Source organism: Saimiri boliviensis, chromosome 13 (genome assembly GCF_048565385.1).
Source record: "Saimiri boliviensis isolate mSaiBol1 chromosome 13, mSaiBol1.pri, whole genome shotgun sequence".
NCBI lineage: Eukaryota > Metazoa > Chordata > Mammalia > Primates > Cebidae > Saimiri > Saimiri boliviensis.
The window spans coordinates 106,476,898-106,618,678 of record NC_133461.1 but is presented as its reverse complement, the minus strand read 5'-3'; the positions used below and the strand labels follow the sequence as shown (position 1 = coordinate 106,618,678).

General features: G+C 48.7%; 3 protein-coding genes, 1 long non-coding RNA gene and 1 other non-coding gene across 9 annotated transcripts; 1 reads left to right on the top strand and 4 right to left on the bottom strand.

Annotated features, from left to right (window-relative positions):
• Positions 1–14,708: 14,708 nt before the first annotated feature.
• Positions 14,709–17,249, bottom strand: LOC141580960 (uncharacterized). Of its 2 annotated transcripts, none has more exons than XR_012513387.1 (3): positions 16,404–17,249; positions 15,892–16,270; positions 14,709–15,176 (listed from the first exon to the last, which is right to left on the bottom strand). It is a non-coding gene; the product is annotated as an uncharacterized LOC141580960 (long non-coding RNA). The 2 variants fall into 2 exon arrangements; XR_012513388.1 differs by having other exon boundaries at positions 14,709–16,270; positions 16,404–16,577; positions 16,945–17,249.
• Positions 17,250–38,002: 20,753 nt separating this feature from the next.
• CTSB (cathepsin B) lies at positions 38,003–62,146 on the top strand. 2 transcript variants are annotated; one of them, XM_010332073.3, is made up of 10 exons: positions 38,003–38,089; positions 51,820–51,970; positions 52,546–52,631; positions 54,481–54,595; positions 56,181–56,299; positions 57,124–57,209; positions 57,462–57,605; positions 58,034–58,150; positions 59,707–59,835; positions 60,152–62,146. In XM_010332073.3, exons 2-10 carry the CDS (start codon positions 51,845–51,847, stop codon positions 60,247–60,249), a joined length of 1,020 nt encoding a protein of 339 aa, XP_010330375.1. In that variant the 5' UTR covers positions 38,003–38,089; positions 51,820–51,844; the 3' UTR covers positions 60,250–62,146. The 2 variants fall into 2 exon arrangements, with proteins under 2 accessions (XP_010330375.1, XP_010330376.1); XM_010332074.3 differs by lacking the exon at positions 38,003–38,089 and adding an exon at positions 38,588–38,606.
• A 4,022-nt stretch (positions 62,147–66,168) lies between these two features.
• Positions 66,169–109,371, bottom strand: FDFT1 (farnesyl-diphosphate farnesyltransferase 1). 2 transcript variants are annotated; one of them, XM_003944183.4, is made up of 8 exons: positions 109,157–109,371; positions 101,834–101,931; positions 100,509–100,692; positions 94,275–94,403; positions 89,623–89,814; positions 79,285–79,461; positions 78,074–78,226; positions 66,169–67,078 (listed from the first exon to the last, which is right to left on the bottom strand). In XM_003944183.4, the coding sequence occupies exons 1-8, from the start codon at positions 109,253–109,255 to the stop codon at positions 66,857–66,859; spliced, it is 1,254 nt and encodes a 417-aa protein (XP_003944232.1). In that variant the 5' UTR covers positions 109,256–109,371; the 3' UTR covers positions 66,169–66,856. The 2 variants fall into 2 exon arrangements, with proteins under 2 accessions (XP_003944232.1, XP_010330373.1); XM_010332071.3 differs by lacking the exon at positions 109,157–109,371 and having other exon boundaries at positions 101,834–102,287.
• Positions 72,074–72,180, bottom strand: LOC120360641 (U6 spliceosomal RNA). The gene has a single exon (XR_005577092.1). It is a non-coding gene; the product is annotated as a U6 spliceosomal RNA (small nuclear RNA).
• A 6,398-nt stretch (positions 109,372–115,769) lies between the features above and the next one.
• Positions 115,770–132,532, bottom strand: NEIL2 (nei like DNA glycosylase 2). Of its 2 annotated transcripts, XM_074384172.1 has the most exons (6): positions 132,449–132,532; positions 130,392–130,531; positions 124,576–124,928; positions 120,570–120,766; positions 117,109–117,336; positions 115,770–115,988 (listed from the first exon to the last, which is right to left on the bottom strand). In XM_074384172.1, the coding sequence occupies exons 2-6, from the start codon at positions 130,527–130,529 to the stop codon at positions 115,921–115,923; spliced, it is 984 nt and encodes a 327-aa protein (XP_074240273.1). In that variant the 5' UTR covers positions 130,530–130,531; positions 132,449–132,532; the 3' UTR covers positions 115,770–115,920. The 2 variants fall into 2 exon arrangements, with proteins under 2 accessions (XP_074240273.1, XP_039317059.1); XM_039461125.2 differs by lacking the exon at positions 115,770–115,988 and having other exon boundaries at positions 116,011–117,336.
• Between the last annotated feature and the right edge of the window lie 9,249 nt (positions 132,533–141,781).

Sequence of the window (141,781 nt, the reverse complement as noted above, 5' to 3'; positions counted from 1 at the left end):
GGGAACGTTCGAATATTACTTTCTGGGGCCGTGAGGGGGCGCCACCAGCGGGAGGCCAACGCGGAGCTCCACACGGCCAGCCGCGCTCTGAAAGATTGACAGGCCGTCCGCCAACTGCCTTTGCTCTAGAGACCCGCGCCGTCTCGCGAGATGTGGGTTCGCGCGGGCCTAACGGTCCTTGGAGCCGGAAGCTCCCGCCCAGCGGTCCGGCGGCGACAGCAGCGGCGGCGGCGGTCTCTTCCCGAACGTCAGCCCGACAGGTGCCCGAAAGCCGGCACGGGCGTTCAGCGAACATGGCAGACGACGTCCATATTGCAGCAATGCTTGAGGCTCCTTACAAGAAGGTGAGGAAAAAAGGCATGCCGGTGTCTGTATTTCTTAATGGAGCGTTACGAAACTGCTGCCGAAATGTAAACGGAGCTTCGCGGAGCCCTCCGGGTGTATCTTATGGGAGATGCGTTACGTGAAACTTACAACAGTAAATATACGCTATCGAGGAAAAAAGGCCGGGCGCCGTGGCTCACACCTCCCATCCCCGCACTGCGGGAGGCCGAGGCGGGCCGCTCACCTGAGGTCGCGAGTTCGAGACTGGCCTGACCAACATGGGGAAAGCGCGTCTCTACTAAAACACAAAAACTGAGCTGGGTATGGTGGTGGGCGCTTGTAATCACAGCTACTCGGGAGGCTGAGGCGGGCGATTCGCTTGATCCCGGGAGGCAGAGGTTGCGGTCAGCCGAGACCACGCCATTGCACTCCAGCCTCCAACCTGGTCAACAACTCCATCTCAAAGGAAAAAATATATATGTAATAAATATACATAATAAAAATATATAAATATATATATTTATAAAAAATATAAAGTATATATGCATATATATATTATAGATGACTTTCTGGCCACAAGCGGGAAAAATACTGTCTAATGGGGAGATCACGGTGTCCCCCTCGAATCCAGGAGTTACTGTAAACACCACTAATGGAAGGACAGCCAGATTCTCTGTGTCTCTTGATTCGTGGGAACATGAAGAACATCTGTGATTAATTCCACCTAATGAGTTACTTTGAATCTACCCTTCCAATATAGGAAACTTAGGTGTGGAGGAACAGACTAAGCTTCACAACAGGAAGCAACCAGACAAGCCCACAAAGTGGGGCATGCTGCACAACTCTCGGTGCCGGGATCGGTGACGATGAAAGGGTCTACTTTTGAGTCAAAGAAACTTAAGAGACCTAACAACCAGGTGCAATGCTTGGTTCTATGTAAACTAACTGAAAAGGACAGTAGGGATCTACCTGGATTGAGTGTTAGGTGATGTCAAAGAATGGTTACTTTTTTTTTTTCTTTAGACCGAGTTTCGCTCTTACTACCCAGGCTGGAGTGCAATGGTGCGATCTCGGCTCACCGCAACCTCCGCCTCCTGGGTTCAGGCAATTCTCCTGCCTCAGCCTCCTGAATAGCTGGGATGACCGGCATGCACCACCACGCCCAGCTAAATTTTTGTATTTTTAGTAGAGATGGGGTTTCACCATGTTGACCAGGATGGCCTCAGTCTCTTAACCCCGTGATCCACCTGCCTCCGCCTCCCAAAGTGCTGGGATTACAGGTGTGAGCCACCGCGCCCTGCCCAGAATTGTTACTTTTTAAGTGTGATAATCTTAGTTTAAGCTATGTTGGGAATTTTCTTTCTTTTTTTTTTTTTTTTTTTTTTTTTTTGAGAAGAAGTCTCAGTCTGTCACCCAGGCTGCAGTGCAGAGGTGCGATCTCAGCTCACTGCAACCTCTGCCTTGCGGATTCAAGCCAGTTCTCCTGCCTTAGCCTCCCGAGTAGCTGCAATTACAGGCGCATGCCACCACACCCGGCTGATTTGTGTATTTTCCGTAGAGGCTGGGTTTCACCATGTTCCCCAAGCTAGTCTCAAACTCCTGACCTCAGCTAATCCACCCACCTCAGCCTCCTAAAGTGCTGGGATTACAGGCGTGAACCACCACGCCTAGCTTTTTTTTTGAGACACTGTCTTACTCTGTCACCCAAGGTACAGTGCACCAGCACCATCATAGCTCACTGCAGTCTTGACCTCCTCAGCTCGAGCAATCCTCCCACTTCACCCTCCCGAGTAACTGGGACTACAGGCACACACCACCACACCCAACTAATTTTATTTTTATTTTTTATAGAGATAGGTTCTTGCTGTGGTGCCCAGGTTGCTCTCAAACTCCTGGACTCAAAGGGGGAAATTTTTTTTTTTAAACATATTCAGAACGCTTAAAATTTCTAATTCATGAAATACTCCAAAATCCAAATCCTATCTCTTTATGTTAATCCTTTCCAATGTTCACATTATTGGTGGGAAGAAACCCCTGAGTCCAATTTTGATTATAAAATTAGGAACACCTAAAAAGCGTCACACTGTCGGATCCTGGAACCCAGTTAACACTATGAAAGTGCTGTTCCCGTAAGGAGTGTTCTTCAGCGGCCAGTGCTGACATATATTTTCGTTGGCTGGATGAGCAGTGTTGTATTTCAGTGTTATACTTAGCACTCAAGACAGCTCCAGCAATCCCTGCTCCTGGTGCTCAGACACCTGAGCTTCCTCTCTCAACCTTTTCCTGCACAGCGACCTCAGCGTCTGCTGACCCTCCTGTACGGCACAGGGCTGACCCGTGTAACCACTGGGAGGGATATTGCAGAAGTGACTGTGTGGTGTCCAAGGCAAGGTCCTAAAAGGCATTGCAGCTTTTGCCTGGCTCTCTTTTGTGTCACTCACTCTGGGAGAAGCCAGCACCGTGTGGAGAGGGTGCTCAAGCAGGTCAGATGAAGGGAAACTGAGGCCTCCTGCCAAGAGGCGGCGCCAGTTTTCTGGCCATGCAAGGGAGCCACCTCAAAAGCAGATACACCAGCCTGTCGAGCCTTCAGGTGACCGCGCCCCCTAGTGGACACCTCACACCGATTCCATCAAGAGACCATAGGTCAGAACAGCCCAGCTTCACTGCTCCCAGATCCCTGATTCACGGAAACCGTGAGATCACACATGACTGTTGTAGTTTTAAACCGCTAAGTTTGGGGGTAAACTGCTGCTTAGAAAAAGATAACTGATTAAGTAGTGATGGGCATAAGCACAAACCATGAGATAGCAGAGCAGTGTTTTAGTTCTGCTCGTCCACTTACTGCCGTGCCTGTTTGAGCCTCAGTGATCTCACCTAAAAAAGAAAATAGCATGAAAATGCTGCTAGCTTCAGAAGTGTGTTAAAGGATTAAACATATATAAAGCACCCAGCACAGTGTTAGCCCCAGAAAGATACTTCATAAATGCTGGTTCTCTTCCTTAACCACACTTCCCACCCCACCATTCTCCCACTCAGCGGCAGATCTTCTCATCTGTAAAATGGACTTGAAACACCTACCCCCAACATTGCTGGGCAGGTGAAATGAAAGACTGTGTTTGGAGAGGCTTTGTAAATGCTAAAAGTACTCAACAAAGGCTCTTCCTAGCATATAAGGGCCTGTCTCAGGAGAATCTGCCTAGCATGGCTTCTTCTGTTGGAGGTTACCATCAAGGGCTCCCCAAAAAATCTATTTTAGATTGGAATCACGTGGACATGACTGGAAAGTCTCAGGAAGACTGTTCCCCACTGCTGACACCAGGCCACAAACCAGCCATTGCGAAAGAGAACGGGTTTCGAAAAGCTCAAACTTCAGAGTAGATACTGGCATGTGATTCCATGGTCAGGGGACATTGAGGTCACTGTACAGGCCAAGAATAGAGGAAGCAAAACTACGAAAATGAAAGCTCCTTTTAAAGACTTCTGAAGAAACTAGTGGAGTTTCGCTGTGTTGTGAAGTTTGTGCCCTCTCCTGGCTTGCGTGTGGACTGGTCTGATGTCCGCGGTTCAGCAGCTCCCCTTGACCCGCCCCCCTCTCCACGCTGCCCTCAAGTCCCCCTGGGGTGGGAACCGGCCTGTGGTGGTCCCCACTCATGCTAAGCAAACAACCCTCTTAAATCATGCTCTGACAGCAGGCCAGGAACCACGCAGACTGGAAGGCAGAGAAAAAAAACAACCATGACCTGGTCAGATTATGCCAGAAAGTTGCCGTGAAAGTTTTGCTCTGAAATTTTGCTTCAAAATCTAGATTTCTTGAAAGATGGCTGCACCCAGGCCAGCTGAGTAGAGGTTGCAGTGAACCCTGGTGTGGCTGAGGAAGACTGGGAGGCCCTGGCTGCTGGGACAAGCGGGGTATAATGCTGAGATGCAAAATCATCAAGCAGATGATTTACTATCAAGGAAAATGTAACAATGTTCATATCACAACCAGAAAAATTAACCAACTTCCACAAGCAGAAAGGAATCTGCGTGAACATGGATTGACACATATTGGACCTAACGCTACCCTTCATGGCTTCATAGCCTAGTAGACAGTTTTTTTGACACATCTTGAATGTGACAATGTCATACAGGCTTATAGAGCTGCTGTCTCACCAACAGCAGTGATTACCCCCTCCCTTTTTTTTGAGACGAAGTTTCACTCTCTCCTTCAGGCTGGAATGCAGTGGCACAGTCTCAGCTCACTGCAATCTCTGCCTCCCATGTTCAAGCATACTCCTGCCTCAGCCTCGTGAGTAGCTGGGATTACAGGTGTGTGCCACCATGCCCGGCTAATTTTTGTATTATTAGTAGAGATAGGGTTTCACCATATTGGCCAGGCTGGTTTTGAACTCATAACCTCAGGTAATCTACCTACCTTGGTCTCCCAAAATGCTGGGATTACATGTGTGCACCCCAATACCCAGCTAATTTTTGTATTATTAGTAGAGATGGGGTTTCCCCATATTGGCTAGGGTGGTCTTAAACTCCTAACCTCAGATGATCCACCTGCCACGGCCTCCCAAAGTGCTGGGATTACAGGCGTGAGCCACTGTGCCTGGCTAATTTTTGTATTATCAGTCAAGACAGGGTTTCACTGTATTAGCCAGGCTGGTCTTGAACTCCTGACCTCAGGTGATCCACCCACCTTGGCCTCCCAAAGTACTGGAATTACAGGCATGAGCCACCTCGCCCATTCAGTGAACCCTTTTCTTTTTTTTGGAGACAGAGTTTCAATCTTGTTGTCCAAGCTGGAGTGCAATGGCGCAGTCTCGGCTCACTGCAACCTCCACCTCCTGGGTTTAAGCAATTCTCCTTCCTCAGCTTCTGAGGAGCTGGGATTACAGGCATGCACCACCATGCCTGGCTAATTTTTTGTATTTTTAGTAGAGACAGAGTTTCACCATGTTGGTCGGGCTAGTCTCAAACCCTTGACCTTGTGATCTGCCCACCTCGGCCTCCCTAAGTGCTGAGATTACAGGTGTGAGCCCCCGTGCCTGGCCCAGTGATCCCCTTTTGATAGCATGCGTCTCACAAGGGGTTTGTGAGTTTATCTTTGCAGAGAGGTGATTTGAATTTTGAAGCCTGACCATCACATGGCATGGATTGGCTGGCCTTGTTTTGGGTGGTCTGTACCCTGTTTTATAGGCTATGCCAATTAATTGTGGCCTAGCAGCCCTGCTACCTGGGAAAGAAACAATTTACTGGATTAGAATTTCTGTGCCCATCTCCAGAAATATGTTATTTCCCATTTTGCTCCAGACTGTGTTTGCAGTAAACATTATGTATAGAAAATATAAACCACTTTTGAAGGCCCTTCAGTTACCTGAACCTGGCCTAGACATTCACTGATTTTAAGCAAATATGTGCACAAAAATGAAATAGTCCCCCAAAAAAGTTCATCTAAATTTCTTTTATTCAATTTTCCTATCATATTTTTCCACAGAAGTGAAATAATAAGCACATTAAAAATTTGTGTGTGCTCCTGAGAGCAGAGCTTTACAATTTTTTAAATTTAAATTTTAAAATATTTTTCTTGAAAAATTCTTGTCCAAAGTTGATAAAAAATTTTTTTTAAAATAGAGGTGGAGGCTGGGCATGGTGGCTCATGTCTGTAATCCCAGCACTCTGGGAAGCCAAAGCAGGTAATGGCTTGAGCCCAAGAATTCAAGACCAGCCTGGGCAATATGGTAAGACACTGTCTCTACAACAACAACAAAAAAAAATAGAAGTGGAGCAAGATGGCCGGGCGTGGTGGCTCACTCCTGTAATCCAAGCACTTTGTAGGCCAAGGCGGGTGGATCACCTGAAGTCAGGAGTTCAAGAGCAGCCTGACCAACACGGTGAAACCCCATCTTTAAAAGAAATAAATAAAAGAAGTGGAGTAAGATGGCCAAATAGAAGCCTCCACTGATCATTCTCCATGCAGGAACACCCAATCTAACTACTATCCTTACACAAAAATACCTTAATAAGAACCAGAAATCAGGAGAGGAATCACAGTACTTGATTTTAAGCATCATATTCCTGAAAGAGTCACTGAAGAAGTTGGGAAAGGCAGTCTTAAATTGCTGATCACCCCCTCTTCCCATCCCCTGGCAGTGGCTGGCTATGTGGCATGAAGAGAGAATCTGTGTGCTTGGGAGAAGGAGGGCACAGCAATAGCGGGACCTTGAATTGGCACACAGAGCTACTGACATGGGGAAGAACTCAGTCGATGTGCCAGGAGGGAGCATTTAGAACAGTCCTAGGCAAAAGGCTAGATTCCAACCCATCCCGGAGGTTGGACCTTGAGTTTTGGCAAGCCTCACCACCACTGGGTGGGGCGGTGGGGCTCTAAATATGCCTGAAGATGTTTAGGCCACAAGGACGGCCATTCCTAGGCAAGTCCTGGTGCTGTGGTGGGCTCAGAGCCGGTGGATGTTGCGGGGACATGACCTAGAAACACACCACCCAGGGTGGCTCAGGGAGTCCTTGCAGCACCCCTGCCGCAGTCCCAGGAAGCTCACGGCTCCAGAAGTGTCCCCTGCCTGATGCATAGGAGAAGAGAAGGAAAAGTCAAGAGGGCTTTGTCTTGCAACTTGGATACCAGCTCAGCCACAGCAGGATAGGACACTAGTCACAGTCATGAGGCCTCTGTTCCAGGCCCTATTTCCTGGGTGACATTTCTAGACACACCCTGGGCCAGAAGGGAACCCACTGACCGGAAGGGAAGAACTCAGTCCTGGAAGAATGAATCACCTGCTGACTAAAGAGCCCTTGGGCCCGGAGTAATCAGCAGCAGTACCCAAGTAGTGCAGATAGTGGGCCTTGAGTGGGACTGAGACGTGCCGGCTTCAGGTGTGACTTGAAGCGCATTCACAGTTCTGGTGGCTATGAGGAGAGACTGCTGCTTGAGGAAGGGAGAAGGGAGAGGAAAGGGCGCTTTGCCATGAGCTTAGGTACCAGCTCGGCCACAGTGAGGAAGGGCACCAAGAGAGCCCTTCAGGTGCTTGATTCCAGGCTTGATGGGCAGAATGAGTGAGCTTGAAGACAGGCTGTTTGAAAATACACGATCAGAAAAGACAAAAAAGAAATTAAAAAACAACAAAGCATGCCTACAGACCTAGAAAAAGGCCTCAAAAGGGCAAATCCAAGAGTTATTGCCCTTAAAGAGAAAGTAGAGATTACAGAAAGTTTCTTCAGTAGAGTAATAACAGAGAACTTCCCAAACCTAGAGAAAGGTATCACTATTAATAACAAGAAGGTTACTGAATACCAATCAGATTTAACCCAAAAAAGACTACCTCAAGGCGTTTAATAATCAAACTCCCAGACGTCAAGCATAAAGAAAAGATCCTAAAAGCAGCGAGAGAAAAGAAACACATGACATGCAGTGGAGCTCCAGTCCATCTGGCAGTACTTTTCAGTGGAAAGGCCGGGAGAGGAAGCATGACATATTTAAAATGCTGAAGAAAAAAAACCTTTTCCTAGGAGTAGCTTATCTAGCAAAAATATCCTTCGAACATCAAGGATAAAAACTTTCCCAGACAAACAAATGCCCAGGGATTTCATCACCTCTAGACCTGACCCCAAGAAATGCTAAAGGGGCCCGGGTCGTGGCTCCTGCCTGTAATTCTAGCACTTTAGGAGGCTGAGGTGAGTATTTCACTTGAGGCCAGGGTTCGAGACCAGCGCAGCCAACGTGGCAAAACCCCATCTCTACTAAAAATACAAAAAGTTAGTCAAGCTTGTTGGCTTATGTGTGTAATCCTGGCTACTTGGGAGGCTGAGACATGAGAATCACTTGAACCCTGGAAATGGAGGTTGCAGTGAGTCAAGATTGTGCCACTGCACTGCAGCCTGGGTGACAGAGTGAAAAAAAAAATCATCTCAGAAAAAAAATTGTTAAAGTTCTTCCATCTGAAAGAAAAGGGCATCAGTGAGCAAAAGGAAATCATATAAAGGTGTAAAACTCACTGGTAAGTACACACAGAAAAATAGAAAATACTGTAACACTGTAATCGTCATGTGTAAACTACTCATATCTTGAGGAAGAAGACTAAAAGATGAACCAATCAAAAATAACCACTACCACGACTTTTCAAGTCATAGACCGTACATAGAAACAATGGGCCAGGCGTGGCAGCTCATTCCTATAATCCCAGCACTTTAGGAGGCGGAGGCAGGCGGATTACCTGAGATCAGGAGTTCGAGACCAGACTCGCCAACATGGTGAAACCCTGTCTCTAATAAAAATACAAAAATTAGCCAGGCGTGGTAATTTAAAAATTAGGGCTCATCTGTAATCACAGCTACTAGAGAGACAGAGGCAGGAGAATTGCTTAAACCTGAGAGGTGGATATTGCAGTGAGCTGAGCTAGCTCCAGTGCACTCCAGCCTAGGTGACAGAGTGAGACTCTGTCTCAGAAAACTAAATAAGTAAGTTAAAATGTGGGGAGATGAAGTTGGAGTGTAGAATTTTTGTTAGTTGGCCAGGTGTGGTGGCTTATGCCTGTAATCTCAGCACTTTGGGAGGTTGAGGCAGGCAGATCATGAGGTCAAGAGTTTGAGACCAGCCTGGCCAAGATGGTGAAACCCCATCTGTACCAAAATTACAAAAATTAGCTGGGCATGGTGGTGTGTGCATGTAATCCCAGCTACTCAGAAGGCTGAGGTGGGAGAATCGTTTGAACCCAGAAGGTGAAGGTTGCAGTGAGCTGAGATCGTGCCACTGCACTCCAGCGTGGGCAACAGAGCATGACCCTGTCTCAAAAAATAGTATATATTAGTTTTCTTTTTGCTTGTTTATTATTTTGTTTTTTTGTTTATGCAATCTGTTGTCATCAGTTTAAAATAATGGTTTATAAGTTATTATTTGCAAGCCTCACAGTAACCTCAAATCTAAAAACATACAACAAATACACAAAAATAAAAATAAAGAAATTGGCTGGGCATGGTGGCTCACGCCTGTAATCCCAGCACTTTGGGAGGCCAAGGTGGGTGGATCACCTGAAGTCAGGAGTTCGAGACCAGCCTGGCTAACATGGCAAAACCCCGTCTCTACTAAAAATACAAAAACTAGCCAGGCACAGTGGTGTGTGGCCTCCTGTAGTCCCAGCTAAGTAGGAGTCTGAGTCAGGAGAATCACCTAAACCGGGGAGGTGGAGGTTGCGGTGAGCCAAGTTCATTCCACTGCACTCCACAGCCTGGGTAGCAGAGTAAGACTCCGTCTATAGAAAAGAAAAGAAGAGAAAAGGGGGGGGAGGGGGAGGGGGAGGGCGATCCAAGCTTCTCATTTCATCAGGAAGGAATCTGAGGGTTTATGAGGGTTTAGCAGCAAGGGGCCTCATCCCAGAAGACTCAGATTTACTGGGCACTGCGCTTGCTTTTCTGTTCAGGGAATCTGCTTCAGGCCAATGCTAATTGGGCTGCAGAGAATCTTTATTCTACATCTCAAAAACCTTGTTTAGGATTATCTTAGCTATTTACAGCTGAGTGACAGATGAGCACAAATTTAGCACCTAAAACAGCACACATGCAGGATGTAGGGCCTCACACCTCTAATCCCAAAACTTTGGTAGGCTGAGGCGTGAGGATCACCCGAGCCCAGCAGTTTGAGACTGGCCTTAGCAACATAGTGAGATACCATCTCTACCAAAAAATAAGTTTTTAAATTATCTGGGCATGGTGGCGTGTACCTGCAGTCATAGCTACTCAGAAGGCTGAGGCAGGAGGATCGCTTGAACCCAGGAGTTCAACAATACAGTGAGCTATGATCATGCCACTGCACTCCAACCTGGGTGACAAAGCAAGATTCTCTCTCTCTCTCTCTCTCTCTCTCTCTCTCTCTCTCACACACACACACACACACACACACACACACACACACACAGAGAGAGAGAGACATTTATTATCTCACGGTTTCTGTGGGTCAGGAATCTGGACACAGCTCAGCTGGCTTCTCCGTTTTACAGTCTCTCACAAGACCATACTCAAGGTGCTAGCCAAGGTTGAGTCTTATTTAAAGGCCCAACTAAGGGAGAATCTGCTTCCAAGCTCACAAGCTTCAACTCATTTTAGGCAGTTGAACCAAGGGCCTTGATTCTTAGTTGTTTTTGCTCAGAAGACGCCCTGTGTTTCTTGCCTTGTGGGCTTCCCCAGCTAGGCAACTTACCTTATGAAAGGTTCAAGTGATTCTCATGCCTCAGCCTCCCAAGTAGCTGGCATTACAGGTGTGTGCCTCCATGCCCAGCTGATGTTTGTATTTTAAGTAGAGACAGGGTTTCACCATGTTGACCAGGCTGGTTTTGAACTCCTGGCCTCAAGTGATCTGCTCACCTCAACCTCCCACCATGCTGGGATTACAGACATGAGCCACTAGGCCTGGCCCGATTTCCTCATTTTCAGTATAATACGGAATTATCTGATTTCTGGATCTTATTTAGTTGTTTATGGAACTGAAACTTCCATTCCTTTTGTGGATTATTTCCGAAAACTGATTTGGACTTTGTTTCCGTTTTCATTTGTTTGTGGATGTCGTTAAAAGCTGTATTTGTTATTCAGGTTAATAATATGTTCTAATTCCCTAGAACTTAGCCATGTCTAACCCTGATATGGACGAGGTTTCAGCACTTTTTATAAGACCTTTATACTAAGTCCTCAATAAATATTTGTTGAGTGAACGAGTAAATGACTGAATGGATGGGCGAATGGATGCTTTCACCGGCCTTGGTTTGGGCTGACAGTAGGAAGTGAGCCACTGTTTCACCAAAAGAATCACACTGGGGAAAATCCCTGAATAGCGTTGAGGTGCGCAATTACAGATCTATTCCCATGAATTCCAATCAGTCCTGTAAACTGCAGAGCAAAAGTGCCAGGCTGTGTTAGGTTGCTCAGGCTTCCGTAACAAGATACCACAGGCTGGGCAATTTAACAATAGGTATTGCTGTTTTCACAGTTACGGAGAAGTCTGAGATCAAGGTGTTGGCCTGGCGGCTTTCTCCTGAGACTGTGCCTTTTCTGTGTCCCCACATTTTTTTTTTATTCTGTGTACATGCACCCCTCATGTCTCTCCCTCTTCCTACAAGGACACCAATCAGATTGGATTAGAGTCCACCCTAACAGCCTCCTTTAACTTCACTACCTCTTTAAAGACCTTGTCTCCAAAGACTGGGTGTGGTGGCTCACAGTGTAATCCCAGCCCTTGGAGAGGCAGGAGGGAGAGTTTGAGACCATTGGGGCAATATAGTGAGACTCTGTCTCTACAGAAAATTTTAAAAAGTTACCTGGGTGTTGTGGCCCGTACCTGTAGTCCCAGCTACTCAGGAGGCTGAGGCAGGAGGATCACTTGAGCCCAGGTAGTAGAAGCTGCAGTGAGCCGTCATTATGCCACTGCACTCCAGCCTGGACAACAGAGCAAGACCCTAAAACAAAACAAAAATCAAGAACTTATCTCCAAATAAACTGTCACATTTGAAGGCAGCTGGGCTTAGGACTTCACCACGTGAGTTTGGGGGAAGTCGCTATTTAGATCATGACACAGCCGAGACGTCATTTGTGCTGGCCTTGCCATCCCTGGCTCTCGCCAGCAGACCTGGTCAGCCCCAAGTCAGTTAGCTGAGGAGACTTCTGTCAGCAGCTCCAGACTGTTCTCATGCGGGTGTAGGGGGACAGTTCAGGTCCCTAGAGAAAATGTGCGTCTTCTTTACTCGGGGGATCAGCCCCAGTGTCTGGGCCCCACAGTGGACCCCTCTGAATAGCTGCTCCCCAACCCACACACTCGCGTTCCCTCCTCTGGGGCACCTCCCTACACGCCTGGCCCTCCTGCACTGCTCCTTAATTCCTACCCCTAATCTTGTGTCCTCACAAAATTCCAGTCCTCAACTGCCTCCCGATGGCCCTCAGATTTAGCAGGGGCTGCGGACAGACGCAGGCGCAAACCCTGATGGTGCGGAGCTCCCAGCGCACCTCTCCCCGAGCCCACAAGCAGAGCGCACCCCCTTGCAGCGGTCCTCCCTCCCTCGCCGGTGCTCCTCATCTTCCCCTTCTTCGCCCCTCCTCGGGTCGCTGACCTTTTAGCCTTCAAGTCTGTGGCTCGCTTCTGGGACTTGTGGAGAGAGTTTTGGTTTGGTTTGGTTTTGGCTGTGCTTGGCACACTGGTTGTTAAAATGTGCACTCTCTGAATGAAGAGAGCCCCCAGCCCCCCAAGCAGGCTTTGTGTGAGCAACATGGCTGTTTGTTCACCCGGGTGTGCGAGGGCTGAGTCCGAAAAGACAGTCAGCGGAGGTCGTGGGATCGGAGTTGGTTGTATAGGTTTGGGGTAGGCAGTGGAAAGTTACAGAAGTTACAGTTTAGGGCAGTCTTTTGCAAGCTGTGAGGGGGGTCAGAGGGTTTGGAGTCAAGAGGTTGACCAAGGTCGATTACAAAGTCCAATTGCCTTATCAATGGAGACAGGAGTAGGGAACAATAGAGAATGTCTCAGAGCTGATTAGGCGCCGCAGGGGTTGAGCATTCTTTCTCCTTTGCTGGTTTTCCAGTGACTTCAGACTTTCCAGTTCCAAGAGGCCATCCAGAGGTGTACCAGCATCACGGGGTTCGCCATGGTGTCCATGGTACCCTCAGCCAGCCTAAAAGTCTTTACTGGTGAATTCTCAGTCCCATGGAGCTGATGCCATCTCTGCACTGATGGATTGCAAATCCATGTCCCCATCTTGGCACTCTGTGAACTTGTCTTGGCTTGAAGGTTTAGTAAGGCATGCCGTTCTTGAAATGCCCAAAACGGAGCCCCTGCTCACCGCCATAAAACTTCCTCCTCTGGGCCGGGCGCGGTGGCTCAAGCCTGTAATCCCAGCACTTTGGGAGGTCGAGGCGGGTGGATCACGAGGGCAAGAGATCGAGACCCTCCCGGTCAACATGGTGAAACCCCGTCTCTACTAAAAATACCAAAAATTAGCTGGGCATGGTAGTGCGTGCCTGTAATCCCAGCTACTCGGGAGGCTGAGGCAGGAGAATTGCCTGAACCCAGGAGGCAGAGGTTGCAGTGAGCCGAGATCACGCCATTACACTCCAGCCTGGGTAACAAGAGCGAAAACTCCGTCTCAAAAAAAAAAATAAAACAAAAACAAAAAAAAACTTCCTCCTCTGAAGTCTTCCCTACCTTCGATTATGACATTCCCATTGTTGCACAACTGTCTCCATTCCATCTCCAGAACCTTCTCATGCCTCAGGTGAAACGCTGCAGCTATTAAACACTAATGGTTCCCAGCTATTAAACACTAATGGTTCCCGTTCCCTAGCCCTTGGCCGCCCCCATTCTCCTCCCTGGGCCTGGGATTTTACTTCGATGGCGTGGGTGCTATTGGTGGGCTTTGAGCAGAGGAGTGTTTGATTTGACGGGTTTTGAAGAAGCCGTCGGGCACAGCGTTTAGACTGGCATGCTGGCAAGAGGGCGGAAGTAGGAGGCGGGGGGTCGTTAGGAGGTGGCTGCAGGAGCCCAGTGGCTCAGCCAGAGACTTGGAATCACCCTCAATTTCTCTTTTTTCTCATACCCATGCCCAACCCATGAGGAAGTCTCTGCCTTCAGAATATTCTCACTTCTCACCACCTCCTTGCAGCCCCCCTGCTCCAAATCACCCTCTTCTCTCGCCCGGACTCCGGTTTTTTCTTCCATTTGAGCCAACATTTTAAAAAGGAGGCTGCATCCAAAAATATGAATTTCTACTTCTAGCAAATAAACCAGAAGCCATGGCAACATTCTACTCTCATCCCCACTCAGCAGGAATCTGCTAGAACTGAGTAGAAGATGCCCTCTTTGTTTAAGGCTTCACGTTCCATTGTTCCTGCTCCTTTTTTTTTTTTTTTTTTTTTTTTATTGCATTTTAGGTTTTGGGGTACATGTGATGAACATGCAAGATTGTTGCATAGGTACACACTTGGCAGTGTGGTTTGCTGCCTTCCGTCCCCTCACCTCTATCTGTCATTTCTCCCCATGCTATCTCTTCCCATCTCCCCACCCCCCACCCCTCCCCCATTTCCCCCCAACGGACCGCAGTGTGTGGTGCTCCCTTCCCTGTGTCCATGTGTTCTCATTGTTCAACACCCACCTATGAGTGAGAATATACGGTGTTTGATTTTCTGCTCTTGTGTCAGTTTGCTGAGAATGATGGTTTCCAGGTTCATCCACGTCCCTACAAAGGACGTGAACTCATCGTTTTTGATGGCTGCGTAATATTCCATGGTGTATATGTACCACATTTTCCCTATCCAGTCTATCATCGTTGGGCATTTGGGTTGGTTCCAGGTCTTTGCTATTGTAAACAGTGCTGCAATGAACATTCGTGTGCACGTGTCCTTGTAGTAGAATGATTTATAATCCTTTGGATATATACCCAGTAATGGGATTGCTGGGTCAAATGGGATTTCTATTTTTAGGTCCTTGAGGAATCGCCACACTGTCTTCCACAATGGTTGAATTAATTTACATTCCCACCAACAGTGTAAAAGTGTTCCTATTTCTCCACATCCTCTCCAGCATCTGTTGTTTCCCGATTTTTTAATGATCGCCATTCTAATTGGTCTGAGATGGTATCTCAATGTGGTTTTGATTTGCATTTCTCTGATGACCAGTGATGATGAGCCCTCTTTTTGTTTCTCCCCAACACTGAGGCCACATACTCATTGCTTGTCTCTGTCGCTGAACTTTTTCTTTTAGAAAAAAGAGAAATAGGGATAGGCATGGTGGGTCGTGTCTGTAATCCCAGCACTTTGAGAGTTCAAGATGGTGGGATCACTTGATGCCAGGAGTTCGAGACCAGCCTGGGCAACATAGGGAGACCCTGTCAATACAAAAAAATGAATAAATAAATAAAAATTAATTAATTTAGCTAGGTGTGGTGACACACGCCTGTGGTCCCAGCTACTTGGGAGGCCACGGCAGGAGGATTGCTTGAGCCCAGGAGTTTGAAGCTGCAGTGAACCATGATTGTGTCACTGCGCTCCAGCCAGGGCAACAGTGAGACCCTGTCTCAAAAATTAAAAAAAAGGCTAGGTGCCACAGCTCACACCTGTAACCTCCGCATTTTTGGGAGGCTGAGGTGGAAGGATCACTTGAGTCTAGGAGTTCCAGACCAGCCTAAGCTACATAGCAAGACCCCATCTCTTAAAAAAATAATAATAATAATTAATTAGCTAGGATCTTCAGTTGTTACATAGATGGAAAAAAAGAAAAAAAAAAAGAAAACAAAAAATCAGCTAGGCATGTTTATGGTTAAAAAAAAAGAAAACAAAAAATCAGCTAGGTGCATGCTTGTGGTTCCAGCTACTCAGGAGGCTGGGGTGGGAGAATCAATTGAGTCCAGGAGATCAAGGCTGCAGGGAACTGTGATTGCACCACTCACTCCAGCCTGGGTGACACAGTCTCAAAACAACAACAGAAAAACCCTGAGTTGCCAATGCAGGGAGCCTCTGATGGACTCCGCCCTGACCAGGACTGTTTATGAACTGTGGAGGGGGTTCACGGGCTATTGTGTTCCACTGTGCAATTCACCTCACCATTTATGTGAGTGGCACCCCTTGAAGTTGTTCCATGGGCAATCGCACAGCCATCCTGGAGATGTAGGAAAGATCAGGTGTGGTCTGGACCCAAGACCAGGACAGTAGGGTGGGCAGGCATGGCCAAGAGAAGGAGCCCTCACGTCTTCACTGGGAAAATGAACAGAAGGGAGGAAGGCGAGAGGCTGGTTACGGGGTTAGACTCTGCTTCCGTGACCCTCAAAGCAGAGAGGGCAAAGCACGCTTCCAGGTCCTCCGAAGGCGTCACCAGTCCTGGCTGCGGAGCCGGGGCTCACAGGAGGCTACAGGCGCAGGAGCACCCAGGACATCCCTGGCCTCTCCGGATCTTGGTGCTTCCATCAGAGTAAAGAGGAAGTTTCTGGACACCAAGAGACAGAGGTTAGGCAACATGACTTTGCAGTCTCCTTGGTCCCTGCCCAAAGCCATGCAGTATGGGAAAAGTTCCCACACTGAATGAGCCTCTTCACTGCCCAGCTGTGCAGGGTCCTTACCACCATTGATGGGTTGCCTGGACCCTGCAGTCATACTCTGGAAGAGCCTCTGCAGAAAGACTTCAAGCTCCTTTTCTTTCTTCCTCTGGTGCAGAGAAGGGGCCCACACAGGCATCCTGGCATGCTTCTCTTGCCTCATTTATAATAATGATGGGCAGGGTTTTTGTTTTTTAACTCAAATCGAAACAGAAAAAAGCAAATATAGTTTGTAGACCCAGGGGACTTTTGCAAGGGCTCTGTGTGGCCTGAAACTTTCTCTTTCTCTGCCTGGCATATTTTCTGGTAAAAGGGAACACAGATCTTAGGGGAGGTATCTCGAAGTAGATAATAGTCATGGTTCCATTCCATCTGCTTCCCAGAGAATTCTGAATTTTTTGTGAGTGCCAAGACCTCCTGAGGCCAGTGGGAGATTGCCGGAGGGGCTCCCGTAACTCGTCCATGGACTCATTTAGCAGGAAGGGGCTAAGGGAGGAACCAGTCCTGAGTGAGGGCAGAGAAGTGCAGGGTGTGACCCAGGGTAGTGGCACTTAGGCCCAAGTACCTGAAGGCCATTGGCAAGGTTATGATGAAGAATGGGCTCCAGCAGGCTTAGGGGAGGCAGAGTTCACTTCCCACCACAGGAATCAATAACGCTGCAGAAAGCAGATACTTTCATTCTTGGCCTGAGCTCCTAGGCGGAAATGGAGAGAGGGTAGGACATTTGAAGTGGGCATTTGAAGTACAGAGAGCAGCAGAAACCGATTTCAAAGGCATGACTATGAAAGGCTACATGGGAAACTTCTTCAGAAGAGCAGCTCAGGGTCGACTGTGGCTGGCATCCCTTCCTGGTGCCTTCCTCCCTCCCTCGGTCCCTCTTTCCGGCCACATCTAGCCCTCTTCCCGGCTAGATTCTACTGTCAGAAGGTTCAAAGACAGAAATCCCACTGTCTTCCAGTCTAACTCCCAAGCCTCTGTGGTAAAGCCTTCCTGAGTCTCAGTCTGAGTTCCAGCCTCTCCTCCCCACCCTCCCTGACACAACAGTTGTGAGTATGTGTGTACTGAAGTGCTAACTCATGCGGATCCCCAACCGGCATTCCAGCTCCTTGAGGGAGCCTCCGGGGCTCACTCCACTTTCTGCTCCAGCCCATGTTCTTCCCACCCTGCTGGCTCAACAAGAGCCCTCGGTCTTTCTCGGTGTCTGTCAGTCTCTCTCCGTCACTGCCCCGGCCGTCTTCGTTGAATGCCAGTCACTGAACTGAGTTCATGTCCTGACTTTACTGCTGACCGATCTGGGATCCTGGACAGGTTACCTCATTCCTTATGCCTCAGTTTCGTCATCTGTTAAAAGGTCTTAAAAGATTGATGTAAGGACTGAATGAAATTGTGCACTGAAAGTACATGTTAACTATTATTACCATTTATATTTACTTTTTTATGTATACAAAACTTTATATTTTAAAATCTGTCTTTGAAAATTCCAGAGTCCTTTTTATCTTGCACCCAGAGATAAAAATTTGCTTCCGTAACTACAAGAAGAGACTGACCTATCCTTGGGCTCTCAGTGACCCGACACTATTCCAGTAAGAAAAAGGAATTCCTGCCATCCCCTTTCAGCTCAAACCACAGAGTAGGCTTTTAGAAATCTGTAAAAGATTTAGGACAGGTTTGCTACATCAGATGTGCCGGAACTGGCCAACATTTTTATGAGTGGATCAATGTAATTATTCGTAACATCAAAGGGCAGGGCTTCATGAGGCTACTTGAACGGAAGGAAGGGGAAAGTGTGGAGATTTAATGGTGAGTCTGAATGTTAGAAATTTGAGGAAAAAGTACTCTTTTTTTTTCTAGTGTTCTTTTCGTATTTTATTTTCTTTTCCTAGTGTGGGAACCACTGTCCCCTGTTTCTTCTCCTCCTCTCACCTGGTTGCAACACATTCCTGTAATTCCAGAAACAGCAAACAATTTCTCAGTACTCTTAGCCCAAGCAAAGTACCAGAGAGAGACCCTGCATCTAGACAGTGCTAAGCAGGCTTTTCATGTTTTTCTCTTCCTGATACTAGCTTTTCCCATAAAACTCTGAAAAACATCGCAAGCCCTCCCTGCAGAATCACCAACTCCCAAACCATGGAAACAGTCCAGAATTGGGAGGAATTGAGAGCTCCTGTAATAAAGAGCAGCTAGATCGAGCGCAGGGCTCACACCTGAAACCCTAGCACTTTGGGAGGCGGAGGTGGGCCGATTACTTGAGCTCAGGAGTTTGAGACCAGCCTGGGCAATGTGGCAAAACCTGATGTCTACAAAATAAATAAATAAATTAATTAAATTAAATTAAATAAACCTCATCTCTACAAAAAATATAAAAATTAGCTGGCTGTGGTGGTATATGCCTTTGGTCCCAGCTACTCGGGGACTGAGGCAAGAGAATTGCTTGAGCCCAGGAGGCTGAGGCTGCAGTGAGCTGTAATTGCACCACTGCACTCCAGCCTAGGTGACAGTAAAACTCTGTCTCAAACAAATATATAGACATAAAATGAGCAGCTATAACGATGAACTGTATCCCCCAATATTTCATGCATTTAAGTCCTAACCCCCAGCCCCTAAGAATGTGGCTATCTGGAGATGGGATCTTTGAGGAGGTAATTTTTTTTTTTCCCCAAGAAATCAGGGCCTGCTAGGCATGGTAGCTCATGCCTGTAATCTCAGCACTTTGGGAGACCAAGGAAAGGCAGATCACTTGAAATCAGGAGTCCAAGACCAGCCTGACTAACGTGGTGAAACCCTGTCTCTACTAAAAATACAAAAATTAGGTGGGCATTGTAGCACACGCCTGTAATTCTAGCCACTAGGGAGGCTGAGGCAGAAGAATTGCTTGAACCCAGGAGGCAGAGGTTCAGTGAGGAGAGATCTCGCCACTGCACTCCAACCTGGTGACGGAGTGAAACTCAATCTCACAAAAAAAAAAAGAAAAGAAAAGAAATAAGGGCTGGGTGCTGTGGCTCACTCGTGTAATTCCAGCACTTTGGGAGGCCGAGGCGGGCAGATCACAAGGTCAGGAGTTCGAGACCAGCCTGGCCAACATGGTGAAACCCTGTCTCTACTAAAAATACAAAAATTAGTGGGGGCCATGGATTACATGCCTGTAATCCCAGCTACTCGGGAGACTGAGACAGGAGAATCTCTTGAACTGGGAGGCAGAGGTTGCAGTGAGCTGAGATCACACCACTGCACTCCAGCCTGGGCCACAGAGCGAGACTCTGTCTCAAAAATTAAAAAAAAAAAGAAAAAAGAAATAAGGTCTTTTTGTAGAGACAAGGCCAATTGCTTGTTGCCTAAGCTGGTCTTGAACTCCTAGTGTCAAGCAGTCCACCCCTCTCAGCCTCCCAAAGTGCTAGGATTACAGGCATGGGCTAATCCCCAGCCGTAAGTCAAAATGAGGCCATACAGGTAGGCTTGAATTCAATGTGACTGATGTCTGGAAAATAAGAGGTTTGGAGACAGAGACACACAGAGGAGAGACCATGTGAGAACACAGTGAGAAGGCACCCATCTGCCAGCCAGAGAGAGGCCTCGGAAGAAATGAAACCTTCTGACACTTTGATTTTGGACTTGCCAGCCTCCAGAACTGTAAGAAAACAAATGCGTAGTTTAAACTGCCCAGTCTGTGATACTCATTATAGTAGCCCAAGCAAAGTAATATACGTGGTATATTTCATTTCACCCTTAAAACGACACCGATTATTTTTTTCTATCCTGCAGAAGAAATCAAGGCTCAGAGAAGTCAGCTAATTTGACTCAGCTCTCACAGTGAGTGCTGGAGCCAGGCTTTGCAATCAGGTTTCTATGGTCACAAAACTCACTTTTTTTTTTTTTTTTTTTTGAGACTGAGTCTCGTTCTGTTGCCCAGACTAGAGTACAGTGGCTCAATCTCAGCTCACTGCAACCTCCACCTCCTGGGTTTAAGTGGTTCTTATGTCTCAGCCTCCCCAGTAGCTGAGATTACAAGTGCCTGCCGCCACACCTGGCTAATTTTTGTATTTTTAGTAGATACAGGGTTTTACCATGTTGGTCAGGCTGGTCTTGAACGCCTCACCTCAGGTGATCTGCCCACCTTGGCCTCCCAGAGTGCTGGGATTATAGATGTGAGTCACTGCACCCAACCAAAATGTGCATTCTTTCTACCGTATCAAGTTGCCTAGTCAAATGAACATTTCACTAAAAATGTTGTAGAACTTAACTAGAAATAGTCATTAACTAGAGCTGTCATTGGAGGACCTTCCAGTAGGAGAGATGTCATGTTAAATCTGCAGGGAGGCTGGACACACCGATTTAATGCCTGGCATGGCTTCAGTCTCAGCCACAGCAAAGTCACATGGGCCTGATGACCACTGTCATGAGGAGAAAACTCTGTCAAATCCTCAATACATTTTTTTAAAAAAAAAAACCAGAATCTCAGTCTGGCCCAGGCTGGACTGCAGTGGCACAATCACAGCTCCCTGTAGCCTCAGTCTCCTGGGCTCAAGTAATCCTCCCACCTCAGCCTCCCCAGGAGCTGGGACCACAGGCAAATGTCACCACCCAGCTAATTTTTTTTTTTTCTTGGAGATGGAGTTTTGTTTTGTCACCCAGGGTGCAGTGCGGTGGCATGATCTTGGCTCACTGCACCCTCTGCCTCCTGTGTTCAAGTGATTCTCCTGCCTCAGCCTCCTGAGTAGCTGGGATTACAGGCACACGCCACCATTGCCCTGCTAAATTTTGTATTTTTAGTAGAGACTTGGTTTCACCTTGTTGACCAGGCTGAATTCTCCAGCCTTAGCCTCCCAAAGTGCTTGGATTACAGATACGAGCCACTGGGCCTAGCCTGTTATGTTTAATCTTTACCTCTGTTTTGTGAAGAATATACTATCCCCTTGCTGCAGAAATAAAACGGCCTGGCTGGGTGCGGTGGCTCATGCCTGTAATCCCAGAACTTTGGGAGGCCAAGGTGGGCAGATCATCTGAGGTCAGGAATTCAAGATCAGCCTGACCAACATGGAGAAACCCCATCTCTACTAAAAATATAAAATTAGCCAGGCATGGTGGCATGCACCTGTAATCCCAGCTGTTTTGGAGGCTGAGAGAATTGCTTGAACCTGAGAGGTGGAGGTTGTGGTAAGCCATGGCATTCTAGCCTGGGCAACAAGAAAAAAACTCTGTATTTAAAAAAAAAAAAAAAAAAAAAAAAGACTGGGCCTGGTAAGAGCTGTGTGACTCACCCAGGTGGGCACCAGTGGGCCAGCAGAGCCTGGCTTCAAGCTCACCTGTGCTGGCCCCAGAGCCTGTTCCCCCTCCTCCACCCCACCCTGCCTCACAGTGAGAGAAACAAAAGGACACTGAGGCATGCCCGTGTAGCTCATTCGGGCTGCCCCTAGAGACCCCAAGACGACCCTCAGAGGTCTCTGAGGCCCCTTCAGAGGGGAAACCACTACAGGAGTCAAGGGGGCTCCAGAGATGTCATCCACCAAATTAAAGCAAGTACCCAGCCAGGAATGGACCAAAGATGGTTCACAGAGAGCACATTCCTCCCCGCCCATCCCAGAGGCTCCTAACACCCTGCTCAGCCCTGCGCCCTTGACTCACCCTCCAACAGGCAGCCAGGGACTGTGGGAGTGAGGCATCAACCCTGTGACCTTGGCATTTGTTATCTCTGGCCCAGGTAACACCAGCATGAGGATGACCCTCATCCTGTGGGTTTCTCTGTCATGTTCTCGAACATCTGGGTGTGTCTCAAGAACAGGCAGTGTGGGGCAGGGGACTGCAGGAGTTCCAGTTTGAATGAGCTTCACGCCCATGTTATCTCTCTGGGCCTAATCCTCCTCAACTCTCCATTAAGGGTGTGCTTGATCCTCTCTGAAGACCCTCAAAGCAAAATGATTTTGCATTCCATTCCCTGTATTTGAGCCCCAGCCAGAGAGTGGCTCTACCATGCTTCCAGATGAGAACCAGAGTCGGACTATCACTCACTCATTTACCCATCCAGCTGATGTCTTCTAAGTGCCGCTGTGCGCATGATGTGGGAACAGCTACAGAAATTCCTTGGAGAAGCAGAAGACAGCACTTGATAACTGGGTTTGTCAGACCGCTGAAGGTCTGCAGCTGGGAGACAAACGCTGCGGCTGGTGGGCTGAGTGACTGACGTCTCTCTTCTCCCACCTAGGTCCCAGTTCTGTTCCAGTTGGGCTCCACATGCAGTTCTCACTGCCTGGAACCGTGTCTGGCACACAGCAGACAAAATAATGCACAAACACTGGGAGCCTAGAGAAGAACATTGTTTTCACATTCATACAGACGTGGCTGTCTCATGGAGGGTAAGAGCAATTTCACATGAATTTTTAAGATGAACCTCAGTGCATATATTTGTAGAAACACTGGGAGAGCTTATGGGACACCAGCACCGGACCAAACCAGTAAAGAAAAAGTGGCTCCACTCCACCCCCGTTATCTCACTGCTGGGCGCCCCTCTGGCCAGCCCATCTGCTTCCTAGGGGGATGCCGGGAACCGTGGAGGCTAGAACCAGATTGGGTGTCCAGGCACACACGACCCCACCAGCAGTCCTGCCCTGACCTCCTCGGTTGAGCTGGGAAAGGTTGGAATTTCCTGAAGAAGGTTTTCTAGAGAAGTGAAATTAAGGAGAGAGAACAGCTGGCCCCAGAACCCTAACCAGTACAGAAACTATCTTTAGCCTGGAGAGACGTGGTTGGGGCAGATGACATCTCATGACACAAAAGTCAGCTCTGAGCTTGCAGAGCATGAGGGACGCTGTTGGGGGGACAGGGAAGAAATGGGCTGTTTTTGCCACTGAAAGGAATGGAGAGGAATCTGGGGATGATGGGGAGAGGGAACCAAAGAGATGGGAAGGTCAGGATGAAATGAAATCTAGCTTGGAAGGGTCACCAAAGAACGTTTCCTGAAAGGTGATGCCTGTGTTCTGGATGCATTTCTGCAAAGATATCCCTCCTCTGTCTCTTGGTCACCCCCTCCTCATCACCTACCCCAAAACCTCCAAAAAAGTCTAAACTCACCATGATTCCAGTGTACATAGAAATCAAGCAAGAGGCTAAGTTTTACAGCTGGATCAAGCCATGCCCAAAGCAGACCAGCAGAAAGAATCTTCAGAGAGAAGACATCAAAGCGTGTCTGAAAGACAACCACAGCCTCCTCCACCAGCACTTCCTTCTTCGCCTGGAGACTTGCAGACATCTTAGGGACAGCTTTAAGCCACCAGGCACTATGAAAACAAAAGGGTTTTGTCCATTTTAACCTAGATCTAAAAGAAGTAGAGGCCACAGATGGAAACCTAAAGCCCAAGCATGAAAAGAAAAAAGGATAAAAGGGATAAACGAATAGAGCACAGTTATTTTTTGTCTTAATTAACTCAGGGCTGTCTTAGACACACAGACCCTGCTTCCTTTCCTGCCCCGGTCTTGAGCTAATGCGCTGATTCATCACAAAGGCTTGGGCAAAGCTCTGTCTCCACCCTTGGCTCCAGGCCTGCATCCGGCCCAGTGCCACAGCCACTCTGATGGCAGGCCCAGTCACGCTCCCACCCTGCCTCCCTATGCCAGCTCCCCTCTTGGCAGCAGTCTCTATTCTCTGACAGGCTCATGCCCCTGCAGCCCTAACCCCAGCTGACCTTCCGGGAAGCTCCAGTTCGAGTTCTTCTTTTTGTTTGAGACAGAGTCTTGCTCTGTCACCAGACTGGAGTGCAGTGGTGCAATCTCAGCTCACTACAATCTCTGTCTCCTGGGTTCAAGCATTTCTCCTGCCTCAGCCTCCCAAGTAGCTGAGAATACAAGCACCTGCCACCATGCCCAGTTAATTTTTTTTCTTGTATGTTCAGTAAAGATGGGGTTTCACCATGGTGGCCAGGCTAGTCTCGAACTCCTGACCTCGGGTGATCTGCCTGCTTCAGCCTCCCATGGAATTCCAAGAGTGAGCCATGGCACTCAGCCTGGTTCCAGTGCTGAAGGATGCTTCTGGTGGAAAGCAGTCAACCTGAGCTCTTGTTAAGTCAGCTCACCTGAGGTTGAAGATGGACTCTGCTCCCATGGAATGTTCAAGCCCTTCCCAGCTCTTGTTGCAATATTTTACCAGCTTCCCACGTGCTCCCTGGTGACTGATTTTGCCACTTAACCTCCAAACACACAAACAAGATGGCTAACGAAAGAAAAATGCCTTCTGTGTCCAGTCACAGACACGTCTGCCAATTAGGTCCCCTTGCCTACACAGAGCCTTAAATAAACTAACAAGGGTCATATGCTCAGGCAGGTAAACATCTGGGAAAACAAATTATTTCATGCCTCATCATGGATTTCTAAACTCCAAAGACATCCTCAAGCCAAAGCAAAATTCACAAATAATAAAAACACTTCTTTAAAGACAAGTACATTTTTGAAAATGATTTCATGGCCATCTACAGCAAGGTTAATGCAATCCACAAAGCACTTAGACCTTCTCTATGGATGATCTCACTGGTATCTAAGCAAGTCAGTAGGTCAGGCATGGTGGCTCACACCTATAATCCCAGCACTTTGGGAGGCTGAGGCAGAAGGATTGCCTGAGCCCAGGAGTTTGAGACCAGCCGGGACAACATGGCAAAACCTCATCTCTACAAAAAGTACAAAAATCAGCCAGGTGGCTGGGCGTGATGGCTCACGCCTATAATCCCAACATTTTGAGAGGCTGAACCTGGTGGACCACATGAGGTCAAGAGTTCAAGACCAGCCTGGGCAACATGGCAAAACCACATCTCTACCAAAAATAAAAATTAGCTGGGTGTGGTGATACGCACCTGTAATCCTAGCTACTGGAAAGGCTGAGCCAGGAGAATGGCTTGAACCCAGGAGGTGGAGGTTGCAGTGAGCCAAGATTGCACCGTTGCACTCCAGTCTGGGCAACGGAGCCAAACTCCATCTCAAAAAAAAAAAAATTAGCTAGTTGTGGTGGCACACACCTGTGGTCCCAGCTATTTGGGAGGCTGAGGTGAGAGGATTGCTTGAACCCAGGTGACTGAGGCTACTGTAAGCCATGATCATACCACTGTACTCCAGCCTGGGTAACCCAGTGAGATCCTGTCTCAAGATAAATACATAGGCAGGATGCTGTGGCTCATGCCTGTAATACCAGCACATTGGAAGGCTGAGGGTGACAGATCACTTGCAGTCAGGAGTTCGAGACTAGCCTGGCCAACATGGTGAATCCCCATCGCTACTAAAAGTACAAAAACTAGCCAGGCGTGGTGGCAGGCACCTGTAGTCCCAGCTACTTGGGAGGCTGAAGCAGAAGAAATGCTTGAACCCAGGAGGCAGCAGTTACAATAAGCCGAGATTGCGCTGCTGCACTCCAGCCTGATGACAGAGTGACACTTGGTCTTGAAAAAATAAATAGAGCAACAGTGATGCACAAAATGGGAGTGGCTTACCATCTACCTTTACTACACCCGTAAAAGGAGTCTCATTCAGAAACCCTGCTAGCCTGTGGTACTGAAATGTCTCTTCCATTTTTTTTTTTTTCTGAGATGGAGTTTTTTGCTTTCTGCTCAGGCTGAAGTGAAGTGGCACGATCTCGGCTCACTGAAACTTCCACCCCCAGGGGCTTATGCGATTCCCCTGCTTCAGCCTCCCAAGTAGCTGGGATTACAGGGGCCTGCCACCATGCCTGGCTAATTTTTTTGTATTCTTAGCAGAGCCGGGATTTCACCATGTTGGCCAGGGTAGTCTCGAACTCCTGACCTCAGGTGATCCACCTGCCTCGTCCTCCCAAAGTGCTGGGATTACAGGCATGAGCCCCGCCCAGCCATTCTCTTCCACTTGGACCATGAACTGGACCAAAAACGATTGAGAAACCCTGACTGGGGTACTGCCCAGTTGTTTTCTCCTCTTCTCCACAGAACCTGACGGATAAGTTTGCCAGGTGGACGTTCAGTGTCCACCATTGACAGCACAGAATCATTTTTTACAGAGTGAAGTCAAATTTACTATGTAGGACCAGAATATTCCTTGAGACGCCACGGTATAGGATCCGAAGTAGATGCCTCAATTTCCTATGACTCAGATCTCTTCGCAGGCTTCCCAGCAGCTTTGGGGTGGGTCCAGGGGACCACCCTGTGCTCCAGGTGGTAACTGTGCTCTCAGCAAAGAGACGGGAAAAGTGCTGGGCAGAGTCAGGAGGCTGAGCTGGGTAAGTACCATGTGACCGTGGCACATCTCCCAGCCTCTCTAGAAGTTTTCTCATCTGTAAAATGCCTACCCCACGGCTTGCTGAGAAGCTAAAAGTGGAAACGGTTACGCGGATGAGAATGCAATGTAAACTGCAGGGAGTGAGGGAGCGCAGGTTTGCGGGGCCGGGTGGTAGCTAATGTTAACTGAGCTTGCGCTCACTGAGTAGCAGTGTACTAACTCCCGCATCTCACAGCAGCCGCGTGAGACCAGCCCGTCATCACAGCCCTTCTGCAGATGAGGAAGGACTCAGGGAGTTCAATGAACCTACCCAAGGAACCAGCAGGGAGGTGGTAGAACCAGGATCATAAACCTGTAGCCCAGAGAAGCTGGAGCACCCCAAAACCTTATTTTTTTTTCCTTGGAATGCAGCTTAACCACATTTCCTAACCCTTGACATTCAGACAGCTGTCATGCAAGGAGCACATATCCTGCTCGCTGGCTAGGGCAGTTTTGAGGACAGGAGGGTTTTGCCCATTCTCTGCCTTCTCTGGAGCAAGCAGGGGCCCTGGGATCCATGTGTGGGAGATGGTGGTACATCACAAAGCAGCCTGAGTCCCTCAGGAACCTCAGAGCAGAGCATCTCCCCCCAACCAACCCTCATGGTCTCCAACTAGAGTCAGAAGTTAACCATTGTTGAGTGGGCCTGTTGGTTATAGCAGCTTGCTTTATCACCCTGAGGAATACATCTCCAGTCACCAGGAGTCCTTGACAGAGACTACTCAACCCTCTTCTGACCACAGGCAGCAAAGACGTACTACCATTCAGGATGGCTTAACAGTGAAGTTAGACATCAAGTATCAGCAAGGCAGCCAGCCTAGAATTGTATGTGAAACCAATGAAGATTCTTTGTTGCAATATAAAAAAAGAATGATTCGTTGCAGTATAAGAAAAGAATGAATTATAATTATAAATTTCTAATTGTAAATCAGGAAACAACATAAAGAGTTTTTTAGTTTGCTTTCTGGAGACAAGGGCTCTTGCCCAGGCTGGAGTGCAGTGGTGTAGTCTCGGCTTACTGCAGCCTCCAGCTCCTGGGTTCAAGCAATCCTCCCTCCCTAGCCTACCAAGTAAGTGGGCCCACAGGCATGCCCCACCATGCCCAACTAATTTTTGTGCTTTTTGTAGAAGACAGGCTTTCACCATGTTGCCCAGACTGGTCTCAAACTCCTGGGCTCAAGTGATCCTCCTGCCTCAGCCTCCCAAAGTGCTGGGATTACAGGCGTGAGCCACCATGCTTGGCCAACACAAAGATGTTTAAATGAATACAGGAAGGATCACTTCCTATTGCACTTATCTTCAAGGAAATTTACTTTGATTACGAACACATATACCACCAAATCTAGAAGGCTTATAGCAAAGTTTCCCTTGAACTTCCAGCTTGCGGTACAGTGCCTGTCACAGGACAGGTTCTCAGCTAGCATTTGTGGAGGAATGACTGGCCTTGCCCCACACCGTTTTGTGCTCACCACCTTGTTGACATAAAAATGTTCTCAAGGTCAGGTGTGGTGGCTCATGCCTGTAATCCAGCACTTGGGGAGACCAGAGACAGGAGGATTGCTTGAGGTTAGGAAGGGAGACATATTTCTGAAAATACTGAAGACCATCACAATCAACTAAGAAATCCAGTTCATTTCAACACCATGAATAACTGGCCACTATGGGGTATTCGAGGATAATTTTTAAAAATTAAAAAGTAGGGGCTGGGCATGGTAGCTCATGCCTGTAATCCCAGCACTTCGGGAGGCCGAGGTGGGCGGATCACGAAGTCAAGAGATTGAGACCATCCTGGCCAACAAGGTGAAACCTGGTCTCTACTAAAAATACAAAAATTACCTGGGTGTGGTGGCAGGCATCTGTAATCCCAGGTACTTGGGAGGCTGAGGCAGGAGAATCGCTTGAACTCAGAAAGTGGAGGTTGCAGTGGATTGAGATCATGCCACTGCACTCCAGGCTGGCGACAGAGCGGGCTGTTTCAGAAAAAAAATTAAAAAGTAAAATCAGGCTGGGTGAGGTGGATCACATCTGTAATCCTAGTACTTTGGGAAGCCAAGACAGCAGGATCATTTGAGCTCAAGAGCTTGAGACCAGCTTGGGCAACATGGCAAAACCCCATCTCTACAAAAAAGACAAAATTTAGCTAGGTGTGGTGGTGTGCCATATACTTATAAGACCAGAACTTTATTCCAATGTGTTATAAATTTTTTTTTTTTTTAATTTTTTTGAGACGGAGTTTCGCTCTTGTTACCCAGGCTGGAGTGCAATGGCATGATCTCGGCTCACCACAGCCTCCGCCTCTTGGGTTCAGGCAATTCTCCTGCCTCAGCCTCCTGAGTAGCTGGGATTACAGGCACGTGCCACCATGCCCAGCTAATGTTTTGTATTTTTAGTAGAGATGGGGTTTCACCATGTTGACCAGGATGGTCTCTATCCCTTGACCTCGTGATCCACCCGCCTCGACCTCCCAAAGTGCTGGGATTACAGGCTTGAGCCACTGCGCCCGGCCTATAAATTCTTTTAAGAGACAACAAAGCTGAAAGAATTTCATGGTGAATATTACAGTGAATACTGGTGTGCCCACTGCCTAGATTCTCCCGTGAACACTCTTTAACTGAAGATCTACATGTCTACCTGCGCCTCCACCCATCTGTCTATCCATCACCTTAACGCATCTCAAGTAAACTGCAGATATCTATAACTACTCTTGCAGCATTCATGCCATGTATCAGGGTGCTGTATTTCCTCTTCCAATATTTGGGGGTTTCTTCTTTTTTTTTTTTTTTTTTTTTTTTTTATAGAGATGGGCTTTCACCATATTGGCCCAGATGGTCTTGATCTCTTGAGTTCATGATCCGCCCACCTTGGCCTCCCAAAGTGCTGGGATTACAGGCGTGAGCCACCACGCCCGACCAGGGGTTTCTTTTTCTTTTTTCGAGATAGGGTTTCGCTGTATCACCCAGGCTGGAGTGCAGTGGCACGACCAGGGCTCACTGCAGCCTCAACCTCCCAGGCTCAGAGGATCCTCCCGCCTCAGCTCCACCCACCACACCACACCCCAGTAGCTGGAGTACAGGTGTGCACCACCACACCCGGCTAACTTTTTTCAAATTTTTTGTAGAGACGGGGGTTTCACCATGGTTGGTCTCAAACTCCTGGGCTCAAGTGACCTGCCTGCCTTGGCTTCCTAAAATTGCTGGGATTCCAGGCATGAGCCGTGCACTTTGGCTTTTTGGTGGTTTCTTTTTATGTAAAATGCATCTACGTTGACAAAATGCATCAAGCTGGAGTCTATTTTTGCTAAGTATTGGTGAATACGCACACCTGTGTAACTCAAACCCCTGTCGGGATATAGAACGTGATCATCACTCCGGAAAGTTATCCCATGCCCTTCCCAGTCAATTCCCACTTTCACCATCCCAGAGGCAACCACTGTGAGGATATTGGTTTGGCTGCAGATGAGCTGTGCCTGTTCTAGAACTTGAAAAGGAATCATATAGTATGTACTTTTCTGTGTGAGGTTTTCTTTCACTCACGTGTTTTTCAGAGTGACCCATGTGATTGCGGGAGCAGTAAGGTCAACCCGTTGTTGGGCTTGGCCGTTCGGTCACACGTAGCACAGCTGTTGTGAGGAAAGCTGCCTTTAAACAGGCTTGTACCAGTCTTTTTGTGGCCACATACTTTCGTTTCTCTTATTTCTGGGTCATAGGGTAATGGTATATTTAGTTTTAAAAAGCCAATATAAACTACACTCACAGTTTATGTTACAAATACCATGCATTGGTTCTGTGCCTATAAAAAAGGAAAGAAAGGGAAAAAAGAAGAAAACTGCTACAGCCAGGCACAAGAGCTCACGCCTGGAATCCCAGCACTTCGGGAGGCTGAGGTGGGTGGATCACTTGAGGCCAGGAGTTCAAGACCAGCCTGGCAAACATGGCAGAATCCCGTCTCTACCAAAAATATATAAATTAGCCAGGTGTGGTGGTGGGTGCCTGTAATCCCATTGACAAGGGAGACTGAGACATGAGAATCTCTTGAACCCAGGAGACAGTGGTCGCAGTGAGCACAGATTGCACCACTGCACTCTAGCCTGGGTGACAGAGAGAGGCTCTGACTCAAAAATTTTACAAATGCCGAAGTGTTTCTTGAAACAAGGTGGCCGTACTCTCATTCTCCCAACATGTGAGAACCCCCACTTCCACTGTACCACGTCCTTGCCAGCCTTCAGTACTGTCAATGCTTTTTGTAGGACGAGAACCTTCAGTGTATCTGGCTGTGGGTATTAGAAAGTGGGAGGGGCTTGGCCACCAGCACACGCTGTATCTGTGAGCCACTGTGGCTGGTGTCTCCTACAGAATCCAATTTAAATGTATTCCTCACAACACGCTGTTCAGACACCAGGAGAGGGAAGTAACTGTGGAACTAGGATCCAAGCCAGGATTTGGGGGCTTTATTTTTTTTCTCACCCTGGCTGTGAGGAGTGAAACGAGAGTTGAGAAAGGAGACCACTGTGCAAGGGAATGTTTCAACTGCTCTAAGTAAAATGTCGATGCCACGAAAGAAAGAGCACTCAAAGATAAATCCTGTCAGCAAGGCAGTTTACTTCTATTGAAGGGTGTGGCTCACGGATGGAGCAGTGGTGGCCGCATGCTTGGACAAGGGGGGAAGGGTTACTTACGCCTACTGCTCTATCGTCCCCCTGTTGGCTAGGGTTGGACTCCACAAGCTAGACTAATCCCGACTGACTATTTTAAAGGGAGGAGGGGTTCAAGCTTGAGTGGCAGGGTGGGTGTTTCGGTGGGAAGGCCCGTTATGGGTGGGTTAGAGCAGGTAGCCAGGGGTGACCTAGGTCAAAGAAGGTGACTGGAGCAGGTGACTGGGATGAGTCAGGATGGAGCCAGGGGAGGGGCGACAGATGTGAACTACTGCTTAGAACTGGTGGAGAAGGTTGTTTACTAGAATTACAAGGAAGTTAAAGTTTAAAATAGAGAATTAAAGAATAAGAGAGGTGAACATACTGATTCTTTGAAGAGAAACGTGGGGTTCACTATAATACAACCTTTTCCCCAAGCTGGACAGGAAGCTCTGGTTCATGGTAAAATCTGGTATTTCTGAACCTCTGGGTTCAGATAAATTAGGGGTAGGGTCAAGGAAGGAGAGAAATGCTCCTCTGAAGACACATTCCTTTCACCTGCAGGAGGTCGCAGGCGATCAATCCTTCCGGCTCACGAAAGGCCTGGAGGAAAAGTGTCTGTTTATGTGCTATTCCCACTTTGTGGTTTTGTTTTTTTTTTTTGAGACAGAGTCTCACCATGTGACCCAGGCTGTAGTGCAGTGGCGCCATCTCAGCTCACTGCAGCCTCTGCCTCCCAGGTTTAAGTGATTCATGTGCATCAGCCTCCTGAGTAGCTGGAACTTGCCCAACCTGTATTTGCATTCTAACAGCAATCTCCTGAGGACAGATAGCTTGGTCAGAAAAAAAACAAAAACAAAAAAAGTCAATCTTAGTTTTCCTAAATTCCTATCACAGACTCTGGCCAACAACATTGAGTTGGGCCACTCCTGTTGCCTGATAAAGCAGGAGAGAGACAGGAACTTCAGCTTCACTGAGTCATGTGTTAAATGCTTGCTGTCATTGATTAACTGTGTTGACCTAGGATTTAATAGAACTTCTCCCGGGTCCCTTTTATTTTTTTAGTCTGTAAAATTATGGCAGTGGAAGATCTTTCTTACTTCACATAGTTGATGAGAATTCTCTTTAACGGTTGTGTTACATAATAGGTGATCAATAATTATTCTTTTTTTTTTAGACAGGGACTCACTCTGTTGCACAGGCTAGAAATCAGTGGCCCTATCACAGCTACGCTGCAGCCCTGAGCTCCTGCGATCAGGCGATCATCTCACCTCAGCCTCCTGAGTAGCTGGGACCACAGGTGCATATGACCATGCCCAGCTTATTTTAAAATCTTTGGTAGAGTATCCCTGTTTTACCCATGTTGGTCTCCAACTGCTGGCCTCAGTGATCTTCCCACCTCAGCCATCCAAAGTGTTAGGATTGGCCGGGCGTGGTTGCTCACAGCTGTAATCCCAGCACTTCTGGAGGCAGAGACAGAGGGATCACGAGGTCAGGAGTTTGAGACCAGCCTGACCAACACGGTGAAACCTCATTTCTACTAAAAATACAAAAATTAGCTGGCCATGATGGCACGCACCTGTAATCCCAGCTATCCAGAAGCTTTAGGCAGGAGAATCGCTTGAACCCGGGAGGCGGAGGTTGCAGTGAGCCAAGATCACACCATTTCACGCCAGCCTGGTTGACAGAGCAAGACTCCGTCTCAAAAAAAAAAAAAAAAAAAACAAGAGGCCGGGCGCGGTGGCTCAAGCCTGTAATCCCAGCACTTTGGGAGGCCGAGGCGGGTGGATCATAAGGTCAAGAGATCGAGACCATCCTGGTCAACATGGTGAAACCCTGTCTCTACTAAAAATACAAAACATCAGCTGGGCATGGTGGTGCGTGCCTGTAATCCCAGCTACTCAGGAGGCTGAGGCAGGAGAATTGCCTGAACCCAGGAGGCGGAGGTTGCGGTGAGCCGAGATCGTGCCATTGCACTCCAGCCTGGGTAACAAGAGCGAAACTCTGTCTCAAAAAAAAAAAAAAAAAAAAAAAAAAAAAATACCAACAAGAAAAAAACAAAGTGTTGGGATTATAGGCGTGAGCCACTGCACCCAAAGAGTAATTATTCTTTCTTATTCTCCTTCCTTCCCATTGTGGCCAAATAGAGTGAGAAAGAAAGATGACTTGTTCTGTTACATTACATAGTGTCATGTTCCTTTTGGTGGTGGTAAAAACATTTCCACTTTGCCTGGGTCCCCTACCTTCTTTTTGTCCTGTTTTTATTTTATTTTATTTTATGTTTCAAAATGGAGTCTCACTGTTGTCCAGGCTGAAGTGCAGTGGCTTGATCTCGGCTCACTGTAACCTCCATTTCCTGGGTTTAAACACTTCTGCCTCAGCCTCCGCAGGAGCTGGGATAACAAGCACACACCAGCTAATTTCTGTGTTTGTAGTAGAGACATGGTTTTACCACGTTGGTCAGGCTGGTCTTGAACTCCTGAGCTCAGGCAATCTGCCTGTCTAGGGCTCTCAAAGTGCTGGGATTATAGGCATGAGCCACCGCACCCAGCCTACTTTACACAGATTTCGGTAGGAAGGTTGGTCTGATCTTACAAGATCTTGAACTCCAGATCTTAGAAGACCTTAACTTCTAAGCAGATTTGAACAAATGGGGTTAAGCACTTACCTGGAGGCACCCCGTGGAGCCCATACCTGAGAGAAAGAACTGGCCAATCCCAAAAACATCAGACTCCCAATTGTCAACGACAGGAGAACCCACTGCATAGCTACAGAGACCATCCATTTAAAACCATTCACCAGGCTGGGCATGGTGGCTCATGCCTGTAATCCCAGCACTTTCGCAGGCTGAGGTGGGCAGATCACAAGGTCAGGAGCTGGAATAAGCCTGGCCAAAATGGTGAAACCCCGTCTCTACTAAAAATATAAAAATTCTTTGGGAGGCCGAGGTGGGTGGATCACGAGGTTAATAGATCGAGACCACTCTGGTCAAAAAGGTAAAACCCCGTCTCTACTAAAAATACAAAAATTAGCTGGGCATGGTGGTGCACACCTGTAGTCCCAGCTACTCGGGAGGCTGAAGCAGGAGAATTGCTTGAACCCAGGAGGCAGAAGTTGCGGTGAGCCGAGATCACGCCGTTGCACTCCAGTCTGGGTAACAACAGCGAAACTCTGTCTCAAAAATAAATAAATCAATCAATAAAAATTAGCTGGGTGTGGTGGCAGGCACCTGTAATCCCAGCTGCTTGGGAGGCCAAGACAGGAGAAATGCTCGAACCCGGGAGGCAGAGGTTGCGGTGAGCCGAGATTGCGCCACTGCCCTCCAGCCTGGGTGACAGAGCAAAATTGTCTCTGAAAAAGAAAAAATATTCATCACAGTCTCTCTTCCTGGGATTCAGGAACTGTTGGAGGTCATAAGCAATCAGATTTACTAGGGTTTGTAAAATAAAGAACAAATGAGGCATTTCTTCAGAAAACAGACCTCTTAAAGGGTCTCATTTAGGGGGTGGGACGGGGTAGTTGTTTCCAGGACTTCCAAAATCAACTCTTTCTGTTTTTTTTTCTTTTTTTTTTTTGTTTTTGTTTTTGTTTTTTTGGTAATAGCTTTACTGAGATATAAGTGACATAGAGTAATATTCACCCCGTAAAGTACAGAGTTCCATCGTTTTAGTATATTCACAGGTTTGTGCAACCATCATCACAAGTCAGTTTGAGAGCATTACAGCTCATGCCTGTAATCCCAGCGATTTGGGACGCAGAGGCAGGCAGATCACGAGGTCAGGAGATGGAGACCAGCCTGGGCAACACAGTGAAACCCCATCTCTACTAAAAATACAAAAATTAAGCAGGTCATGGTGGCTCACACCAGTATTCCCACCACCTGGGGAGGCTGAGGTGGGCAGAGCATCTGAGGTTGGGAGTTGGAAACCAGCCTGACCAACATGGAGAAACCCCTTCTCTACTAAAAATACAGAAAAAAATTAGCTGGGTGTTGTGGCACATGCCTGTATTCCCAGCTACTTGGGAGGCTGAGGCAGGAGAATCGCTTGAACTCAGGAGGTGGAGGTTGTGGTGAGTAAAGATTGTGCCATTGCACTCCAGCCTAGGGGACAAGATCGAAACTTCATCTCAAAAAAAAAATGGCTGGCGCCTGTAATCCCAGCTACTCAGGACTCTGAGGCAGGGAAATTGCTTAAACCTGGGAGATAGAAATTGCAGTGAGCCAAGATCATACCACCACACTCAAGCCTAGTGACACAGCAAGATTCCATCTCAGGAGGGAGGCGGGAAGAGAACATTCTTTTTAACCCCTAAATAAAGCCAACACCCTTTAGCTGTCACCTACCTAAAGCCACTCCCCCAGCCTGAAGGCAATCATGAATCTAGTTGCTATCTGTAGATTTGCCTCTTGTGAGGATTTCATGGAATCATACAATATGAGGTCTTTTGGGCCTGGCTGATTTTACTTAGCAAATGTTTTCAAGGTTTATGTTGTAGCATGTATCACTACCTCATTCCTCTTTATGGTTGAATGATAACCCATTTGGAGGATTTATGACGTTTAGTTGTGCAGTGGTTTTCTTTGTTTTGTTTTGTTTTGTTTTGAGATGGAGTTTCACTCTTGTTGCCCAGGCTGGAGTGCAATGGTGTGATCTCACCTCACTGCAACCTCCGCCTCCCGAGTTCAAGAAATTCTCCTGCCTTGCCTTCCCAGTAGCTGGGACTGCAGGCATGCGCCACCAAGCCCAGCTAATATTTGTATTTTTAGTAGAGACTAGGTTTCACATTTTGGCCAGCCTGCTCTGGAACTCCCAACCTCAGGTGATCCGCCTGCCCCCGCCTCCCCGTGGTGGAATCACAGGCGTGAGCCACCACCCCCAGCCTGTTTTGTTTCAAAAGTGATTTTTAACCTCTCAAAAGTGGATATTTATAATGACACTGACTGAAAATTACATCATTAGCCATAACGCATGTCAAGCACTCTGCTTGGCGTACCTCCTGTCACACTCGAAGGATAAGAAAGGGGAACGATTTATCCTTGTTCTGTCTACGTCCTCTCCATTTTGGCCATCTTAGGAACTCTTCAGAGAGGTCTGAAATGATTCCACACCCAGATGGAAGACCGCGTGTCCCAGCACTGATTTGCAGTCTGGAGTCCACGGCTCTCAGCATATGACTGGGGTGAGCAGGGAATTAGGACCACCTTGACCTCTAGCCGTCTGGTCCTCAGCTCCTGGGGTAGCCCACTCCGTCGGGCGCTTAGTGACCATGTTTGGGCTCCAGAGATTATTTTTTCCTTCCACTCCTATCCTTAGTTTGGTGCTAACCAGGTGGGGGTACAGGTAGCTCTCTGAAAACCCTGGCAGCCTCAACTGACATCAGGCTGCAAAGAGCCAGGTCCCTCGGAGTCCTACTGCTTTCTAATATTCTTTATTTTGGGGGTGGGGGGGTTCACCATATTGGTCAGGCTGGTCTCGAACTTCTGACCTCAGGTGATCTGCCCACCTCAGCCTCCCAAAGTGCTGGGATTATAGGTGTGAGCCACCTCCTACTGCTTTCTTACTGTCGCCACAGCTTGGGTAAAAAATGATTTGGCTGAGCCTCCCTCCCTCTCTCTCTCTTTTTTTTTTTTCTTTTTTTAAATTTGAGATGGAGTTTCGCTCTTGTTGCCCAGGCTGGAGTGCAATGGCACCATCTTGGCTCTCTGCAACCTCCGCCTCCTGGGTTCAAGCGATTCTCCTGCCTCAGCCTCCTGAGTAGCTGGGATTACATCCCAAGTAGCTGGGATTACAGGCATGCGCCACCACGCCCGGCTGATTTTGTATTTTTAGTAGAGACGAGGTTTCTCCACGTTAGTCAGGCTGATCTTGAACTCCCGACCTCAGGTGATCCGCCTTGGCCTCCCAAAGTGCTGGGATTACAGGCATGATCAGGTATCGCCCGGCCCTTCTGAGCCTCTTGAATACAACATGCCTGCCATGCAAGTGTGTCTTAAGGATTTAAGTGGTTTGGGGAGTGTCCGGAGGTGAGTTTCGAGCCGCCCGCAACATCTCCTCTCCAGGCCCTCCCGCTAATAAATCCCAAATAAATGTGCACTTTGCCCGTCCCCTCCTAACTGTTCTCCTGGGACTCGTATCCCTAGCCGATTTCCGCCCCGGAGGTCCTTCTCTGTAGAAATCCTGACTTAGCCCCTAGGCTCCTTAGCGGTGACGGCTGCCTTTTTTGTTTGTAGCTGGAGTGTTTTGTGGGTACCTTCTCAGAACAACAAAGCGGAGCTTTTAAAGTCTTTTCCGTGGGGTCCACAGCCTCGCCACTCCCAGCCCCGGCCGCGGCCTTGGAATGAATGAAGTAAGTGAACCGTTCCCCCCGCCCCAGTCAACCCCGCAGGCAGGGATCTCCGGCCCCGGTTCCGGCGGAGGCAGCACGGTGGGGGAAGCGGGTACTTCTCTAGGCGGGGTGGGGGCCTGGGGGCCACCTACAGGGGCTTTGTCCCCATCCCCTAACCCCAATTCGCAGGGTGTCGCCACGCAAGGCCTGTAGGGCTCCGAGCCCCTCTTCCCCAGCCCGTGCGCTCAGGCCCCCGCCCGCTCCCGACTGTGTCCCCGGGCGGTAGGTGACAGGAAGGGGTGCGAAGCCGGGGAGCGGGGAGCGCGGGCGGTGGGAGGGCGCGGGCGGGGCTGCGCGGCGGTCACGTGGCGCGGGGCCGGGCGGGTACTTAGGGCCGGGGCGGGCCCAGGCTACGGCGGCTGCGGGGCTCCGGCAGCAGGACGGGCTCCGGTTCCGTGGCGCGGAGGCTACAGGCCTAGGCTGTCGGCTGCGCTCGGTGAGTGCGGGCGGCGCGGGGCGCCGGGCCACCGCGGTAGAAGTGACCTTGGCTGGAATGGGGCCACCTGGGCGCTGAAACGCGTCCTTCTGCGCCCGCAGCGGGGTCGGAGCGCAGCCTCGCGGCTTCCCTGGGGGCGGGCGGGGAAGGGGGATTCTCCAGACTGTCCTTTCCTGGCGGGCGGGGGTGGAAGCTGGCGAGCTCCGAAGCGTCGGCGAGAAAAGCGGAAAACAGCCCCGCCGCCCACCCCCTCCCCCGGCTGTGCGCGGGACCCGGCTCTGGAGCGGGGACGCAGCCAGGAGTCCGGAGGGAGGCGCCTGGAAGGAAGAGCTCGGCCCGGCCGGGCGACTGCTGCGTCGATTGCGCTCTCAGCGCCTGGGCCTGGGCGTCCTCCCGACAAACTCCCAAGATAATTACATCTGCCGGCATCTGTGTTCGTTTTTTTCCCTGCTCATTCCAAAGGATTTGCCTGCGCAACTTTGGGATGAGAGAAGATTCCTCGGAGCTCAGAAGACAGGTCCTGTCGAAGAACCAGCATCTGGGACTGGGTGGGCTGGGGAGGAACCCGCACGTAGTTAAATCCATAAACAGGAAGATCAACTAAGCAGGGGCGAGTGGGCGAGTGGATGCTGGGTGGGGAGAAGGTGGGGGCGCTCGCTGCACACGGACTCCAGGAAAGGGAGGCCTGGCAGAGTCCCTGGGGCGCCACCTCTCCCTTGGTTTCTGTCCCTGGAGGCCAGGGGGCGTTGGGCTTTGGGGAGCAGCAGTGGGTGCCTGGGTGTGGGGCGCTGCAGGCAGGCTGGGGTGGGCGACCCAAGTGAAAGTGAACTACACTTAGCTTCTTGATGGGCCTCGCTCACCGCCTTCACCAGGCACTGAGGAAGCCAGCAGGCTGGCGGGGAAAAGGACCCTAGGTAAGGTCCCCTCTCCTCTTGACCGAGGAGAGACCCCCAAACCCACTGGAGAAGGGACGCTGTGGGGTTCAAAGGGAGACCTGGCACCTTTCTACAGCCTGGAAAAACTGATCCCCACTGCCTCCCGCCAGAGGTGAGGGTAGCTGAGATGCACCCCATCTGGCTAATTGTGACATTTTTAGTAGAGATGGGGTTTCACCATGTTGACAAGGCAGGTCTCGAACTCCTCACCTCTGGTGTTCCGCCTGCCTCATCCTCCCAAAGTGCTGGGATTACAGCCATGAGCCACTGCCTCTGGCCAAGAACTGTTTGTTGGCTCTGGTGATGGTGACCTAAAACCTGCAAGCTCCTGGAGAAAGGGTCTGGGCTGCCCACCATGTGTAGCTTTCCCAAAGACAGAGTCGAATGTCTGTTGGAGAACAATGGCATCCCCTCCTTTTTGGTCATTTGTCCCCAAGCTGGGGGTACCCCCTGGTGGAAAGGCACAGGTCCCTTGGCCTGGGTGGCAACGCAGGCCACATAACCCTGGCACAGCTCTCGCTCCAGCAGCTGTCCTGGATGCTGGCTCAGGACAGCCCTGTTTCTAGCTGGGCAGGCCGTGAGGGGTGGTGGCCCTTTGGCTCCAGGTTGAAACTGCCCATGTGAGGCTGATTTAGCAATTTGGTGAGGCTCTTTCTGCAGGCAGGTTCTTTTCCCTCCACAGCTGCTGGAACTAGGAGTTGGAAGAGAAGTTGCACCCATTTTAGGGGTAAAAGATTCTGTTGCTCTTGTTTGGACTGGGAAGTGAAGGGGGGTCATGTTTCAGGAGTGCCTTGAGATGTCTATAGGTGATTTTCGTTTTCTTTTTTTATGACAGAGTCTTGCTCTGTTGCCCAGGATGCAGTGCATTGACATGATCTCTGCTCACTGCGACTTCGACCTCCCAGGTTCAAGCAATTCTCCTGCCTCAGTCTTCCAAGTAGCTGAGATTACAGGCACCTGCCACCACACCTGGCTTTTTTTTTTTTTTTTTTTTAAAGATAGTATTTTTAGCAAAGACAGGATATCACCTTGTTGGCCAGCCTGATTTTTGAACACCTGGCCTCAGGTGGTCCGCCTCGGCCTTCCAAAGTGCTAGGATTGCAGGTGTGAGCCACTGCGCCCAGTGGTGATTTTCCAAATCTGGTAATGAGTTGTGGTTGTGTAGAATAATATCCCTTCCTTTCGACATATGTACTGAATACAGGTATGCTGCCTCTTTTCTTTTTTGAGGCAGAGTCTAACTCTGTCGCTCAGGCTGGAGTAACACAATCTCGAGTCACTGAAACCTCTGCCTCCTGGGTTCAAGCAATTCTCCTGCCTCAGCCTCTGGAATAGCTAAGATTACAGGCATGTGCCCCCACGCCCGCCTAATTTTTGTATTTTTAGTAGAGATGGGGGTTTCACCATGTTTGCCAGGCTGGTATTGAACTCCTGACCTCAGGTGATCCGCTGGCCTCAGCCTCCCAAAGTGCTGGGATTACAGGCATGAGGCACTGTGCCCGGCCTGCTGCTGCTTTTCCGTGGTCTGGCATAATGAAGTTACTGGAAATCTGTGCGGTTGAGTGATATGAGCTGGGCACTTGCACAGCGCTCATGTAAAGGGGAATGGGGGTGACAGGCAGCCGAGTCTGAGGGAGGCGTGTACAGGTGTGCTATGCCTCTGGCAGGTTGGGGTGGCAGGCAGCAGTCTCTGCGCCTGGTCTCGTGTTGCCTGAGAATTGTGTGTGGGAGGCAAACCTTGCGCCCTGGCTTGGCTATTTAGATTTACCCTAGCTCTTGTGGTCTAGGAGGCTGAGGGATCCAATTCCACTCTGTGTTTAGACTTTGAACTAATCTCGTTTTCAGCTTCAGGCCTTATCCTCCCCCTCTATAGACCACTCTTGTGCCTGTTGCCCAGTCTTTACGAGGGCCTTTGTATCCCCTGTCTGTTGCTCCTCTTTCGGATTCTCCTGTACTTTTTTTTTTGTACATTGATTCATTCATTTATTGTTTGGGTGATAGGGTCTTGCCTTGCGTCCCAGACTGGTGTGCAGTGGTGCAACCACGGCTCACCACAGCCTCAGCCTCCCAGAGTAGCAAGTAGCTGGGACCACAGGTGACACCCAGGATTTTTTTTTTTCTTTCTTTCTTTGTTTAGACAGGGTCTCAGGGTCTCACTGTTGCCAGGGCTGCTCTGAAACTCCTGGTTTCAAGGGATCCCCTTGCTCCCCCCACTCAGGCCTCCCAAGCCTTGGAACAAGGCATGAGTCACCTCCAGGCCCTTCTGTACTTTCAAAACGCTGCATCAGTCTGTAAACAATGTTACTAAAGTTTATATGGCTTCAGTTACACGACAGGTAGCCTTTTTCACTCAGGGTTGTGCCATTCATTTCTGTTGATATATCCAGTTCTAGTCCATTTGTCTTAAGTGCCTAGTGTGTTTATCCACTGAGGGACAGTATTACTTCTTCTTCCCTGTTATCCTGTGCTACAGCAAATGTCCTTGTGTCTCCTAGATGCTTAGAAGACTGTCTGCAGGGCGAATGCAGCAGGAGAGCCTATTTCTGGGCCATGCGGTGTGCACAACTTGCGTTTTGCTGGGCACTGGCAGAGGGTTCTCCAGTGTGGCTGCATCGGTGGACACTCTGGCAGTGTGCACAGTTCCATTGCTCATGTTTACCAACATAGATGCTACCAGACTCTGATTTTTGCCCATTTTGATGGAAGTGGTACCCCTGTTTTAATTTGCATGACCAGAAATTCAAATTTAATTCTCTGCCATAGAAAAGCATTAATCTTCTTATGCCTCGTGTTCCATTATTGGAACAATAAGCATGTGGGAGTTATTTACATCCTACTGCTCAGGGTCATCGCTGAGGTCTGATTTTTCACTCATCGAAAAATTTGCGGAATCACAAGTTCCTGCATAAGTGGGTTAATGAATCACATTTTTCCCTGTTTGTATTGTTGGCCAGTGATGGCGTATGTGCGTTTTGTTTGTTTGAGATGGAGTCTCTCTCTGTCGCCAGGCTGGAGTGCAGTGGTGCGATCTCGGCTCACTGCAACCTCTGCCTCCCAGGTTCAAGTGATTCTCCTGCCTCAGTGGGATTACAGGCACGTGCCACCATCCCCAGCTACTTTTTGTAGTTTACTTAGTAGAGACAGGGTGTCACCATGTTGGTCAGCCTGGTCTTGAACACCTGACTTTGTGATCCATCCACTTTGGCCTCCTAAAGTGCTGGGATTACAGGCATGAGCAACTGTACCCAACCCAGTTATTTGTTTATTTAGAGACAGCATCTTGCTCTTGCCCATGCTGGAGTGCAGTGGCATGATCTCGGCTCACGACAATTTCTGCTTCCTGGGTTCAAGCGATTATCCTGTCTCGGCTTCCTGAGTATCTGGGACTACAGGCGTCTGCCACCAAGCCCACCTAAATTTTGTATTTTTAGTAGAGTCAGGGCTTCATTGTGTTGGCCAGGGTGGTCTGGAACTCCTGACCTCATGATATGCCTGTCTGAGCCTCCCAAAGTGCTGAGATTGCAGGCATGAGCCACCGTGCCCAGCCCCTATTTATTTTTATTTTAAATTTTAATTTTCTAAATAGAGATGGGGTTTTGCTTTCTTGCCCAGGCTGGTCTTAATCTCCTGGGTTCAATTGATCTTCCCACCTTGGCCTCCCAAAGTGTCAGAATTACAGATGTGAGCCAGTGTGCCTAGCCCAGAACTGATGTTTTGTAAATGGTGCATTCTGAGAAGGTTGTGTGGATGGCAGTCTTGACCGTGTTATCTGTCTTGACCAGGTCAGTGACTTCTTTGGTCTGGTCATCAGGATAATCTAGCATTACCAGCAAGCATGCATGAGGAGGATGGGAGCAGTACAGAGTCCTGTGGAAGACAAGTAGATAATCGGCCCTCACAGACCTGGAGGGCTGGGCTGTTCGACGGCCCTGTGACTTGCTGACCTGAACTCCGGCCAAATGTGCACACACACAGTCACGCAGCTTCCTGTCTTGCACAAGTCTCGGGAGGGCGGAGCCAGCCACAGGCTTTTCCCATTCAAGGGTTGAAAGCCTGTATCAAACCGTATCAGAGTGCTGGGGGCCACCTGCCACCCCGTCCGAACCCACCTAGCCCTGCTGGTGTTTGGGATGTGCTTTGTTTTGGCAGTCAAGATGGCAGAACAAATCAACAGTTATTGATTGATTGACTGAGTTTCACTCTTGTTGCCCAGGCAGGAGTGCAATGGTGTGGTCTCGGCTCACTGCAACCTCCGCATCTCCGAAGTAGCTGGGATTATGGGCATGTGCCAGCACACCTGGCTAATTTTGTATTTTTAGTAGAGATGGGTTTCGCCATGTTGGCCAGGCTAGTCTCGAATTCTGGACTTCAGGTGATTGCCCGCCTCAGTCTTCCAAAGTTCTGGGATTACAGGCGTGAGCCACTGTGCCAGGCCAACAAATGAGCTTTTAAGTCCTGGTCACTGATAGTACAATCACAAATATTTTTCATCCAAATTGGGATACTTTTGAAAATAGAAATGATTCTGGCACAGCAAGTGTTAGCTGTCCTATGCATAAGATGGCTTTTCACCCTCCCTGTGATGGCGGAAGTTTCTCCCAGGTGGCAGTGCTCTGAGCCTGGTACTGAGGAGGCACTTTGAAAAGGGCGTCTCCTTCCATCTTCCGTCAGCCTTGTGAGATGAGTATCTGTTCGCAGGGCCCCAAGGGAGGCAGACAGGACCTAGCTGGATCCGAGGCCTTTGTTTGGCTCGCCTTCATGTCAGCCAGGCCTCAGCCGCTGTGATGTCATCTTGTCTGTGATTGAATTAGGGAACCGCCGTGTTCTGCAAGCTGGAGACACAGAGCACTGATTTCACTGCAGTCCCGAAAGATCTCTAAAAGCTTTCGTAAAGCAGGCGCGAGGTCCTTTGGTATCAAATGCAGACGTGGCGAATGCATTGGCTCTGTCAGCATCTGAGTAGGTCAGTAACAGAGTTGGGGAGCAAAAGCTTTCAGAACTTTATAGAACATTGACCAACCAAGTTGTCTTGTTTCCATCTGACAAAAAAAATGAGCCACTGAGGGCCGTCGTAGTGCCCGCTGTTTGGCATGTGCGGTTGTCCGAAGGATGTGGGTTACCGTGGCTGACCTTGTGCATTATTTCACTTGTGGGTGTTTTGAAGTCTGTGGAGAGCTGCTTGCGCGGGCGGGCCCTGCAGCACCTGGTTTGCCTGGATGATTGGCACGTGGGCAGCCTGGTTCAGGTGAGGGAGGTGGAGTGGGGTTTCTGTGCTTCTCTTGGTTGCCTGGAAACCTCCGTGGCTGGTGAGTTCCGCTGCTGCCTCTGTCTGCCTGCGTGCTGGGTGTGTTTTCTGGGTCACACAGTCGTTGCTTGGGGGTATGTCTGTAGGGCACCCAGTTCCATGGGACAGATGGGTGGCTGGTGCCTGTTCATCAGGACACTGATGAGAGTGAGGCCTGAGAGCTGTTTGTTTTGTGTTTTTATTTTTAATTCAATCATAAGCCAAGAATCTGCCAAACACGTTTCCATTAGGGGCAAAGACATAACACATCAGATGCTACTGCAAGGCTGTGATTCATACTCAAAGAGGAAAGGTCTCTGGGTCACTCCAGAGCAGATTAAGAGGCCAGCACACGCCCACACGGTGCAGGCTGGCTCCGGCGTTGAGGTACGTCTGGCGTGGCGGATTGAAGTCGGGGAAGATGAAACTCGCCAGAGTCTTGTTTTGTGGGTGCCCTGGAGTGGTCGAAACTTTAGGAGCAACTGCCGTTAATGATCAGTGTGTGCCAAGACTAGTTTTCATAGAAGAGAAAGAAAGTTCTCTGGGAGGGTCTAACTGAGCCTTCACCATCTGCCCACCTTCCCACTGCTCCCTGCTCATAGCTGCCCTGCCGGTCTGTAAGGCACAGTCTTCATTTGTGGCTTCTGGCAAAATGTAGGCACTCAGCTTTCGATTTTGTTTTGTTTTGTTTTGTTTTGAGATGGGAGCTTCGCTTTTGTTGCTCAAGCTGGAGTACCGTGGCACGGTGTCGGCTCATTGCAACTTCTGCCCCCCGGGTTCAAGCGATTGTCCTGCCTCAGCCTCCTGAGTAGCTGGGATTACAGGCATGCACCACCACACCCTGATAATTTTTTGTATTTTTAGTAGAAATGGGGTTTTATCATGTTGGCCAGACTGGTCTAGAACTAACCCTGATCTCAGGTGATCCACTTGCCTCCGCCTCTGAAAGTGCTGGGATTACAGACATGAGCCACCATGCCTGGCCCACTTTCGATTCTTTTTGTTTTTTGTTTTTTTGAGACAGTCTCACTTTGTCACCCAGGCTGGAGTGCAGTGGTGAGATGCTCGCTGCCACCTCTGCCTCCCAGGTTTGAGCAATTCTCCTGCCTCAGCCTCCCTAGTAGCTGGGACTGCAGGCACATGCTACCACACTCTGCTAATTTTTGTATTTTTAGTAGAGATGGGGTTTCACCATGTTAGCCAGGAGGGTCTTGATCTCCTGACCTCGTGATCTGCCTGCCTTGGCCTCCCAGAGTGCTGTGATTAGAGGCGTGAGCCACCGCGCCCGGCCAGCTTTCCATTCTTCAGAGCTGACTATTAGAGGAGCCAGCAGTATATATAATCACAGCAGTGACAGACGTGGAAGAGCAAAATACTGCATAAGATTTGCTAAGAATTCCTTCACTTTTTTTCTTGATCAGCCAGGAGCTAGCAACTGGCTTATTTGGAAATTTTAGGTGTACGTGTTCTGTCTCCTTAAATCCTTTACAGATTTAGCGCCAGTCTACCTCAGGGCTCTGAACGTGTAAGAAAGCTTGCTTGCTTGCTTGCTTGCTTGCTTTTTTTGAGACGGAATCTTGCTCTGTTGCCCAGGCTAGAGTGCAGTGGTGTGATCTCAGCTCACTGCAACCTCTATCTCCCAGATTGAAGCAATTCTTCTGTCTCAGCCTCCAGAGTAGCTGGGACCACAGGCATGTGCAACCATGCCCAGCTAAGTTTTTGTATTTTTAGTAGAGACAGGGTTTTGCCGTGTTCGCCAGGATGGTCTCGATCTCCTGACTTTGTGATCCTCCCCCGTCGGCTTCCCAAAATGCTGGGATTACAGGCATGAGCCACTGTGCCTGGCTAATTTTTGTATTTTTAGTAGAGATAGTTTTCACCATGTTGGCCAGGCTGGTCTTGAACTCCTGACCTCAGGTGATCTACCTACCTCGACCTCCTGAAGTGCTGGGATGACTGCATCAGCCACTGCAGCCCCCCAGAAAACTTGCTTTATGGAGCTTGGTGGCAGCCGAAATTGATTTTTTAAGGATGTCAGGGAATTAACACCTCCTGTGATTGAGCCACTTTCTCTCCTTTGACGTTGGTTCCACCTCTTTCCAGGGTGTCAAGGTCCCTATTTGTCCTGGAAACGCCTTCAAGGTAGTCTGAGGTGCCGTTTGCCGGGAAGGAAGGTGCTCTGGCTGATAGGGTCAGCTGGCCGTGCGCTCTTTTTGGCATGTGACAACATTCCGCAGAGCTGGAGTGGAGCGTGCTTTCACATAGGCACTGCAGCTTTGGAGAGGGAGGATATGAGGAGCATCCTTTTCTTTCTCTTTTTTTTTTTTTTTTTTTTTTTTTTGAGACGGAGTTTCACTCTCCTTACCCAGGCTGGAGTGCAATGGCCCGATCTCGGCTCACCGCAACCTCCGCCTCCTGGGTTCAGGCAGTTCTCCTGCTTCAGCCTCCTGAGTAGCTGGGATTACAGGCACGCACCACCATGCCCAGCTAATTTTTTGTATTTTTAGTAGAGACAGGGTTTCACCATGTTGACCAGGATGGTCTCGATCTCTCGACCTCATGATCCACCCGCCTCGGCCTCCCAAAGTGCTGGGATTACAGGCTTGAGCCACCGCGCCCGGCCTCTTTCTCTTTTTTTTAATGCAAAGATTAGCTTCGAAAGAGAGCAGAGGGGTGCAGTGGAACCCTGTGCCCCAGCTGACCATGGTCTAGAAATGACATCTGCTTGCAGCTGTTCTCCCAGCAGCCCGCGTCCTGGAAAGGGGTCTCGTGGCACACAGGAGTTCACATCCTCCCCTCATGAAATAAGGACTTGGTGTTCATCATCTCCTGTTAGTAAAGCAGCAGCCCAGAAAGCACAGAACTGAGAAATAGAAGTGTGTGCCTGCACAGAGGGAAGTGAAAGCGGGGAGCTGCCTCATGCAGACCCCGGAGCCTGTCAGCAGCCCTGCTGGTCGTGTTCGCCACCTGCCTTTGTCCAGGGTGATGGAGGGGGCGCGTTGTTGTGGAGAGGAGCACCTGTTGGGTGTGGGAGTGAAGCTTACGCTGCTCACAGGACCTCAGTGTGTGTCTTCACGCTTTGTGGATTCTCAGCAGTCTTCGGACCCTCAGAGTAGAAGCCTTTTTGGATGTTAAATGCTGGGCTTAATTGAAGTGAAAAGCTTGTTCTACCTGGCATGGTGGCTCACACCTAAAATCCCAGCACTTTGGGAGGCTGCGGTGGTCTGATCACTTGAGTCCAGGAGTTTGAGACCAGCCGGGGCAACATAGCAAAACCCCATGTCTACGAAAAAATACAAAACTTGGCCGGGCCAGGTGGTGCATGCCTGTAGTCCCAGCTTAGAAGGCTGAAGGGGGCAGATCTGTTGAACCTGGGGTGCAGAGGCTGAAGTGAGCTGTGATCGTGCCACTGCACTCCAGCCTGGGCAACAGGGGCAGATTCTGTCTCAAAAAAAAAAAAAAAAAAAAAGTAAAACCAGTTGAGAGTCATTGGGATATGGGAGCTGCCTATGTTTGCAGCCACTACAGAAACCAAAGAAATCTTGGTTTAAAAAATTCAAGTTGCCATGGAAACACTACTATCTTCAACTTCACTTATTATTTAAAGTAACATCTCTGCAGTGCAAAGACCCCAGGGACACCTGAGGACATTCCTGTCTGCCCATGAGACACACTCACCTCATGGTGTGGAGGCTGTGTGGGTCACCAACAGGCACGACCATGTGACACACTGCCTTCCCACGAGTCACAGGAAAGGAAAAGTCACTGGGGCCAGGTGCAGTGGCTCATGCCTGTAATCCCAGCACTTTGGGAGGCTGAGGCAGTCATATCCCTTGAGGCCAGGAGTTCAAGACCAGCCTCACCAACATAGTGAAGCCCCGACTATACTAAAAAAAAGTAAGAATTATTAGCTGGACGCGGTGGCACAGGCCTGTAATCCCAGCTACTCAGGAGGCTGAGGCACGAGAAGTTGGAAGTTGCAGTGAGCCATGATTGCGCCACTGCATTCCAGCATGGACCGCAGAATGAGACTTCCGTCTCAAGAGAGTGACTAGAGAGGAAGCCTCACTGATGGCAAAGAAGACACTGGAAATGCTCTGAGGAATCATTAGAACAAATGTCCTTTGATCAGTTTGCTGGCTCAGGGTGTTCAGTAACACCACTATTTTTCCTAGGATAAATGAAACTGAAGTAATAGGAACAGAATCTTTTTTTTTTTAAGTAAGGGCACGTTGTGCAGAAAGTCTTCCCGCGGTGGTGACCCACTGCTGTGTGCCTTCCTCGGCATTCGCGTGTTGGGGTAGGCATGTGCCTGCAGGTGTAGGCTGATCAGAGGGTCGGATGCTTCCAGTCCCCAGTCACCCGCAGCTGCTTTTTCCCTCTAAACACTGGGACTTGGGGCATTTTCACTTTGTTAGTACAATAGGATTGACTTCAGCCAGTTGCTTTTTTACTTTATCTTATTTATTTTTATTTTTGAGTTTTGCTCTTGTTGCCCAGGCTGGAGTGCAGTGGTGAGATCTCAGCTCACTGCAACCTCCACCTTCTGGGTTCAAGCAATTCTCCTGCCTCAGCCTCCTGAGTAGCTGGGATTACAGGGGCACATCACCATGCCCAGCTAATTCTTTCTGTGTTTTTAGTAGAGACGGGGTTTCACCATGTTGACCAGGATGGTCTCGATCTCTTGACCTCGTGATCCACCCGCCTCGGCCTCCCAAAGTGCTGGGATTACAGGCTTGAGCCACCATGCCCGGCCGAGCCATTCTTATATCAAGAAATTCAAGCCCAAAGTATGTATCAGTGTTGTTTTGTCAGGTCTTTTTTGTTTTGTTTTGTTTTGTTTTGTTTTCTTGGAGATGGAGTCTTGCTCTGTCACACAGGCTGGAGTGCAGTGGCGTGAACTCAGCTCACTGCAACCTCCGCTTCCCGGGTTCAAGTAGTTCACTTGTCTCAGCCTCCCAAGTAGCTGGGATTATAGGCGCATGCCCAGCTAATTTTTGTAATTTAGTAGAAACAGTTTCACCATGTTGGCCAGGCTGGTCTCCAAAGCCTGGCCTCGTGGTCCACCTGCCTCGGCCTCCCAAAGTGCTGGGATTACAGGCGTGAGCCATGGTGTCCAGCCTCAGTTCTTGTTTGAAAGAGACTTTTTAGTTTAATGCAAGCATTTCCCCTTTAAGGCTGTGTTTTCTGTCAGTTCTAGGCTTTCCTCTGGCATGACTTTTTAAAGAAAAACTTTATTTAAAAAAAACCAACTATTTTTATGGGTCTATTTTGTCCCAGCAGGCCTTAAACTCCTGGCCTCAAGTGAACCACCTGCCTTGGCCTCCCAAAGTACTGGGATTATAGGCGTGAGCGATTGCGCCTGGCCCATTTTTAGAGGGGCATTGATTTTTTTCATAAAGCTTTTATGTTTAGGATCAGTGTTGTATGTGGTGCTTTTTGTGTGTGAGGAGTCCAGTGTGAAGATTCAGCCTTCGGGTGGCCACTTGGACAATCTCTGTCCCTTTTCCTCTCTGGCCTCTCCTAAGGGCGCTGATGGCCCCGTGGAGGACGTGCTGCTGAGTGGTCTGTTGGTTGCTCTGTTGATGGGCATCACCCAGTGTTTTACGATACACTTGCTGCCCCAGAGGGCCGGGCTCCTGTCAGAGACTTTTTCCACTGGCTGCATGCAGTGGCTCACGCTTGTAATCCCAGCACTTTCGGAGGCCGAGGCCAGTGGATCACCTGAGGTCACGAGTTCAAGACCCGCCTGCCTAACACGTACTAAAAATACAAAAATTAGCCAGGCGTGGTGGCACACACCTGTAATCCCAGCCACTCGGGAGACTAAGACAGGAGAATCGTTTGAACCTGGGAGGTCTAGGCTGCAGTGAGCCAAGATTGTGCCACTGTACTGCAGCCTGGGTGACAGAACAAGACCCTGTCTCCCAAAAAAAAGAGCTTTTTTCCAGAGCCACCCTGCTGTCCTCACATATTTATTCTTGTAGATGAACTGTTGCTTAAGCTACAGTGACGTTTGAATTGTTCTTCAGATTGAATCCACTGTGTGCCAGGCAGTTTGTTGAGCAGTCCTGTGACCCTCATGACGACCTGTCACGGTGGAAGGTAGAACACCTCCCCCACCCATGGGAGCCCACCCAGCTCCATGCGCTGCAGCTCTCCCCAGCCCTGGATGCAGGCACCCAGGGGTCTTACATTGCCTCTGTGGAGCTGCTTGCTTAAGAGGGTGACTCAGGCTGGGCGCAGTGGCTCAAGCCTGTAATCCCAGCACTTTGGGAGGCCGAGGCGGGTGGATCATGATCAAGAGATCGAGACCATCCTGGTCAACATGGTGAAACCCCGTCTCTACTAAAAATACAAAAAATTAGCTGGGCATGGTGGCACGTGCCTGTAATCCCAGCTACTCAGGAGGCTGAGGCAGGAGAATTGCCTGAACCCAGGAGGCGGAGGTTGCGGTGAGCCGAGATCGCGCCATTGCACTCCAGCCTGGGTAACGAGAGCGAAACTCCGTCTCAAAAAAAAAAAAGAATACAACCTTTGCTTGGCGTGGTGGCTCACGCCTGTAATCCAAGCACTTTGGAGGCCAAGGCGGGAGGATCACCTGAGGTCGGGAGTTCAAGACCAGCCTGACCAACATGGTGAAACCCTATCTTTAAGAAAATAATGATAATTAAAAAAAAAAGAGGGTGACTCAGAGTTCAAGCCGGAAGGCACTGGCATGTGACTCATGAGCCAGTCCAAGATCAAAGGGCTAAGGCAGGCGTCCCCAAACTGCGGCCCCCTGAGGCCATTTATCCGGCCCCCTGCCACACTTCAGGAAGGGGCACCTCTTTCATTGGTGGTCAGTGAGAGAGGCACAGTATGTGGCGGTCCTCCAACAGTCTGAGGGACAGTGAACTGGCCCCCTGTGTAAAAAGTTTGGGGACACCTGGGCTAAGGTATAAAGGTGAGAGTTTCCCTTCCCAGAAGCTTCCTCAGCTGGAAGCAGAGCCCTTGGCTGACTGGAAAAACCAGAGAGGTCAGGCGGGAGTGGGCGGTGGCCGGCCCAGCCCCGCCTCTCAGCCTCCACCTCCACCAGCCCATGCCAAGCTTGTCTGTCTTGTCTGTCTGTCTCCTGGATTTCTTAGATTTCCCCTATCGCGTGGGTCCTCCACTTAGGACGTAACCACACAGGCAGGCCCTTCACTGTTTCCGGTCTCTCACTTGGGAAGTCTCAGGCTGTTCTACCCACCCACACAAAGGCAGTGTTGAAATAGCAGAGAGGGCCCTGGACCCGTTTAGCCCAGCACAGCCCCAGGGCTTTCTCTCCTGGCTCCGTCCACAGGGCCCCAGGGACCCACACGAGGTCACACGTGCTAGTGCCGGAGTGGGGAGGTGGGGAGCTCTCCGGTACCGCAGCTCCTTCGGGCTCTCCGCCTGGGCCGCTACGGGCATTGCCCGAAATGGTGCCCATGTGTGTGGGCATGACAGCCGCGTAACAGAGGTTTCCTGATGCCCTTTGTTCCTTCCAGGTGGATCCAGGATCCGGCTTCTGACATGTGGCGGCTCTGGGCCTCCTTCTGCTGCCTGCTGGTGCTGGCCGATTCCTGGCGCGGGCCCTCCTTCCATCCCCTGTCGGAGGAGCTGGTCAACTATGTCAACAAACAGAACACCACGTGGCAGGTGGGCTGTGGGGCCGGGTTCTACCAGTGTCCCCTCCGAAGTTGTCCAGGGACGAGGAGTGGGCTCCCGCTGTGGCCACGGAACATTGTGTGCAGGACCGTGGAGGAATGGCCCTGAGCCGAGTCATGGCGGCTGTGGGCCACGCCTGCCTCCTCTGTCCCATACCCTACGTGTGTGCGTGTGTGTGTACGTAGAGGTATGTGGGGGAGCAAGCGAGCTTGGGAAGTGTTCAAAACCAGCTAGCCCTGGGACGCCCATCGTGGCAGAGTGGCAGTTCATCGGTCCTGCCCCTGATTCCCTTTGTATCTGCCCAGCCCCGACACTGGGACTGAGAAGCAAGAATGAGGAGCGAGCGTGATGAGGGCTGGAGGGGGTTTCTGATTGTCAGCAAATGGTAGCAGCTCAGGGGAGGCACCTACTCTGCCCATGTGTCACTCTGGGCTGTTCCCTTCTGCCCCCTAGCCCGCATACCCTCAAGGTGGGTAGGGCCCCTGGCTTGGGCCTGGGGTAGGCGCAGTGTGCCCATCTACCCCCATCCCAGGAAATCCCTCAGTCGGTGGGTGACTCTCTTCCAGGCCGGGCACAACTTCTACAACGTGGACCTGAGCTACTTGAAGAGGCTGTGTGGTACCTTCCTGGGTGGGCCCAAGCCACCACAGAGGTGAGTGCCCGCTCCTCTGCACCATTGTAATGGGAGTGGCGGGCGCTGGTTTGGGGCAGTGGGAGAGTGCAGGCCTCCCTGGCATCTGTGGGGCTCATGCCACCCAGAGCTGCCAATGCTGCTTGAGGTACAGCACCTGTCTCTTCATTATTGTATTATTTACTTTCTCTTTTTATTTTTTCCATCTCAAGTTATTAGGAGAGAAGATTCTGTGGTTTCTTTTGTTCTTGAGAGAGTCTTGCTCTGTCCCCCTGGCTGGAGTGCACTGGCCACATCTCAGCTCGCTGCAGCCTCTGCCTCCTGGGTTCAAGCAGTTCTCATTTCTCAGCCTCGAAAGTAGCTGGGGCCACAGGTGTGCAACACCATGCCCGGCTAATATTTGTACTTTTAGTAGAGACGGGATTTTGCCATATTGACCAGGCTGGTCTTGAACTCCTGGCCTCAATAAGTGATCTGCTCCCCTCAGCCTCCCAAAGTGCTGGAATCACAGGCGTGAGCTACTGCCCCAGCCTCCTGTGCTTCTCCACGGGGTCTCAGCCCCACGTGTGACAGACTAGGGCTGGCTCTCCACTCTCTGGGCAGACTCAATCTTCAGTAATTTAAGGAAAATCTAAGAAAAGCCAGGTGAGGCCAGGTGTGGTGACTCACGCCTGTAATCCCAGCAGTTTGAGAGGCCAAGGTCGGTGGAGCACCCGAGGTCAGGAGTTTAAAGATCAGTCTGGCCAACATGGCAAAACCCCGTCTCTACTAAAAATACAAAAATTTGCTGACCATGGTGGCGGGTAGCCTGTAAATCCCAGCTACTCGGGAGGCTGAGGCAGGAGAATCACAAGAACCCTGGAGACAGGTTGGAGTGAGCCAGGATCGTGCCGTTTTCCTCGTGAGGATGTGGGGTGCTGCCACCTACACAGTGGGGATGATATGAAAAGTGATGACAGGGTCCTGGGCAGATGTTGAGGGAGGGGATTGGGCAAGAAACGCTATCTGGACCCTTTTAATGAGTGGATAAACTCATTTAAAAAATCCATAGGCGGGTGTGGTGGCTCACACCTGTAATCACAGCACTTTGGGAGGCCAAGATGGGCAGATCACAAGATCAGGAGATCATCCTGGCCGATATGGTGAAACTAAAAATAGGAAACGTTAGATAAGTATGGTGGTGTGCACCTGTAATTCCAGCTCCTCGGGAGGCTGAGGCAGGAGAATTGCTTGAAAACCTGGGAGGCAGAGATTGCAATGAGCTGAGACTGTACCACTGTATTCCAGCCTGGCAACAGAGCGAGACCCCGTCTCAAAAAAAAAAAAAAAAAAAAAAAAAATCTATTACGTAAGGCTAGAAAGCAGCATACAAAATTGCAAGTCAGGCCAAGCACAGTGGCTCATGCCTGTAATCTCCAGCACTTTGGAAGGCCAAGAAGGGCAGGTCATTTGAGGTCAGGAGTTTGAGACCAGCCTGGCCAATACGGTGAAACCCTGCCTCTGCTACAGCTACAGAAAGTAGCCGGGCATGGTGGTGCGTGCCTGTAATCCCAGCTACTCAGGAGGCTGTGGTACGAGACTTGCTTGAACTCAGGAGGCGGAGGTTGCAATGAGCAGAGATCGCGCCATTGCACTCCAGCCTGGACGACAGAGTGAAACTGTCCCCAAAACAATCAATCTCAAGTTGCATTGAACGACAGACTTTCCTCGTTTTATGAAATCCCCAGGGCCACCGCCTGCAGCTTTCTCTGCATGTCTGGTGTTCACTTCCTTTCTAGGGGATTGCTCTTAAACCACCCAGTGGCCTTTACAGGGATTGGGGAGGCAGTTGTCAGATGAGAGCTTGTAATGAAGGCCTTCCTTTATCCAGAGTTAAGTTTGCCGAGGACCTGAATCTGCCTGAGAGCTTCGATGCGCGGGAACAGTGGCCACAGTGTCCCACCATCAAGGAGATCAGAGACCAGGGCTCCTGCGGCTCCTGCTGGGTAAGCTTCTGCCAGCCGGGGAGGGCTGGAGAGGGAGCAACACTGGGGAGGCATGGGGGTTCAGGGTGGGGCCCACTCTGACAAGGCAAGTTACAGAAACTTCCCGAGTCCGTTTCCATCAGTGTAAAAATCACCATTCCTCTGCACGTGAATTCTGGCAAGGGTCAGGTGGAGCCTCCTGCAGGTTGCTAGTCCCCGTGTGCGGAAGCAGCTCCCTTCCCTGACACCTGCCCCATCTGCACATACCAGGTGCCCTCGCTGCTACTCTGCTTGCTTCCAGAAAGTGTCCCATCAGTGGCAGTGAGCTCTAAATTTTGTCTTTTAATTGTGGTAAAATACATGTAAGAGGAAATGTAATAATCTTAGCAATTTTTTTTTTTTTTTTTTTTGAGGCGATAGAGTCTTGCTCTGTCACCCAGGCCAGAGTGCAGTGGCAGGATCTCGGCTCACTGTAACCTCTGCCTCCTGAATTCAACTGATTCTCCTGCCTCAGCCTCCCCAGTAGCTAACACTACAGCCATGTACCACCACACCCAGCTAATTTTTGTAGTTTTGGTAGAGACGGGGTTTTGCCATGTTAGACAGGCTGGTCTCAAACTCCTGACGTCAGGTACTCTGCGCTTCTCGGCCTCCCAAAATGTTGGGATAACAAGTGTGAGCCACTGTGCCTGGCATCTGTTTTCAAGTGTACAGTTTTGTGGCATTAAGGACATTCACAGCGTTGGTTAGCCATGACCACCATCTGTCCCCAGAACTCTTTCCCAGCTTGCAAGATGGAAACTCTGTCCCTATTAACACTCATCCCCCTGGCCCTGGTGACCCCTACTCTACTTTCTATGACTTTGATTCCTAGGGACCTCACACAAGTGGATCACACAGCATTTTCTGGGTGAGCTGTGTTTTTTGTTGAGAAATACCACCAGGCACAGTGGCTCACGCCTGTAATCCCAGCACTTTGGGAGGCTGAGGAGGGGCGGATCACCTGAGGTTAGTAGTTTGAGACCAGCCTGGCCAACATGGTGAAACCCAGATCTCTATGAAAAATAGAAAAATTAGCTGGTCGTAGTGGCAGGTGCCTATAATCCCAGCAACTGCAGAGGCCAGAGGCAGGAGAATAGCCTGAACCCAGGAGACACATGTTGCAGGTGAGTAGAGATCATGCCACCGCCCTCCAACCTGGGTAACCAGTGAAACTCCATCTCAGAAAACAAAAACACACACACACAAACTAAGACTACGCGTTTTACGAATTTCAGAAATGAACCAAGTTCCCAGGCGGAGGCTCACATTGGTGGTGCTCTTATAAAAGCTGAGTTGGCCTGGCACAGTGGCTCATCATGCCTCTAATCCCAGCACTGTGGGAGGCTGAGGTGGGCGAATCACTTGAGCCCAGGAGTTCAAGAGCAGTTTGGCCAATGTAACAAGACCTCACTTCTACCAAAAAAAAAAAAAAAAAACTGAGTTTGAGCTCCAGGAGCCTCCCCTGTGTCAAGGTCAGCTGCCCAGAAGGTCCGAGGTGCCCGTGGGCCTTGGAGGGGGCCCGGCCTGGACATGGCGGCCTCACCGGGTGGGGCTTGTCTTCCAGGCCTTTGGGGCAGTGGAAGCCATCTCCGACCGCATCTGCATCCACACCAACGCACACGTCAGCGTGGAGGTGTCGGCCGAGGACCTGCTCACCTGCTGCGGGAGCATGTGTGGGGACGGGTGAGTCGGCTGCACTTCCAGAGCGGGTTTAGTGCTGAGGCCTGGGGCGTCTGCCTTCCCAGGGGATGGTGACTTTTTGCCTGGGACTCCTGCGAGTCAGAAGTGTTTTGGGGAGACTCTGGGAGCCTGGCAGGGGCTGGGCCTGGCTGCTGCTTACTGGGCGGTCCCTGAGCCAAGGCTGGCCTGCAGAGCTGTCTGAGGGATGACATCCTGGCAAAACAGACGGTCTCAGAAAATGTGGTGACACTTCTGACCACTGGCCTGGTTTGTGTCATGCTCGGTCCTTCTTCCTGCCTAGGGAAACGTGGGGCATTTCCTATGTGGAATTAGGAGGATGGCGCCTCGGGTGCTGGCACCGAGCTTTCTGCCTGCTGCCCGGCTGTGGTTCTGCAGTAGTGGTGTTCGCCCACAGCTGCAGATCAGAAATGTCTGAAGGCTTCAAAAAACGTGCCTGGGCCTCTGCCCAGCCCAGTGAATTGAGAGTCATGGGCAGCAGTGGGTTTCTGTGAGAGCCTCAGGGAAGCTTAGTGTTTGCGGAGTTGAGAATCGCTGCATGCCCCGGAAGGGCACCTGGAGCCGGGTCTGATGTGACACGAGAGCCCGTGTCTTCCCCAGGACTGTCATGGGCAGTGGTGGGATTGTGGTGATTCCCTGCAAGCCTTGTGTATCTAGTGAGGGTCCCCTGGAGGATTTGGGGTCCGGGAAGGCTGCTGCACTGCTGGCTGGAGGTGGGGGCGGGTGCAGGAGTGACCGTGGGCACGGGGTTTCTACGTCGTGTTCCAGCTCTTGCTTCTCACAGAGCTTTCATGAGAGGCTCTTTTCAGCTGTAATGGTGGCTATCCTGCTGAAGCTTGGAACTTCTGGACCAGAAAAGGCCTGGTTTCTGGTGGCCTCTATGACTCCCACGTAGGTGAGTGTGTGCCCTCGGCCCCTTTCTGGCCAGCTGGATTGTTCACGCAGTGAATCATTGTAGCTTTATTTGCTTTCGTAAAGTGGATGTTGAGACAGGGCCGGGTGAAAGGTGCACGCAGGCCTCTGTGGCAAGATGTGCCTGGTGTCTGTGCTGCAGGCAGCTGGCTGGCCTTGGCCCAGGGCTGCGTGGCCCATTGGGGCTTCGTGATGGGGGCTGTTGGCTGACTCTGCTTTCTCTGGGTCCCCTTAGGGTGCAGACCCTACTCCATCCCTCCTTGTGAGCACCACGTCAATGGCTCCCGGCCCCCGTGCACAGGGGAGGGCGACACCCCCAAGTGTAGCAAGAGCTGCGAGCCTGGCTACACCCCGACCTACAAGCAGGACAAGCACTACGGTAAGGGGCGGGCACAGCAGCATGGCATGGAAGCTGCTGCAGGACAGAGGGCAGGGCCCAAGAGCCCCAGGATGGCCTGGGGAGGGAGGGAGCAGCACACTCTCCACCTTCTGCCTGGTCCGCTGTGACCTCAGCCTCAGCCCTCCCCACCTGGAAGGGACCAAAGCTGTCATTTGTCCTGGAGTGATGGGTACCTTGCCCTCTTCTGGGGTCTCGTGCTCCCTGCTCCCTTCTCTCCCTCCCGAGCTTCCAGCCTTAGCCCCTTCCTACCTTCCTCTGGGGAGCCTGCATTGAGCCCCCTGGCTGGGCAGGTCCCTTTGATGCACAGTCTTCCCCTGGAGGCCCCCAGAAATCAGTGAGTGGCTGACTGGCGCAGCAGGAGGCACTGTAACCGCCCTCTCCAACCCCTGGCTCTGTCCGTTGTCCAGGATACAATTCCTACAGCGTCTCCAACAGCGAGCGCGACATCATGGCCGAGATCTACAAAAACGGCCCTGTGGAGGGAGCCTTCTCTGTGTATTCGGACTTCCTGCTGTACAAGTCAGGTGCGTGCCGATACCTGACTGCAGCGGGGGGTGGGGATCAGGGGAGGTGGGTGCAGGTAGGCCAGTAGGACTGGATTGGTGCGGGCTGGGGAGAGGGCAGTGTGGGGCCTCTGGCCTGGGCTCACTCCTTACAATTGCCTCTGTTTACCTTCCGGGCCACTTGCCTTTCATCTGTGACATGCACAGAGAAATCCAGAGGCGTCTCGGCTAGTTCTTTCCCATCCATCCCTTAGAAGCCAGCTCACATGTCTTCTCTGTGGAGGCGTCCCCTTGCTGGTGGCTGGCCACACCTGCCCTTGCCGGCATGGCAGTCCATTCTTTCCCAGCATGTTCTCCTTCTAGCGGCAGGGCTTCCTTCTCTGCTCTGGGTGACACATTTTATTCATCTCCATCTTTGCAAAGGTGTAGATCGTGTCTCACCCTAGTGCATAAACACCCAGGGAGGACCTTGCGCTGGGCAGGGCCATAGGGACTCCAACCAAGGAATGTGGACAGTGTCCACCCCCAGGTACTATCTTAGGAATCTCTCGTTCCAGTAGGCCAGGCATGATGGCTCATGCCTGTAATCCCAAGACTTTGGGAAGCTGAGATGGGTGGATCATGAGGTCCTGAGATCAAGAGCATCCTGGCCAACATGGTGAAATCCCATCTCAACTAAAATACAAAAAATGAGCTAGGCGTGGTGGTGTGCACCTGTAGTCCCAGCTAGTCACTACTCAGGAGGCTGAGGCTGGGGAATCGCTTGAACCCAGGATGGAGGTCACAGTGAGCCGAGATCAGGCTGCACCCCAGCCTCAGCAACAGAGCAAGACTCCGTCTCAAAAAAACAAAATCTCTTGCTGCAGAAGTAGTCTTTTCTGAGTCTCATTAATATTTTGCTAGATTGGAAACTCCAAAGCTCTCAGCTCTTAAAAAACAGGATTTGACAAAGGAAAATGATTCTGGCAAGAAAAAAATGACTGTAAAGATGGTGGTTCTTAGCACAGTCCTTGCCCATATTGTTAAAAAATGTATTTCTACCTTGACAGTGATGTTCCCGCTAGGGGAGAGCCTCGTTGGGCAGCACTGAGCACCTTAGCAGGCATCTTTCCCGTCACCTAACATTGGCTGCCACCCACCCTCCCTTCTCTCCTCCGTCACCTCTCCAGGGTGTACCCAGAACAGCTATTTTAAAACTTGTTACCCAGGCTGGGGTGCAGTGGCATGATCTCAGCTCATTACAACCTCTGCCTCAGTCTCTTGAGTAGGTGGGACTACAGGTGTGCACCACCACGCCGGGCTAATTTTTGTATTTTTAGTAGAGACAGCGTTTCAACATGTTGGTCAGGCTGGTCTAGAACTCCTGCTGTCGCGATCCACCCACCTCAGCATCCCAAAGTGCTGGGATTACAGGCGTGACCCTCTGCACCTGGCCTTTAAAACTCTTTAACCCACGTAACCCTTTTGACAAGCCCTTACTTTCTCCTGCCCGGAGGATAGCCAGCTCAGTGTGAGGGGTGCTGTGGGGCAAGGGGCGGTGGCCAGGTGTCACTTCTGACCGGGTCTTCCCACCTCAGGAGTATACCAGCATGTCACCGGCGAGATGATGGGTGGCCACGCCATCCGCATCCTGGGCTGGGGCGTGGAGAACGGCACGCCCTACTGGCTGGTTGGCAATTCCTGGAACACTGACTGGGGTGATAACGGTGAGTGGTGGGGAACCGGGAGCCACACACAGGCGCCATCTTGGCTTTCTCTGTTCTACCTGCTGCACAGCCTCAAACTGTGGACCTACGGCCAGGCTGTGAGCTCCTGGTAAATGCTAGCGGCCAGGATGGGAAGGGTGATGGGCAGGGAGGTGTGCCCCACAGCTGCCTCCGGAAGCTTCACATAAGGGCTGCGCTACTGTGCAAACAGCAGGAGCTGTTGGGGATTAGGGACTTACTCCCAGATTTTTTAGGGATGAGTCTGAATATACTGACCCTTGTCACATTTTAAAAGCACCTCACTTGTTATCCCCAGGATTCTTTAAAATCCTCAGAGGACAGGATCACTGTGGAATCGAATCAGAAGTGGTGGCTGGAATTCCACGCACCGATCAGTACTGGGGAACGATCTAATCTGCTGTGGTCCTGTCCTGGGGGAGTTTTCCCTGCACACAGTCAGGGATGGGGGCAGACATGTCTCTTAATCTTTGAGTCCCTGTAAGATACAGGGCCTGAAGGACTGGACTGTGCAAACCTCTTACCAACCATCAGAGCTGTCTTCCAGGGAAACTCATCCACGTCCCAGCTACTTCCGAGCCTGTTCAGTGGACTGATGGCTGCAGTGTATACAGGCCACCTGCTGCCAGCTCCTTTCCCCATGACTCGTGCTGTAGGGAGTGCCTGCTGCTCCATATCTGATCCATCCATCTCTGGGAGCGAGAGAGGCAGGCCTAGGAATGGAAAGCAGAGTTCCTAGCAGGATTCAGGTTTCCCCATTAGCAGTTCCTCCAAGCAAGTAGCTTTCTACATTTGCTACAAGATCAGAGGACAGATGGTATTGGGAGCCCTTTGGAGAACGCCACATTCTCCTAGGGCCCCTGCCTCTGTCGGGCTTTGCAGCGTCAGAAACACTGATCTTGTCCTCAGCATGATTCTCTTTTAGTAGAAGTTCTATTTTTTGTGCACTCTGCTAATCACGTGGATGAAGGAGTTGAACAGTCGGGAGACCTGTGCTAGTTTACAGGTTGCCTCCTCATGGCATGGCTCAAAACGAAACCTGGTGGCTGTGACTTGTTTCCGACCCTGATCTCTTACTACCACCATCAAACTAGTGTAGTAGAAAGCAGCTTCTACTCTTTTTCAAAAATTTCTGCTTCACCCTATCAAGTTAAGGAATGCCTGTGCCAATAAAAGGTTTGTCCTTCAACTCCAAATCGGCTCTGATGGAATCTCAGAGGTCATTGGTCACTGCCTGTACACTTGTAGCTGCTATCCTCAGCCCTGCAGACAGTCACGCCCTCAGGACTCTTGGGACCTCATCTTAACTTCCTGCTGCCCTGCCATGTTTTCCACCACAGCATCCCCACATCTGTCTCTGTAACTCCTTGATGAGCTTGCCCTTGCTTAAGAACTAACGAGAGAGGTGTGCTTTTTTTTTTTTTTTTTTTTTGAGACAGAATCTCACTTTGTCATCGAGGCTGGAGTGCGGTGGTGCTATTTCAGCTCACTGCAGCCTGCACCTCCTACGTTCTAGCTCTTATCCTGCTTCAGCCTCCCGAGTAGCTGGGATTACAAGCACCCACCACCATGCCGAGCTACTTTTTATATTTTTAAGTATATACAAGGTTTGACCATGTTGGCCAGGCCAGTTTCAAACTCCTGACCTCAAGCTGGTCCACCCACCTCGGCTTCCCAAAGTGCTGGGATTACAGGGTGAACCACTCTGCCTGGCCTCTATTTTTTATTAGCCACAAATCCAGCAGTGACCTGAGAATTCTCATGAAACAGGCCTGGTATCTTGGTGATCTCGCATAACCAAGATGCCATCCCATGGAGGGCCACATCCCCTCGGATGCCCTCCAGTTTTCATATGGGCTAGAGTCAGCCTGTACACAGTATTTTGAATCTGTATGCTACTGGTTTGCATTGCTGCTCTGCATAGGCCTGGTTTCGAATCGTGTTACACGAGTTCTTGCAAGAGTAGAGGAGTCTAGAAGAACCAGCAGTCATTCTACTGTCCTGTCAAGATACACCTGAGTATTACCCTTCCCAACTGAGGCTGGGTGGGGCTAGCTCTCTCCAAAGCACTGAAGTTTGGCTTCTGATGTGACTCAGAAGTTAGGAATCAGAAGCTACATCAAATAAGCTCTGAAACTCTGAGAAACACTGCAGGAAACGGTTGCGATGCCCATCATGGCACTTGAGAGATGCTTAACAAGGGTTACCAAAGCCACAGACGCATAACCACTTACTCTTCCAGTTTCACCTAGAGTATATTCATAACCTCAATAAAGTTCTACCTGCTCCCAAACTGGGTTGAATCATTCCACTCACACTGTCTCTCTCACCTCCATCGAATACGCACCTGCGACTCCATCCCTGCCTCGAAGCAGGGAAGGCACAGAATGAACTGTGGGGCATCTCAACATCAGCGTAGGGCTATCAGAAAAACCTGCCTTGCACTGGGACAGAGCTCAGTGCTTCAGTACACCTCGGATTACCCCAGTGACATGACAGGTGGAAGTGACAATGCCTTTTCAGTCTTTACCCAGAGAAGGACTTTGACACACTCCAGAATGGAAATTGAAGTATAGATAGGCAATCCCAAGTCCCACTCTGTCACCCAGGCTAGAGTGCAGTGGCACAGTTTTGGCTCACTGCAACCTCCACCTCCCGAGTTCAAGGGATCCTACTGCATAGCTGGGATTACAGGCACCTGCCACCATACCTGGCTAAATTTTGTATTTTCAGTAGAGATGGGGTATTGCCATGTTGGCCAGGCTGGTCTTGAATTCCTGACTTCAAGTGATCCACATACCTCACAAAGTGCTAGGATTGTAAGTGTGAGCCACTGCACCTGGCCACTACTCTTTGAGGAAAACAGTAATTTGCCCCTCTTCAACGTGCCTGAGAGAGCCATACTTAAGTGGTCCACGGAGCAGGAACATGGCTATCAAGTGAGAGCCTATTAGAAACGGTGAGCGTGGGCCAGGAGTGGTGGCTCGTGCCTGTATATAATCCTAGCACTCTGGGAGGCAGACGCAGGTGGATCACCTGAGGTCAGAAGTTGGAGACCAGCCTGGCCAACATGGTGAAACCCCAGCTTTACTAAACATAGGAAAAAAAAGTAGCTGGGCATGGTGGTCCGTGCGCCTAATCCCAGCTACTTGGTAGGCTGAGGAAGCAGAATCACTTGAACCTGGGAGGTGGAGGCTGCAGTGAGCTAAGTTCATGCAGCTGCACTCCAGCCTGCATGATGGGAGTGAGACTCAATCTCAAAACAAAAAAATGTTGAGTATGAGAACGGCAGACCTCTGAACCAGCATTTGCATCTCCCAAGACCCCAGGTGATTCCTAAGTACATTCGAGCTCAGAACCCCTTTCTGACTGCTCCCTGATTAGGAGGCTGTCAGAGATTTTAGGAATCCAAGCTCTGACTCCCCCCGCCAGACCTACTCTGTCCAAGTCTGGTCCCAGCCATCAGGCAATTCTGATACAAAACCTGAGAACCACAGCCTTAGAACTACTTCTGAACTGCTGATAGCAACCAAGAATGCTTGTTACATGCCTGACTCGCCCTCTTCCTCCTATACATGCCCTTCAGCCGCTGGGAAACGGCTCATAGGTGGAAGAGAGGTGCGTCCTCGTACTTACCCACCAGGATCCAGGAGCTCCCATATGCAGACGTCAAGCTCATACTCCCAACCGATGTAATTGTTTATGATCCTAGATTCACGAGTCAGAGGCTTCTCGAAATATTCCACCATTAGGGAGGATCCAAACAGACTGTGTGCCAGATGTCCTGTAAAATGACACTAGAAGTGGGAGTAGAGGGTAGGGTTGCTAGATTTAGCAAACAAATACAAGATGCCCAATTACTTTTGAATTTTCAGATATGCAAGGTTTTGTTTTTTTTTTTTTTTTTTTTTGAGACAGAGTCATTCTGTCACCTAACCTGGAGTGCAGTGGCGTGATCTTGGCTCACTGCAACCTCTACCCTCAAGGGTTCAAGCAATTCTCATTTCTTAGCCTCTCAAGTAGCTGGGGCTACAGACACGTGCCAAGCCCAGCTAGTTTCTATATTTTTCATAAAGATAGGATTTCACCATGTTGATCAGGGTGTCTTGAACTCTTGACTTAAGGCGATCCATCCACCCTGCTCGGCATCATAAAGGGCTGGGATTATAGGCATGAGTCACAGTGCCCAGCCATGCAAGCAATTTTTAAAAATATGTCCCATGCAATATTTGGAGTATAATTCTACAAAATAAGATTTTTCTGGGTGCAGTGGCTCCCACCTGTAATCCCAGCGCTTTGGGAGGCCAAGGTGGGCAGATCATCTGAGGTCAGGTGTTTGAGACCAGCCTGACCAACATGGCAAAACTGCATCTCTACTACAAATAGAAAAATTAGCTGGGCATGGCAGCATTTGCCTGTAATCCCAGCTACTGTGGAGGCTGAGGCAGGAGAATCACTTGAACCTGGGAGGCAGAGGTTGCAGGGTGCTGAGATTGCGCCACTGCACAATAGCCTGGCTAACAGAGTGAGACTCCGTCTTGGAAATGTTTATCTGAAATTCAAGTTTAACTGAGCATCCTATGTTTTTTTTTCTTTTTTTTCCTATATAATGATAGTTGATATTTTTATACTGAGACAGGGTCTGTTGTCCAGGCTGGAGTGCAGTGGCACAAACAGCTCACTGCAGCCTCAACCTCCTGGGCTCAAGTGATCCTCCTGCCTCAGCCCCCACACCCTCCAAGGAGCTGGGACCACAGGTGTAAGGCAACATGCCCAGCATCCCATATTTTATCTGGAAAGCTTAGTAGAGACGATACTTAAAAAGGAAAACAAGTTTTCAAAGAGCTTCACAATGGAATGAGAGTGGATACCTTTTACACGTCAATGATAGTAGAAAAAGCACCTAGCTTTATAGATAGAGGAAACCTGCGATCACCCAAACCACACAGCTCAGGAAGTGGTCGCACAGGTAATGACCAAGGAGTCGGAAGAGAAGCTTCCCACAGGCCCCGCTCAGAGCAAAGCTCTTCCCAGCAGGCTGTCGTACGTGAAGCTTGGCAGAACTCAACACACAGGTTTATAACAACCTACCTTGAAATCTCGAACCAAGTTTTGAGGCTCGAATTTCGTGGAAAATACTATTAAGTCTAGCTCACCTGTCCCAAACTTTTCGGTACCAGGGACGGGTTTCATACAGAATTTTCCCATGACAGAAGGGAATGGTTTTGGGATGAAACTGCCACTCAGGTCATCAGGCATTAGATTCTCATAAGGAACATGCAACCTAGATCCTTCAGTGCGCAGTCGCACGTGTGAGAATTAACGCCGAGTAGAGCTCAGGTAGTCGTGTTCACTCACCTGCCGCTTACCTCCTGCCGCGACGCCCAGCTCCTGACAGGCCGCCGAACAGTAGGATTAGTACCCGTCCTAGGCCTGGGGACTGGGGACCCCTGGTCTGGCTGTATTCCACGTGGCAAGTTACCTTGGCTGGTGACAAATATGTCCAGGGCAAAGCCTCAGATGAACCAATTAACTGAAGTCTCCCTGGGCCCAAACTAATTTCGATGTCAGTGGTCACAGGAACAAAGTGTGTTTACAACAATGCAAACCTAACGTTACAAATGGGGTGATTAAGCCAGCATCCATGACGGGCTGCAGAAGAGCAGACTAAATACTGTGAGCACCTGTAGCATTAATGGCTTCTAGAAAGTACTGAATGCCATAGTACACTGATTCTCAGCCCGAGGGTCCACAGCCCTCCTTTCCATGCTGAGCACCTCAGTGAGAGCACATCACAGACTCTCCCACACTGGCGTAGAGGGGAAGATCAAACCCCAAGCAGCAGAAGTACCGTTCTGCTCCCAAGCCAATCACCTGAAGACAGCTTTTGCCTGTCTTAAGACTTGAATAATTTTTAAAAAGAAAAGCTACTGTCAGGGAAATAAAGCTTAAAGTTTCTTTTGAAACACAGTCTCCCTCTGTCATCCAGCTTGTAGTGCAATGACATGATCTCAGCTCAGTGCAACCTCCACCTCCCAGAATCAAGCAATTCCCCTGCCTCAGCCCCCTGAGTAGCTGGGATTACACGTGTGTCCCACCATGCCCAGCTAATTTTTGTACTTTTTAGTAGAGACAGGGTTTCACCATGTTAGCCAGGCTGGTCTCGAACTCCTGGCCTCAAATGATCCACCTGCCTTGGTCTCCCAAAGTGCTGGGATTACATGCATGAGCCACCACGCTGGGCCACCAACTCCATTCTTGAGCTCCATCTTTCCCACAGGCAGGCAGGCTTTCAAGTGAACTGTACTTGACAAATGCAGAGCAATTACATTCTTTATTATAAAAATCTCAAAAACGTCCACCTTTGCTGGAGGCCAACCTTGTAAAATGGGGTCAAAGGCAATCCTGCTGTTTCTCTCTGAAAGGTAAACTCCCTTTGAATGAAAAAATCATCCTAGAACACCCAGAATTTTATTCCCAGGCTTCATAATGCAAAAGGCAGTTGGCCTCCTTAGGAAACATAAAAGTATTACCTAAACCACAAATATTTCTGTCAACTCCATTCAATCAAATTAAAGAAAACAAAATGATAAAAATAGGAACTGAACAGAAAGAAAATTCATTTTCTACTACGATTACCAGAGGTTGCTTCAAATTACTTTTAATTATCGTTCTAGCCAGGATCACACTAAATAAGACCTCATGACAGTCCCATATGCAGCCATTTCCACTAAAGCGTGGCACAGAACGCGCTGCCACGAGCCACAAGCAGCGCAGTCATCACCTCCCCCAAGCACAGGTTGCTGCGGTGAGCCACCCTTTCCTTCTCCTTTCATGTTTATACTCTTCTCAACCGCATTTCAGTTTCCTAAAGGTCCCAGTCACACAGAGTTCTTTTAGGGATTAAAGTAGGATGAAAAAAAAATAGAAGCCAACATCCATCCTCGAAGAAAAAAAGTAAATCCATTTCATGGTGAACTTCAGCTTCCTGACAAATTTGAGATCAGTGTTCTCCAGTCTGAACATAGTCTTCCGTGACCTGGGAGAGTGTGGTCAGGTACTGCCAGCTCAGGGCAGCCAAGAGCATGACAAAGGACAGGTAGATGGGGGAGTAGTGGCTTCGGGAGATCAGCTGACAGTTGGGAAGATTCTGCGTCCGGATGGTGGAGATGATCTGCCTCGTTTTACTGGAAGATGGGTCAGAGTCGGGGATTCTATGGTAAATCTGTCGAACGCACAGGAAAATACGGTAAGTGCTGTGTGCTTTACATTTTCCATTGCTACTTACACCAGCCCTCCACTGGGAGGTATTTTATGCCCATTTTACCAATGAGGAAAGGGAGACTCAGAAAGTAACTCACCCAAGGCCACCCCAGTGAGAAGGCGGGGACGTCAGCCCCAGCCTGCTCATCACAAAGCCCATCATCTTCCTGAGCAAGCAGGAGGCGGAGGCACACATGCTGCACCCTGGAGGCCCTTGAAAGCGGCTGAATCACACTCACCTTCACATGCCAGCACCCCACAGTGCCAGGCCCAATAAACATCAGCATAGTTCGCATAGACCGGCACAGATCAACACGAAGAAAGCGAAAGACTGGGCAGAAGCAGCTTAGAAACAAGATGGAATGTGCAGTACAGGCCACAGCCCGACGGAGGGCAGGCACAGAAGCAGCGGCCTATGAACCACCCTGGAGTCCTGCCTGTGCCTCCCCGACTCCTCCACAAGCCTCCGAAACGTGCAGAATCCATTTCTTCCCCTGCATCCCTGGAATGACTGCGCTCAGTGCCCATTAGCTGAGCCACCTCAGTCTCCAAAGTGAGTCTGAGTCTAAGCTTGAACCCTCAAATCCACCTGTCCTCCACACTGTCCCCACAGAGATCTCAAACCTCTCCCTCAATGCCTCAGTGCTGCCAGCCCTACCTCTGGCAGAATAAAGCCTGAGCTTTGTCATGTGCAGCACAAGGCCACCTGTGGTCCAAGCACACTGCACCTGTCTAGTGTCACCGGCCCTTACCCACCTCCCTCTCTTCAGTCTAGTAACAATTGCCAGGCTAGGCGTGGTGGCTCATGCCTTGGGATCCCAGCACTTTGCGGGGGCCGAGGTAGGTAGATTGCTTGAGCTCAGGAGTTCAAGACCAGCCTGGGCAACACAGTGAAACCCTGTTTCTACAAAATAAAAATTAGCTGGGCATCCTGGCATGTACCTGTGGTCCCAGCTACTTGGGGACTGGGGTGGGAGGACCACATGGGCCAGGGCAGTGGAGGCTGCAGTGAGCCAAGATCATGCCACTGCACGCCAGCCTGAGTGACAGAACAAGACCCTGTCTCAAAAAACAAACACAAAAGCACAGCCGTCTGCTGCTGTCTCACCCATGCAACGCTGCTCCCATTTCTGTTCCGTCCTCCTACCACCCCTCTCTGAAATGTGTCGCCCGCGTCCCTTCAGCTGGCTCTTACCTAGGCCCCCAAGTCTCAGCTTCAGGATTACGCCTTCTAGAAAACCTGTCTGCACCTCCAGGTTCAGCCAGGAGCAACCCACTTGAACATTCTGTCTGTAGTCTGCAGTCTGTGGCTGTCTGTAGTCGTCACCCTGACTACAGTGCACCCACCCATTCACCTTTCATCCCCAGTGCCTGGCACACAGCAAGCCCGCGATCATATTACGTTTACTGAATGGAACTGACAGGCCAGGTAGCAGGTTACTGTGGTGGGAAGGGACAATGATCTGAGCCATGACTGAGACAAAGAGCAGGGAGAGGACAGAGCAGAACACAACAGGCATTTTTAAAACACATTTTTTGCCCCAAATTTTCATGCTATAATGGATACTTCCCCACTCCAAACACGTCTTACATTCTTGCCACCCTCTCCCTCAAAACACACAGTAGGAATTTAACACAATAAAGTAAAAGAGCATGCCTTTAGGAATATACTAAGGCCACCTAGTATCTACAATTATGCTACGAAGGGCAGCTAGACCGAGAAAACTGGAGGTGGGGAATCAAAGAGGAATTTCTTCTTTAATTTCTTTGGAAAAATCCAATTCTGCCTGTAAAAGCAATACAAACATAAATTTAAAAGGTCAAAATTCCCTCACACTAGTCTTCCTTGGCTGTAGGCTACTGCTATTTTTAGATCTTCTGCTATACCCAGCTAAGACTATACATAGAAACGTGCGCAATGTCCTATATATGAGTGTATGATCTAGAATAGTGTATAAATCCATGATTCTACACTGTTCACATAAAATTATACACATGCACAATTTCTAAAATAAAGTTATAAACATGTGTTTCTGTAATTTGACTTTTTTCACTCACGTAATATTTTGCGGGACATTTTAAATGCCAGAACCTACAAAATGACGTCAGTCTTTTTTAAACACAATCTGCTTACCATGAATGTACTACAATTTAATAAACTATGAGGATTGAGGAGAAAATGCTACAGTAAGCATCCTTGCACATTTTCTGGTAATTTCTGCACAGTAAAATCCTAGAATTGCTGAGCCAAAAGGTAAGGCAATGAACAAAGTTGCGTGTGTGTGTGTGTGTGTGTGTGTGTGTGTGTGTGTGTGTTTTAGATGAAGTCTTGTTCCGTCACCCAGGCTGGAGAGTGTGGTACGTGATCACAGCTCACCACATCACTGCTGCTTCGAGCTCCTGGGATCAAGTGATCCTCCTGCCTCAGCCTCCCAAGTTGCTGGCACTACAGGTGCATGCCACCGTACCTGGCTACAGCACACAAATGTTTCCCAGGTGTGAAAGGATAAAGGTAGAACAGGCAGGACGTGGAGACTGCCTACATGCAGGGTATGGGAGAAGAAAGGACTCCAGGATTCCATGACTGCGTAGATGGCAGCATCATTAATAATCAAAAAAGAGTTCACACCCCAGGTGTGAGCTGGAGTAATCCAGCAGAGAGGGATGTACGCAGGGTGGAGGAAGGAGCTGTGGCCAGAAGTGCAAATCAAGACAGAAACAAGGAAACTCCAGCATTTAAGGAGCGATGGAAGCAACTCAGCCGGAAAGGCTGGAGCAGGCAGTTCCGAGGCTTCACGGGAACGCAGAGGCCTCGAGAAGAAAGGCTTTGAGGCAGACTCGGTGGGTCGAGGAGGATTTCCAACTGACCACCTGATGAGTGAATCGGAGATACCGAATCCCCTGGTAATAAAAATTCTAATGACAAGGTAGGAACCAACGCTAGAATCAAGTGGACTGAGGAGACACAGGAATAAAGTGAAGTACACCTACTCTTTCGAGAAGCTTCGCTGTGAAGGCAAGGCAGGGGTGGAGGGAGGGACAGGGCTGTGCTCACGTTTTGAAGCGAGTGACCTGAGCGTGAGCATAAACTAAGAGGGGTGAGCCAGTGAGGTGACGGGGTTCAGATGCAAGACAAGTGGAGAATCTTGAGACAGAGACAAAAAGAGCCTGCAGACAGAGGCGTCAGCCTTGCACACAAGGCAAGTGCAGGGGCTCACGACGTACTATCTTGGGCTTCCTCGCATGGGTCAAAGGCAAACGCAGCTGGCGCTCTGGGGACAGGACGGTAATAGACAGCGGTGCTTTCCAAACCTACGTCCACAGGGATCACCTGTGGATCTTGGTAAAGGCAGATTCTGTCAGAAGAACAGAATTCAAGCTCCAGTTCTAGTATTTATTCTGTCACGCATCGAGTTAATGACTTAATTTCCCTGACCTGCACTCGCAGCCGTAACTTCCCAAGCTGTGAGGATGGAAGTGGCCCTGCGGGAGGCCGTCCACGCGACGAGGACAGGGGCGCATCTATAAAGCCAAACCACCGAAGAACGCAGCGGAGGCACAGGCAGATTTAGCACCGAGAACACTGTGTCACAGGGGGAATTTCATCTTCTCCAAAAGAAGCAAAAAGACAAAAACTAGCTTTCGGTGAGGAAACTATGATTTTCAAAGGCTGAGAGAAAAAAGTTGATGGGGCATATTACAATTGGTACACTTATGATTCAAAATGGAAAGACAAAGCCTTTGAAATAAAGTTAATGGAAAAAGTTTTCATGACGATGCCACTGACTTATTCAGGTATGATATGTGGCTTAGCTTTCCAAACTAGGCGGAATGTTTAAAGCTAGGTACATCTCTCTCTCTACACACACAAACACACACACACACACACACATCACACACGTCACACACCGTCTCACACGTCACACGCACACACGTCACACCACACACGTCACCACACACACGTCACCACACACACGTCACACACGTCTCACACACGTCACACGTCATGTCACACGCACACACATCACACACACCAGACACGTCACACACAGTCTCACACCACACACACACGTCACACAGTCACACACAGTCACACACACACACACACACGCACACGTCTACAGTGCTGGATAAAAAATTAAAGCTGCAGAACAACTTTGTGGCCTTTTTTTTTGTTTTTAAGGAAACTCAATCCTAAATAGATTTTCAGCTGTTTTATATCTGATGGAATCTGTCTGCTTTATTCTGACCAGTACTGTTTTAAGCCTATAGAAGATTTGTTTGTTCTGCAGACAGGGTTTCGTCATCTTGCCCAAGCTGCTCTTGAACTACTAGAGTCAAGCAGTCTACCCACCTCAGCCTCCCAAAAGTGCTGGGATTACAAGTGTCAGCCACCATGCCTGGCCCAAAAAAATATTTTTCAAAAAATCATTTTTAATTTTCTTTCCCATTTCCCCTTTCAGGAATGAGGAAGAAATTTTTTTCCTTTGATCCAGGGTCTGACACTATTCTCAAGGCTGAATACAATGGCACTATCGTGAGTTCACTGCAGCCTCGACCTCCCCAGATAAAGTGATCCTCCCACTTCACCCTCCGAAGTAGCTAGACTACAGGCATGTGCCACCATGCCCAGTTTTTTTTTTTTTTTTTTTTTTAAGAGACGGGTTTTGCCATGTTGCCCAAGCTGGTCTCAAACTTCTCGACTCAAGGAATTCCTCCACCTTGGCCTTCCATGAAATTAAAGGCATGAGCCACCATGCCAAGCCAAAAAGACTTTCTTTTTTTTGAGACGGGGTCTCACTCTGGCTGGAATGCAGTGGTGCAATCTTGGCTCACTGCAATGTTTGCCTCCCAGGTTCAAGCAATTCTCCTGCATCAGCCTCCCAAATAACTAGGATTGTAGGCGTATGCCACCACGCCTGGCTAATTTTTGGGTTTTTTAAATTTTTATTTTTTAAAAAATATGGAACGCTTCATGAATTTGCGTGTCATCCTTGTGCAGGGGCCGTGATAATCTTCTCTGTATGGTTACAATTTTACTGTACGTGCTGCTGAGGCGAGCACTCATTTTTGTATTTTTGGTAGAGATGGGACTTCACCATGTTGGTCAAGGCTGGTCTGAAACTCCGGACCTCAAATGATCCACCCACCTCGGCCTCCCAAAGTGCTGGGATTCCAGGCGGGAACCGCTGCACCTGGGCAAGACTTTTCAATATAGGCATTCATAAAGTAAAATCCACAGCGATGAGAGAATGATCTCAGAAGTCATCCCCTCTCCGCCACTGTCACTTCACTGCTTCTCTTAGCCTTTGTCCTAAAGGCAGAACTGGGGGCCAAAGCCTGTGTGTGGCCGTTTATTTGGAAACAAGTAGAGAGATGAAACACCAGGCAGGAAGGCCTCGCAAGGATGTGCTGAGTTGGCTTGATCTCGAGGGGCCTTCAAGGAGCCTTATGAAAGGTACCCGAGGAGCAGAGGGCACCTCTCTGGGTTGTCGGTACCCGAGTACCAGACAGTTTCTGCGGCTCATCAGAAGCCAAGGGCAGAAAGCGAGAGGTCTCTGGAGCAGAAGGCAAGGTCTAGCTCTACTTGAAAGCGGTTGCTACAGCAGTGGCTGAAGGCCAAGATGAGTGGCAGTGACACACAGGGTCTCAGGCACTACTCTTGTAAATGACCCAAATGCCCTGATGCCACCAAAAGCCGTAAAATTCACTATGATGACCCTGAGAATAATTTCTAAGGTAAGTCATGGTTTTGGTATATTGTAGATTTCTTTTTTTTTTTTTTTTGAGATGGAGTCTCGCTTGTTGCCCAGGCTTGTGGTTCAGTGACTCAATCTTGGCTCACTACAGCCTCCGCCTCCCAAGTCCACGTGATATTCCTGCCTCAGCCTTGTGAGTAGCTGGGATTACAGGTACCTGCCACCATGCCCAGCTAATTTTTATATTTTTAGTAGAGACAGGGTTTCATCACATAGGTCAGGCTGGTCTCGAACTCCTGACCTCAAGTGATCCACCTCCCTCAGCCTCCCAAAGTGCTGGGATTCGAGGCATAAGCCACCATGCTCGGTGAGATTTCATTTTTTAAAATTTAAGACTTAACCTTTTCAGAGCAACTGTACAAGCAACGTACAAATAAGGGATGAAGACGTCAGCACCAAACTACACACTTATTCATTCCTGGGTTAATTCTGTGGCTCCTGTAACTATAGTTCTTCATTTTACTTTCTCACCTACTTGTACTTTGTCACCTGTTGTACTTGGAACCATAAGCCACCTTATACCCTTCTGTGAAAAAAGATTTGCCTATTTGGAATCGATTGCTGGCACCCAAGTGAATAACACAAACAACAAACCAAAAAACCCGTTTTAAAAAAGAGAACTCCAAAAGCAATTTACCATGCCCTTACAGGAGAAAAGGTGAATAAGGCCAAAGGAACCTTCTAGATGCTCTGTTGCTAGCCCAAACCCCACTCTCCATTTACTTGAACGCACACAGGTTTCTGCCAACTCAATTATTCAGGTCTTAAGGACCTACCAGCCTCCATCAACAAATTACCATCTGCTTGTCAAGGACAGGTCTTGGCAGACTTTTCATCTACATGCCTGGCATATAGCTGAAGTCAAATAAATACTTGTGTGGTTTTTTTTGAGAAAGGGTCTCATTCTGTCGCCCAAGCTGCAGTGCGGTGGTGCCATCTCAGCTGACTGCAACCTCTACCGCCCGGGTTGAAGCGATTCTCATGTCTCAGGCTCCCGAGTAGCTGGGATTACAAGTGTACACCACCACGCCTGGCAAAATTTTGTGTTTTCAGTAGAGATGGGGTTTTGCCATATTGGCCAGGCTGGTCTTGAACTCCTGACCTCAAGTGATCTGCCTGCCTCAGCCTCCCAAAGTGCTGGGATGACAGGTGTGAGCCGCAGAGCCTGGCTTGAGATTAAATGACACAGGCTCCTAGAAACGTTTCCTGGGGAACGAGCTTGTGCAGTGCAGTGCTACAGCAGCTCCTCTGCGGGTCCACATGGAACTTGCAGGTCTGGGCAGTTGCACTTACAACAGCAGAGTATGGAATCAGCTTGATAATCATTTAAAACTCTCACCTATGAACATCTAAACCCCATTAAAACAAACATATCATTTGAAAAAAATAAAAAAGGCAGATTCTGATTTGATACGTTTCGGTGGGGGGCTGATGTCTAACGAGCTCCCAGGTGATGCCCGGCGGCTGCTGCCTGGGACCACCCTTGAGCTGTGAGGCACCCAAGGCCTGAAGAGCCTGGTGATGCTCTGACTGAGCCACAGAACTGAGGCACATGCAGAGACATGAGCAAGGTTCTCCCTGCCAAGGAATTCACTTTGGCAGAGAGGGGAATGAGGGTTTCTGACTGTTTGGCTTAGTATTTATTTCTATCCCAAAATAGCAGGTTGATCTTCTCCCCAGCTGACAAGCGTCCAGGCTGGTTTGAAGTGGAGATTGCTCCAGAGTGGGGTGGAGGGCGCTGCAGAGGGTGGCCACCTGCTCAGGAAGACCTGGGCCGCACTCCAAGTCTTCACTGAAGCCCTGGAGGCGCAGGAGGAGACCCTCCGGCAAGTCCCTTCCAGGTGCATGCTTGCTACAACACTAAGTCCAAGAGTGACAGAGTAAACGTTTCCTCCTTTCCTACTGCAATGGACAGATGTCATTCGTGAGGAGAAATAGGGTCAGTGTTCATATCTGGACACCAGCAAGAGGTCAGACAGCTTGTGACTTCATACAAAATGTTTTCATTTAAAACTTTATTTGTGGCCAGGCGCGGTGGCTCACGCCTGTAATCCCAGCACTTTGGGAGGCCGAGGCGGGTGGATCACGAGGTCAAGAGATCGAGACCATCCTGGTCAACATGGTGAAACCCCGTCTCTACTAAAAATACAAAAAAATTAGCTGGGCATGGTGCTGCCTGCCTGCAATCCCAGCTACTCAGCAGGCTGAGGCAGGAGAATTGCCTGAACCCAGGAGGCGGAGGTTTCGGTGAGCCGAGATCACGCCATTGCACTCCAGCCTGGGTAACAAGAGTGAAACTCCATTTCAAAAAAAAAAAAACCAAACTGTATTTGTGGCCAGGTGTGGTGGCTCATGCCTGCAATCCCAGCACTATGGGAGGTCGAGGCGAGCTGATCACAAGGTCAGGAGATCGAGACCAGCCTGCCCAACATGGTAAAACCCCGTCTCTACTAAAAATACAAAAATTAGCTGGGCTTGGTGGCGTGTGCCTGTAATCCCAGCTACTCAGGGCCTGAGGCAGGAGAATCTGGGAGACAGAGGTTGCAGTGAGCCAAAACTGCGCCTGGGCAGCAGAGAGAGACTCTGTCTAAAAAAAACCTTATTTGTAAAATGTCCTTACTGCTGAAACTAAAACCATTACCAGGTTCTATTGCTTAAGAGTTAAGAAATCTTCAGAGATTTTTCGAAATCAATACTTCTCCCCAGCTGGGCACAGTGGCTCACGCCTGTAATCCCAGCACTCTGGAAAGCTGAGGCGGGAGGATCAAGAGATGGAGACCATCCTGGCCAACATAGTGAAACCGCGTCTCTACTAAAAATACAAAAATAAGCTGGGCGTGGTGGCTTGCGCCTGTAGTCCGGCTACTCGGGAGGCAGAGGCAGGAATTGCTTGAACCCGGGAGGTGGAAGGTGCAGTGAGCCGAGATCATGTGACTGCACTCCCGCCTGGTGCCTGGCAATGCATCGAGACTGTCTTTTTTTAAAAAAAAAAAAAAAAAAATTCTCTCCAAAAGCCTTGAGTTTTACTAGGATAACATTAAACAAAACAACTGATGCCCTACTTCAGAGGTCAGCAAACCTGTTATTCAAGAGCCAAAAACTATTTTTAGCTTTACAAGTCATCCCCTGTGGCAGCTCCTCCACTCGGCCGGGCCGGCCGTTACATTGCAAAAGCAGCCACAGAAGATATAAACAAATGGGTGTGGCTGTACTTCAATAAAACTTACTCACAAAAACAGAGTTGTCCACCTTTGCCCTCAGACTCTGAATCACAACTAGCACTTAACAGTTAAGGAAAAAACAAATAAATCTGATTTTTAATATAAGCAGAATTGGCCACGAAATGTTTAAAAACTGGCTTTTAAAACCATCAATGATCAGAAAAAAAACTGCAAAACCAAAACACTCTGAACTACTTACTACATATTATGTTTCTAATTTCTATAAAATGAAGAACTAGCGCTTAACATGGTAGCATTCCATTTAGAAAGGGCAGCTGAACCCCTTAGAATTGGGGTTAACATCACAGATTCTGATGTCAGACAGACCTGGGTTCAAATTGTAACTCCAGCCATGTTTCCCTAGGATTACTAATGCCCAAGGTATTACTAACTGCAAATCCGGGTTTCCCTAGGATACCTAATATCCACCTGCTTGGTCACTACCCCAGGCACACAGCTCGAATTAAGTGCTGCCTACGTGGCAAACTGGTAGCAATGCTTTTGGTCAGTGACTGAATACTTGCATCTAGTCACTACAAAATTTTAGAATTTGGAAAAGAGATTTGGAATTCTCTAGGTGCCTCTGACAGAAGTTTTGAACCTCAGCATTTCTATGTCAGATAGAAGGTAGGGAAGAAATATAAGCAGAATATGCAATCTGCAGGAGAAATCGGAAATATTTCGTAGAATTCTGTTTAGATGCAAACACTGTTGCAAACCGTATTTCTGTAAAGGCATAATAAGGGGACTGGAAGGATGTACAAAACCAGAGACAGCGGGAACCTCTGGGGAGGGAGCTCAGGTCGAGGAGGAATGATGAGGGTCTTGGATGTTTTCATCAACCCTACAGTGTTGCAATCTCAGCAAGATCACACCTGAGGATCACAGCATCATCTGGGGCCTCTACTCACCAGATGCCAGTAGCACCCCACTCCTGCCAGTTAGTACAATCAAAAATGTCTCTAGACACTGTCCAATGTCCTCTGCAGGGAGGGGAGCAAATCATCTCCATTTACAAACCACTGCTCTAGACCCTAGAGATCACTAGAGATTATAAAGACTTCTGGTCTCTAAGAAATACTTTTTTTTTTTTTTTTTTTTAAGACAAAGTCTCACTCTATCACCCAGGATAGAGTGCAATGATGAGATCACACAGCTCACTGTAGCCTCAACCTCCCAGGTTCAAGTGATACACCCACCTCAGCCTCCTGAAGACCTGGGACCACAGGCATGCACCACCATGCCCGGCTAATTTTAAATTTTTTTTGGTAGAAACGGGGTCTTGCTATGTTGCCCAGGCTGGTCTTGAATTCCTGGACTCAAGTGAGATCCTCCCACCGTGGTCTCCCCCAAAGTCCTGGGATTTCAAGAGTGAGCTACTGGCCAGAATAAATTTTCTGAACCTAGTCAAATATTAGAGATTTGACTTGAGCAGGTATGTTTTCTTTTTATAGGATAGTTTTGGTATTTGAAATAAAACTGTCCACAGAAAATTTCGGAGATACTGCAATCTGATGGCTTTCCTTGGCCTAAATTCTCAACTGTGACTTTTCAGTTGATGCCTGTGGCATAATGAAAGTACTGGACTGGGTGTCAGGATGCATGGACGGGAGCCTGAGACCCACTGAATCACACACTGCAACAGCACACACCAACTTCAACCTCACATTCCTCACCACCACCAAGAGGCTTGGCTGATCTCCCGCATCATCTTACTGCTCAAAATGTACAATTCTACTCAAGCTCCCTCCTATAGCCCTGTCCCATTTATCTCCTCTCACCAGGGCTGTACACAGCAATAAGCAATCTGCTCCATTCCTGTGCAGACTTTTTTCCTAATAGAGGGTATCAATTCCTGTCTCTTTAGGCCACAGGACAGTGAGGTGTTAGGATCATCTAGTATCCAAACATGTTAAAATAGTGGCATGACTGAATCATAAAAGGGGCTACAAATTATCCAAGTAGATAAAAACCCACCTCTTCCATATACTGATAGATGATGGCTTTGACGGCTGGCATATTGGTGGCATCCATCATCAGGGTCACTGCTTGCCCTTTCCGAATCTTCACGACGCCTTTGAACACCTGCTGGTTATTGTAACAGGCAGCCAAAGTGGCAATGGCCATCACCTACAGAGAGCAGGATGAGAGGGGGACAGAAACTGGTGTCGTAAAGCTGTCATCACAAAAAGGTAAGAAAACCTTCTGCTGAATGAGCAACTGCCAACTCTAATGAACTAAGATGTACCTAATCAAGAAAAAATACCCGCAAAGAAAGTATGTCAAGATTTTTCCCTCCCCTACTCCCTTTCTCAGCACCACACAGAAGCCAGCAGTCTATGCCGTCCTAAACAGTTCTTTACTTTAGTCACAAAAGTTCCACTGTATTTGGAAACAAACACAAGTAAGTCCAACATTTTCCAAGCTAGAGCAGTGGGTCATTAGATCTGAAATATGTAATTGAAAATAACGTGTGGAAAGAATTTTCTATTTTACTTGTTTTTCTCTGTTTCCTACAGCGAACGAAACCATTACATATTTAAAACTGATGCTGAGGGAGAACAACAGAAGGGGGGTGATTTCCTGTGCTCAAAGGTAAATGGAAACATAAGACGTAAGTCAGGGATACAGATTTTACTTTCACCCGCCATTCAAAGTTGGTCATTAGAACAAGATCGAACCAACTTCCCACATCAGTTAAATGCTCTTGCTTTCCTCACTTATTTGCAGTAGTATCTGAAACAACTGGTAAAGGCAGCTACACAGTGTTCGCTCCTCGCAAACTGAGGGGCTCTGTGTATAGCACCAGGTTTTTATCCTGGGTCCAGGAAAAGGACAGCAGTAATTAGGGGTTTAATGAAGACTTTTTAATGATAACAGCTTTACCCACATTTTACCCAGCACTCCCCATAAATCCAGGCCAAAGACCGCGACTTACCTGTGAGGATAAGAACCTAACTAGTTTAGAATAACTGTGGAGAAGAGTAAATCCAGAAAGAAGGTTCTAAAAAGAGCAGGCTTCACCTCAAGGCTGAGTTTGGTGGGTGGAAGCAAAGGGGAATGCTATGAACCCCCAGCACAATAAACCGGAGTCATCTTCGTAAGGAATCATATCCCTGAATAGAGCACAGCAAAATCCGCCCGACTCCCATTAGCCGCACACCCACCCCGAGGAACCTGCTCCGTACCTGTGGAATAGCGCAGAAGTTAAACACACTTTGGTTTCTGAGTCTCGAAAGGTAGGTGATGACGTCGGGGATGTGGTGCAGCGCATTGGTTATAAGTTCATTCAGGCACTGCACGGCCAAGTCAATATTCTCCGGCTTAGCAAAATCCCCCAACTTCTTAACATACCTGCTCCAAACCTAGACAGAGAAGAAGATTAAGGAACAGGTCAATGTGTGCCAAGGGGAGAATTTACAAACAATATTAAAGGATCTTTGGGCAAAAGAACTACGATACACAGTAAATTCTCTTAGCTGCAGTCTTGTCTTTCACCAGGATCAAGTTCCTTTTAAGCTCCATGCAAGGGCTATTCCTGATTACTAGTAAGGGATCAACTGAAACCTAGGTGTGAGTTAAGTATTGGGGAACATGTCCCTAGAGACAATTAGTTCAACGCTGCACTACGTGGATAAATTCAGACTAAAGACGCTCCTGTTTGTTAGGCAGAGCCATTGCTCTACTTCTGAAATAAAGAACCAGATATACAAAATCAGCTCTAATGGTACCGCAGACTAAACATTAAACATTCTCAAGATGGCCAGGCCTCTAAAATTATGATTAACATTATATTCCTACTCTGCTAACAATGCTGCTGAAAGGCATCCCTGGGGAATGAGCCGAGTCTCTCTTCTAAGGACATTATTTCCATGGATCCCCGTAACTTGAAAGTAAAATAAAACCCTCAATTCTAACACTGGGATTTGGCTTGATGATTTTTAATGATATTATTTAGAGGATTCTCTGAAGCTAGCAAAAGTTCTGGAAACATAGTGGTGATGGTTATACAACATCATTAATGTACTTAATGCCACTGAATGGTGCATTTAAAAATAGTTAAAATAGCAAATTCTCTATTATGTACATTTATGATAATGATACAATGTTAAGTATATATACATTCAGTTAAAAAAACGGTAAGAAGAAGAGGAAGACCCAAGACGCCCGATTAGACACAACTCCAGCACGTAACACCCAGCCAGAGAGCCGCAAAAATCCAGAGATCTCCTAGCTCCGACTGAGCTATCAGGTGAATTTCGTCTGGTCTGACGGTGAGCAAAGCCCACTCAGGGCAGACCTAGGCGGGGAGGGGTGCTGCTTCACCCAGCAAGTGCATCTGACCGGCTAGTCGGAGGCTCTCCCTCTGGCACTCTGAACCAGGTACAGCACTTGTCTCAAAGCCTCAGCAATACACAGAACAGGGCATCTTCGCCCGACAAGCGCCGGGAATTACAAGCACAGAGCTGAATAAGAACCTGTGAACTCAGCTCTCACCCCCTCCCCCTGGCAGGAGAGAGAGGGAGCTGTAAGCAGGAGCAGCTGGGTGGGCCCTACCCCATGACGCAGGAGAGAGGAAGCTGAAAGGGGGAGACGGCAGGCTGCGGCTGGACAGGTCCCTACCCTCCCCCACAAACCCAAGAGGGCTGAAGCTCTGATTCTAGTGGGTTGTGCAGCCAGTGCCACAGTCTGAGATGAACCCTGAATAATCCATCCCAGTGGAGGAAGGGCACAACACACCACCAGAGGGGTGGGACTGGGCTACATGTTGTAACAAAAAACACAGGAAGCCTACGTAGCAACGGGACGGCTTCTTGACAACCCAGCAGCACCTACAGGTCAGCGGAAGAGGCAGGCCTAATCTCCCAGTATAAACGAAGAAGACACAGCAAGCTTCCCTAGTAACCTGAAGGAGTCCCTAGAAACCCAGTAGCGCCTCCACAGGCAGACAAGTGACCTCATCCACAGCTCCCCGACACCACAGCCAAGTAAATCCACAAAGATGGGAAAAAACCAGCACAAAAAGATGAAACCATCAAAGACCAGAACACCTCTTCTCCTTCAAGGGATCACAACTCCTCAACAACACAGGAACATAACATGACCGAGAGAGAATACAACAAATTGACAGAAACAGGCTTCAGAAGGTGGATAACAACAAATTTTTCTGAGCTAAAGGAACACGTTCTAACTCAATGCAAAGTAACCAAAAACCCTGAAAAAAGGTTAGACGAAATGCTAACTAGAATAACCGGCTTAGACAACATAAACGACTTAATGGAGTTGAAAAACACAGCACGAGAACTACGTGAAGCAAACGCAAGTTTTAATAGCCAAATCGATCAAGCAGAAGAAAGGATATCAGAGACTGAAGATCAACTAAATTAAATAGAGAGAGAAGGCAAGCCAAGAGAAAAAGAGTGAAAAGAAATGAACAAAGCCTCCAAGAAATATGGGATTATGTGAAAAGACCTAATCTATGCTTGACTGATGTACCTGAATATGATGGGGAGAATGCATCCAAGCTGAAAAACACGCTCCAGGATATTATCCAGGAGAACTTCCCAAGCCTAGCAAGGCAGTCCAACATTCAAATTCAAGAAATACAGAGAACTCCACAAAGAAATTCCTCAAGAAGAGCAACCCCAAGGCACATAGTTGTCAGATTAACCAGGGCTGAAATGAAGGAAAAAATGCAGCCAGAGAGAAAGGTCAGGTCACCTACAGAGAGAAGCCAATCAGACTCACAGCAGATCTCTCGGCAGAAACCCTACAAGCCAGAAGAGAGTAGGGGCCAATATTCAACATCCTCAAAGAAAAGAACTTTCAACCCAGAATCTCACATCCAGCTAAAGTAACCTTCGTAAGTGAAGGAGAAATAAAATTCTTTACGGACAAGCAATTATTGAGAGATTTTGTTACCACCAGACCTGCCCTTACAGGAGCTCCTGAAAGAAACACTAAGCACAGAAAGGACAAGTACCAGCCACTGCAAAAGCAAACCAGATGGAAAAGACCAAAAATGCAATGAAGAAAATGAGTCAACTAATGGGAAAGAAAACCAGCCAGCAACACAATGGCAGGATCAAATCCATACATAACAATATTAACATTGAATGTAAATGGCCTAAACACCCCAATCAAAATACACAGACTGGCAAACTGGATGAAAAGTCAGAACCCATCAGTGTGCTATACTGAGGAAACCCATCTCACATACAAAGACACATAGAGACTCAAAGGGATGGAAGAAGATTTACCAAGCAAACAGAGAACACAAAAAAGCAGGGACTGCAATCTTAGTCTATGATAAAATGGACTTCAAACCAACAAAGATCAAAAGAGACAAAGAAGGACACTACGTAATAGTAAACGGATCAATCCAACAGGAAGAGCTAACTATCCTAAATATATACGTCCCCAACACGGGAGCACCTAGATATATAAAGCAAGCTCTAAAGGACCAAAAACGAGATTTAGACTCCCACAAAATAACAGTGGGAGACTTCAACACTCCACTGTCAGTATTAGACAGATCAATGAGACAGAAAATGAACAAGGATATCCAGGACTTCAATGCAGAGCTGGACCAAGTGGACCTAACAGACATATACAGAATGCTCCACCCCAAATCCACAGAATATACATTTTTCTCAGCACCACATTGCACTTACTCTAAAATTGACCGCATCATTGGAAGGAAATCACTCCTCGGCAAATGCAAAACAACAGAAATCATAACAGTCTATCAGACCACAGTGCAATCAGACTAGAACTCAGGATCAAGAAACACCCTCAAACCCGCACAACTACTTGGAAACTGAACAACTTGCTTCTTAGTGTCAACTGGAAAAACAAGGAAATGAAGACAGAAATAAAGATGTTCTTCAAAACCAACCATAATGAAGACGTAACTTACCAGAATCTCTGGGACACCTTTAAAGCAGTGTCTAGAGGGAAATTTGTAGCAATAAATGCCCACCAGAGAAGTGAGAAAAGATCTAAAATAGACACCCTATCATCCAAATTCAAAGAACTAGAGAAGCAAGATCCAAAAAACTCAAAAGCTAGCAGAAGACAAGAAATAATTAAGATCAGAGCAGAACTGAAGAAGACAGACACACAAAAAACCCTTAAAAAAAAAAATCAATAAATCCAGGAGGTGATTTTTTGAAGAGACCAACAAAATAGAACACTAGCCAGATTAATAAAAAAAGGGAGAAGAATCAAATAGATGCAATTAAAAAATGATAAAGAGGGTATCATCAAAGATTCCACAGAAATGCAGAGATTACTACAAACAGCTCTACTCACATAAACCAGTAAACCCAGAAGAAATGGATAAATTCCTAGACTCTTGTACTCTACTAAGACTAAACCAGGAGCAAGCCGAAACCCTGAATAGACCAATAACAAGAGCTGAAATACAGGCAGCAATTAATAGCCTACCAACCAAAAAAAGTCCACGTCTAGACGGGTTCACAGCCAAATTCTACCAGACGTACAAAGAGGAGCTGGTTCCATTCCTTCTGAAACTGTATCAAACAATACAAAAAGAGGGAATCCTCCCCAACTCATTTTATGAGACCAACATCATCCTGATACCAAAACCAGGGAGAGACTCAACTAAAAAAACGTCAGGCCAATATACCTGATGCAAAAATCTTGAATAAAATACTGGCAAACCGACTGCAACAGCACATCAAGAACCTTATCCATCATGATCAAGTAGGTTTCATCGCGGGGATGCAAGGCTGGTTCAACATACGCAAATCCATAAACATAAACAGAACCAAAGGCAAAAACCACATGATTATCTCAAGAGATGCAGAGAAGGCCTTCGACAAAATTCAACAGCGCTTTATGCTAAAAACTCTCAATAAACTAATTATTGACAGATCGTATCATAAAATGATAAAAAGCTACACATGACAAGCCTACAGCCAATATCATACTGAATGGGCAAAAGCTGGAAGCATTCCCTTTGAAATCTGGCACTAGACAAGGATGCTCTCTCTTAGCACTCCTCTTCAATATAGTACTGGAAGTTCTAGCCAGATCCATCAGGCAAGAAAAAGAAAGAAAGCGTATTCTTCAAGTGGGAAAGGAGGAAGTCAAACTGTCTCTATTTGCAGATGACATAAGATTATGTATCTAGAAGACTCCATCGTCTCAGCCCAAAAACTTCTCAAACTGATAAGCAACTTCAGCAAAGTTTCAGTATACAAAATCAATGTGCAGAAATCACAAGCATTCCTATATACCAATAAAAGACAAAGAGGGGCCGGGCGCGGTGGCTCGAGCCTGTAATCCCAGCACTTTGGGAGGCCGAGGCAGGTGGATCACGAGGTCAAGGGATCGAGACCATCCTGGTCAACATGGTGAAACCCCGTCTCTACTAAAAATACAAAACATTAGCTGGGGATGGTGGCACATGCCTGTAATCCCAGCTACTCAGGAGGCTGAGGCAGGAGAATCGCCTGAACCCAGGAGGCGGAGGTTGCGGTGAGCTGAGATCGCGCCATTGCACTCCAGCCTGGGTAACAAGAGCAAAACTCCATCTCAAAAAAAAAAAAAAAAAAAGACAAGCAGAGAGCCAAATCAAGAGTGAACTGCATTCACAATTGCTACAAAGAGAATAAAATACCTAGGAATATAACTAACAAAGGATGTAAAGGACCTCTTGAAGGAGAACTACAAACCACTGCTCAACAAAGTTAAGAGAGAACACAAACAAATGGAGAAACATTCCATGCTCACGGTTAGAAAGAATCAGTATCATGAAAATGGCCATAGTACCCAAAGTAATCTATAGATTTAGTGCTATCCTCATCAAGCTACCAACGACCTTCTTCACAGAACTGGAAAACACCACTTTAAACTTCATATGGAATCACAAGAGAGCCCACATAGCCAGGACAATCCTAAGCAAAAAGAAGCAAGCTGAAGGCATCACACTGCCAGACTTGAAACTATACTACAAGGTTACAGTAATCAAAGCAGTGTGGTACTGGTACCAAACAGAGACATAGACCAATGGAACAGAACAGAGACCCCAAAAGAAACACCACACATCTACAACCATCTGATCTTTGACAAATCGGGAAAAAAAAAAAAAAACAAGCAATGGGGAAAGGACTCCATGTTTAATAAATGGTGTTGGGAAAACTGACTAGCAAAAATACGGTCCAGTTCCTTGCAGAAAGCAGAAACTGGACCCCTACCTGTCACCTTACCCTAAAATTAACTCCAGATGGATCAAAGATTTAAACATAAAACCTAACATATAAACACTAGAAGAAAACTTAAGCAAAACCATCCAGGACATAGGCACAGGCAAGGACTTCATAACTAAAACACCAAAAGCAATGGCAGTAAAAGCCCAGATAGACAAATGGGATCTAATTAAACTCGAGCTTCTGTACAGCAAAAGAAACCGTCATTAGAGCAAATTGGCAACCGACAGAATGGGAAAAATTTTTTGCAATCTACCCAGCTGACAAAGAATCTACAAAGAACTAAAACAGATATACAGGAAAAAAACAACCCCATTCAAAAGTGGGTGAAGAATATAAGCAGACACTTTTCAAAAGAAGAGATATATGAAGCCAAAAAACATGAAAAAATGCTCATCATCACTGGTCATTAGAGAAATGCAAATCAAAACCACAGTGAGATATCATCTCACACCAGTTAGCATGGCGATCACTAAAAAGTCTGGAGACAACAGATGCTGGAAAGGGTGTGGAGACATAGGAACACTCTTACACAGTTGGCGGCAGTGGAAATTAGTTCAATCATTGTGAAAGACAGTGTGGCGATTTCTCAAGGACCTAAAAATAGAAATTTCATTTGACCCAGCAATCCCATTACTGAGTACATACCCAAAGAACAATAAATCGTTCTACTATAAAGACACATGCACGCCTATGTTCATTGCAGCCCTGTGTACAACAGCAAAGACCTGGAACCAACCCAAATGCCCATCAATGATAGACTGAAAAAGAAAATGTGGCACATTACACCATGGAATACTATGCAGCCATAAAAAACAATGGGTACGTGTCCTTTGTTGGGACTTGGATGAATCTGGAAACTATCATTCTCAGCAAACTGACACAAGAACAAAAAGCCAAACACCGTATGTTCTCACTCATAGGTGGGTGTTGAACAACGAGAACATATTGACTCAGGGAGGGGAGCATCATACACTGGGGGCAGTTGGGGGTGGGTAGGGGAGAGGAGGGATAACATGGGGAGAAATGCCAGATACAGTATACACCTAAAGTAAAAAAAAAAAAAAAAGAAGAAGAAGAACAGGGTGCAATAAAAAGTGCCTGGGATTCTACAAGCCTGGAGTCCAGCTTCAGCAAAAACCCACAGTGTGAAGCTGGGTGGGCAGGTGAGTTCACAGAGCCCTAGTTCAGTTTCCTGTAGCCAAAAATAAACGTTGATGAGCTCCAAAATCAATAAAAGAATAGTATAGTAAAACTATTCTTGAAGCAATTATTACATAAAATATTGTTAATTATGGTCATTTTCTACTTATACTTAAAAAAAAAAAAAAACAGTAAGAGGTGTTAATGAGGACGTGGAGAAACTGGAACTCTCGCACTACCGATGGGGATATAAAATGGTGCAGCCACCATGGAAGAGTCTGGCAGCTCCTCACAGGTTGGAGCTGCTGTATGACCCAGCAATTCTACTTTTAGGTATAGACCCAAGAAAAAGGAAAACACACATCCACACAAAGCCTTACATGCAAATGTACACAGTACTACTATTCACCATAGCCAAAAGAACCCAAATATCCTCCAACTCATGAATGGATAAATGCAGTCTATCCATACAGTGGAATATTACTGGGCAATAAAAAGGAATGCAGTACTAATTTATGCCCAGCATGGAAGGGCCCTGAAGACACACTAGCAAAAGAAGCCCATCACCTGGGCCCACACCTGGCATGATTAAACTTTTATGAAACGGCCGGAACCTTTCCTAAGCATTCTGCACTAGAAGTTCATCTCATTTTATTCACGCCACCATCCTGTGGAGAAATAATTCTATTTTACAGATAAAGGAAGTGAATGAGAAGAGCAGGGCTCTGCGCCCATGTGTGCAGGATGGTGTGGCTCATGCTGGTGAAATCACATGCCTGTGGCTGATGTTCTGTCTGGGAGATGGTGGAATGGGGTGAGGTGCTGGGCTGGAAGCAGGGAGGCTGAGACCCCACTTCTAGAGCAGCCACTGCTTCACCGTGATCCTCAGACAAACCCCTTCCCTTCTCTGAGACCTGTTGTCAGCAAAACAGGGGCAAACAAGAGCAGTTTCTCAACCCTGGCTGCACACAAGTCACCTAGGAAACTTAAGAGGCCGTGTCTGAGCTCAGCGTAGTGTTTTGGTTTGGTCTGGTTTTTTTAAAGAGTCAAGGATCTTGCTGTCACCCAGGCTGCTAGAATGCAGTGGTGCGATCATGGCTGATTGCAGCCTTGAACTCCTGGGCTCAGGCAAACCTCCTACCTCAGCCTCCCAAGGAGCTAGAACTAAAGGTACGTGCCACTATGCCCAGCTCATTTTTAAATGGTTGTTTTTTGTTTTGAGAAGGAGTCTCGCTCTGCTGCCCAGGATGGAGTGCAGTGGGGTCATCTCGGCTCACTGCAGCCTCTGCCTCCTGGGTTCGAGCGAGTCTCCTGCCTCAGCCTCCCAAGTAGCTGGCACTATAAGCATATGCCACCATGTTTAGCTTATTTTTGTATTTATAGTATAGACAGGGTTTTGCCAGGTTGGGCCAGGCTGGTCTCAAGCTCTTGACCTCAAGGGATCCACTCATCTCAACCTCCCAAAGTGTTGGGATGAGTGGAGGGAGACACTGTGTCCAGCCAATTTTTACTTTTTAAGACACAGGGCACTCTGTTGTCCAGCCTGGTTTCGAACTCCTGGTTTCAGTGATCTTCCTGCCTTGGCCTCCCAGTATTGACATTACAGGCATGAGCCACCACACCTCAGCCCCCTGGGTAGTTTAAAAATGAATTTTTCTTAGGAATAAGACTCAGTATTTTTTACATTTTTAACAATCATCTGCATGTCTCTGTGAACAATCTGTTCTTATCTCTTTGCTCATTTTTCTATGGAGCAGTTGGTCTTTTTCTTAACTTTTGGAAGTTCTTTTTATATTAGGAATATGAACTCTTTATCTGCTATTTAAGTTGTAAATACTGTTTCCCCCTTTGTCACCTTTTTTCCTTGAGACGGGTTCATTCTGCCACTGAGGCTGGAGTGCAGTGGTGCGATTTTAACTCACTACAACCTTGAGCTCCTGGGTTCAAGAGATCCTCATGCCTCAGCCTCCCAAGCAGCTAGCAATACAGGTGCATGCCACCATGCCCAGATAATTTTTTAAATTTAGTTTTATTTTTCTACTTTATTTTTGCTCTCTTTCAGCAAAATCATTTTTTAACAGTTTGTTGTAGAGATGGTGTCGTGCTGTGTTGCTCAGGACGGTCTTGAACTCCTGGCCTCAGCATTGAGATTATGAGACAACATGCTCGGCCTCACTCACCTGTGGAAAATTTAAAAGTACCTGGCTGCAGAAAACCATTTTATGGAAAGCAAAAGGTAAATGCCGGAATAAATTCAGGAAACAGTCATAAAATTTTCTAGTTTCCTTCGGAACAAAATCAGTACCAAAATCTTTCCATTCCCTATCCATGTTTTAATTAAGTTAAAGACAGACTCCTGTCTCTTATTAGAGACACCTGTAGTTTTTGTCTACCTGGCATCCCTTTCAGCTTCTTGCTGCTTAAGTCTTTCTTAGAGGGAAATCCATTCTGTAGGTATTGTGTAGACATAATCCAGGTGAGGCCAGAGGACTCAGATATCTAGCAACAGTAACTGATTCAGGGCTGAGCAGAAGAACCAAGCCCGTCCTTTCTTTTTTTGAGACAGAGTCTCACTCTGTTACTCAGGCTGGAGTGCAGTGGCGTAATCTCAGCTCACTGCATTCTCTGCTTACTGGGTTCAAGTGATTCTCCCACCTCACCCTCCGGAGTAGCTGGAATTACAGGTGTGTATCACCACACCTGTTTTTGTATTTAGTAGAGACAGGGTTTCACCATGTTGGTCAGACTGGCCTTGAACTCCTGACCTCAGGTGATCTGCCCACCTCGGCCTCCCAAAGTGCTGGGATTACAGGTGTGAGCCACTGCACCTGGCCAAACAAAGCCTTTCCTGAGAACTTTTTGTTAAGCTAGTGCACATGGGTTGTCATCATATCCACCAACTGGAGAAAGACTGACTACAAGAAAGACCACCAAAGCTTGAATACACTGATTACACGATGTAAATCCTGGGATTCAGCCAGTCTACCTGAAGCAAACTCATCTCAACCTCTCCTGTTTTCCACATACTCTTACGTTGTCTCGGGTAGGTCTGACTTATGAAACACACAAGTTGCAACCACAGAAGTTAAATGCTTTTTCAGAGAATGTCTTAAAGTATTTTCCCCCAAAACACCTTGAATCTGTTACCTCTTGAGGCCAAAACTCTCTTCCTTCTTGCTGGTCTTCCAGATAGTCACGAATGATGTTTGTTTTCTGCAGAAACAGGCCCATAGAGTTGGCACGTTCTGTATCTTCACCAACTAAGGGGTCTTCGAACTCAGAGGCCGAGAAGAGACGGGAAAGGCCAATTCCTACCAGCCCAGCGACATAGTGGCAGTACTGTAAGAGACGATTTTAAAGTACTTTAATAATGGAATTTTTGCTGAAAGGGACACACTACAGATCATTAGTTACTAAAATGCAGGTTCCAAACAGAATGTGTAAGATTGCATTTTGATTTTTTTTAAGTAATGGACTATGCATTTTCATTTTAAAATACAAATATACATACCAGGATTTAAAAAACATCCAAGGATGTGCACAAAAAGTTTAACAGCAATCTCTGACTAATGGGAATGTGATGTTATTTCTTACTTGTGTCTTCAAAGTTTCTACAGTGCACATGTACTGCTACTATAATAAAAGGCTACTAAAAAAAACTAGTCCAGTAAACATTTTTTAAATTAATTTTTTTTTTTTAAAGAGATGGGGTCTCATATGTTGCCCATGTTAGACTCAAACTCCTGGGCTCAAGCATTCTTTATCCCTCAGCTTCCCAAAGAGCTGGGATTATAGGCATATACCACCCTGCCTACCTTTAAAATAAACTTTTTTTTTTTGAGATCAAGTCTCACTTTGTCACCTGGGCTGGAGTACAGTGGCACGATCTTGACTCACTGCAACCTGTATCTCCTGGGTTCAAGTGATTCTCCTGCCTCCACCTCCCGAGTAGCTGGGATTACGGGCACCCGCCACCATGTCCAGCTAATTTTTTTTATTTTTAGTAGAGACAGGGTTTCACCATGTTGGCCAGGCTGGTCTTGAACTTCTGACCTCAACTGATCCGCCTGCCTCAACCTCCCAAAGTACTGGGACTACAGGCCTGAGACACTGCACCCGGCCTAGCTTTACAGTAAACTTTTTGATACATAAGAATCGTGAAAGGCAGGAATGACGAAAGATGGAATATTCTGGCTAACAGACACTAAGACAATACTAAATATAATCCTTCTTTGACCAATCTGAAAACATTTCAAGACCTGCAGGACCTCAAAATTATTATTATATGAAAGAAAAAATACCTATCATATGTTCTTAACAATGTTTTAAGCACTCTGCCTACTGAGTCCTCACAAACATTTTGTCAGGTACAGAGCACTATTATCTCCATTTCAGAGAAGGAAACTGATGCACAGAGAGGTCAATTCACTTGCCCAACATTGCCCATCTGAGAAAAAAAAAAATGAGCCAGGCATGGGGGCACTTGCCTATGGTCCCAGTTACTCAGGAGGGTGAAGTAGGAGGACCACTTGAACCCAGGAGCGTGAGACTGCCATGTCTGTGGCAGGGGATAAGCGTTCAAAACTAGGTAGTCTGACTTAAGTGTCACACTTCAACAACTCTGCTAAAACGTGCCCCCCGCCCCGCTTTTTTTCTGTTTTTCTTTTAGAGACAGCATACTTCCCCTCTCTGAACAGAGATTTCAGTAAATGCAAGTCTTAATTGTCAAACACCTTTTTTCCATGACAGCAATTTGTCAAAAGCTATCCTCTCCTGAAAAGGGTATCCCTAAGACAACTTAACACAATATCTATGTACTATAATTGTCTATTAGTTAACTTAAGAAGCGAAGCCTGGCCGGGCGCGGTGGCTCAAGCCTGTAATCCCAGCACTTTGGGAGGCCGAGGCGGGTGGATCACGAGGTCAAGAGAGCGAGACCATCCTAGTCAACATGGTGAAACCCCGTCTCTACCAAAAATACAAAACATTAGCTGGGCATGGTGGCACGTGCCTGTAATCCCAGCTACTCAGGAGGCTGAGGCAGGAGAATTGCCTGAACCCAGGAGGCGGAGGTTGCGGTGAGCCGAGATCGCGCCATTGCACTCCAGCCTGGGTAACAAGAGCGAAACTCCGTCTCAAAAAAGAAAAAAAAAAAAAAAGAAGCGAAGTGTAAAGAAGGTAAGCTCTGGAGTGTCATTAGGAAGGATAAAAGTTAGGCAGTGACCAAGGTTGACACCTGTAATCCCAGAATTTTGGGAGGCTGTGGAGAGGGGACTGCTTGAGCCCAGGAGTTCTAAACCAGCCCGGCCAACAAAGGGAGACCTCATCTCTATAAAAAATTTGAAAAGCCTGGGTATGTGTGACGGCTCACACCTGGGAGGCCGAGGCAGGTGGATCCCTTGAGCCCACAAGCTCAAGACCAGCCTGGGCAACATGGTGAAACCCTGTCTCCACCAAAAAATTACAAAACTTAGCTCAGCGTGGTGGTACACACCTACAGTCACAGCTATTTGGGAGGCTGCAGTGACAGGATTGCTTGAGCCCAGGAGGTCAAGGCTGCAGTGAGCCTTGATTACGACACTGTATTCCAGCATGGACGACAGAGCAAGACCCTGTCTCAAAAATAATTTAAAAAATGGCCGAGCACAGTGGCTCATGCCTGTAATCCCAGAGCTTTGGGAGGCCGAGGTGGGCGAATCACCTGAGGTCAAAAGTTTGAGACTTGTCTGGCCATCGTGGTGAAACCCTGCCTCTACTAAAAATGCAAAAAATTAGCTGGGCATGGCGGCAGCCGCCTGTAATCTCAGCTACTCGGGAGACTGAGGCAGAAGAATCGCTTAAACCTGGGAGGTGAAGGCTTCACTGAGCCAAGATCATGCCACTGCACTTCAAGCCTGGCGGACAAGAGCAAGCCTTTGTCTCAAAGAAAAAAAAAATCTAAATTAAAAAAATTATTAAAAAAAATTAAAATTAAAATAAGTTAGCCAGGCACGGTGGCAATGTGCCTGTGGTCCCAGTTACTCAGGAGGCTGAGGCAGGAAGCCTCAGGAGCCCAGGAGGTCAAAGTTGAGCCCGGGAGGTCAAGGTTGCTTTTTCTGTGCCCCTGCATTCCAGCCTGCGCGACAGAGTGAGGCCCTGTCTCAAAAAAAAAGTCGTCTTTGATTGAAAGTAATAACAAGACCAGAGACTAATCAGGGGCACAATGAACAGGCCAAGGGAAAGCACCTGAAATGTATTCCAGAAGAAAAGTAACATGAGGAGAGCAAAATTTTAAAATTAGGTAGAAAGAGATTACTGGACAGCTAAACAAAATCTTACTAGAATTACTAGAAATTTTTAAAAAAAACAGTACATCTGTAGTGCTATCCAAAGAAAAATATATTTTAAGATGGTAGTTCTTTTGGTAGAAATACTCCTAAAATGGAGACTTACGTAATTCTTTTTCCTCTAAAATTGAAGAAAATAATAACTCCTTAAAATATCTGGCCAGGTGCAGTAGCTCATGCCTGTAATCCCAACACTTTGGGAGGCCAGGATGGGAGGACTGTTTGATGTCAGGAGTTTGAAAGTAGTCTGGGCAACATGGCAAAACCCTGTCTCTACAAAAAAATACAAAAAATTAGCCTGTATGGTGGCATGCGCCTGTAGTTATAGCTACTCGGGAGGCTGAGGTGAGAGGCTCACTTGAGCCCAGGGGGTTAAGGCTGCAGTGGGCCATGATCACACCACTGCACTCCAGCCTGGATGACAGAGCAAGATCCCGTCTCAAAAAATTTTTCCAAAATACAATTTTATCCGATCGGAACTTCAACAACCTACAATAAGTTTCCTGAATAAATCTGCACAACAGAAAATTAGGTCACTATCATAACCAGGGCTGGTTCTTGGCTAGAAGTTTCCTCCACTTTATTTTCCTTCAGACGGGGTCTTGCCCTGTCACTCGGTCGGAGCACAGTGGTGCAATCACGGCTCACTGCAGTCTTGAACCCTAGGGCTCAAGCAGTCCTCCCACACCTCAGCTTCCAGAGTAGCTGGGATGACAGGCACGGCCACCATGCCCAGCTAATTTTTTGATTTTTTGAGAGATGAGGTCTCACTATGTTGCTTAGCCTTGTATGGAACTCCTGGGCTCAAATGATCCTCCAAAAATACTGAGATTACAGGTAAACCACGTGCCCGGCTAATTTCACCTTAAATGCAGAAGTTGCTATTCTAGCACTCATTGTGTGCTGTTAACTTGGGAAGCACAAACCAGCAGTTCCAAAGATACTGCTGTCAAGTTTTGAGGTGTGAAAAATTAAGAGGCCCAAGACCTGGGACCTACATTAACTTAGTGACAATGTAGCAGATCTCTTTTGTGATCCTAATTTAAACACTGTTAAAGGTATGAAATACATCAACACTTTAGATGTTTGAAATGTCTTTGCTTGCCAAATCTGATTGGCTTTAAAATAAATGTCTTTGCTTCCAAAACGGTGATGAGTAAGTCTCACAAACACCATTCCTATGAAAAATAGGCAAGGCTCCTGACCCTACCTTATATTTTGCTGTGTAGTTTAGTCTCCACGGGCAATTACATCATTTTGTCTAGATAAGCACTTCTCTCCAGTCCTCTAGTCCTAGTCTGGCTGCTGGTTTGCAATAAAGCGTTTATGATGGGACATTCAACCCAAACACATGAATGATAAAACCAGAGGGCCTGGAACTAGTGGACAACTTTTCCTTGTTCTGAACTTCACTATGAGGACTGCCAGCTTTGTCTAATACATCACACACAGACATTGTCTTACGAGACTAACCTTGTCCCACTCCTGTTCAGAGGTCACGTGCTTATTCAAAAACTCTGCCATCCCAATTCCCATTCTCTGGCAAATGTCAGCAATCACCGTTTGGTATTTCTCAGCCAGATTTCTAAACTCGAGGGAGATCTGAAATAGAGACCGTACAAAACCAGAAATCATTAACTATGTACAGCATGGCACCAAACATCACAAGGCAAAACAATGGTAGAATTGTGACTCTGAAATGGTTTATCTATAAGCCTAATTAAGGTCATACATATTTCTTATTATTCCATAAAGTGTATAAACATTAAAATAGAAGGGTCTAAAAATGCTAATGTTTCTAGATCCCAAAGAAGATTCAAAGTCTCACTACATGTTCCGTCTACCCAATGAGTAACAAGATGCTTCAACATAATGCTGGGTATAAGCCTAAGAATTTTAGGGAGAAGAGCTTGTTCAGACAAACCTCATTATGAGAAAGATTCATCTGTACAGACACGGATCAAGCACTTCCTATCTAGCAAGTATCATTCTAGGCACTGCGGATATACATCAGGGAAACAAACAGAAACCCAGAAGAGCTTACAGTCTAGTAAGCAGACCTGCCAACCATTTTCTCTCATTAGTTACCCAATTTATATTATGAAACTATAGAGTCTTTCTCACTATAAAGCTATACTTTCAAATTCCTTAAACAACTCAATATGAGGCAGGCTGCCCAATACTTTTTCCATAGTCCAAGCTCTAATGTAGAAAAGCTGAATTGGTGTTTTTAAAATTTATTGTTACTGCCCAAATATCTTAGGTTCAAAGAACTGTTTATAGGTTGGCAAAATACAATATAAAAACACCACAGGAAGTCTTAAATGCTATAAAACATGAGAGCCTACACATAATATTGCAAACAGCAAATAGACTTGGTTAAACATCGAAAGCGTGCAATATACTCAGCCTGTGTTTACAGAAAGGTTAGAAAAACTTCCTCGGAAAGCACCTAAAATTAAGGGCCCAGAGGAAAACCAGGTGACAGGCTGATTGCAAAGCACCAGGAATTCACATAATTTGAGATTTCTGATTAACATCAACTGTCAAGGCCCTCTCCTCTCTTCCCACAAAACATAAAATCAATCTGGTCCTTCCAGAACTCTTTCTGAAAGGTTGTTCTTTGCAGAATAGCTGTTCAAGCCAATGCCAAAAGGTAATTCCTTCTTGTGGGTTGAAACAAACTAGCAACTCTACAAGAGGTTATTAGAATCCCTGAATCTCCATAGGCCTTTTTCCTTCCACAGATCCTCGGCTAGACCAGTTCTATTTATTAGAGAGGAAAGGCCAATCAGGGTGGAGAGGGGCTTAGACTCCAAAACACTTTCACTTCTGAACTTGACCTATCCTTCCAACAACTCTTTGGTATTTATTACATAATTGTACCGTTCCGAAAGTAAAAACACAAATATACAGAAGAAAGTGACAGTGAAGAGCTCTATGTTTTTCCCAGAAATCCAGAGGAAGGACAGAGCTTTGCCGACTCCACACTCACTGCCCAGTTTTGTATATTCCTCGGGCAAAATAAGCCCCGACATGTGAATTGAGCCAGGAGGGCTTTTTCCACTTCCAGGCAATTCTGTCCCACAACACAACAGATTTCTATGTTCTCAGGTAACTTTCTGGTGATTGCAAGTACAAGAAGGAACGTACCAGAGTCCACAGGAATAACGCAAAAAGGCCAAATCCCACATGGGGTTAAGAGTAGCGGGGAATAAAAATTCCTCTGATTAAAACACCCGTGGGTCTACCTTGGGACTACTGTGATCAAAACACCGGTGGGTCTACCTTCGCCTGTGTTGGAACTGGTTTTGGTTAGGTTGTTGGCTTTGTGTTTTTAAACATTTTTTTAAAGAGGTGGTAAAGTATGCTGGTGACTAAGCACAAGGGATCTAGGGCCAGACCTTCCAGATTCACCGATTCTGCCACTTAACTTCACAGGTAATCCTAGGCAAAGTACTTAATTTCTCTGTGCCTCAGTTTCCTCATCTTCTTTTAGTATAGATAACAGTACATTACATACTAGGTAATTTTCCTGTTAAACTAAAATAACACAAAAAGTGAAATAATGAGAATATATATTAGCTAACTCATAGTAAATTGCTTAATAAGTAAATGCTATTACCATTTAAAACTAATGCTATATTATTCCTTAAGCTATGTTTACAGGCAGAGCTCTTAACCTTTCTAGCTTTCCACTAGTACCAGGGTGAGAAAGATACATAGCCATGTACCATATAATGATGTTTCAGTCAACAACAATTGCAAATACGATGGTGGTCCCTTAAGATTTTAACACCGTATTTTTACTACATCTTTTCTACGTTTAAATACACAAATACCACTGTGCTACAGTTGCCCAGAGTATTCAGCACAGAACCATGCTGTAGAGGTGTGCAGCCCTGGAGCAACAGGCTATCCCATAGAGCCTCCACGTGTAGTGCTATGCCATCTAGGTATGCACCCTATGATGTTCACTTAATGATGAAATCATCCATCAATGTATTTCTCAGAACGTATCCTCTGCCATTCATTAAGTGATCCATGACTGCTGTAATCAAGCCCTTAACATTCAATCAGAGTTCTGGAAAGCCTGCCTTGAACTGGTATCAACTAACGATCAACAATCACTAAAGCATGTGGTTCCATCTTAATGCACAAACTAACTGTACATCGAGGCGGAGGTCACTGGTTAGAATACTCAATCAAGGCTTATTCCTAAATTCTGTGAGGCCTGGGACAAAAGGGCAAATGGAGGCCCACACACTGCATGTAGCTAAAAATTTAAACATGACCAATCACACTTGTAACTTGTTAAATATAGTCTGTCCTTCTGCCTTAACAAACATTATCTTCATAACAACCTGGTTGACTCAGCTTTGAATTTAAAATTCTCAGTTCCTTGGAGTTTTGTTCCAAAATGCAGCCGGGCACAGAGAGCAGATCGCCATCTCCCAGGCTGCTCCCTTCCACCGCTTCCTGAATCCTGCTCTCTACAGCACTGGGAGGCACCTCACATTAATTTGCGAGGATATCCTAGCCCTCAAGGCCAGGCTGCATCCATGAGGTTCCCCGACATAGCCCTCGGCCACCACTCAGGCTCAAGGGCATGGTCAATGGTGCCACGTTCCCTCCTGGAGGAGATGGACGGGCCTTAGAAAAGAGACGGTGCAGACGCCTACATGGCTCAGGGATTGGGGCAAGGAATTCCAGAGGCCCAGAACGTCGTGTAGAAGGACAGCCCACAAGGCCTGGGCAAGTACATTTCCACGGCCCCAGCGACCACTTTGCGAGTGAGGGGCCTAAAATAGGGCTCTCTGAAGTGAGGAGTCCCACCTGCCCAAGTCTAAGAGCGGTACTGTGTGAGTGAGGCCAAGCCATCAATCCTCCTTTATACTTGTTCTAGCCTGGGACCTCTTAGCCAAAAGCTGATTGCGGGCCCAGCCCCACACAACTGGTTTCAAGGAGACCCTGGGCTAGATCAGCAAATATTCCTTAAGAAGACAAGGCACTATTAATTCCCATACAGTCCCATCCCAAGCTGAATCACAGACTGGAGGGACCTACAATTCAAGTAGCCTAGAATTATGTATGTGCACAGAACACACACCTTTGTCCATCTTTATACTCCTAAGGATACAAAAGGTTAACAACAGCGAGAATGGCGGTGCCTGGCTCGCGCTTTCTGCTCCCTTTTACTCTTCTGGGGGCAAATCTGCTTTCAAGAGGATCGAACCTCTGCTCTCCAACTCTGCTACCCAAAAGAGAAAACGCTGAGTTCAGTGTTCACATCTGAAACCTTCCAGAACTAAGCATTATCTTTCCGCTAGAACACTGTATGAACAAAGAAGACTTAAGTTTTACAAACATCGCCGGGCGCGGTGGCTCAAGCCTGTAATCCCAGCACTTTGGGAGGCCGAGGCGGGTGGATCACAAGGTCAAGAGATCGAGACCATCCTGGTCAACATGGTGAAACCCCGTCTCTACTAAAAATACAAAAAATTAGCTGGGCATGGTGGTGCGTGCCTGTAATCCCAGCTACTCAGGAGGCTGAGGCAGGAGAATTGCCTGAACCCAGGAGGTGGAGGTTGTGGTGAGCCGAGATCGCGCCATTGCACTCCAGCCTGGGTAACAAGAGCGAAACTCCGTCTCAAAAAAAAAAAAAAAAAAAAAAAAAAAAAGTTTTACAAACATGTTGGAATATCATCTCGAAATTTACTAGCAATATTCCCCAAAATTATGTCAGCATTCACACACACTCACATTCTCTCATTTTTGCTAAGTGGATAGGGCTGCCTTGATTTTTGTAATGCCCAAAACATTTATCCCATGCCTCCAGAAATTTTTTAAACATTATGAATCTACTAAAGTGAAAAGTAATTTGGTTGTTTTCGGAGGCTAGGTCCAGCTAGAATAATACTGGTTGATTTTTTTTTTTTTGAGACGGAGTTTTGCTCTTGTTACCCAGGCTGGAGTGCAATGGCACGATCTCGGCTCACCGCAACCTCCGCTTCCTGGGTTCAGGCAATTCTCCTGCCTCAGCCTCCTGAGTAGCTCAGATTACAGGTGTACACCACCATGCCCAGCTAATGTTTTGTATTTTTAGTAGAGACGGGGTTTCACCATGTTGACCGGGATGGTCTCGATCTCTTGACCTCGTGATCCACCCGCCTCGGCCTCCCAAAGTGCTGGGATTACAGGCATGAGCCACCGCACGCGGCCAATACTGGTTGATTTTAAGTGAGAATGCACTTCCATTATAAACGGAGTATGACTGCTTCCTCTGGTTCAGCAGAAGTCAGAGGTCCATAAATTAATGGCCACAGATTTCTCATCAAAGGAAACCCATCTTCTGGTCATCAGGTGTCCTGTGAGAGCCAAATCACCAGGATCTTCCCAGGGTTACGGCTCTAATTCTCATCCAGTTACCCGTCATACATTTTCTTTCTTCTTTTCAATTGCACTGGATAAACTCTATTGTTCAGATATTTCCTTTTCATTCGTATCCTGCTGAACTATATTTTGGACTTTGGCACTGAAGGCCTGATCTCAGCAATCTGAAATAGCCACTGCACCAAAAGAATTTTCCCCAAACTTTTTTTTTATTTAAATATTCCTCCCATTATGTTGAATCAAACATTCTTTTGTTTGGTAGGACTCTCCATCTGTCCACTTAACTTCCTTCCAACTCAGATATAGATTAGGTTTGTTTCAGTAACAACAGCCACATAAGGGTTGTTCTCCAAAAGCCCTGGCGACTGTGTACAAAAAGGGCTTCCTCGGGCTTTTACAGAACATGTGACTTTGCTAAATCAAATATGGAAGAATCAGTTGTTTGATAAGACATGTGAATTCCAGGACAGCGGGACCCAGTCAGATGGCCACATAAACTTGAGGGACTTATTAAAGTTTAGGATTTTAACTATAATCCACTTCACTCCAACAAAACAGACCACATAGCTAGTATGTACAGAATATTTACTATGTAGCAGGCACCAAGTACTTTCTATGTATGAAGTTACTTCGTCGTCTCAGCCCTAACTATACAAACGAGGAAACAGAGACACAAAGCAGGTAAGGAACTTGCCCAGGATCACAGCTCAAAATGGCAAAGGCTCATCCTGCTTCTCAATCCTCACCCTAGCTGCCAAAAGACACCACCCCCTATGCCAGGGTGCTACCCATCTTGAACAGCAGTCCCATGCTACCAGGCTCAGGGTAGTCAAGACAAGCAGTGTTACACATGGAGGCTGCATTCTACAGTCAGCAGGCTTTTGTGAGCTAGCCTGAGAATCTTTTACAAAACTGCCATTTGAGTGCGTCTTCCCACAGGAAGAACACTGGACTTTCAATACTGGTAATAACATTGTCTAAGTAGCTAACATTCTCTAAGACTGTTACCTATGTTAATTCTCTGAATCCTCACAATACCATGAGGTAGGTGTTGTTACCCCTATTTTATATATGAAGAAACTGAGGCACAGAGAAACTTTGTAAATAGCCAACGGTTTAGTAAGGTAAAGATTTGGGATTCCACCCCAGGCAGCCTGGCTTCAGAGTCTTGGCTACCAGCGTTCTTAACCATCACATTATGCTGGCCTCACACTGCTTACTTTCTCTTTCTTCGTAAGTGTGTAGGCTAGCAGACAATCACATTAGCAATTATGAACATGACCATCTGTAGACACGCTGTGTAACCCCACTCACCGTTGGGAAGTCCTCCAGCACCTGGCGGTCCTTCTCCTTGCTCTCTGTGAACCGCCAGTCTGGCTGGTAAAGGAAAGTGTGGAAATTGTGTAACAGCGGGACCTTCTTTTCCACACTGATGGTCATGTCATCCTCCAGCGTGTCCAGAGCTCGGAGGACCAGATAAAATATGCACACTGCATTGCTGTAAAAAATGGAAAAACTATTACTATATTGGAAGAAACATCCAAAGATATTTTATCTTAAAACAACTTGTGCCAGGCCGTTTTCTAAACCCACCTATACCCTTAACTTGAAAGAACTATAAGGGTATCCAAAGCTTTTCATACTTAATGAAACTTACATTAGTTTTCCTTTCTTACATGAGAGTTATGAACTTCTGCAGTTTATTAAAAAATAAAAAGCCAGCCGGGCGCGGTGGCTCAAGCCTGTAATACCAGCACTTTGGGAGGCCGAGGCGGGTGGATCAGGTGGTCAAGAGATCGAGACCATCCTGGTCAACATGGTGAAACCCCGTCTCTACTAAAAATACAAAAAATTAGCTGGGCATGGTGGGACGTGCCTGTAATCCCAGCTACTCAGGAGGCTGAGGCAGGAGAATTGCCTGAACCCAGGAGGCGGAGGTTGCGGTGAGCCGAGATCGCGCCATTGCACTCCAGCCTGGGTAACAAGAGCGAAACTCTGTCTCAAAAAAAAAAAAATAAATAAAAAATAAATAAATAAAAAGCCGACTAGTTGAGTGTCACTGCTACTCCCAGAAATGAGTTGCACTTAATTAATGTAGCACAACTATGGATACCAAAAGACCAAACGTTTACACCGAACTAGTATTTAACAAACAGAAAAGAAAGCCAAAAAACCACAACTTCTCAGTATAAATACGACCATACATAAAGACAACTAGTCTAAGTTCACGGGTGTAATGTGCACAGAGGCAGGTTCAAAATAATCAACCCAATATGCTAGAAATAGAAAAGCAAAGTAGGATAAGGGAAGCCGAGAAAATACGACCTGCTCACAGCCAGGTTCAGCTGCCAGGACTAAAAAAAGTTAATAAACATCACCATCCCCCCAACGTGCTTCTCTGAAAGGCTGGGCCCGCAGGGACACTACTGGATGGCAAAGAGCCTGGAATGGCATTCTAAAGTAAACACAGGCTTCACAAGCCCGAACACTGCCTTCACTAGGGCAGGGCTATGGTCTGAATAAGCCACAGCCACGAGGCTGCAACACCGAGCGCCGTATCAACAAGTAGCTTCCAATCACTCAGAGGTCCCTGGACAAGCTTTCCTCCCCCACGCCGGAGACGCTGCTCCCCCACTCACCGCATTTCCCCATCCAGCGCCTGGATAACAGCTGCGAAACTGCGACTCGTCTGATTGAGATACTTGTAGCAAGTTTTCAGACTGCTGCTGAGCGAGTCCTGCGGGCAGACAAGACACACGGCGCTGGGAGACGTCGAGGAGCAGGAGTGGGAGTGGGACTGGGGCAGGCGGCTCCACAGCCTGCAGCCCTCTCCCCGCGGCCAGTCCTTGCAGGGCCAGGCGGCAGGAGGCAAAGAGCAGCCCCGCGGCGCGGTGCCTGCGCCCGGGCCCCTGGGCGCCGCGGCGGGACTCAGCACCAAGGTGCGCTTGAAAAGGGCCATGGCTTTGGTGCCGCAGGCCGCTGCGGCCATGGGAATCGCGGACCCAGCGGAGTTTTTCCTCCATAGACTCGAGCAGATCTGCGAAGCGCCCACAGAGGGGCGGGACGGGCTCGCCCTCTACCCAGAACTGGCCCGCCCCGCACGTGGAGGCCGCGGCCTGGCCCGCAGCCCCGCCCCCCGCCTCCAGCTCGCGCTTGCTCCACACCCCTTGGGCACGGTGCCGGCCTCCGGGTCTGGCCCTTCACATCTGAACCCACTGGCCGCTAAGGGGTACGGCGCACTTCCGAGCAGCCCGCCTGTACTCCTGGTGACAGTTTCCCTAGACCAAACTACTCAGGCTTGACCGAATTCTTTTCCCAACAAGGCCTGGACTTGTACTCAGCGTGTCTGTCTTTGCATCGCCCAATTTTACCAAGAATCCTGCTAAATTGATTTGGCCAGAATCTGGCAACTTCAATATCTAATCATCCGGGACACCTGATCAGCTTCCACAGCCTGCCCCGCATCTCCCAAGTGATGTCTGCTAACTCTGGCCTGCCTTCATCCAGAACTCTCACCCGGTGTTTCCTCTTAATCATTTTCTATCCACTGAATCTCCTCTCCCCGCCCCCCGCCCCGCCGCGCCCCCCTCATCAATTTCTACTTTTCCTGGTATTCGGAGTGGAACCCTGTTCTGTACTGTGGTCTCTCTCCTACTGCAGTTTTTCTGAATAAAGTCTGTTTTGCCGTTTTACTGCCACTGTCCGACTGGTTTTTTTCTGACACCTGTTAAGCCTCTACTCTTCTCTAGAAATCCAGCTATTCAAGATTTCTTCTCATCTTTCCCTGAAAAATTAATGGAATATAGTGCGCTGTTTCATGACCTTTATGCTTCCCCAAAGAAAACGAGAGCTGTGTTTTTCCAAAAGGGAAAAAAAAGCCTTATTTTCAATGGCTTTTTTTTTTTTCAAAGTCTATCACAAACAGTTGCTGTTTTGTGTATTTTTTTCACAGACTATTTTTCAGAGCAGCTGTAGGCCGACAGGGAAACTGAGTGGAAAATGTCACAGGTTGCCATATGCCCCTTCCCTCTCCTCACCCCACAGTCTCACAACAGGTTTTTTTGGGAGAGAAATGGGAATCATTTGAAATAGCTAATAGGGCCAGGTGCAGTGACTCAAACCTGTAATCCCAGCACTTTGGGAGGCCAAAGTGCGAGGATCGCTTGAGCCCAGGAGTTTGAAGGCAGCCTGGACAATACAGTGAGACCTCATCTTCATAAAAAAGTTTAAAAAAATTTTTTTTTACAGTCACGTGTGGTGGCACACACTTGTAGTCCTATCTACTCAGGAGGCTGAGGTGGGAGAATCACTTGAGCCCAGGAGATATAGGTTACAGTGAACTATGATATTGTCTACTGCAGAGTGAGACTCTGTCTTGAAAAATTAAAAATCACAAGTATCTAACAGGAGTGGTTAAAAAATATGGTATATTCACCGCTAGGAAATTCCATAGTCACTTCAGAATGGTAACAATGAGCCCTGGACTCTCGGGGGTTTCAGTGAACTATGTTGTTTTTATTTGTGTACATTTTCTATCATGAGTACATATTATTTTGTCAGAGTAAATCTTTTTAAATCACATAATCCTGAAAAAGTCACTTTATTGCTATTTCCAATAAAGAATTATTAGTAAAAACAAATTTTAGCTAGGCACAGTGGCTCAAACCTGTAATCCTAGCACTTTGAGAGGCCAAGGATCACCAGAAGTGGATCACCTGAGGTTGGGAGTTTGAGACCAGCCTGATCAACATGGCGAAACCCCGTCTCTACTAAAAATACAAAATTAGCCAGGCCTGGTGGTGCAAGCCTGTAGTCCCAGCTACTCAGGAGGCTGAGGCAGGAGAATCACTTGAACCTGGGAGGCAGAGGTTGCAGTGAGCCGAGATCGCACCATTGCACTCCAGCCTGGGCAGCAAGAGCGAAACTCCATCTCAAACAACAACAACAACAACAACACACACACACACACACACACACACACACACACACACACATTTACTAGGCACCATAATTTAGTAAAGTCCAGTCTCTGGCACATAAACATATTCATTAAAGGTGTGATGAATAAATGCAGACATTCATCCAGTATTTTAAAACAATTCACCAACTCCTTCCCTGTGGAAATACAGGGAGGCAAGATTTCAGAGTGAAAGAAACAGAGTATCAGCTCTGGACTCTTCACATTAGCCTTATCATTACCAGGCTGCAGCAAGCAGCTTTTTAAACTGCACTGCCAAATGTCATGTTCATCCAACTAATGCTTTGGGGACTGACGTTAGACGAGGAGTTTCAATCAATGCAAGGGCACAATCCCCCTAGATTTGCAGACCAACACTCTTCAGGAACACCATCGCTCCTTTCCATCAATGCTCCACGCTGAAAGGGAGCAAGCTAAGCCACTTCTCCTCCAGCTCCTGCCACTGCCACTTTTTCCTGTCACCTATTTGTTTCAATGCCTCACCTTGTAATAATAGTTTGTTCAAATTACCAAGAACAAGACAGGAAGACACAACTAGTAAGCACACAATGTAAAACACCACTCACTAAAAATTTCCACTGCTTGATTCCCACGAGCTAGGGGAGAAAAAAGCTCAGGCTACTGCTGCCTGTCCCTCCAGCCTCCTGACGCTTCTACTGCAGTCTGACATTCAGTGCACTCCCAAGAGAGGAGTGGGAGAAAACAGGGATGCAGGGAGTTTAGAGGAAGGGCGTGGGGTGATCAGGAGGACAAGACCAGACTCCCAGGAAGGGTCTCCAGCCTCAGGCTGAAAGTTCCACATGTGAACCAGCTGCCAGCCCTCTCTGCAGCCTTCCTTCCTTTAAAATAGAAAAGGTATCTCCAGGAAGGGGGAAAAAACCCACAAACTTGAAAACTGAATTTGCATAACGAGATTGATAACCAGCATTTATCAGGCACCTAACTTCATGCCAAGCACAATATGGACATTATCTTTGATCCTTATTCAACTTGTTAAGGTCTAACAGGTCCACAGTCCACTGAAAGCTTTATGGCAAGACCTGGGACAGAATTGGGCATTTTTAGTGTTTTAGAAAATAGGAAATAAAATGCATATACAACCAGTGTGAAGCAGTATTTCATAATTATTTCTTTAGCAAAACACTTATTTATACTAAGTGAGATAAATGAAGCCTCAACTTCAAGTCAGGATTTGCTGCCAAATGATTTCGAGACAAACTGACAAAAAGTTTTCAGACCATCTTAGAGTTGAGAAGTTGTGGTCAAAAAATTGTGACTGTGGGCCAGGCACAGTGGCTCATGCCTGTAATACCAGCACTTTGAGAGGCTGAAGTGGGCGGATCACAAGGTCAAGAGATCGAGACCTTCCTGGCCAACGTAGTGAAACCCCATCTCTACTAAAAATACAAAAATTAGCTGGGTGTGGTGGCACATGCCTATAGTCCCGGCTACTCAGGAGGCTGAGGCAGGAGAATGGCTTGAACCTGGGAGGTGGAGGTTGCAGTGAGCTGAGATCACGCCACTGCACTCCAGCTTGGCAACAGGGCGAGACTCTGTCCCCCCACCCCAAGAAAAAAATTGTGACCACATCCCTATTTTACAGATCAAGTAACTGAGGCTCAGAGGTTATCAAGGTTGTTCACCTAACTTAATAGAATCAGGAAATGGACTTAATAATAGACTCAAGAGAAGATACTAGTCTAAACAACAGGATTTAGATTTGATAGAAGCCAGATCAGCCTGATTACAAACCACCTGCTTTTGGCCGGATGTGGTGGCTCATGCCTGTAATCCCAGCATTCTGGGAGGACAAAGTGGGTGGATCATGAGGTCAGAAGATGGAGACCATTCTGGCCAACGTGGTGAAACCCCCTTTCTACTAAAAATACAGAAATAAGCCAGGTGTGGTGGTGCGTGCCTGTAATCCCAGCTACTCAGCAGGCTGAATCCCAAGAATCACTTAAGCCCAGGAGACAGAGGTTGCAGTGAGCCAAGATCATGCCACTGCACTCCAGCCTGGTGACAGAGCAAGACTAGACCTCATCTCAAAAAACGAACAAACGGCCTGCTTTTTCCATTACTTGGCTTTGGGTGATGACACATAACTTGCAGGCGGCCTATGCCCCTAAATTTACTGACATGCTTCTATAAATTCAGTATAAATCAAGTTTACTAAACCTTGAAATGCTATAGCCAAATCCTTCTGTGATAGAAATAAACAGCCCTCAGTATCTGCTAAGTGTACATTTTTTCCCTAGTTTGTAGAAAGGAAATTTTCATCCAAAAGTTTCATCCAAACTTTGGTTGGATGTACTGGCTCACACCTGTAATCCCAGCACTTTGAGGCCAAGGTGGGAAAATCGCTTGAGCTCAGGAGTTCAAAACCAACCTGAGCAAGATAGCAAGACCTTGTCTCTACAAAAAATTTAAAATTAGCCAGGCATGAGTGGCATGTGCCTGGAGTCCCAGCTACTCAGGAGACTGAGGTGGGAGGCTAGCTTGAGCCAGGGAAGTTGAGACTGCAGTGACTCATGTTCAGGCCACAGCATTCCAGCCTGGAAGACAGAGTGAGACCCTGTCCTCCCCAACCAAAAAAAAAAAAAAAAAAGAGAAACTAAGAACATGTTAAGTGAAGGGAAACGTATCTGCCAATTTGTTTCACCAAATTAGAGGTTCGCTGGTTTTATTTGTTTGTTTTTTGAGACAAAGTCTCTGTCACCCAGGCTGGAGAGCAGAGGCACAATCTCAGCTCACTGCAACCTCTGCCTCCCAGATGTGATTATTCTGCCTCAGACTCTCAAAGTAGCTGGGACTACAGGTGTGCGCCACCACACCCAGCTAGTTTTTGTATTTTTGGTAGCAACGGGTTTCACAATATTAGCCAGGCTGGTCTCAAACTCCTGACCTCAGGTGATCCACCCTCCTCCACCTCCCAAAGTGCTGGGGTTTCAGGAGTGAGCCACCTCGCCCAGGCCACTCAGTTATTTTTTTAATGGCTCATGGGGATTTAAAAAGTGCTCAGAAAGACTACAACTAACAAAACAAGTAATATTGTAATATATTATCAGAGCTAGAAGGGATAGCTCGTCTGGCTTTTAAAAAAATTTAAAAGGCCGGGCGCGGTGCCTCAAGCCTGTAATCCCAGCACTTTGGGAGGCCGAGGCGGGTGGATCACAAGGTCGAGAGATCGAGACCAACCTGGTCAACATGGTGAAACCCCGTCTCTACTAAAAATACAAAAAATGAGCTGGGCATGGTGGCGCGTGCCTGTAATCCCAGCTACTCAGGAGGCTGAGGCAGGAGAATTGCCTGAACCCAGGAGGCGGAGGTTGCGGTGAGCCGAGATCGTGCCATTGCACTCCAGCCTGGGTAACAAGAATGAAACTCCGTCTCAAAAAAAAAAAAAAAAAAAAAAAAATTAAAAGGTACAAAAACGGTATACTGTGAAGTCTTTCTCTACCCCTTCCTATGACCACCCACTCACCCTCCCAACACATAACCCATGCTACCATCTTCTTAAAGTCTCTTTTTGCAGAAAGACATAGAGGAACAAAGTCTCTGGATCCAAATGAGCTCTGACAGCACTCAGACCCTTTGCCCTGCTCTGATTTCCCTCTGCAGTGCTTTTCTCCACCCAAAATACTGTATAATTGCTTTTGGAATTGTCTCTCTCTTCCACTAAAAAGTAAGTTTAATAAAAGCAAGGTCTTCACCTATCTTGTTCACTGTTGTATCTCCAGCACCTAAAACAGTATCTGATACACAACTGGTGGTCAAATAGTTGTTAAATAAACAAAAGGTCCATCTACATATAAAAAGTGACACATTCCTTATCAAATAATCAAAGTTATTCTGCCGCAAAACAATTAAAATAATGTAGCATTGGCAAAGAAAAGATGGGGAAAACTGAATATTCTACAAATGGGCGGAAGACTGTACTTGAATTAAAGAAAGCACGTGAAAGGTAACACCAAAAGAGGGTGTAGTCTACACATTCATTGGATAATTGGATAAAACCGGGTTTACACAGACTGCACACTCAGGCGCCTTCCTGTCCGGTAAAAAGACCTTTTGACACATAGGACCCGATAAATTGGATAAAATGGGAAAAGCATTTTCTAGTGTGTTTACTGAAGCACATGGACACTGAAAGACTCTGATGTTCAGGCACCTATCAAGCCTCTGCCTGAGTCACATCTGCTACTGTCCTGTCGGCCCAAAAGAGTCACAGAAATCGGCCAGGCTGGTCCAGACCATTAGAACTTGGCTGAATGTGTCTATTCATTCAACAAGCAAGTAGGAATAATTCTCCTGTTGGACTAAAAACACCTCCTATGCATTCATTTACAAAACAGTACAGGCATGAGGCAGATAAAATCTTAAGTAAAACCGAGTTCTGACCTTCCACCAACCACCTAGCTAATCCACAGACTTACAGATGACTGATTAGAACTGGGAAACCTAGATAGGTGACTTTAAAACCCAGGAAGCCCTGAGGACGAACGACGGACGGCAGCAAGGTGGGGAAGAGTTCCGGAGGAGGTGGCCAAGCTGAAACCCGGTTAAAATTTCATTCCACGAACTGTGTGCATGTGATGATATTTGCATAATTTATTCTGCTCATAAAAAAACTCATTCGTCCTCTCCCACGTAAGCCACCCACACAGTCCCAGACGCGTAACCCTCGGGTTGGGACACTGGGAAGCGCCGATGCTCACGGAGGGGGTGAAACCGGGAGCACAACCGCTGGGAGCCGCGCAGAAGCCGCTCAGGCCCAGGGCGACTTGTGGGGCAGGGACAGGCCCACCCGGGGGGCCGCGTTCACCCGGGCCCGAGGTGTGGAAGGCCCTGTCTCCAGAGGGATGGGGGACGGGAATGCCCGGGCGTCGGCCCCGCTCTCCGCGCCCCTCGCCCCTGATCCGGGCCCCGACGCCCGCCCCGCGCGCTGCCTCCCCGTCCCGGGATGCAGGGATGCTCGGCCCACCTGGTCCATCTTGGGCATCACCTTCCGCTTGCCTCCGATGCGGAAGCGCACGAGGTTATAGAACTCCTCGGGGTGGCCCAGGCACTTGACGAACTCCATCCTGGCGCAGGCCGCGGGCTCTCGGGCTCGGCGCTCACCTCTGCGGTCTTCAGGCTCCCACCGTCAGGTCAGACCTGAACAGGAGGCGCGGCGCGGGGGGGCGGTCCGGAAAGGGGGCGGGCCCACTGCGAGGGCGCCCCGCCCATCTCCCCGCCCACCTCAACCGGCCTCGGGGGCTCGCGCGGTTACCTGCGGGCTCGCGGGGTGGACTGACGGGCGCCTATTGGGCAGGGCCGCTCGCACTAGGACGACGCAGACCAATCAGTGGCAAGAGAAGCCTGGCGTGACGGCGCCCTAGAATCTCATTGGAGGATGAGAAAGAGGCCGACGAATCGGATTGGTTCCCTGGTGGAACCGGACCTTTGTTTTCCTCCGCTGGCCCCGGGCTGACAGCGCGAGGGCTGTGGGGAGCCGGCGTGAGGCGGTTGGGCGGTGGGGCAGTGGGGTTCGGGTGCGCTGAAGCCCAACGGTGGCCCGGCGTCGGGTGAGCAGCGCAGGCCGGCGTGCGCCAGGCTGTGTCAGTGAGCCGCCCACGTGTCCGCCCTGGTTGCCTCCTGCCCGCCGCCGGGTGGTCTCTGCAGCCCCTCCCCGCAGAGCCTAAGGCGGTGAAAAGGCGCAGCGCCAAGCTGGGCGTTCTGATTGTAACTCACCAGAGCCAAAGCGTGGGAGCCGCCCGAGCACGGCAGGCCCTGGTCGCCTGTCCCGCACCCCATCCAGCCCCAGGCAGCCCTGCACACTCCTGGAGCTTCAGCTGCCTCCTCCCTAGAGTGTTTGCATGGGATCCCTCTTAGTCCTAGAAAAGCAGCTGAAGCCTTAGAGGACCTGTAACAGCAAGGGGGAAATCTCATCCTAGATCTCTCTCCAGCCCTAGAAACTACTGGCTGCCTAAGCCCTCCTGCAGTCTGTTATAACACAGCAGCCTGTAGGCCTTTTAAAACCTGTCAGGTCTGCTCACTGCACAGAGCCTTCAGAGCCTCTCCACTCCAGCGAAAGCCAAAGTCCCTACGGGGGTCCCCAGGGGCTGCAGGACCCGCCTTCCACCCAGATTACCTCTCGGGCCTCCAGCGCTTACCTTTTCGTAGCCCCAGGGCTTTCTGTCTAGCTGTTCACTCTTCTGGACTATCCCCCATAGACCTGCTGGGCTAACTCCTGGAGCCCCACCTGTTTGCCCTCTCCCACATTTCCACCACTGCTGATCCCCATATCCTGCTCTATAGTTATCAAATTCTAATAGATCGTTAACTTACGTATTAAATTACAGAGTTTCCCCTTGATAGTGGAAACTAAAAACCCTCAGTCCCTCCCACTGGTTCATCCTTGAATTCTTTCCTGGGTAAAGCCAAGAACCCTCATGGGCTAAGGCTGAATTTGGGGCTCACTTGTCCTGCATCAAAACCACAACCTCGGCAGCAATCGGCCCCACATGGTCAGGACTCTTCCAACTCAGAATCAACCAGAGAAAGACAAATACCCTCCTCAAACCAATCACCTAAGACACCCACCTCTATCAGCTGCTTCCAGCCTCCCCAGGCCAAGAGCCCCCAATCAGAGCCCCCCTGCAGCTGTCCCCTTCTCCACTGTAAAGCTTCCCACTCCCCTGCCTGCCTCTGAGTGCTCACCTTGCAAGAGCAAGCTCTGAATCAAGAGCCTCATTTGCTTGTGCTCACTAGGATGGTCTGCACTTTCACAGACCGTAATACTCTATTCTGTTCAGGGGTTCCTCCCCTCCTGAACTTCCTGTATTCTAATAATCTCGTTTGTCTGGTCACCTCAGAGTTGCCCCCTCAAGGGCAAGGCGTGGGCCTCCGCAGCCATCTGCAGAGTGCTTCCAGCACAACCAGGTCTGTCCTAGACAGACCACAGACGGTCCAGTCGCTTATCCCCCAAACTCACACAGCACTTCTTCCATTAACAGAAACACTTTGTGCACCCCTCCTGTCACAGTAGGATTTGGCTTTGTGTTTTGTTTATGCTTGTATTCCCAAATCCTAGCATTCAGGAGGCATTTAAGATATATTTATGAAATGTCTGCAGCCACTGTGAAGGCTTACATTAAATCCCATGTTTTCTCAACGTCAGTTATCACGAAACCCCAACTCGTGAGCTAAGTCAGTCTTTCCCTTAGAATCTGTCCAGTCCAGGTATCCCGCCTCTCCTTACTTTGACTGAAGCCTAGATTCACCCCCCAACCCCCCATATTTCCATACTCTCCTTCCCGGTCCTGTCGAGAAAAACATCTCCTCCTTCCAAGCAACAGACACAAAAAACACAACCACCGCTGGTCACACTGCACCCTGCTGTCTCTGTACCATCTCCTCTCTTTCAGTCCACTTCCACCACATCATGCCTACCTCCCTTTACGTATTTATTTTTAGCTTTTATTTATTTCTGAGACAAGTTCTCACTCTGTCCCCATGCTACAGTGCAGTGACATGACCTCGGTCACTGCAGCCTTGACCTCGTGGGCTCAATCCTCCCCGCTCAGCCTCCCTAGTAGCTGGGACTGCAGGTGTGCACCGCCATGCCTGGCTAACTTTGTATTTTTTGTAGAGATGGGGGTTTCACTATGTTGCCCAGGCTGGTGTCAAACTTCTAGGCTCAAGTGATCCTCCTGCCTCAGCCTCCCAAAGTGCTGGGATTACAGGTGTGAGCCACCTCACCAGGCCCTACCTCCTTTTGGAAGCAACCAGAAACCCTGGGAGCCTATTGCCAGGGTGATTAGCTCTGGGAGAGGAGCATGGGAGTGTGGGTTGTTACCTGCCCGAATTCCTCCTTTTGCACCTCTTCCATGCAGAACATTCCGGGGAGTTCCAATGGCATCAATCACAACCTTTACTCTCAACTAGCAGGTGTCAGCAATTACCCAACTATTAGTTTTTTCTGTGAGTCACTGCAGTCAGAGACACGATTAGCAGGCACACTCTAGAGATCTTCCTATGGCACGGATGAAGGTCATTCTTTCGCGAGGTGCAATGGCTCAGACCTGTAATCCCAGGTCTCTGGGAGGCCAAGGCAGGCAGACTAGGAGGTCAGGAGATCAAGACCATCCTTGCTAACACAGTGAAACCCCACCTCGGTGGATCATGAGGTCAAGAGATCGAGACCATCCCGGTCAACATGGTGAAACCCCGTCTCTACTAAAAAGACAAAAAAAAATTAGCTGGGCATGGTGGCGCGTGCCTGTAATCCCAGCTACTCAGGAGGCTGAGGCAGGAGAATTGCCTGAACCCAGGAGGCGGAGGTTGCAGTGAGCTGAGATTGCACCATTGCACTCCAGCCTGGGTAACAAGAGTGAAACTCTGTTTAAAAAAAAAAAAAAGAAGGCCGGGCGCAGTGGCTCAAGCCTGTAATCCCAGCACCTTGGGAGGCCGAGGCGGGTGGATCACGAGGTCGAGAGATCGAGACCATCCTGGTCAACATGGTGAAACCCCGTCTCTACTAAAAATATAAAAAAATTAGCTGGGCATGGTGGCGCGCGCCTGTAATCCCAGCTACTCGGGAGGCTGAGGCAGGAGAATTGCCTGAACCCAGGAGGCGGAGGTTGTGGTGAGCCAAGATCGCGCCATTGCACTCCAGCCTGGGTAACAAGAGCGAAACTCCGTCTCAAAAAAAAAAAAAAAAAAAAGAAAGAAAAAACCTGCCTCAACTAAAAATACAAAAATTAGCTGGGCATGGTGGCACACGTCTGTAGTCTCAGCTACTCAGGAGGCTGAGGCAGGAGAATTGCTTGCAGTGAGCTGAGATCACGCCACTGAACTCCAGCCTGGTGACAGAGCGAGACTCCATTTCAAAAAAAAAAAAAAAAAAAAAATGCTGTTGCTCCTTGCCCCCTTGGTCTCCCATCATTCTTACCCTGACAAACGCCCCCGTCCAATGTGGGTTAATCCAACATCCAATGCCTTTGTTTTTGATCCTACGCCACTGGATACAGTCAGGGAAAGTCAGGAAATGCACAGGCACCCTGGGCCCACCATGCGGCTGTGCAGCCCTTCCCTCTAACCCAAAGTCAGCAAATTTCCTTAAGAGCTGTTACAAACCTGCCCACTCTTCTGTACCCAAAGGCCTCGCTTTCAGCAAGTTTCCCAGGGACCTGTTCTCTTCCCACCCTAGCCCAGTCATCTTTAAGCGATGGCTCTGGTGTGAGCTTTCTCTGTCTCCTGGTTTTCTCCCCTGAACTAATTATACACAAACCTCCGCGTTCTGTTCGGGCTTCGCTCTCCTCCCTGCCCTTCATTTTCATCCCCTCCAAGGCCCATCTTCTGCAGGGAGACCACCCTCACATGCCACTTCCTCCCTCCCAGACGCCCCCTTCTCACTGCTGCCACGCTGAAGGTCATCATGACCTGGGATTTATCACCTGCCAAACCCAAGGAGCCACGGCTCCATCACTGCCCCTTCATCTCCGCATGACTCACGATCCCGACAGCCCGCTTCTCCCTGGAGTTTCCTTTCCCCACTTACGTTCCACCCATGTCACTGCAGGGTTCCTGCTTCCTCTCTTGCTCCTTAAACAAGATGTCCTGCACCTTTCCTCACGCTCCATTACACCCAGCGAGCCTCCCAGCTGATCATGACTCCTACCAGGACAGCTGCCCCGTCGGTGCCTCTAAGCCCAGCCTGTCCTTGTGGGGGGCCAGGCTTGCTCCCCCATTACACTGTCTCCACAGCACAGGTGGTCGCAGGCTCCAGCGCAACACGCCTCAGGGGCTGACACGCAGTACCAGCTCTACCGTTCCCTATGAGCCAGGCGGTGGCCTCTGCTGGCACGCAGCTCAGTGCCCACTGAGTCAGCTCGTGTTTCCACCTCGCCCCAATGCCCACACTGTCGGCCAGCTGCCACCACCAGAGCCCACTGCCACCACGGCCCGCGCCTCTCACCCTCTGCACTCCCACAGCTGCAGCTGCCCATCGCTTCTTCAACTTCCTTCTCGGCACCACGACAGCATTTTCCTTTCTACCTAACCCAGTCGGAGCAAAATACATGCAGGCCGTGGCGTCCAGTCCCTGCCATGTCTGGGGAGCCCCTGCCCCACTATCATGTAGACACCGAATCACAGGAAATGGTCTCAGCCCCATTTGCTGCGGCTCATGCCTGGAGTCTAAGTTTTGTCTTACCCATACGGGTTAGAAAGGTGCATTTCAGTACACACACACACACACACACACACACACACACACACGATCTTTTGTTTTGAGATGGCGTCTCCCTCTGTTGCCCAGGCTGGAGTGCAGTGGCACAATCTCGGCTCACTGCAACCTCTGCATCCCAGGTTCAAGTGATTCTCCTGCCTTAGCCTCCTGAGTAGCTGGGACTGCAGGCACACACCACCGCACCAGGCTGATTTTTGTATTTTTAGTAGAGATAGGGTTTTGCCATATTGGTCAAGCTGGTCTCAAAGTCCTGACCTCAGGTGACCCACCTGCCTTGCCTCCCAAAGTGCTGGGGGTACAGGTGTGAGCCACTGTGCCCAGCCCACATTCTTAGATGTTTCATGCTTTATATATGTGCATATATACACACAAGTTTCTAAAGACACATCAATCCATTAATCTGTTTCCATTGTCTATTCTGGAGTTGAGGTTTTAATTATTTTTTCTGAAATCCAGGCCTTTATAAAACAAAAGTGAGGTTTTATAAGCTACTTTACTTTTTTTTTTTTTTAAAGGGTGGGCGATGGCCTTGAGAAGTCGAAGATTTTCTCCCAAACTCCACTGTAGCCTGTAACAGACTGAATTATGTTCCCTTAAAATTCACATATAAAGCTCTAACCCCCAAAACCACCTCGCTGGGGAACCAAATCAGCCAGCCCTTGACCTTGGATTTCCCAGGCTCCAGAATGATGAGAAATAACTGTGTGCGGCCTGAGTCACCCAGCCTATGGCCCACTACGGCAGTAGAGCTAAGGTATGGCTCTGGCCCTTGTTAACTCCATGAGCTTAAGCGACGTCCTCAGCCTCTCTAGACTCTTTAATTTTCTTGTCTATCACATAAGGACAGTAAGGGCAACTACCCATCTTCATGAGTTGTTCTGCAGATCATATGCAAGAAGTTAAGTGAGGTGGCGAGGACTGGGTGCAAGGAGAGCGAGCCCTCAACACAGAGAGAGCACCTGGTGCAGGGAGAGTCTTCAGAACGAGAGACGGTCTGCCATCAACTGGCCCTCCCCATTGTTGACAATTCTCAATCATTAAAGACAGGGCAGGCGGGGCATGGTGACTCGGGCCTATAATCCCATCACTTTGGGAGGCCAAAGCAAGTGGATCGCTTGAGGCCTGCAGTTCGAGACCAGCCTGGGCAACATGGCGAGACTCCATCTATACAAAAATACAAAAATCAGCCGGACATGGTGGTGCACACCTGTAGTCCCACCCGCTGAGGTGGGAGGATCACCTGGGCCCGGGAGGTCGAGGCTGTAGTGAGCCACGGTCACCCCCCTGCACTCCAGCAGCCTGGGCAACAAAGCGAGACCCCGTCTCAAAAAAAAAAAAGAGAGAGAGAGACAGAGTAAAGGAAAGTCAGAAACATTAGTCAGTGTTTCCAGTTTCGCTCCCCCAAATCTCTGTGCAGAGGCCATGAGACAGAGGTCAAGTCCATCTCTGCTCACCTGGGGCAGGACAGCAGGTGTGCTCCGGCCTCTTCTCCCTGTTCCTTTTCAGCAGATTCCTCAGCTAACCCAGTAAGCCTGGAGGCCATCTCCATGAATAGCTCTGTTATTTAGTTGAAGACCTTTTACTGCCGAATAAAGATCACAACAGAAAATAACAAAGAGCTTTATTTTCGTGTGGTTGTCCTAGCTTCATTTACTTGTTGCCAAGAGCCTAAGGGAGTTTCTCCACAGCCCTTGATTTGAGCTCAACATATTAACAGCCACAAATACAACGACTTAAGGAGTAAACACGCAGCTTTCCCTACAGACCACCCTGCACCCCAGGGCGGCGCAGCTCCCTGCTCCAGCCCCTCCTGGGGTGTCTGCGTCCAGCAGGAAGGACCCAACGGGAAGCTAAATCCGAGCACTGCGCTCACGCCACTCTCTCCTCATCCCTGGATCCTCCAGGAGAACAAGAAAAATAATAATAATCCCATTTTCCTGCATTCCAAAATGGAGGGCCTGAAAATCAACCAGCAATGGAAAAGAAAACGGGCTGGCCAGTGCGGTGGCTCACTCCTGTGGTCCCAAGTTTGGGAGGCCAAGGTGGGAGGATCGCTTGAGTACACAAGTTCAAGACCAGCCTGGTCAACATGGCAAGACCCCATCACTACAAAAGGTAAACAGATATCAGCCGGGCACAATGCCTGTAGTCCCAGCTACCCGGGACGCTGAGGTGGGGGCTGCCCGAGTCTCGGAGGGCAAGGCCACAGTGAGCCCAGATCACGCCACTGCTCTCTAGCTGAGGAGACAGAGCGAGACCCGTCTCAAAACAAACACCAAAAAAACCCCACATCATCTGCAAAGCCATGCAGGGAGCACAGCTACTTCCCATGAGCTCTTTCCTTGCCCCACTGCCTTCGGGACGTTTCCCCTTACCCAACACCATGATTTCCCTCATCTTTCACAATGATGCAATTCAACAGGAAGAATTAACTGAACTAGAAAAAGAAGAAACAAATCAGACCCTATGAAAACTCTGCCTTCAACATAACTCCAGCATATTCTCATGCTGGCACCACACTATCCTCTACACCCTGTCTCTGCCCACATCCTCCTTTCTGGACACTTAGACGTCAGGGTCCCCAAGGGGCAAGGTTCCATGACGAGCACCCGGAGCTCCTTAGGAGACCTGGCGCTGCTCCAGCTCCTCCGACAACTGGGGCTGGCACTGTGGGCACCACCAGGTGAGCCTCTGGAACCCACCTGGAGGCCCAAACGCTTCCTTCAACAGCTGGTGGCCAGCAGGGCACCGTTCCTTCTGGTAGACCTGCGTGTGCTGCGGGTGGCCCTGAAGCTTGCCCTGCAGCCAGGCTGCACTGAACTCCACCACGCCATCCACCAGGGCCTCCCGTCGCGAGGCGCTCAGGACGGAGCCGAGAGAGAGGGGATGAATCCCGGCTCTGTACAGGACTTCATTCTTAATGATGTTCCCTGAAAGACAGCAGGGGAGGGTGAGGGAGGAAGAAAGGCCACGCCACGTGACGAAACCACCCACAAAGCTCACACGGCAGAAATCAGCTCTCCCACATCCTGCGGGATCTTGGGGCGGGTCAGCAGTATCCACCTCCATTTCCCTGTCTGTAAAATGGGGACAATTCCAACCTTTAAAACCCTATGAAAACCCTGCCTTCAACATAACTCCAGAATATTCTCATACTGGCACCCCTGACCCACACTATCCTCTACACCCTGTCTCTGCCCACATCCTCCTTTCTGGACATCTCTGTGGAGATGAAATGAAAGTCATGCGTGGCCCATCATGGCAAACAGGTTATCAAACAGGGCTCGGGCATCTGACTGCCTGCACTCGAATCCCAGCTCAAGCGGCTCCTACCCATGTGACCTGGCAAGCTCCCCAGCCTCGATTAGCTACCGTCTCCTTATCTGTAAGGCAAGGATGGCTTACCTGGTTTTCGTGAGCAGTAAATGAGAATTCACCAAAAAATGCTGAGCACAGTGGCTGGGATGTAGAGTACTCAATAAATATTAACTGTTATTATCATTTTAAAAAGGTTGGTCGGGCTCAGTGGCTCATGCCTATACTTCAGGAGGCAGAGGTGGGTGAATCACTTGACGCCAAGAGTTCAAGACCAGACTGGACAACACGGGGAAACCCCATTTATACCCAAAATACAAAAATCAGCCAGGCATGGTACCATGCGCCTCTAATCCCAGCTGCTCTGGTGGTTGACCCACGAGACTCACTTGAACCTGGGAGGCAGAGGTTGCAGTAATCGGAGATCGTGCCATTGCACTCCAGCCTGGTTGAAAGGGAGAGACTCTGTCTGAAAAATTTTTCTTTTTTTTCTTTTTGAGATGGAGTCTTGCTCTGTTGCCAGGCTGGAGAGCAGTGGCACAATCTCGGCTCACCGCAACCTCCGCCTCCTGGGTTCAGGCAATTCTCCTGCCTCAGCCTCCTGAGTAGCTGGGATTACAGGCATGCGCCACCATGCCCAGCTAATTTTTGTATTTTTAGTAGAGACGGGGTTTTACCATGTTGGCCAGGATGGTCTCGATCTCCTGACCTCGTGATCCGCCCACCTTGGCCTCCCAAAGTGCTGGGATTAAAGGCGTGAGCCACCACCCCTGGCCCAATAAAATTCTTTTTTTAAATTAAAAACAAAAAGTCCAGTATTCCAGTATAGCTGGGCACAGTGGCTCACACCTGTAATCCCAGCACTTTGGGAGGCAGAAGCAGGAGGATGACTTGAGCCCAAGAGATCAGGACCAGCCTAGGCAACATAGTGAGACCTTGTCTGTACAAAAAAGAAAAAAAAAATTTTAATTAGCAAGATGTGGTGTCATACACCTATAGTCCCAGCTACTCAGGAGGCTGAGGTGGGAGGATCGCTTGAACCAGGGAGGTTGAGGCTGCAGTGGGTTGTGATTGTGCCACTGCACTCCAGCCTGGACGACAGAGAGAGACCCTGTCTCAAGAAATAAAATGAAATCTTGAGCGTGATGTCTGTTATGTTAGGAAGTATTTGGGCAGGTGTCATCCTACCATTTTTCTACCTGCCTCAGTATCTGTGAAGCCAGCCTCGATCCCTCCTTTCAGAATCAGTAATTCTCTTTAGAATGTTCCAACAGGACTCTTTAAGCTCCACCAGGCATTCATCACAATCTTTCCTAACCCACAGTGACCTGAGTCCACGCTTGCTCGGCCATTCAACAATGACCTCCATAAGGAGAGGTGGTGAGTGTGACAGAGGCCGAGCGAGCGTCGCTGTGTCTCGCGTGAGCAGGTGAAGGGAATTCCTGCTCTTCCCAAGAGCGTCAGTCATACTCCTCATTACACACATCATTCTCTCCGGAATTCGTTGACAGAATACCCGGCCTCACGTCTCAGCTGTGCTACTGACTAGCAATGTGTTCTTTGCTTCAGTTTCCTCATTGGAAGAAAGGAAAAACCACTGTAACTATCCTATGGAATGGCAGTAAGGACAAAATCACGTGCCTGGCACATCAGAGCTGCTTGGAACACACTGGCCGTATTACTACTGTTCCTGTTGTTAGCTCTTGCCATATATATCCGAAAAGCCACCTCCGGATGCCTCTTGGCTCCTGAGGGCACAGGGATGCCCATGGTTCTAACATGAAAATGCAGGCAGCACCGGGCCTCCTCTGACCCTCATGAGGGGAGGGGAGGAGAGCCGGCGGCAAAGTCACACCTTGGATACGGAGGTGACTGTCACCACCAACTCGCCTGATTGCCTCAGCAGCCTATTTTGGGCACAATTATTCCCCTGCTGTGGGTAAGAAGAATGGCACACTCTTGGGGCTGGGTGCGGTGGCTCACGCCTATAATCCTAGCATTTTGGGAGACTGAGGAGGGTGGATCACGAGGCCAGGAGTTCAAGACCAGCCTGACCAACATGGTGAAACCCAGTCTCTACTAAAAATAAAAAAGTATCCGGGTGTGGTGGCACATGCCTGTAATTCCAGCTACTAGGGAGCTGAGGCAGGAGAATCCAGCCTCAACCGGAGCCACGGTGCTCTAGCCTGAGTGACAGAGCAAGGCTCTGTCTCAGAGGAAAAAAAACAAAGGAGTGGCACACGCTCAGAGTCCCGCTAATGCACCGTGATATCTGTTTTTTGGAATTACTCAGCACTTCTCCGTAACCTGAAATGCACACAACTTTGCTGCTCGGGCCACTGCACAGGGAGGGAAACTGCTTCTTCCCTCGTGTGCTGTAAGAGCCTCGTGTAGACTGAGTCACCTCTGTGTCTGACCCGGGGAGGCTCCATCCACCCAAGGGCAGCATCCCTTAGAACACGAACTCATTCCTCTGCTAGAGCCTGTACGACTTCAGTCCCTACCGACACAGCTCAGCCACCTCCTGTGGGCCAGGCGCTGCTGTGCAGAGGAGGGGATAGGGACGCGACCCCGCCCTTTCGGAGGGGATGCTCCCGTGTTGCTGGCAGAAGGCTCACAACTGATAACACAATTAGAGTGTGGACTCTGAAGCCGAGAGAAGTTAAAAACGGCACGATCTAATGCCCTCAGTTTAAAAACAAGGGAAGTCAAATGAAGATTAAGCAAGTGGCCCCTTAAGACCAACAGCACTGGCACGAGCGGGGCGGGTCTCAGGTCTTGTGACTCCCACAGGAACGACTTTGCCTTAAGCAACTCTGTGGGCTCACCCCTTCCCCATCAGTCATACCTAGCCCTGAGAAGTGTTTCTGGTCCAACAGCGTATAGCAGACAGGCTGAGCCTGGCCTAGAGCTTCCAAGGCTTGTCCTCGATGGAACTTCTCAGACAGGATGTCACAGGTGGGTGTGACCGCTGGGGAAGAGCTCCAGGACATCTGACAATTATAAAATGCTAGGAAGCCACCACCACCAAAGTGCAGGACCAACCTGGGAAGAAAGACCAGGTCTTAGGTACACGTCATTACAATACATTCAGAGCACGCTCTGTGGCTGGATCATACACACATGCAGACATCCCTGCCTTACCGTGGTTCACTTTTAATTTTTGACTTTTGGTACAAAAGTCAAATTTTTGACTTTTGGTACAAATTTTAATTTTTGACTAATGGTACAAAATCAGTGCACACTCAGTAAAAGCCATACTTTGAGTACCTATAAAACCATTCTTTGACTTTCAGTACAGTACTCAATAAATTATATGAGACATTCAACATTGTATAAAACAAGCTTTGTGTTAGATGATTTTGCCCAACTGCAGGCTAATGTAATTGTCCCGAGCACAAATAAGGTTAAGTTAGGCTAAGCCATGATGTTTGGTAGGCTAGGCATATTAAATGCATCATTTTTTACTTATAATAGTTTCTTTTTTTTTTGAGACATCGTTTCATTCTTGTCGCCCAGGCTGGAATACAGTAGCTCCATCTCAGTTCACCGCAATCTTCGCCTCTCAGGTTCAAGCGATTCTCCTGTCTCAGCCTCCCAAGTAGCTAGGATTACAGGTGTGCACCACCACACCTGACTAATTTTTTGTATTTTAGGTAGAGATGGTATTTCATCATGTTGGCCAGGCTGGTCTTGAACTCCTGGAGGCGATCAACCCTCCTCCACTTCCCAAAGGGCTGAGATCACAGCCATAAGCTAAGCACACCTAACCTAGTATTTTCAGTACTCCAAATACTCCATGTACCCTTTCCACCATACAGAAAGAATATATAATTTTATTTAGTTAGTTTTTTTTCTTGAGATAGGGTCTTGCTCTGTTGCCCAGGCTGGAGTGCAGTGGCACAATCACAGCTCATTGCAGTCTCAACCTCCCTGGCTCAAACTATCCTCCCACTACAGCCTCCCAAGTAGCTGGGACTACAGGTATGCACCACCACACCCAGCTAATCTTTTTATTTTTATTTTTAGTAGAAACAGGGTCTCACTATGTTGCCCAGGCTGGTCTCTTACTCCTAGGCTCAAGTGATCCTCCTGCCTCAGCCTCCCAAAGTGCTGGGATTACGGACATGAGTCACTACGCCTGCAAGCGATATTATTTATTTCAAAGACCAACAAAGCAGACGAAACTCAGGCCAGCGTATTAAAGAAAAAAGGGACAAAGCAAAATAAATAGAAAACAAGTAAATGAGAAAAGACATAACCAGGTAAAAAGAGATTTAAAAAGAGGGGCATGATACACATTCACTCTGTGGCAATATATCTGAAAGCTCAGGGGTTAGCCTGCTTCGTGGAGTGCATTTCAATGCCTCCAGCTGGTGACTAATCCAGGATTCAGCAAAGGGCAGGCTCCTGATGATGAGAGGTTTGCTGGGGGTTCTGAGAAAAGTTTTGTCATCTTTTTTTTTTTTTTTTTTTTTTTGAGATGGAGTTTCACTCTTGTTACCCAGGCTGGAGTGCAATGGCGCGATCTCGGCTCACCGCAACCTCCGCCTCCTGGGTTCAAGCAATTCTCCTGCCTCAGCCTCCCGAGTAGCTGGGATTACAGGCACGCGCCACCATGCCCAGCTAATTTTTTGTATTTTTAGTAGAGACGGGGTTTCACCATGTTGACCAGGATGATCTCGATCTCTTGACCTCGTGATCCACCCACCTCAGCCTCCCAAAGTGCTGGGATTACAGGCGTGAGCCACCGCGCCCGGCCATCGTCATCTCAACTTCTAAAAGTGACCTTCTCTTCTGGATTTTGTTGGTGTGGATAAAATCCTGGAGCTGCAGTCACCTACTGCTGCTGGTCTAAGGGCAAAACCAACGCAAGGAAAGCTCAAAGCCAGGAGAATCCTAAGAACGTGAAGCCAGAACCTTAGAACTGCAACCCCAACGCCCACCCTCCTCCTCAACTTCCCTTCATGGGAGCCCCACATCTCCTGACCACAGACGCTACTCCAAGTTATTTTTATAGCCCATAGCATCCTATGATATCTACATCGTGCCACAAATAAAGACTACCTACAGATCTGGCCGGGCGGTGGCTCACGCCTGTAATCCCAGCGCTTTGGGAGGCCAAAGTGGGCGGATCATGAGGTCAAAAGATTGAGACCACCCTGGCCAACATGGTGAAACCCCGTCTCTACTAAAAATACAAAAATTAGCTAGACATGGCAGCGTGCGCCTGTAGTCCCAGCTACTCAGGAGGCTGAGGCAGGAGAATCACTTGAACCCGGGAGGCAGAGGTTGCAGGGAGCCGAGATGACGCCACTGCACTCCAGCCTCATGACGGAGCAAGACTCCATCTCAAAAAAAAAAAAAAAAAAAAGACAGACTACAGTTCTAAACATTTTTAAAAATCACGAAACTTCAGAAAATAGAAGTCACGTGACTTTCTCTGGGGGCAGAAGGGGCCTTTTTTAGCAAAAGGGGAAACTTACGAGAAACCAAGAAAAACACCCACCACTGACGACATAAAAATTTAAAGTCCCAAATGCCAAGAGGCATCCTAAGCACAGTGAAAGGACACAGGACAGACTTCAAACAATACTGGCAACACACGGCACAAAGATAAACTTTCTGTCCAAAAGCTGCAATACATTGATAAGAAGTACACAAACGACCTAACATTCATGAGATTGCAGCTCAACTAGCAGTTCATAAGGCCATAAAAACGTGCAGCCCTAAGAACGTGCATTCCCTTTGACCAGCAATGACTCCTCTGGGAATTAACACGAAGGACATAATCCTAATCCTAAATAGAGTTTTATGTACAAAATGTTGATCTTCACATTCATACATTAAAAACTGCAGTGGGCGCGGTGGCTCATGCCTGCATTCCCAGCACTTTGGGAGGCAGAGGCAGGTGGATCACTTGAGGCCACGAGTTCCAGACCAGCCTGGCCAACACAGTGAAACCCTGTCTCTACTAAAAATACAGAACTTAGTCAGTGTGGTGGTGCGCGCCTATAGCCCCAGCTCCTCAGGAAGCTAAGGCAGGAAAATTGCTTGAATCTGCAAGGCAGAAGTTTCCATGAGGCGAGATTGCCCCACTGCACTCCAACCTGGGCAACAGAGCAAGATTCCATCTCAAAAAAATAAATAAAAAACTCATCAAACTGAACACTTAAGATCTGCATCCTGCCGGGCACGGTGGCTCAAGCCTGTAATCCCAGCACTTTGGGAGGCCGAGGCGGGTGGATCACAAGGTCAAGATATCGAGACCATCCTAGTCAACATGGTGAAACCCCGTCTCTACTAAAAATACAAAAAATTAGCTGGGCAAGGTGGCGCGTGCCTGTAATCCCAGCTACTCAGGAGGCTGAGGCAGGAGAACTGCCTGAACCCAGGAGGCGGAGGTTGCGGTGAGCCGAGATCGCACCATTGCACTCCAGCCTGGGTAACAAGAGCGAAACTCTGTCTCAAAAAAAAAAAAAAAAAAAAATCTGCATCCTACTGTATGTTAATTATATCTCAATAAAAAATAGACACACAAGCAATATACTTAAAAAAAATAAATAACTGGGAAATCCTGTCCCTAAACTCAAAGCACACTAGTCAGGCAATGAAATGTTCTTCAGGGACGTCTCCCCCTCAAGTGCCACATTCGCTGGGAAAGTTCTACCCTTCTCCCAGCCACCGTTGGTTGTGCGACCCTCTCCTGGCCAGACCACAGTCCACTTCCTATCACTGGTAGACACAGAGGTGGCCTCGTCCTCAGTGTGTCCCTGCTGCCTAAGTCCCAAACCCTGCCAAGCAGGGACCCATGACTATCAGGGCCCATGAGAATCAGATGGCCACACCCTTACCTGGGGGCAGGGTCCCTCCAGTCACCCCTCTTGTTGGCTTTCTTGGCTCTGGAGAACTCGTTCACCCAAATGCTGCCAAACAAACCAAAACAGACACGCAGCCACCTTCCAGCACCTTCTGCAGGGATGGCTCCTGCCAAACACTGTGAGTCACCCTCTCCCTGGGGGACCAGTCCTGCAGACTGTGATGATCCATCAGGGGTCTTCCACCCGCTGGGCTCCCGGGCCTGCCTTGGGTCTGCAGCCCCTTCCTTCTGCGTGTCTTTTTGTGGAGGCTCTGGTGGTGGGCTGTTGCCAAGTGGCCCCATTTCTTCATCTGGATCAAATCTAAGGAATAATCTCTTTCCATGGACCTAGAAAAAATGAACGTAGATCTAAGCCTTATAGATCCAGAGGGGAACAGGGGAATGCAGCTACGTAGCCTATTGCAAATTTCTTCCTTCTCGCCCCATCCTCAAAGCCTTCCCAAATGCAGTCTTCGGGCTCTGCCTTTTGCTCCTTTGCTCCAGTGGTGTGGGCAGTTCGCAGGTGGTTTCCAAAGTGACTGGGAGCAAGCATGAGGCTTAGTGGGCAGTGAAACAGACCCACGCTAGAAGGCAGGGCCACCTGGAATATCTGAGGGGAATCGCTCCCAATTTTTTTCATGCAGTAGCTAAGATATGAACATAAATTGTCATTCCTTCAATCCATTCGTAATACATTTTCTTTTCTTTTTTTTTTTTTGAGACACAGTTTCGCTCTTGTTACCCAGGCTGGAGTGCAATGGCGCGATCTCGGCTCACCGCAACCTCCGCCTCCTGGGTTCAGGCAATTCTCCTGCCTCAGCCTCCTGAGTAGCTGGGATTACAGGCACGCGCCACCACACCCAGCTCATTTTTTGTATTTTTAGTAGAGACGGGGTTTCACCATGTTGACCAGGATGGTCTCCATCTCTCGACCTCGTGATCCACTCGCCTCAGCCTCCCAAAGTGCTGGGATTACAGGCTTGAGCCACCGCGCCCGGCCTTCTTTTCTTTTTTTGTGTGTGACAGAGTCTCGCACTGTTGTCCGGCCTGGAGTGCAATGGTGCGATCTTGGCTCACTGCAACCTCTACCTCCCGGGTTCATGCAATTCTCCTGCCTCAACCTCTCAAATAGCTGGGACTCCAGGCGCATACCACCATACCTGGCTAATTTTTTAGTATTTTTAGTAGAGACTGGGTTTCATTATGTCAGCCAGACTGGTCTTGAACTCCTGACCTCGTGATCCGCCCACCTCAGCCTCCCAAAGTGCTGGGATTATAGGCGTGAGACACCACGCCGGGCCTCATGATACATTTTCTATTCCAGAAATAAAAACAGTGCTTGGGAACGCACAGACATGTGCACACACAAAGAGCAGCTAAAAACAACGTACTGTGAAACTCAGTGACCTCACCACCCCTCTGCCAGCATACCTGACTTCATATGGAAACTATCATCAACAAAAATTAGATACCAAAACAAAAATTGATCAACGACTCAAATTACCACTGTAAACTGTACAAGGCAAAGGACTCACCTCATCTCACCACAAGTGATTTCAGTAGAAGAAAATAAATATAGAAAATGTGTGTTAAAGGATGTTCCAGCTGCTTTGAGTTTTTCTTTATTTTGGTTTTTCAAATGGAGTCTCACCCAGACTGGAGTGTAGTGGGATCATACTGGCTCATTGCAACCTCCACCTCCTGGGTTCAAGGGATTCCCTAGTCTCAGCCTCCCAAATAGCTGGGACTACAGGTTCACACCACCACACCCAGCTAATTTTTGTATATTTAGTAGAGACAAGGTTTCACCATGTTAGCCAGGCTGATCTCGAACTCCTGGCCTCAAGTGATCCACCTGCCTTGGCCTCCCAAAGTGCTGGGATTAGCGGCGTGAGCCACCATACCCAGCCCATGCTTTGAGTTTATTTTCATACTTCGCCTCCTGATATGCAGTATGTGTGTGCCCAGATTTCAGGATGAGTCGGTTCTACACAGCCTGAAGTTCAGGCAGTCTTTCAAAGAGTATAAAAACCAAAACATCTACTAATACTGGAAATGTCTGTGTTACTTTTTTGACCACTATAGGTCTGTGCTTAAAGATGGCTGTTCTGCCAGGCGCGGCGGCTCACGCCTGTAATCCCAGCACTTTGGGAGGCCGAGGCGGGTGGATCACGAGGTCAAGAGATCGAGACCATCCTGGTCAACCTGGTGAAACCCCGTCTCTACTAAAAATACGAAAAATTAGCTGGGCATGGTGGCGCGTGCCTGTAATCCCAGCTACTCAGGAGGCTGAGGCAGGAGAATTGCCTGAACCCAGGAGGCGGAGGTTGCGGTGAGCCGAGATCGCGCCATTGCACTCCAGCCTGGGTAACAAGAGCGAAACTCTGTCTCAAGAAAAAAAAAAAATTTCACATTTAAAAGGGGAGGTGACACTATGTACAATTGCCAAAAGGTGGGAGCAACCTAAATGCCCATCCATGAATGAACGGATGAGCAAAATGTGGTCTACAATACCACTCAGCCTGGCAAAGGAAGGGAATTCTGACACATCAACGACGTGGGTGAGCTTTGAAGACTTTATACTAAGTGAAATAAGCCTGTCAAAAAAACTCCAAATACCGTATGAGTCTACTGATACGGGGTACCTGGGAGAGTCAACTTCATAGAGACAGAACGGAGAAAAGCGGTTGCCAGGGGCTGCGGGGAGGGCGGATGGGGAGCTCGTGTTCAGCAGGTACGGAGTTTCAGCTTGGGGAGATGAAAAAGTTCAGGCAAACTGTCAGACAACGTGAATACATCTAACACTACCGAACTAGATACTTCAAAATAGCAAAGACGGTAAATTTCAAGTGGTTTTCATCACAGTTTTTTTCTAATTTAAAAAGGTGGTAGGGGTGAGAGGGGCACAAGTATGAAAAGCGAGCACGGAGAAAAGTGTGGGTGGGCCGGGCACAGTGGCTCATGCCTGTAATCCCTGCCCTCTGCGAGGCTGAGATGAGAGGATGGCTTTAGCCCAGGAGTTTGAGACCAGCCTGGGTACAAAGTAAGACCCCCATCTGTACAAAAAAACAGAAAAGAAAATTGTGGGTAGAAGCAGAGGTTGCATACGGAAGAAGCGCCCACAGCATGAGGGGCAGGTGGCCGTTACCCGGGCTGGGCTTCACAAGAAGAGAGGAGGGCAGAGGAGACAGGGCGACAGGGTGTCCCCCGCTGAGGGGACAGACCTGTAGGCACAGGTGGAAGCCCCACACTAGGAGGGGGGCTCCTGGCCAGACAGCAGCTGGGGTGTGCGCTGTTAGCACTGCTCCCAACAAACCCGCCAAAGGCACCAAAGAGCTCTAAACCCTCAAGAGCAAGAGGAGGAACAGACAGAGGTACAAAGCCCCCCACAGACAACGAAAAACGGGCACAGGAAGGGTAACTGACGAGGCAGAGCAGAGTCCTCTGCTGCAGCAGAAGGGGGTCCCAAGGAAGAGGGAACCCAGGGAACCCACCCACCCTGGCCGCAGGTGAGCAGGAGACACGGAGGCCCCTGGTGCTGCGGGAAGAGGTTAAAAATGGAAGGACTGGTCCTCACACATTGCTGGTGAGATGATAAAATGATGATACAGCTGCTTCAGAAAACACTACAGAAGACACCCAAAAAGGTAAACACAATATATGGTCCAGCAATTCCACTCCTAGGAAATGTTCCCAAGAGAAATGAAAACATACATCCACACCAATACTCGCACATGAATGCCCGCAGCAGCATTATCCATGTAAGTCAAAACGGTTGAACAATCCGAACGTCCATCAACTGATGACTAAACATCACTGACCACAAAATGTGTGATACGGTTTGGCTGTGTGCCCACTGAAATCTCACCTTGAATTTTAGCTGCCGTAATTCCCATTTGTTGCTGGGGGGACCCAGTGGGAGGTAACTGAGTCATGGGGGTGGGTTTTTCCCATGCTGTTCCCATGATACTGAGTCTCACCAGATCTGACGGTTTTATAAAGGGCAGTTCCCCTGCACAGGCTCTCTCTTGCGTACTGCCATGTATAAGATATGCCTCTGCTTCTCCTTCGCCTTCCACCATGATAGCGAGGACTCCCCAGCCTTGTGGAACTGTGAGTCCATTAAACCTCTTCCCTTTATAAATTACCCAGTCTTGGTTATGCCTTTATCAGCAGCATGAGAACGGACTAATACAGTAAATTGTCACCGGGAGTGGGGTGCTGCTGTAAAGATAATGCGGAAGCAACATTGGAACTGGGTAACAGGCAGAAGCTGGAGCAGACTGGAGGGCTCAGAAGATGGGAAAGTGTGGGAAAGTTTGGAACTTCCTAGAGACTTGTTGAAAGGTGTTGATCAAAATGCTGATAGTGATATGGACAATAAGGTATAGGCTGAGGTGGTCTCAGATGTACACAAGGAACTTGTTGGGAACTGGAGTAAAGGTGACTCTTGCTATACTAAGAGACTGGTGGCATTTGTCCCCTGCCCTAGAGATCTACGGAACTTTGAACCTGAGAGACATGATGTAGGGTATCTGGTGAAAGAAATTTCGAAGTGGGAAAGCATTCAAGAGGAAGCAGAGCCTAAGTTTGAAAAATGTGCAGCCTGATAATGCAGTAGAAAAGAAAAACCCAATTTCTGGGGAGAAACTCAAGCTGGCTGTAGAAATTTTCATAACCAGGAGCTGCACGCTAATCACCAAGCCAATAAGGAAAATCTCTCCAGGGCATGTCAGAGACCTTCCCGGCAGCCCCTCCCATCACAGGCCCAGATGCCTAGGAAGAAAAAATTGTTTCCTGGGCCAGGGCCAGGCCCCCCTGCTGTATGCAGCCTAGGGACTTGGTTGCAGCTACAAGGAGCCAATGCACAACTCAGGCTGTTGCTTCAGAGGGTACAAGCCCCAAGCCTTCATGATTTACATGGACTGAGCGTGCGGGTGCATAGAAGAACTGAGGTACGGAAGCCCTCCACCTAGATTTCTGAGGATGCATGGAAATGACTGGATTTCCAGGCAGAGGTGTGCTGCAGGGGCAGAGCCCTCATTCAGAACCTCTGCTGCTAGGGCAGTACAGAAGAAAAACAGGGGGTTAGAGCCCTGATGCAGCGTTCCCATGGGGGCAATGCCTGGTACAGCTGTGAGAAAAGGGCCCCTGTCCTCCTGACCCCAGAATGGTAGATCCACTGACAGCTTGCACCACACCCTGGAAAACCCAGACACTCAACGCCAGCCTGTGAAAGCAGCCAGGGTGAGGGACTGTACCCTACAAAGCCACAGCGGTGGAGCTGCCTAAGGCCGTAGGAGCGCACCTCTTGCATCAGCAGGCCCTGGATGCGAGACATGGAATCAAACCTCATTTTGGAGCTTTCCGATTTGACTGCCCCACTGGATTTCAGACTTTCCTGCGTCCCGTAACCCCTTCATTTCAGCCAGTATCTCCCACTTGGAACAGGTGTATTTACCCAGTGCCTGCGCCCCCTCTGTACCTAGGAAGTAACTCACTTGCTTTGGATTTTACAGGCTCATAGGTGGATGGAATTTGCCTATGATCTGTCACAGATCATACTTTGGACTGTGTGGACTTTTAAGTCAACGCTAAAATGAATTAACACTTCGGGGGACTGATGGGAAGGCATGGTTGGTTTTGAAATGTGAGGATATGAGCTTTGGGAGAGGTTGGCAGTAAAACGATACAGTTTGGTTGTGTCCCCAAATCTCACCTTGAATTATAGCTCCCATGATTCCCAGGTCTTGTGGGATGGACCCGGTGGGAGGTAATTGCATTATTACCTTCAGTGGAGGATAGGCTCACCTGGGCATCCTGGAGCCACAGAGACTGCAGGCCGGCGGGCTGTAGCTTCCTGCTGCTGCCCCCTGTCTTGACCACCTGCTGGCCCACAAAGGGGGAGACCAAATGGTGAAATTTCCTCACCAGCGGCCCTTCTGGCATCCCTGTAGGTAGCAATGGGCAAAAGAGGCCACAGACTTAGCTCATTTATCTCTAACATCTCTAACAGGTGCCAACTAACTTTAAAAGCCAATATGGCCAAAAAGGGAGCATGGCTGGGAGGGAGTCAAATGACAGAGAAGCACCAGCTGCGGCAGGGTGTGGCAAACCTGGCAGCAAAGGCAGCCCCTCTCACCTTTCTTCAAGACACTTATTAAGCACCAACAGTGTGCTAGGCAGCACATCATGTGCACTATCCACTTTGCTCCTGAGCGACAGCTGCCACCGGGGGAGCTGGCCCTGCTTGCTTTCTGCCTGGACTCTGAACCTCTAACAATGTCCTGGCTTTCTCTGACCTCCCTCCTCCCACTCTCAAAAAGCAGCCAGTCCAACCTACTGCTACTGACCTATTTCCCACTTTTTAAGGGACCAGAGTGAAAAGACAAAGATGTGGATCCCACCATCCAGGACCACCAACCACTCACCTGGGGGAGATGTGCATGAGATGACTGCAACACGCACAGAGCTCAGAATCATAAGCGAGACCCCCAGCCATGCAGTTAACGCCCAGCTTAACTGCAGATACTTATCCCTGATCACCGAGAAACAGCTGTGGCTCTGTTTCAATGCCCGCCGGACGAGGAGGCTCAGGCCTAGAATCCCAGCACTTTGGGAGGCCGAGGCGGGTAGATCACGAGGTCAAGAGATCGAGACCATCCTGGTCAACATGGTGAAACCCCGTCTCTACTAAAAATAGAAAAATTAGCTGGGCATGGTGGCGCGCGCCTGTAATCCCAGCAACTTGGGAGGCTGAGGCAGGAGAATTGCCTGAACCCAGGAGGCAGAGGTTGCAGTGAGCTGAGATCGTGCCATGGCACTCCAGCCTGGGTAACAAGAGCGAAACTCCATCTCAGAAAACAAAGCAAAACACAACAATGCGAACGCAGGGCTACGGTGCCACCTCTGCTCTCCCTGCCCCAAATCATCCCAGTCCACTGAGAGCAGTCTGAGTGGTCTACACCCCGGCTGCTCGGGCAGAGGGGACCCCCAGCCTCACCCAGGTCAGCTGCCTAACCACCGGTTCTTGCACCAGCCTCTCTGTAAGTTATGGTGAAAATCGAAAAGAACTAAGTAGATACCGGGTATGTGGTAGCTATTATAATTCAGACCGTAAAAAACACTTTAGAAGACTTTTTAAATCTCAGAAATGAGGATGGCTAACAATCTCAGCATTCTCATAGTTTCAGCAGCAGCACATTCAATAACGTGCTGCTTACACTGACTGGCTGGTGCCAATTCGATGAAATGTAATACTTCCCCTCATCAGGTTTCGAGACACTTTACAGGGAATCCTGACAAAAGCGCCGGGCTGGAGGGAGACCTGCCAAACGCTGCTGACCCTAACCAGTTGGGAGCCTCATCCTCTCCAACGGGAAAGCCTCTGGAAAAGCCTTCACCTGAAATGCACCAAGTCCTTAAAATTTCTGGACACATGGGCATGTTTCCTCCAGGGATTTTATGGAGCTGGAGAGGTGCAAGCCGCCTCTGCAACAGCCTTGAAAGTTGAGACGCTGAAGGGGCTTCGCAGAGTCGCGGAGGACGCCGTGCCCACCCTCGGGCCCTCCCTGCCCGGGGGCTACCCAGGAGCGCGAGGCGGACGCTGCACCCCCCCGGGGAAGGGAAGGGGCGTCTCCCCGTTCTCTTCCGAGTGCCCGAGGGAGTTCTAAGACCACTGCATTCCCAACTCCGCCTCGGGGTGTGGGGAGAGGGGCGCAGACGCGGGTCTGAGGGTCCCTGGGGGCTTCCAGGCGTGGGCAGCAGCTCCGCAGGCGGCCGAGACGGAGGAGGGTACCGCGCCCGCCCTTCCCTCCCGACTTCCCCGCCGGCCGCGAGTCTACCGGAGGGCGGGCGGCTGCACTCACCGGCTCCGGGTGGCCGCCCCTCGGCCAGCCCCAGCACCGCTCCGCAGCCAGCCCAGCCGCTCCAGCTCGGGGCGGAGACTTCTCGGCGCCGGGGCCCACGTGGACTCCACCTGCTACGGGACCCCGCTGTAGGTGGAGGCAGCGGGGCTCCTCCCCTGGGTGGGCGTGGAGTCGGCCCGGAGGCGGTGGCGGGCGCGGAGCTGCCTCTGGGGTGCGCGCAGGCGCGGGGATCATCCCCTGGAGCCGGGGTCGCGGCTGCTCCCTTGCGGTGGGCCGGGGGTTCCGTCCCGGGGGGTCACTGGAGGCGGGGTTGCGGCCAGGGGTCGGGAGTGAAAGCCGGGATGGAATGAGGGCGCAGATTGGGACTAACATTGGAGAGACGCTCCTAGAACTTTTTTTTTTTTTTTTTTTTTTTTTTTGAGACAGCCTGTCGCCCAGGCTGGAATGCAGTGGCGCGATCTCAGCTCACTGCCACCTCCATCTCCTGGACTCTAGAGATTCTCCCGCCTCAGCCTCCGTAGTACCGTGCCTGGCTAATTTTTGTGTTTTTAGTAGAGACCGTTTCACCATGTTGGCTAGGCTGGTCTCGAACTCCTGACCTGAGGTGATCCGCCCGCCTTGGCTTCCGAAAGTGCTGGGATTACAGGCGTGAGCCACCGCGCCCGGCCCTCTTGGAACATTTCTTGTCCCAAGGAGACAGTTATAGGGAAAAGGCAATGGGTGTGCGAATGGCACAGCCTGGGCGTTCCCGCAGTGACAAGCCTCTCCGTGGGTTCTGCGTGGCCTCCGAGCCTAATAAGTATGGTGCAAAGGAAACACGTGGTCACGACTCGTGAAATGTTGAACGGGTGGGGGATTTTTTTTGCTTTCTATTATTTGAATATTATTACTTGAATGTTTACTATAAGCAAATTTTGCTTAAAATATTTGTGTATTAAAGTTTTATTTCAAACAATAAAAGAGATAAAAATAATAGGCTGTTTTAAAATAAGCATGTTTTCTTGTCTGTAGTTCTCCAAGAAGGATCGGGAGCAAGCACTTTCCAGGAAGTTCCAGGAAGTTAGGAGGGAGGTTTGGGGAAGTCCCCAGCAGGTGTTCCGGAACTCGGCTAGGGTGAAGTCACCACGGACCCTAGCTGAGGGGCCCTGGGAAGGACTTGGTCAGCACAGGGAGACAAGCCCAGCCCACTGTCAGAGACATAGTTGTGTCCTACTGATTGAGAGGGAGGGTGCAAGTGGCCTTCCCACAGTGGCCACCTACTGAAGAGACAAGGGCAGGAGGTGAGGGGAGGGAGGCCTAGGGTATAGGGTGCTCACCTAGAAAGGCATCCTGGAGGCAGAGGGGATGAGGTTTGAGGACATGGGGTTTACAGGAGACATCCCTCAGAGCGCCTCTGGTCCCCTCTTTCTATATCTGGCCTTTTCTGGAGAATAACGTCCCAACCCTACAATGCCCCTGCTACAGGATCAGGCTCACCACAATGGTAGTTTCTGGACCCCCTAGCTCCTGTAGACTGGCTGAGCTAAGAGGGAAGCCATATCCACAATCCTCGCCTCACCTGGTAGAATGAATACCTGGTGCCTAAATGGGTTCTTCTGAGGCTAAGGGACTATGCAGTTGAAAACCAGATGGTTCACAGCTTGGCTCTGTCATTGACTATATTCTTTATTGAGCACATACTATGTGCAAAACACTGTTGTGAGCTCTTTGCATGTATTGCTTGATTATTAGTCATGGGGATTACAAACAAGTCACAGTATCTCAGACTCCATTCATTAAATGAGATATCTATTTCATAGTATTATAGAAACATTACAAAGCCATACTTTTCAAACTTCAATGTGCCTGTGAATCTCCTGGGAAGCTTGTTTAAATGCTGATTCTAAGGTCTACACCACGGCCCAAGATGTTGCCTTTCAGCCAGCTGCCGGGTGATGCTGATGCTGCTGGTCTAGGGGCCACATTTTTTTTTTTTCGGAGACAGAGTCTTGCTCTGTTGCCCAGCCTGGAGTACAGTGCCACAATCTTGGCTCGCTGCAACCTTCACCTCCCAGGTTCAAGCGATTCTCCTGCCTCAGCTTCCTGTAGCTGGGATTACAGACACGCACCACCATGCCCAGCTAATTTTTGTATTCTTAGTAGAGAGTGGTTTTACCATATTGGCAAGGCTGGTCTAGAACTCCTGACCTCGTGATCTGCCCGCCTCAGCCTCCCAAACTGCTGAGATTACAGGTGTGAGTCACTGCGCCTGCCCTAGGAGCCACATTTTGAGCAGAAAGGATTTAGGGCACAGCGCCTGGCAGTTGGTAGACTCTCAACAAATTGAGTGAATGATTCAATTCATCCATGTTGAGTGAATGATTAAATGAGATATTAACTAGGAAACACACATAAACTGTAAGTATACCCAAGTGCTGTGCAAGCATATGTAATCATCTTTCTAAGACAAACAGGCTGAATAATTTGGCTTGGAAAAGGCCAGCCTGCAAGAGTGACTGCACAGAGGAGTGGCTAGAAGCCTGCTCCCAGACCAGGCTGCCTGAGTCCAGATACACCACTCAGCTGGGAGAGCCAGGGCAACCAACTCACCCTTTCTGTACCTCAGTTTCTTCATCTGTAAATGATGACCTCAACCTCACGAATTTATTTATTTATTTATTTTTCTTTCTTTCTTTTCTTTTTTTTCTTTTCTTTTCTTTCTTTTTTTTTTTTTTTTTGCGGCAGAGTCTCACTCTGTTGCCCAGGCTGCAGTGCAGTGTCCTGATCTTGGGTCACCTGAACCTCCGCCTCCCAGGTGCAAGTGATTCTCCTGCTTCAGCCTCTGGAGTAGCTGGGATTACAGGCACCCGCCACCACACCTAGCTACTTTTTGTAGTTTGAGTAGAGATGGGGTTTCACCATGTTGGGCAGGCTGGTCTCAAATTCCTGACCTCAGGTAATCTGCCCCAAAGTGCTGGGATCACAGGCCTGAGCCACGGAGCCCAGCCCCTGTGGGATTTCTTTTCTTTTCTTTTTTTTTTTTTTTTTTGAGACGGAGTTTTGCTCTTGTTACCCAGGCTGGAGTGCAATGGCGCGATCTTGGCTCACCGCAACCTCCGCCTCCTGGGTTCAGGCAATTCTCCTGCCTCAGCCTCCCTAGTAGCTGGGACTGCAGGCGTGCGCCACTATGCCCAGCTAATTTTTCTATTTTTAGTAGAGACGGGGTTTCACCATGTTGACCAGGATAGTCTCGATCTCTTGACCTCGTCATCCACCCGCCTCGGCCTCCCAAAGTGCTGGGATTACAGGCTTGAACCACCGCGCCCGGCGGGATTTCTTGAAATGATTCACCTCCATCAGGCTTTGGGTATGGTCACCGCACTGGGTTTCCAGCACTGGATCTGGTGTATGGCAATCACTAAACATTTTAGTAATTATTATTTGTCTGCCTGCTGGATTGGGGCAATTCCCAAGCCCACTGGAGCGGGCCTTAGCACTGTAAGAATAGGTTCCCATCTTTCCCTTTTTTTGGGGAGCGGGGGACATAGTTTCACTCTCTGGTCCAGGCTGGATGCCTTGGCAAGATCTCGGCTCATTGCAATCTCTGCGTTCCAGGTTCAAGTGATTCCTGCCTCAGCCTCCCCAGTAGCTGAGATTACAGGCTCCCGCCACTACGCCCAGCTGATTTTTTTGTATTTTTAGTAGAGACGGGGGTTTCACCATGTTGGCCAGGATTGGTCTCAAACTCCTGACCACGTGATTCGCCCGCCTGGCTTCCCAAAGTGCTGGGATTACAGGCGCGACCCGCCGCACCCGGCTCTGGCGCCCAGTTATCTAAGAGCCGCAGGATCAATTGCTCTTCCTTCCTTCTTGGGCCTGTTTTTTCCAACAGAGCTGGAATTGTAATGCACATGAAAACAGGTTAAAATACAGCCGCCCCAGAGAATGCAGGGAACGGAGTGAGAGAGATGGACACTAGGACCCTGTAAGGAACGGACTGCATTGCTGCTGAAAGAGTTTGGGGATTCTGAGGCACACCGGGAGGGTCCACGTGGCTCTAGGGGCACCTCGGGAGGAGGGGCTGAGGTTCCGGGGACTCTTCCAGTTCCCCTCTTTTTTTTTTTTTTTTTTTTTTTTGAGACGGAGTTTCACTCTTGTTACCCAGGCTGGAGTGCAATGGCGCGATCTCGGCTCACCGCAACCTCCGCCTCCTGGGTTCAGGCAATTCTCCTGCCTCAGCCTCCTGAGTAGCTGGGATTACAGGCACACGCCACCATGCCCAGCTGATTTTTTGTATTTTTAGTAGAGACGGGGTTTCACCATGTCGACCAGGATGGTCTCGAACTCTCGACCTCGTGATCCACCCGCCTCGGCCTCCCAAAGTGCTGGGATTACAGGCTTGAGTCACCGCGCCCGGCCCAGTTCCCCTCTTTTTGCGGTATGTGGCCTTGGACAATAAGCCCTGTTCCCCAGTGCCTCTAGGTCTTGCTTTCATCACGTTTGAGTTGGGAGAATTTGGAGCCAAGGATTCTCCTCAACTTCTAGAAAGACACTGAAAGACTCTTCCTCTTGGACTGCCGGTCTAGACCCAGACTGGGCGGGACTTCCCAGCTTGCCGATCTGCACTGTTTCGGAGACGCAGGAGTAGGGTGTAAAAGCCCAGATTCTGGAGTCAAATAGATGTTGTTTGAACCCTGATTTGCACTTACTAGCTCTGTGACCTTCAACAACTGGCTAAAATTCATGGGCCGTATCTTTTTTATGTGCGAAACGTCTGCAGGGGGGACATGGAAGTGTTTCCTGTGACTATAGAAAGCTGCTAGCAGAGTGTGATATGCAGTTATGTTCAATAAGCCGCAGGAACCTTTCGATAGAATTTCGGGGCTGCTTACAGATTGAAGGCTGGAAAACTCGGTATGTAGTGGAGGCTGAAGGGGGGACACGGGCGCCCCCACGTGTTAGGCGCATTAACTGCAAGGGCCGTACCCTAGGTCAGTCCCGTGGACCTCCTAGTGGAGGGGGGTGGTCAGTAAATGTTGCTCTTCCTCACACCAGCTCTGTGGCTTTGGGCAAGTTCCCTTGACTGAGAGACAAAAGGGTTTGAGCCAGATGGTCTCGAGACCCCACATGATTTGTAAATGAGTCAGGCATGGTATCTCAGTCTGGGCTTCTTTTTCTTAGCAGGGTTCAGTTTCATTTGTTCCATTCAGTCTCTCAGGCCAGCTGTTGGAAACTTAGGGATGCTGACTTCCCAATCGTTAGCAGCTTGCCTCCTGAAATAAGTTCAGCTTCCACGGTGGCTGCTTTGAGGAACAATGTTCGTTGGTTGCATAATTCTGGAACCATTTTTTAACCTCATTAATTGGGTCACAGTGAAGACACTGCTTTCCATTTGAGACTCAAGACATCAATCTTTTTTTTTTTTTTTTTTTTTTTGGACAGAGTCTTGCCCTGTCACCCAGGCTGGTGTGCAGCGATCTTGGCTCATTGCAACCTCCGCCTCCTGGGTTCAATCAATTCTCCTGCCTCAGCTTCCTAAGTACCTGGGATTACAGGTGCCCAACACCACATCTGGCTAATTTTTTGTATTTTTAGTCGAGACGGGGTTTCACCATGCTGGCCATGGCTGTCTTGAACTCCTGACCTCAGGTGATCCACCTGCCTCGGCTTCCCAAAGTGCTGGGATTACAAGCGTGAGCCACCGCGCCTGGCTTGTTCATTTTTACAGTGAGGTATAATTTTCATGCTGTTGTTTTTGATCTACAAAAAATGAGGAAAAGCCCCAAATGATTAGTTAAAACTATTTCAAAACATGGGACCTGTGCTGGGTGTGGTGGCTCACACCTGTAATCCCAGCACTTTGGGAGGCTGAGATGGGCTGCTCACATAAGCCCAGGAATTTGAGGCCAGCTGGGGATATGTAGTGAGACCCTGTCTCTACTGTAAATTCAAAAAAGCCAAATGTGGTGTTGGCACACATCTGTGGTCCCAGCTGCTCAGGAGGCTGAGGTGGGAGGATCACTTGAGCCTGGGAGGTGGAGGCTGCAGTGAGCTGATTGCACGACTGCACTCCAGCTTGGGGGACAGAGCAAGACTCTGTCTCGAAAACAAAAACAAACAAAAATGGGCCCCACGGCAGCGGTGGGAGTGGGTAAAGGGGACCCTGCCAGCAGGAAGGTTGGAAGCCACTCTGAGGAGTCCCCAAGGAAAGGTGTACAGTGGGCGGCTGTGGAAATCACAGAGGACTCCAGCAGTGCCCGGGCTCCTCGGAGTCTGCAGCAGCTCCTTGCAACGGAGAAGCATGTTCGGGGCACTTGGGACCACAGTCTTGCTCAGAAGAGCCTGGCCTCCTTAGGCTTCTGTGATTTCGGTGTTTACCGACCATATGTATCCTCCATCCCAGCTCAACAGTGTGTAATCATCGAGAACCCTACAATAATGTATATTTGCCATTTTTATTAAGTTCTCAAGGAAAAGGATGGGGGGGAATGATAAATCTCAATTTTTTTTTTTTTTTTTTTTTGAGACGGAGTTTCACTGTTGTTACCCAGGCTGGAGTGCAATGGTGCGATCTCGGCTCACTGCAACTTCCACCTCTGGGGTTCAACCTATTCTCCTGCCTCAGCCTCGAGTAGCTGGGAATACAGGCGCCCGCCTACCACACCCAGGTAATTCTTCGTATTTTTAGTAGAGATGTGGTTTTGCCATGTTGACCAGGCTGGTCTCAAACTCCTGACGTCAAGTGATCCACCCGCCTCAGCCTCCCAAAGTGCTAGATCATAGGCGTGAGCCACCGGGCCAGCCAATTTTTTAACATCTCTAATTACAACTCACTTTCAGCAAATTCATCCTGAACAGGCAGCACAAGAGACTGTGGTATCTTTGTTGTTTGAGCAGTCTACTAATTTTGTCCACTAGTGTTGTTCCTAGTATGGAGCTGCTTCCGAGCTAACTCCTTATGTCAGCCTTTCACTGACCGGGAAGTTGACGCTGGTTCAGCTGACCTGAGAAGTGATTAGAATCAGTGCACCCTGTTAGAAACCTCTTACAGATCCAGTGGGGTGTGTGTGCGAGAGAGAGAGAGAGAGAGAGAGAGAGAGAGAGAGAGAGAGACAGACACACACACAGAGAGAGGAGAGAGAGAGAGAGAGAGAGAGAGTTTTTTTGTTTTGTTTTGTTTTTTTTTTTTGAGACGGAGTTTCGCTCTTGTTACCCAGGCTGGAGTGCAATGGCGCGATCTCGGCTCACCGCAACCTCCGCCTCCTGGGCTCAGGCAATTCTCCTGCCTCAGCCTCCTGAGTAGCTGGGATTACAGGCACGTGCCACCATGCCCAGCTCATTTTTTGTATCTTTAGTAGAGACGGGGTTTCACCATGTTGACCAGGATGGTCTCGATCTCTCGACCTCGTGATCCACCCGCCTCAGCCTCCCAAAGTGCTGGGATTACAGGCTTGAGCCATCGCGCCTGGCTGAGAGAGAGAGTTTATCAGGTGAAGAATGGCAGCCACAGCTGTAGAACTGAAGACAGTCACCCCGGAGGGAATGGAGTGAGTGGGAGTGGCAGTATGACAGTGTCTTATTATCACTCATCTCAGGACGGGGGAAGCCTCCTGTGTGTGTTCACCTGAAAGCCTCCCCTCTCGGGGCTTGCAATCATGAGCATCAGGATCTCACAGGCTTCTTCAGTTCTCGTGTTCTGGTTAACTTGGAGCACAGCTGTGCGATCAGCGCTTTTGCCAAAACTAACTCCCCGCTCTCCCGGGTTTTAGCCAAAGTGAGCTGGCATTGCACAGACCAGAAAAAACATGGACTCTGAAAAATGAGGTCTGTTTTAATATCATCTTCGCTTTGATGATTTTCTTTGTTATCAAATAGCCTTTTTGCAAATGCCACTGCCACGGCTATCTGGAGGAGCCGGAAGTTACAGGGCAGCACCATGTCCCTGCCGGACAAGGGACAGGGCCTCAGTGACTGAAATGACAGCAACAGTGTAAAGCGGCAGACCAACCACAGGCAGTCCCTTGAGATTCCACTTCCAAGCTAAGCCTCAAGGAGACACCGCATGCTTGTTACTACAGGGTGATGAACATTCGTGTTCCAGCTTCAACCGAGCAAGGCAAGAATGCACTCTGAAGAGCAGCTGTCAATGTCACAAAATGATGTAACAAGCAAACCAAACCCAGAACACCCAGGCCCACTCCAAAAGGAAAAGCTTTCTGAATGGCTGTGTCCCATGAGCTCAGTCCACAAGAGAGCTGGGGGCTCTGCGGTGGGGGGGGTCTGTCCTAATACTCTCACCCCTGGCTCATTGGGTGCATATTCAGAGGCTATAAACTTATTTTCATTATGGTTAAGGCAAACATAATCACAGAGTAATCACAGCTCAAATTAATTTTGTTACTGTTCGCCTTTCTTTGAGGCATTTCAAAGTGAAATTGTAAAGGTAAATGCGCTCCTTAATGGTTAAATGACTTGATGTGGGCTTCCAAAGGTTTGGTTTGTTGTTTTGTTGTTGGAAACAGAGTCTCACTCTGTCACCCAAGCTGAAGTGTAAGTCGCACGAGCTCAGCTCACTGCAGTCTTCACTTCCTGGGCTCAAGCGATCCTCCCACAACCTTCTGAGTACTGGGTTCACAGGGGCATACCTGGCTAATGTTGTATTTTTTTGTAGAGATGGGGTCTCCCTATGTTGCCGCAGCTTGTCTTGACCTCCCAGGCTCAAGTAATCCTCCTGCCTTGGCCTCCCAAAATGCTGGGATTACAGGGGTGAGCCACTATGCCCGGTTTCACTCCACATACTTTTAAGAAGTGGCTGAGCAACCCTGTGGCCTGAGGAGTTGAAGACAAATGGACAAAGGAGAGGAAGTGCCAGGATTCTTTCTCAATTTGGGGCATCATTTGCCCCTTTAGGAGCCTGTTTTGATCAAACCAGTAAATGGCAAGAGTTCCTCTGGGCCACCCTCCAGGACACACTTTAAGTCAGATGGGGCTAGAGAACGTTTTCTTCCAGGTGGATGGAGTCTTGTGCTCCAGACCCTGATGTCTGGAGGAGAGCTCTAAAAATGCCCCCAGGTGGCGGTGGGGGTGGGGAGTGGCCATTCCTGTAATCCTAGCACTTTGGGAGGCCGAGGAGGGAGAACTGGTCGAACGCAGGAATTCAAGGCCAGCGACAAAGTGAGGTCCCATCTCTACAAAATAAAAAAACTAGCCGAGCAGGGTGGTGTGACCTGTGGTCCCAGCTACTCAAGAAACAGGCAGGTGGATCGCTTGAGCCAGGTAGGTCCATGGTGGCCCCACAGCACACCAGCCCAAGCAGCAGAGCAAGACCCTGTCTCAGTAAAGAAAGAAATACAC

What these genes read in the sequence shown, in the direction of transcription:
- FDFT1 (XM_010332071.3), bottom strand. Translation starts at nt 102,183, where the DNA reads ATGGCCGCAGCGGCCTGCGGCACCAAAGCCATGGCCCTTTTCAAGCGC. An exon ending in ACTTCTGCGCTATTCCACAG is followed by an intron (nt 78,227 to 79,284) that starts GTACGGAGCAGG and finishes TGCTCTCTGTAG; the next exon opens with GTGATGGCCATTGCCACTTT. An exon ending in TCTATCAGTATATGGAAGAG is followed by an intron (nt 67,079 to 78,073) that starts GTGGGTTTTTAT and finishes TGCGTTCGACAG; the next exon opens with ATTTACCATAGAATCCCCGA.
- NEIL2 (XM_039461125.2), bottom strand. Translation starts at nt 130,529, where the DNA reads ATGCCAGAAGGGCCGCTGGTGAGGAAATTTCACCATTTGGTCTCCCCC. An exon ending in TGGAGGGACCCTGCCCCCAG is followed by an intron (nt 120,767 to 124,575) that starts GTAAGGGTGTGG and finishes CTTTCTTCCCAG; the next exon opens with GTTGGTCCTGCACTTTGGTG. An exon ending in GAAACACTTCTCAGGGCTAG is followed by an intron (nt 117,337 to 120,569) that starts GTATGACTGATG and finishes GCTGTCTTTCAG; the next exon opens with GGAACATCATTAAGAATGAA.
- CTSB (XM_010332073.3), top strand. Translation starts at nt 51,845, where the DNA reads ATGTGGCGGCTCTGGGCCTCCTTCTGCTGCCTGCTGGTGCTGGCCGAT. An exon ending in AACAGAACACCACGTGGCAG is followed by an intron (nt 51,971 to 52,545) that starts GTGGGCTGTGGG and finishes ACTCTCTTCCAG; the next exon opens with GCCGGGCACAACTTCTACAA. An exon ending in CTTCCTGCTGTACAAGTCAG is followed by an intron (nt 58,151 to 59,706) that starts GTGCGTGCCGAT and finishes TTCCCACCTCAG; the next exon opens with GAGTATACCAGCATGTCACC.